This window comes from Rhipicephalus microplus, chromosome X, assembly GCF_043290135.1.
Source record: "Rhipicephalus microplus isolate Deutch F79 chromosome X, USDA_Rmic, whole genome shotgun sequence".
In the NCBI taxonomy this organism is placed as follows: domain Eukaryota; kingdom Metazoa; phylum Arthropoda; class Arachnida; order Ixodida; family Ixodidae; genus Rhipicephalus; species Rhipicephalus microplus.
In genome coordinates, this window is record NC_134710.1 from 173,872,718 (window position 1) to 174,016,896 (window position 144,179).

Here is a 144,179-nt window from a genome sequence, read left to right on the forward strand (position 1 = left end):
CCGGGACGCTTCTGAAAATCTACCCATTTCAGCCAAAAGTCTTTAAACAAGGATAGTGATCCTAATTGTTTCGCGAGTTTTAAGTTTTTTTTTTACTTACTAAAGCACGGGAGGAGATTTTTATTTAAACAATATTTTAAATCAATTTCTGTTGCGGTGAATGAAATTGAACAGTGCTGCTACCTCCTAGCTAAGGGACTGTGAACAGGTGGGAGCTGTAGTCTACCTGTCTGTGCTGAACCGTGAGTCGTTCAGAAGAGCCACTTTGCCCCTCTCAAACTGAAAAAAAGAGTGCTTGAAATAGCCACAAGCAGCTCGATCCTGTATGCTTTGGCCTCATTTATTGAAGCTCGTTCTCAGCATTTCACTGTTCTCACCATTTTCTTATGTTCTATGCCTGTTTAAAACGCTCTTTCAAATTTCGAAAGTCTCCCAAAACGTTGGTAAAGCTCCAAAGAGATAGAATTGTCGCTAGGATGACTACAAAGGCGCTAAATTCAGCAACTTTCTTGCTAAGTTTACACCACTGGTTGCACTAAGTGCTGTAGTTTATAAAGTTTCACCTAACAAATTAGAGTCATGAGATAAAATTTATTGCTAGGTTTTTTTCGAAGAAAAAAAAGGCATTAACAATTTGAAGCGTGCCTTTCTGCAAGCCATTAGATTTTTTCTGTAGCGAAATGGGCTTTTTTTGAGCTGCAAGCTGTTTCTGGCAGTTTCGGCCACATGTTCTTCGGCTTTTTTCACGAAGTGTCAGGAGGTCGGGCAGCACTGCGCTTGCTGGGCGCTTTTCACTTGGTCTTTTGCTGCACTAGCTGCGGCTCGTGCCACTGCTTGTACTGCTAGTACTAGGGTCTACTGCCTATCCTTGGGTGTACGCAGTGGAATTCTCATCCACGCTGGTTTCAGGGTCAGCTGTCGCAGTGCTTTCACTCCCCTCGGTGTCATATACAGCCACAAACTCACTGGCTGCTGGTGCTTAGTCAACTGGTGGCTGTGCACGACAGGAAAAAAAATATGTATTTACAAAAGTACACTTCTTTAAAGCTCGCTTGAAAGAAATGTCTTCGATTGGACTTTGACCTGTCACAACACCTGGTAAAATACTATGGATCAGTTTAAATTAAATAAACAGTGGCCATGCTTATGCATGAGCTTGATTATAACGAATTGCAGCCTCCATTGTTATCTTGGTGCTTGTAATGTGTTAAATGCTTCACATCAAAATAATAAACAATGACATGTTCAATGGCCTACTTGAAAATTTTTACAGTGGTGCTCTGCAACATCACATGCAACATTTTATAGCATACTCAGAACACGCGCCAAGTTGGCTTATAGCAATAACCTAATACTAGTTGTAGTGTAATGAGGAAAATAGCTGATTACCGCCCAACGTACCTCAATCAGGTCACTGTCGTTGATTGGCAGTGATTTGAAAAAATAATGCAGCTGCAAATAAAACAGCCATTCTATTCCTTTAGCACCAGTGGTTGTTGCACAATGCCTCATGTTTCTGCAAAAAAAATTAATGAACATGAAATTTGGCAGCATATAGACATGCATATGCAGTATTTCTGCAGGCCAAATAAAAAGCATTCCAAAAAAGCAAACTGACAGGTGCGCTTGGAAAGAAGCATAGACCTGCCTCTGAAGCCAGAGCCTGAAAGAATTCATATAACAAGGATAATAGTTACAGTGATACCGCAAGTCCACATTTGTTAAGCACATTGTATCGTGTCATTCATGAAGCCAAATATGCTGTGCTGGGTACCGGTGGAAAACAGAACCAGCTTTATTGCATACGTGTACATATATAAGATTTGCAAGAGGCGTGTCTTTAAGCCACTAACAGATAAGCTCTTCGAGTTAAGCGTTAAACAGATACGATAAGCTTTCGTGGCACACGTGGAGCGCTCGGCTCCCAAGATACGATACACATATTACACGCTCTGCCACGATTAATTTATTTCCAATATCTTTACTGCCTTGTGAAAAAATTGTGGGTGGAGGAGTCATTCATGGAATAAAAATACACAGTGCCACCTTATGTTGATCTAGCTAGACGCCTCAGCACGTTTGAGTGATCCATGTGTTTGTTAATTTTCCGCCAACCAGACATGGATGGAAAAAATTCGACAGATCTCACGTACCTGGGAATCAACGTTATGCGAAGCATGTGGAGGGAAGGTGACCGTGTTACAATTTTTTGATTGAGCGACACGACATGAAATGACTCTAAATATATGCACAAATGTTGCACGCACAGGCATATGTTGAAAAGTCACGCATGTTTATATAAGCAGTTATTTTCGCTTGCGTGACGATGCTAACTGGAACATGCGTATTAGCAACACCAGGAGCTGATATGAAGCGCTGATGCTTGCGAGGATGCTGGCCCTGGACACTGCTACAGAAATCAACTTCAGTGCATGTCAACTAACCACAATAGTCGTTAACCCGACGTGACAGCTGTATGAAAGGAGTATATTTGTAATGTTTATAAAATTGGGTAGGCAGCACTGCAACCACAATTGATGATTGACGAAGATTAGCGTCTATTTGAAAAAGTAGTTCTGAGACCTGTCATAGCTAGGTAATAAAATGCTTTATTGCCACGCAGAATGCTTGGGTTCGATTCCAACTGGGACCTTTACATTTATTCTTTGCATTCGTCTGGTCGACGCTACCGATGTCATTGATTTCTGAACGGTTGCGCATTAAAATTGCCCATGCGTGTTCTCGTCGTTTCTGGGTAGATACTAAGTGTCAATCACCTGTTGCGCATACCAGCGGCACATACCCGCCCGTGGGTATGTGCCACTGTCTGGCAGGACGTGTTTGACAACGTACGCGAAGGGATTGTGACATTATTCATGTCTTGATCAGCGCGTCACATCCGTCAAAACATCTTAACCTCCCATGCTAACTTTGGTTCACGCCAAGTTAAGGGAGTGACCACGAGAGCACCCAACCGTAAGTGGCTAGATAGATAGATAGATAGATAGATAGATAGATAGATAGATAGATAGATAGATAGATAGATAGATAGATAGATAGATACGCGATAGATAGATAAAAAGTAACCAAAGTTCGCTGAGAAATGCTTCGCATTTAAAAGCCACCTGAATGCATGCTTGGGCTTTTCGTTTGCGTAGGGTTTGCAATTCTTTATAGCAGCTTTAAAAAGACGAGAACGAGCGTGTATCTCAATAAAAGAATACGTCGTAGCTGTCATGTAGTTAAGTGAAAAAATTGGGGTCCCTTAAGCTTTGCCTTTAGAAGTGGAACCTGATTGTGAAATCCAGCCCTTAGTGCACCCTTCAACCGCTAGGTGCATACTCATTCATATGTTTTGTTAGATACACACACACGCACGCAAACACGCACGCAAACACGCGCACAGTAGATTGGACCAGTGCGCGCTATTATCGCCGAATGGGATTGTTTTCGTCGTGGCACTTGTCAAAGAAAATGCATTAAATGGGCACTGAAACACTTTTTCAAATAACCATGGAATGAATTCACTAGAAGAGCTTATTGCCTCACGAACTGAATGCCGCAAAAATTTTAGAAATCCGCGCAATGCGAGTGGAGTTACAAAGGTTCGTCGCATGCTGCAATCGCACTATCTCTTCTCTCGTCCCCACGAAAGCGCTGGAAGCTAGGCAGGGAAGGGGGGGGGGGGCAGGGCAAAGAATCTACCACGCTTCGTAACCTTGCGCACTTTTTTTCTTCAAATGCACGGCTTTTTCAGTGTGAACGCGCACGCATGCGTGGAGGACAAGTAGCGGCCTCCCACGGCTATCTCGGTAACTTGATTTTTCGGTCACAGTCGCACAGTAGATTTTTCACTCATAACCAACGAGGCCGACGCCGGCGGCGGGTTTTCTGCGACACGAGCTGTTTAACGTTATCGTGTTAAAATCTAGCAGAAACAAAATGCCACTCTTGTAAAAGCATCTCGATAGGCGTGAATTGCACATGATATTTCCGCACCTCGGACAAACTTGCACGCGTGTAACGAGCGCACTTTTATCTTGAGTCAGGGCTGGTTTGAACACTCATGCTGCCATTCGTAACAAATGATTGCGCAAATTTGAGTGCGCTCTCTGCCGGAAACATTAATTCACATCCAACATGTGGCTGCCACGTTGTGAAGGTGCCTAGTTACATAGACCAGTCTTCCATGCCACACTGTAAGGCAAAATTGATTGATACGTGGGGTTTAACGTCCCAAAACCACCATTTGATTATGAGAGACGCCGTAGTGGAGGGCTCCGGAAATTTCGACCACCTGCGGTTCTTTAACGTGCACCCAAATCTGAGCACACGGGCCTACAACATTTCCGCCTCCATCGGAAATGCAGCCGCCGCAGCCGGGATTTGAACCCGCGACCTGTGGGTCAGCAGCCGAGTACCTTAACCACTAGACCACCGCGGCGGGGCGGGTTGAATGGTGGCACAACGATAGAGGCCCATGAGATTAGGTTTATGTGCTCGTTAAAGAAGCCTGGGCGGCTGCATTTTTGATGGAGGCGAAAATGCTGTAGGCCCGTGTGCTCGGAATCGGGCGCATGTTAGAAAACCCCAGGTAGTCGAAATTTGTGGTGCCCTCCACTACGGCGTCTCTCATAATCATATATGGTAGTTTTGAGACGTTAAACTTCACATATTAATCAATCAAAGACACCAGGGCGTTCGAAATTGCCGAAATTCTCCACTACGTTGTTTATCACAGTGGTTTTGAGATGCTAAGCTTCACCAATTTTTATTGTTCTTAAGTTCTTGGTTTAGCTTATGTGAGAATGCATCTGTAAAGGGCACTTTTTCAGACAATAAGTATACTCTGAACGCAATATTAGCCCCATCTTAGTGCTAGACGAGCTGATTGCTTGTGATTAGTGCCCGAAAACGCAGCCGCCAACCTTAAGCCCACGTTTCATGCTGTTAGTCCTTCCTATCTAAGCGGGAATATATGTATGACGACTGGGATTTGACAGTGCATACATTCCGCTGCTGGAACGAGGGCCGTGAGACCAGGTGGTCAAAGCAAGCGCTGATAAAGGCGTGGATCTGTTACCGTGTCTTGATAATTTTGCGCATCACTAGCGCCATCGAGATCCCACTTTGTTGCATGCTTAAAACAAACGGGGTGCCCTTTCACAGCAACTGGATTGCCGTCGCAGAATTTCGTGTTACACTGACGAGGGCGTCGTCACATCGGCAAATCACTCTGAACTACTCCGTGTGCTTTGCGCCGACATTTTACCACATTAAAGGTGTCGCTGTTCGTCATTCACGTGCACCTTTCGGTGACTTCACGAAGCAGACACTCCAGAGCTTCTCGTCGTGCCATTTTCTCGAAACTCATCGGCGTTCTGAAGCAACAGCGGTGGCACACAGGACGTTGAGGAATTGGAGCTTCTCGGGATTGCACCAGTTCACACTTTTTGCCTGCAGTTCCGTGAGTTTCCCTTGAAGTATTTCCCGTCTGTTTTCGTCCAGTGCACATGGAAGCGTTAGCGGACAGTCTGGGGGCGTCTCCGAAATACATACTGTGGGATGCGATTGCAAAAGCTTCAGAGAGCGCACGCCCACCTTATTGGGAAGTATCTGGATTTTTTGAGGAGGAAACGAAAAGCAATCGATGTTGCGTAGAACGCCTTTTAGACTTCCGAGACTATGAATCGCCACCTGCCACATGGCCAGAGCGATGTTCACCGATCCTTGGGGCACCCTCTATGACTTCCGTGCCCAACATCATAGCCGATATGGTGGCCATTGCTCAGTTGAAACAGTGTCCACCACATCTGATGTTTCCTGCAAGCTGCGGCGGAATTTATTGGAACGGAAAGAACGCTGAGAGCATTGTTGGCAGTGAAGATCTCATTTCGGCAAGAGTGAACGCAAGGTAAGCTTTTTTTTTGCCAGCTGGTGGAGCGGCTGTGTCTATCACCACCATATTTGTGCTTAAGCTATGGGTGTACTTGTACTGTTCCCGGGAGTGCTTGCCGTATGAACATTTCTTGCACATATTTCTTTGAAACAAAAGTGTCATTCCTGCTATTGCTGCAGTGTAAAGAAAGGTTGTAGAAATGTTCTCTACGCATAATCTCGAACGTAGTTTTCATCAAATGCTCATATCTCGACGTTCCGCCGTTTCATTAGAAGCCAAATGAAACGCCGAAATTCATGCAAGCATCAATGCTTTAATTAACCCCAATGTAGCATAAATTGTGGCTGAGCAGTGATGAACACGTCCTAGGCGACGTTATGAATATATGCCGTCGATAACAAGGCAAAGCACACCTAAGTTGGCCGCGAGGTGGTAAAATACGAGCTGGGGTGGGATATGTCTTCATCCTTTTACGGCGAAAGCTGTTATCACAAGAAGGGTCATTTTTATTGCGCCGTCGTGAGTGTCCGAGACTGCTATCACGAGACAAAAAAAAACATGAATTAAGAAACATACAAGATGGAGCAGGGTTCATACTTAAACCTTCTCGGTGGCCGCAGAGTATTCTATACCACAGTTCCATGCCTATGCTCAGATCTCCTTCACAAATAAACCATATACGTGTGTTATGTTGAGATTAAATCACTGTAGTATATATATATATATATATATATATGTATATATATATATATATATATATATATATATATATATATATATTATAGCATGTAGAAGGGTAAAATAGCAACCAGTCGCCACAATAAAGAACGAACTACGTAGCCAGTGGGTCGGCGAATGCTTCTAACTCATTACAAAGCGGTTCACTGTAAAAGGAAACAACGGAGCGTGTGGTGGATGCTCGGCGCCACCCCGGCCGGCGGTGGCAAGGAGTTTAGCTCAGGCGAAATACCCTCTGTGAGCCAGTGGTGTATAGCCAAGGGGAGAAGTAAGGAAGGAGTGAAACCTGTTTCAAAAATTTTTAAAATTTTGCTTGCGCATACAAACGCACGCATGAGCGTACCCCACGTACGGTTGAACCCTCCTTCAATTCCACGCGGAAAAATGTTTCGCTACGCCCCTGCTGTGAAGGGAGCTATTCCATCGTCCGATAACACGCACTGCCGTGCGTCGAATAGTCGCGCGTACCGTTCACGAGACGAAAGAACACCGCGCATGGTGCTGTGTGCGCCTGTGTTTAAACTCGTTTCAGCCCCCGGCCCGCCGTGGCGGCCACGTGCTCTGAAGTTTGCCTTAACAGTAGAACCCTGTGTATGCTGGAATGACTTCCTCATTTGTTTCTGTTTTTTGCTTTATTGGAATGTCTTCGTTTGCTGAGCTGTGTTGCTCCTTTTCGTGGTTCGTTTTCTCTTGCTGTCACGAAGGCTGTCATTGAGTGAACAACAAATTACCACACTTAAAGCCAGAAACACCTTGTGAAAGAAATTATGAAACTCATTTGGTGAGATGCAAAACCGCAAAATGCCGCGATGCGTTAATCTCTGACCGAAAGTGTAGTTGAATGGCCTCTCATTAGGTTACAATAAACTGTTTTTTAATCGTGCATGTCCTCCACTTTCAGTTCCCGCTACATTCATGTTCGACTCCAGGGAATGAAGTTGAATCATCGTTACTTCGTCTCCTTCAATATGCAGCTGTGTGGCGATACAAGCGATCCAGACCATGACGTCGGTGAGTTTGAATAGCGCGTAAATAATTCCAAGATTTTTGCGGGATTTTTCTCCGCTCTCTAAAGAAACCCATTGACAAAGGAAGAAATAGTCCGCGTAAACGAGAACTGTTTCCTTAGTTTTCACGATTTGACTTCACACAAAATGTCTACCTATAAGCGAGAAGCACGCATCTGTCATAGAAAAGGTGTTAAGCTGAATTAGAATGGCAAAATGATCAAAACGAGAGCAAAGAAAAACATGCCACAAAAATCAGAAAGTCACAGGAAAAGCTTTTTTTCCTCGTTTTCGTACTCCTTTTAATGATGTATTTGATGTATTAGTATCATAACTTCGCACTACAAGAGAACACTCGCCCATCACCCTAATTTTTTTCATGCTCACTCACGTTCATACTCACGTGAGCTCACCACAACCATGAATATTCGTTCAAATTTCCTAATTTTTTTCATATGATAAGCTACTCAATCACGTTCATGCTCAAATATACTTCAGGATGCGCATTCTCGTTCACACTCACGTGCACTTAATCATACGTTATAACTTCTGCTCATACTCACATAGACGCGCATTCTGATTTACTCATTCAGGTTCATACTAACGTGCGCTAACGCCTACATGTACTCACGTTTATATTCGCATATATTCGCAGCTAAAGTGCAGCTACTCATTCAGGTTCATATTCGAATGTATTCACACTGTAATAGCACCTTCTCACTCATGTCGCTTATTCTTGCAGTGCAAGCTACTCACGCTCATACTTACGGGAACTCGCACACATAAGTACTCACCGATGTTTAAAACCACGTCTGTTCACTCAGCCTCGCCAACCTTAATTAAATAGATGGTGTGACGATGCATCGTCTGGTCAGGAAGATGCATGCAGAAAAAAAAATTGGCAGATTCTACGTACAGTGGGAATCGATGATATGCGAAGCACGAATGAGGAAGGTTGGTATGTCACATTAAAATCGGGACAACGTTATGAGGCGGACACAAATTATACCGTACATAATTTCCATGTCAAGATAACCATGTTTAGACGTGTCATTTATTTTTGTCGTCTATTCACGTCACGTCATACCAAATTTAATATATGTGGAGCTAGCGAAACAGCTGCGAGCGTGCTATGAGCGTAGCTTGTAGTCATGTTTTACATGACACACATGTCAAGTGGATGTATCATGTTCGAACGTGTCATTTACCTTTGTCACCTATTGACGTCACGAAATACCAAATTTGGTATACGTGAAGCGAACTCGATGGCCGCGAGCGCATCATGAGTGTGGCATGTAGTCATGTTTTTACATGACATGCATCTCATGATTATCATGCTTGCACCAGTCGTGTCTTCGTCATTCATTCACGTCCCGTAATACCTTATTTGGTATATGTGAGACTAATGAAACGACCGCGAGTGCACCACGAGCGGGGCGTGTAGCCATGACTTACATGACACGCATAACACAATTTTTACGTTGGGTCTGTCACTTGTATTCGCAATGCAGTCATGTCATACCAAACCTTTTTGCGTTGTCATGTGAACGAAACCACTGCAAGAGCAGCAGGACCATGAAATGTAAATCATGGCATTCATGACATACATGTCATGATTTTTCGTTATGACTACTCACGTGATCTTGCGATACAGTCATGTTATGCCATACCGATTTTGCTATTGATACCATAATTGCAAGAGCCAGGAGAGCTAAAAGTCGTAGGCGGGTAGATAGGTAGGTAGACGAATGAATGGACGGTTGGATGGATGGATGGATAACCTCAAAATCGCGGATGTTCGCCGAGAAATTCTTCGCATTGAAAGACGAAATGAAAGAGTGCGACAAAAATGAAAACGGTTAAAAAATAAAAAATGACATTTCCATTGCCTTATAATATAGCATTGTTCATAGACATCTTTTGAAAAATCACGTGTGTATTGCGAATATGTTTATTTCGGGGAGAGTGGTAACGGAAAGATTGCATGAATGACGTGAGGAAAAAGAACGGCGTGTCTAACGCACTTGCAGAACAAGTGGCTGCATCTTATCTGAACATTTACTGGTCCAAGCCCACCGTATTGGCAATGGAAAGAAACTCGTGTTCACATCAATATTTAGAATCCCGTCTTATTCGAACTACGAAAAAAAAAACACAGAAAAAAAATGATGGCAATCTGCCACCAGCGTTCGCCAGGTGTCTCTACAGCGTTCTAAAACTGATATAAGCCGGCTTCACTGGGCCACTTTACTGTGAACAAGGCTACCGCATACAGTAGCCGAAACGTCATTTTTTTATGTGTTAAGCTAATAAAGCCGCGGGTTTGCCTTTCTACTGGGATCATTTCGTGACCACCTAGTTTATGGATGACTCAGCAAGTGGTGCTAGTTTGAGTGACAGACTGACGGACGGATGGACTCACGGTTTACCGATAAAACCCTCCGAAGCTTCACCCCACTCATCATCATTCGATCACTCCGTGGATATGCTGTCATTTATTTGTTTGTTTTAAACATTCTAGTTTTGGTCGGCGCTCTTTCACTAACGTTAATAGTCGCATGCACTCATACCCATACGTGCTCACTTACGCTCATACTGATATACTCGCACTCCAAGCTGCTCAGTCACGTTCGTACTTATGTCTACATCCACGCATACGTACTTGCTCACTTTCATACTCACGTCTATTGACACTCACAATTATTCATATTCCTACTCGCATCAGCTAACACCATAGGTCGGCGAACTCACTCATCAGTCGACTCTCTCGGGTCGACTCGCTCGCTGGATTCCGTGCCGACCGGTTGTGCCCTCGCGATCTCCGACGACAACGCAGCTCTGGCCGACTGGGTTAGTCCTACGCCACCTCCAGCCGCCGGTCCCCTACGACGACAACAGCGCAGCTCTGGCCGACTGAATTAGCCCTACGCCATTTCCTGTCGCCGACAAGAGCTCTCGCAAGTGGTGCCCCGTCGTCGGACTCCTGTGACCGTGTTTCATTTTTCCTATCTCTCTTATGTCGTCGCTCGCTGTCCTAGCGCATCTCTCTCTCTCTCTCTTTCTCTCTCTCTATACCTTTATTCCTATCCTTTTCATTTCTCCTCACCCCCATCCCTTGTTAGCTACTGTTGAGGTGTCGCTCGCTGATGCAGACAGTTACGGGGCTCACTTTTCTCTTCTTTCCCCTCTTACAACCACAACCTCTTTTCGGACTCTCTCAGACTAAGCTCAAGCCGTAAGTCTTAGCGCGAGTCGGGTGAGCAGTATTTTGGGGAGCTTGAGTCTGAGGGAGTCCCGTTGAAGAAAATTTCGGGAGGTTGAGTCCGAGTGAGGTCGGCCCAGGAAAAATTTGTCGAGTCTCAGTTTGACTGAGTTCAAAATGTAACGTATATTTCTTGAGTGAGTCTGAGTGAGTTGCACTTTATTTTGCCAACATACGGCCCTATCTTCTCATTTTCAGCATTAATTTTACCTGAATTAACGTTTATACTCACGTGTATTCACACGCATTCCAAAGTAGTTTTGTTGATGCACCATTTCAATATTCATTGACCAAAGGCGTACATTACGTAGAGGGGTACTCCGAAGTCCCCCTCGCCCATTTATTTCAGGAAAGTTCTTGATAAATATATCGTACATGTAGTCAATGAAAACCTAGTTTCTATGAAGACCTAGAATCGGCAATGAGTGAGGTAAAAACAGAGTATACTATACCGATGGGACACTTTAATCCAAAAGTAGGGAAGAAGCAGGCTGGAGACCCAGGCAGTAGGAGATTATGGCATCGGTACTAGAAACGCCAGAGGAGAGCTACTAGTAGGATTCGCAGAACGCAATAATTTACGGATTCTGAATGCCTTCTACCGAAAACGAGGAAACCGCAAGTTGACATGGAAGAGCCCTAATGGCAAAAATAAGAACGAAATGGACTTTATAATGAGTGCACACCCAGGCATCGTGCAGGATGTGGAAGTGGTTGGCAAGGTACGATGCAGTGACCATAGAACGGTATGGTCTGGAATTCACCTAGCCTTGAAGAAGGAACGAAAGAAGCTTATACGCAAGAAGCAAATCAATGAGCTAGCACTGAGAGAGAAAGTACAGGAAGAGTTTCGCTTCAGAACAGGTATTCGGCTCTTAGTGAGGAAACCAACCTTAGCGTAGATACAATTAATGATAATCTGACGAGTATCATTACGGAGTGTGCGTGGAAGTTGGAGGCAGGGTAGTTGGACAGAACACTGGCAAGCTTTCCCGGGAAACGAAGAATCTTATTAAGAAGCGTCAAATCACGAGAGTCTCCAGTACAACAGACAAAATAGAACTGGCAGAGCTTCCGAAGTTGATTAATAGGCGTAAGGTATGCGATGTAAGAAGGTATAACATGGAGAGAATCGAACACGCTCTGAAAAACAGAGGAAGCGTCAAAGCAGTGAAGAGGAAACTTGGGATAGGCAAAAATTGGATGTATGCAATGAGGGACAAAGAAGGCGAAATAACTACCAATATGAATAGGATAGTTAAAATAACGGAGGCGTTTGGCAGAGATCTGTAAAGTAGCTGGGACAACCACGACGTTAATATTATACGAACTAGCAGTAACCCAGATGACACCCCACAAGTAATGATAGAAGTCAGAAAAGCTTTGGAGAGCCTGCAAAGAGGCAAAGCTGCTGGTGAGGATCAGGTAACATCAGATCTGCTGAAAGATAGAGGACAGATTGTGTTAGAAAAACTAGCCACCCTGTTTACGAGGTGTCTTCTGACGGGAAGAGTAACAGAGCCTTGAAAGAGTGCTAACATCATCTTAATACATAAGAAAGGAGATGACAAGGACTTGAAGAATTACTGGCCGATCAGCTTGCTCTCTGTAGTATACAAACTATTTACAAAGGTAATTGCTAACAGAGTAAAAAAAACAATAAAATTCAACCAACCAAAGGAACAAGCAGGATTTCGAACAGGCTACTCAACAATCGACGACATCCATACTATCCATCAGGTAATAGAGGAATGTTCACAATATAACCAACCACTATACATAGCCTTCATAGATTACGAGAAGGCGTTTGATTCAGTAGAAATATCAGCCGTCATGCAGACACTGCGTAATCAGGGCGTCGATGAAGTATGTATAAACATCCTGGAAGAAATCTACAGGGGATCAACTGGTACCATAGTGCTTCATAAAGAAAGCAACAGAATACCAATCAAGAAGGGTGTAAGGCAGGGAGACACAATCTCCCCAATGCTATTTACCGCGTGCTTACAGGAGGTTTTCAGAAGCCTAGGATGGGAACAGTTAGTGATAAGAGTTAATGGAGAGTACCTTAATAACCTGCGCTTCGCCTATGACATTGCATTGCTGAGTAACTCAGGGGACGAATTGCAACTCATGATTACGGAGTTAAACAAGGAGAGCAGAAAGGTGGGTTTTAAAATTAATCTGCAGAAAATGAAAGTAATGTGCAACAACCTCGGAAGAGAGCAGTGCTTCGACATAGGTGATAGTGCGCTACAAATTGTAAAAGACTATGTTTACATAGGGCAGGTAATAACCATGGAGCCGAACCGCGAGATGGAAGAATAAGAATAAGGTGGAGCACATTTGGCAAGCACTCTGAAATTATGACAGGTAGATTGCTACTATCCCTCAAGAGGAAGGTATATAACAGCTGTATCTTGCCGGTACTTATCTACGGAGCAGAAACCTGGAGACTTACATAGAGGGTCTTACATAGAGGAGACTTACATAAACTTAAATTGAGGACGACGCAGCGAGCAACGGAAAGAAAAATGGTAGGTGTAACCTTAAGAGACAAGAAGAGAGCAGAGTGGATTAGGCAACAAACGGGGGTTAAGGATATCATAGTTGAAATCAAGAAGAAATGAACATGGGCCGGGCATGTAGCGCGTAGACAGGATAACCGCTGGTCATTAAGGGTAAGTAACCGGATTCCCAGAGAGGGCAAGCGGGTTAGGGGGAGACAGAAGGTTATGTGAGCAGGTGAGATTAAGAAGTTTGCGGGTATAAATTGGCAGCAGCAAGCACATTACCGGGTTAACTGGCAGAACATGGGAGATGCCTTTGTCCTGCAGCGGACGTAGTCAGGCTGACGTTGATGATGACTATGATGATGTAGTCATCTTTTTCAAGCAAAATTACCTAGCTGGTTTGGGAGCATGCGTAACTCGTATTTGAAGGTGCTATAATAAATGGTGCCAAGAAGAGCACCAATTGCGTGAGATATTGGTATTAAAGAGCATTGACACCTCTGTTGAGAAAGCTAGTTCTAGGCTAATGGAGTAATGAGTCGACTCACTCGGATTGAGTTGTGCCCGCCTGAGTGAGTCTGCGTGAGAAATATTTTCGTTAGATTGAGTCCGAGTGGGTTCGGTTGAGAAAAATATCCGTGACTGTGAGTCCGATCGAGGGAGCCTGGCTCACAAAAAGTTTGGCGAGTTTGAGTCCGAATGAGTACGAAGCACCAATTGTATTCATGAGTTTGAGAGAGCTCCACAGGTTTTGCCGACCTATGCCTCACACTCATAGGTACTCACTCACGTTCATACTTGGGTGTACTTACGGTCAAACCTACTTACGTTCACTCCCGCGTGTAATCTCACTGTGTGCAACAATGTTATTGCACACAGTGTACCTTTCGATGTATCTATCTTTTCTTCCTCGTCCCGCGTCACTAGATGCATGACATTGCGGAATTTTAATCTTCCACCCACTAAAAACGTGTATGGTGAACGCTTACTACAGTTCGTAGTAGCTAAAGTGTGGAATAACATACCACTTATGATTAAAAATTCTAGGGTTTTCTCGAGCGCACTCAAAAAATATTTGCTTCATGTAGATCAATAGTAATGACCATGTACTAAGCCTTACACATAGTTTGATGTTTTGTCTATACTTGATTATTTCATTATTTATGAACAAAGTGCAACAATGTGTATCTTCTTGTATTTTTGTTCATTTGTTGAAAAATCAACGTTTTTTGATGTTTTGATTTTTTTCTTATACACAAATTGTATTCTGCTTGTATCATTCTCCCGTTAGACCCCTTACTAGCCTATGGCTATGGGTCTAATCAGTGTTGGGCATTTCTTGAAATGTGGTCATAACAACCTCAATAAAATGTAAATGTAAAATGTATTCAGTCTCAGATTAACACATGCCCACTCGCGCTCATTTTACCATCAGCTCACACAGCTATTCTCGTCCGTATATTAACGTCTGCCTTCGCCCAAAGGCACTGACTCACGCTCATTCACTTTACTGATCACTCATTTTCATTATTTCGGCTATTCATACTTACAGGCATTCGGTCACGTTCTTTCTCGCGCACTTTATTATCACTCAACTGCGTCACCGTTCTCAGCGATGGGTACTTGCGCTCACACACAGGTTCGCAAACACTATTCACTCGCTCTCGCCATGTGTCAGAACTCCTTCTATTCACGCCTACTCACAATCATTGGTTCTCGCTCGCGTTCTCTCACACTTACACCTACTCACTCACTGCAATTCTCTCGGCCATCCATGCTCAGACGCATTCATGCTCCCCCCTCCCTTCATGGTGGTCTCGTGGCTATGTGGTACTTGACTAGCCACTAACCCCAAGGTCACAGGGTCGAATCCCAGTCACTGAGGCGGCATTTTGGGTAGAGGTGAAATGCTTGAGGCCGGCATACTTAGTTTTATGCTCGTAAAACTAACAAAGGTGGTCGAAATTCTTAGTCCTTCCCCAAAGGCATCCTTCATATTCATGTCAAGGTTTTCACTTACTACCTCAGAGCTGTTAAGGTCATGCTTTGCCGCGTGTCGTCGTTAAAAAAAAACTAACGTACTGACACGCGCTCTCTTTATCCTCTACTTCCTCCTCTTCTACTTCACTGCCATAGCACGTGGCGCCTAGGAAGCCATAATCCATGCGTGCTCAGTGAAAGAGCTATATAAGAGGAGAAAAACGTTCAAGGCTGTTTTTGCATTTTTATATAAGCGTTTACTCCAAGTCCACGCGTTTCTCTTTGAATGGACTGCATTTTGGTTGATGAAGGAGCAGCAAACAGCAGGGAGCTTAACCAGAAAAACTTCAGGTTGGCTACTCTACACTTGCAGATTAGGGAAAGAGACAAGAGATGAGAAAGAGGAGGGAGAGGAGAGAGGGAAAATAAATTAACGAAGAGACAGGCAGTAAATTCAGTGCAGCGTGTACAACTACAGTGCGAGCCAGGGGCGTTCGCACAAACACATCGTTTTCAAAATGCGCACGAAGAATTTCACTGCGAGGTCGGCTGTCGAGAGATGTGGACGTTGCTGCGGTAGCGCCTGCACATAAAGTGGCCGACTATCCAGTGACCGCAATGCTATAGAAGCCCGTACCTGTACTAGGCGATGTTGGTGCACGGTAAAGGACATCATACGGCCATATTTTGGAGCCCTTCGCTAGGGCGTCGACCCCCACAAGCATAAGCAATCTAGGACGTAAGACCCCCCTTTATTATCAAGCGTAGTCCAAGTTTTTTTCTTGCAACGTGAATCGCAGTGCGGACGAAAATATGCATTATTGTTGGCCATAATTACCTTGTTTACGGAGAGGGCACAGTGAGTAAGCTTTTTTTAAGGACTTACGCCATCATAACATCTGTATGTTCTTTTTGAAGTATACCTTAAAACAACCTTTTCATAGGCACTCGATCACATTTTTTTAGTGTTCTCTTGCAAGGGTAATACGCTAAGAGGAAAGTGAAATCAGCCTGTTGTACATTTCTCTGTAGGAGCTCTGGGGTGCTGCTGTTTGTTAATGTATTCTTTATTGCACGTGAGTTTTCTGGTTTTTTATTTGAGTCTATAAGACAATTAGATGTTGCAGCTGTTCAATATATTTTGGTAGATAATATATTAAATAAATATCCGAAATTTCCTATTCACAAGTACCAAAAGCAATAGAAGCCGTATATACGCAGGACATTTTACATGAAAGTGAAATGGTAGTGATTTAATTTACGTCCCTGCAGCTCTCTAATCCCAGCGTGCTCTCCCAAATTTGCAGCTTTTTAGGCTTGCAACTTGTGTCTTAATCCTTTCTTTTATATAGTTCACTATTAGCAATTTATATATATATATATATATATATATATATATATATATATATATATATATATATATATATATATATATATATATATATATATATATATATATAGTAATCTGGCTTTCTCTTCTTTTTTGACGCAGCGAGTTATGTTGTACCTCAGCCAAACCTGCTCGACGGTTTGGGTTGGACAAACAGCCCACTGTCCCTTGACTTGACTGTACTCCACGAGAAGAACCCGTTGGTGAGTGCTGCGCTACGCGTTACGACAGGCATAGAACAGAGCATTAAGTTAAACGACGATGCACTAGGTGCTGTAGAACCCTACGCTATTTTAGAGGCAAAGCTCCTTACGGTATAAACTTCTCTTCCGTATTTGTCTGTCGTAGCCACCCCTACTACGCTAACTGTTCGCTAGATAGCGCTCGCATTGCTCGAGATGTTTCGAGAAACAGATGAACCAACGAACGGATGCTTCGCCCCACTCGTCAACATTTACTCCGTGAAAATTCTGCGCTTATTTGTATTCTTTCTTATACAGAATAGATGCACTTGGTTGCTTTACACTGAAGATTAGTACGAATACACCGAAGATTAGTACGAAGAAGTATTACGAAGATTAGTACGAAGAAGTATTAATACACCGAAGATTAGTACGAAGAAAGGCAGTAATGAATTCTCATAGAAAACATTTTCTCAGAGACAACAATAGCAGCCTCAAAAGCGACACTCACCACGCTAAGGCCCTTCTTTCTCACGTCTCTTTTTCATGATATTGTATGGGTGTGAGATGCGTGTTTTCCAGAAATATAAAAAAGAGACCAAAGCTGGATTCTTTTCAGCGATGGTGCTGGCGTAGAATTATTTGAGTCTCATGGCTTGTCAAAGCAACAAATGTCTTATCCATAATGAGTAAGTCCTAAAAGCTTCAAAGCAAAAGTAATGAAATTAAGGCTTTTTTATTGAAATATAAAAATAAACGGAGTTGACACCATTACTTAGGGACGACTACCCTCTTCCACTTGATTGTTACAAATACAGAATTAAAAACAAAAATAAAATAGCATATATACTTGGATACAGTGCTACATAGATGAGTACAAAAGTTTTCATATGGGCAAAACAAACGCGTATCCGCCGCGTTCACTTTCCACCTAGTCCTCTCAGTAGTGGTCACCAATCATTGTTTCTTAAAAAAAAAAGGTTATTTTCGTCATGCCAAGCAAGCTGTCAATATAATCTAGTGAATAGTATTACTAACCAAAGGGGAATTTCAGGCAATGCGAGGCTTTTCTAAACACAGTCATGGTTAATTTGTATTCTGGAGCCCACAAGGAAATACATTAAAGGCTTAAAATGGCTCTCACTAGCTAACATGTAGTCATGGTATCACCGGTGTTGCCATCTAAGAATGCACAAAGCAACATGAACTGGAAGAAAGCATTCAATAAGCAGCAGCACTAGGGGATACCATTCCCAGACATAGGTGGGCCCACGGGGCGGTGTGGTGAGGAACACTGCACCCCTTTTTGAGAGGGAACACTGCGCCCGCCCATGCTCCCAATCGTGACATGCAAAGGCTGGGGTATGTGATGTCCGTATTGAGTCGAGTTAGTTTCCAAATGAATTTAAAACTGACGAGGTTTCCACACTGAAACAAAGTAACGTCTGTATCAAGCTTTAGTTCCTGTGAAAATTGCAATTTTGTTATGTTTACGCTCTGACACCACTGCCATAGGTTCCGGTCTGCACGAATGCTGAAGATTGCGGCGACGCCCGATACAAGGTTACTGTTCGCATTCTCCAACTGTCTGACGACTTCTGGCCAGCCGGTGTGAAGCCCGTCCTGATTACTCTGAAAGAAGGCCCCCTTGTGGATATTCTGTCGGCCAGACAGCAAGTGAGTCAAGTTTCAAGCGCAGTCTATACAACATTCTTTTGGCGGGGATGCACAGGATACGCTTTCTAGAAAGGGCCGTGGGATACTTTTTTCAGCATAGTCAGAAAGCGCTGCCGATCGGTAGTCACAGCTCCCGAGAACACGTGAGCCAAACTAACATTAGATCGCAGCTCATAGCCAAGAATTTCAGTTCTCAAAGTCAGGGATAAATCACTGCTTCTTCTCTCTGCAAATGATTCACTTACGCAGATTACTGTGCTATATACACAAGCCCACGGCTATTGTCAAATTGAAGCATAGCATACTGCGCTGTCGTTGTGGCCACGCCACGCGATGCTGACGTCACTGCGCGCACGCGCTTGCAGTCACACTGAAACCAGCCGCGTGTTCGAAGAAAACAGAAGTGCCCCACCGCGGTGGTCTAGTGGCTAAAGTACTCGGCTGCTGACGCGCAGGTCGCGGGATCGAATCCCGGCTGTGGCGGCTGAATTTCTGATGGAGGCGGGAATGTTGTAGGGCCATGTGCTCAGATTTGGGTGCATGTTAAAAAATCCTAGGTGGTCGAAATTTTCGGAGCCTTCCACTACGGCGCCTGTCATAGTCATATCGAGGTTTTGGGACGTTAAACCCCACATATCAATCAACGCTGCCTTTCTCGTGGCTTTTCTCGTTTTGCTTAACTTTTTCTTTTGTGAGAAACGTTTCACCGTGCAACACCAAATAGAGCACCACCATCTAACGTTTCTGTTACACCAGCCTCAGAAATAGACATGAACTCGTCTTTCAGGCCGATTGCTGTGATAGTCTTTGAGATTTATGGTGTCCTAAGTTAGACAGTCCTATAGACGCCAGTACACACTCATCGATTGAAAAACCACGTATCAGTTCAACACATGTTCATTGGTGCGAGTAATCTACAAGTTGGCTTAGAAAACATTATAGTGGGATGGACATTTAAGCTGTATCGTCACCACACCAGCTACCGAAAGCCTGCTTTGTTAATCAACCAGGCAGTTTGATCATTCGTGTATTTGGCCCCTGATTTTTTTTATTTTTACCTTCTTGGCGAAAATAAAATGTTCAAGATGGAAACGCCACGTTCGCGTTATACTTGTTTTGCAGAGAACGAAGCGACCACAAGTGTTTCCATTTGGAATGCAGGACGTCACATGTCCGAGTGACCACCCAGTGGTGTCAGACATGTCATTCATACCATACAGGTTGGTAAAATTACAGTTGTATACTTTGCACGTCACGATTCTTCAGCTCATTTTTTTTCTATGTCAATGACCATTCCTTTTAAGTTGAAGCAGCGGTTGAATGGCGTGTTGCGACAGGCACGTAGGCTTACGAAGAAGCGGCGTTTTTTTGATCCCCAAACAAGTCGCCGAACGGCTGGCGGCCGATGTCCGCCATGTATTGTTCTTCCCAGCTGGGAAGCGAGGCGCTGTGCCGCGAGTTGCCGTTTCACGAGACAGGTGTTTACGCGGTAGCAACATCTCCCTTGGAAGAGACAGCGGCGGCAGCCGCACGTAACCCGCTAAATGAACGAACAGTTCGGTGGACCCTTTTGAACTACTGCGGCGGCCCTTTTTATGTATGCTGTCGTAAGCTTGGGACACCAGCGGCACACACACAAGGAAGAACCACGTTGGTGTCACAGTGCAGTGCAGCAACCACGCCTAAATATAGGACGTTTACTTGACCATGTAAGGATGCGATCCTCGCAGGGTGTGTGGGACCCGTGATTGGACAGTGCAATATGCACCCATTTCCCGATCTAGGGATCTGGGAAATATGTAACCCTTACAATGAGCCACCACGCTCATTCGAATGGAGCTTTTCATGTAGTAGAGCTCGCCATGTACAAATAAACCTTATAATAAGTTCACCTTCCTCCTGCCTCGACATCCACCTTCATCCCGGATCTCTAGTGGCCCCAAAGCCCGGTCACAACAGCCGGTATATATGAGTGCAACAGTCGCATTCGGAGATGTTCAGTGAAGTCGGCCATTTCAAGAGTTATCGAAGCTGAAGTCAGAAGATCAGTGAACGTGAAGGAGTGATGCCTTGTGACACAGAAATAACGCGAGGACATCAAGAGCAATATCTGACGCAGGTACCTCTGCGTCATGCGAAGAAACAGCAACGCTATCGTCACTATTTCTCTGCAGTCTCAGAGTGCGTGTACTCATCTATTACAGCATCTGTCAGTCTGCTTGTGCACAGTACATACTTATATTGCATTTTTATCGCATTCTGTATACTTGTCTTACTGTGATACTTCCATGAATTTTCTTTCAGAAATTTGAATATATAATTTCTATGCTCAATAATTTGCCCCTCCTTGCACATTCACTCGCTTTCACTCTCCTCTTGTACACCACCACACGAGAGAGATGGTCAACCTATGTGCACTATAGTTTCTGATAAAATCCGCTCGAAAAAATAATGCCATGGGTCCCTACCACGAGGCGTGGAGTGGTGTGCATGATCTGCATGTGTGTATATACAGATTCGGTGCACATAAGTGAACACTGTGGTGAATTGACGTGAAAACGGGCAAAACTGAGGGTGACAAGTCATAAGGGGTGCGTTTCGTGTATCGGGACATCGTCAAACTATGAACCTGCTGTGTTCCCCTTCGATTCATTCTCCCCGGTTCTCTTCAGGCAGCTGCCGCAGTGGGGCTCAGTGTTTACCGCGCTCGGCTGCTGGCTTGGAAAAGGCGAGTTTGATCTCCGCCACGACGGTCGCATTATGCTGAAGTCGAAGAACTATAAAACCCGCGCACTATGCAATGTCTTTCACAAGTACACAATAACAGAAGAAATGAGTAGAAAGCGCTCTGGCAGCTTCCACCTAGAACACATCTTCCTTCTCTTTCTGGAGGAGAAAACAGATGAAAGGGAGATCGCAGAAAAGGAAAACGGAATAGGGGAGTAAGTGAACCAAATGAAGAGGACTTTTATGAAAATGAGCGAAACATGACACAATTTATATGGGTAGCCAGATTCGTTTGATGCATAAATGACATGTTGTCGTATGAGCTAACGAAACAGTAGTTGACTGAACGCGAATTATTGTCATTACAGAAATGATGGCTGAATGGCCGCTTATGAATTACTTCTTCGCACACTACTGATCGATACCAGTAGTAGAAAGAGCAAAACAATAGCTTTCTCGTTCCAGCTTCTCGTCGTTGGATTCCCGCAACCGCTACCAGTGGCCGGAAGAAGCCTGCACGCCAGTCACGCGTGTTGTGGATTCATCGCGTGATTTTGTGCAAGGATCGACCCCACAGTTCCGTACCCACGAATCTTCGCAGTCGGAACTTTTCGAGAACTTCGTCAGGGCCAGCTTCTTGTCTGCAGCCGCGTCCAGCAACGACCACGTCGCTGTAGACAGAGGTCGCACAAACTTCTTCCGAGACCTGGATGGCGAGGCTCTCTTGCGCCAGTTACACCTGCGCCAGCGCCATCCTCCAGCCACGCCACCTGGCGAGAGCCACTGTCAGCAGTGCTGTGGCAGTCTTTGTGACGGTGGGCATCACGCTATGCTAGATGATACGGGCATTTTCGAGGAAAATTATCTCAACGGGAGCTATGCTTGCCCGTCTGCAGACGCTATATTTCTCTAGTACTATTTTAGATAGTTTTAGCATTTGAATCTGTATTTAGCGTGGACATATCTATAACTTACTTTGAAGTTTGGTTAGTTTGAATATTATTTAGTTTTATTCGTTTACTCAAGTTTTCGGCGATAAATATTAGTGCGCTTAGAAGTCGGTGTCAAGTAAAAATCCAGCACTGGAATGCGTGAGTGATTGCGTACGCAATGTATCTGCAGTTCATCTTCAAAAACAACTGCTCATATGTGGTTTAACTACTAGAAGCAGCCTTGCTGTATCAATGATTTGATGGTCAAGTTCACGTGCTTAAAACTCCACTTCATGCTGAAAATCAGCCAGTAAGTTTGTGTGCCGGCTGCTTAATGATCGCATGCTTAGCTTCAAAGCCCAGCTCACTTGGCACCAAAGCGAATTTACTGCTGCAGCAACCAAACTCGGTATGTGCAGTTGTCTTATATGTTCACTTGTACAATATGGAGCGCATCGCCTTTTCTAACACCGTGCAGTAATCGCTTTTCAATCGACCAAGATTGTGACAGTTTTTCTTATTTCAAACCGGACTCGTGCTTTGTTCGCTTCACGGTCTTTTTTGGCTGTAATTTTAACAGCTTTCTAAACAGTTTTCTTTACATAAGTTGACCTAATAAAAATATAACTCAAAGTGGTCTATTTTTTTTCAACACTGGTTTACTCGCGGTTCTCTGGTTCTCGTGAGAACATTTACTATGCGCTGCTCATAATTTCCGGACGGTCATGTTCGCGCTCCTGAGTGCAGCAAAGTGCAAACCTGAATGAAGTGTTCTGCAACAAGATTTCTCCGTAGCCACAAAATTAAAGCCGCGTTGTGTGTATTTACGTAATTGCGACCTCACTCTAATACTGAGAGCCGAATAAGAACCTTTGGTGATCACTGGTTTCAAAACTTCTCTAGGTGTAATCTTTAGCTATTTTAAGGAAACCATGTAGGGAAACTTTTGGGCTTTGCTTTGTTGTAAATATAGGCCGGGGGCGGAAACTTCCTACATATTCCTTAATACGCACTCCTGCATGCTGATACACAGTGGCAGCTCCGCTTTTACCACTGGCAGTTGCCGAGAATCCAACTGGAAATCACGAACAGAACATTCCTCTTATGAAACCACTGGTGAGGTCAGCTAATAGGAGAAAAGAACTCAAAACAGGGAGGAAGGTAGCCGTGAAAGCTCTCCTTTACCACTTCGCTTGGAAGCAGAATGTGTTAATAATAGCGGGGTTTTTACGCCACGAAATCGCCGTATATTTATGAGTGAAGGCCTATGGAAATTTCGACCAGGTTGGGTTCTTTAACGTGCACCCAAATTTAGGCACACAGACCTCAAGCCTTTTCGCTTCCATCGTAAATGCTGCGCCGTGGCGGCCGGGATTTGATCCTGCGGGCCAGCAGCCGATTGCCTTAGCCACCAGACCACCGTGGCGAGATGAGAATGTGTTCGTACTCTCGTTCAGGTCCGCTGACTGCTTGGGTGATGCGGCTCTTTGTAAAAAGTTTGACAGTTTTTGAATTTTGTTTGCGTGTTCTGAAGTGGTGTAAGCTAAGCGGAATAATTTCTGTCACTGAAGTCGATCGACACAAATAAAAATGACTTCGTTATTGAACACTTTCTATAGAAAAATACACGTAGTGTATACAGGGGCTTTTATCAACGAAATGAGCAAATATAAAACCGTCATATTCTGAACCACTGGGAAAATGATCAACAATCACAAGCAGAACACGTCCTATTCGACTAAATCAGGTTTGTTATGACGACGCACATAGTTATTTTACAGAACATCAGTACCAAAGGAGACTGAAAACTAGAGAAACGAAGAGGCTTCAAGCGACCAGAAATTTAAGAGAACGTCGCTGTAAACAATGTTTCGGCAAGTTGGCTTGTTAGTGTCAGGGCAACAGCGTGGCCTTGATTTAGAAAAGTTCACTCATAGAAACCTTGGCTCCAGCGACATTTTCTTTAACAATTTCTCAAAGCAATGAGTTCATCACATGTAATAGTGTGTCAGTAATCTTTGAGTAAAAGCCCGCAAAGTTCCTCACCACGGCTACACAAATTTCAGAAATAGGAAGGAACATATGATTGCTTCACATCATTAAGTAGTACAAGCCAAAAGGGAGAGAAGAAAAAGTTTTGTAATTGAGCCTCACAAATGCAAAAATTTTAATTAACGCATTTGCCGACAGCAGCTTGGCTAGCGACATAGCACTTTTGTCTTTTCATCCAGGCTTGCAGAGATGCAGGCATACTCATGTACTCGTGAAAAAGCAATACCTGCCCCCACAATAGGCCCGAATATTTGCGTTCACCCTTTATCACTTGTAAACCTGAAAAACCTTCATGGAACTGGAGATCCTCGGCTTAGCACACACTAGAGTCGCGAAAACAGGTGTTGCCGAATTTAATCTTCGTTCAATGAATGGTTGTCTTGCTCGGCGTACCTCACTGTGGCTTTCGCTCTCTGCACGACACAACTTTCTGTCTTATCTGTCTCGCGCTTGGCACATAGAGGAATACAATTTCGTAAAGAGTGGCCACTCCAGCATTTTGCGGCTGAGCAAGAAAGGGTCTGAACAACTGCTGGTTAGCGTGCCCATGCTTGCTTTTATTCTTTAGTCAATGCATGAAATAGCCGCCTCAGGAGGACCACGAAGACTCATGTTTTGCATCAAAGTTTGTTCAACAAACATCTTTTATTGACTTGTGCAATTATTTATGTCAGCTCTGCATTGTGTCCAGCTGAGGAAGTTTAACGCGCTACCACAAAAATTAATAACGTGTTACTGAAAGTATTGTCTCTCTACATTTGTTTAGCATCAACGGTACACATTCATGTGGTTCAGATGTACATGTATTCGATTTGCGGAAGAATGGGTGTGCAGCCTTAGCATGAGGATATGGGTTCTAGTATCAGCATCGAAATTTTTTTCCTGTTTTATTTATGCCGAATACATATCGGTCTAACCAGCCTCTCGTGGTGCTGAAAGAAGCGTGTTAGCTCGGCCGCATGCAGGGTCTCACTCAAGGGTCTCACGCAAATTTACGAAAATAGCCCCGCCGCGGTGGTCTAGTGGCTAAGGTACTCGGCTGCTGACCCACAAGCCGCGGGCTCGAATGCTGGCTGCGGCAGCTGCATTTCCGATGGAGGCGGAAATGCCGTAGGCCCGTGTGCTCGGATTTGGGTGCAAGTTAAAGAACCCCAAGTGGTCGAAATTTCCCGAGCCCTTCACATTGGTGTCTCTCATAATCATATAGTGGTTTTGGGACGTTAAACCTCACATATGAATCAATAACTGTTTACGTAAGTATGTTTCCATATATGCTTGACACGCCAACCAAGCGAGACAACTGGGTGTGACCCAACTTTCAATATCGCCGAGCGAATGGTGAGAAGGAATGGAGGCAAGTAATCAACTCAACTACTCCCCACTCTTCGCCTAATATTAGTTTAAAAAGATCATAAACAATAAGGAAAAATACAAATAAATTTGCAGAAATATCTGGTGTATTTAAACTGCTGAAAGAGAATAAATGCTAACATTCACATCAACTTCATTTTATTCAACCAGATATAGGATGCCTGGCCACCTCTACGAGCGTGCATGTTCCTTGGGATCGTAACTGGCGCCGAGTTTCCGGGGCCTCGTATAATGCCTTCTTTGATAATACCCTGTGCACCAGAGATTTTCCCGATTTTTGAATTTGCGATAAGGACAAGGCTTTTGAGGCTAACTGACGCGCAGCCACACACCCTTTTCTCGGGCTGCACAACACGAACTTTATTCCTTGAGAGAATTTTGTAAAATCAGAAATTTGTTTTTCTGAGCGTAGCAGGTTTTGAAATTAGTCTGGCTACCTAAAGGCACATTGTGCTTTTAAACACATTGCACCTGTACATAGACTACTTGCCTTGTGTGAGAGATGCTGTTTGTGCATTTATTTTGAGTTTGCTTGCAACTTTGTTGACTTTGTTGAAATTTAAACAATATTAACGCGTTAAAAATCAAAGAATATGTTTAGAAAGCGCAGTATAAGTAGAAATCAACGCAGTTAGACTACTAACAGAAACGAGACTGGGCGCACACATGCGAGTACTTAAGCAACTAAAGCTTGTCCCCATTCCGCGTCGCCACAAAGACAAGCATTTATCTGAAGTAACAACGGCTACCCTTTTATTGATGTGCAGTTTATACAGAGGGTGATCACTAGTAAGTGTCTGTATGAAATGGGGAGCAGTCATAACACACATGTGCGTTAGAAATCGCCATAACTAGTTCCCTTCGAAACCATTGTACCATAAAAAAAAAGGCCTGCTTCGCCCAAGTGAACGTTCAAAGGCAGTTTGGCATATCATCAAAAGGTAACACTTATTCGTTCGGTGCTATTTACCCGCTGTAGTTGTGTCCCTAAAAATGGCAAAAATAAGCCAGCGAACAAAGAAAAGAAAACGTGGAAGGCATATTCGTGTATGACGATACGACTGGTTGCTATTAAGTTATTGTTCGGTGAAATAAAGTCGTTATTATTCTTTAACTATCAATATCTTGAAATTGATTTTTATTACATTTGCCCCAATATCGAGACACATTGAAAGGATAAAGCTGTTACTTTACGACCATGCATAAACTGAATGCCAGTACAAAGCTGCTGAGTTATAATGGCCTACATACGCGTACTTTTATTGTCTGGCATTTTACTTCAAAAATGATAACTACTTTGCTGAAAATTGTTTCAAAATGTCAGCCCTTAAATAAAAATGTCATTCCTGCTTCATTGCAAGATATGCCGACGAACAACAGGAAGCGAACCCGAATTTATTATAAGTAGAGTTATTGAGACTTTGTGGAACCGAAGGAAATGTCAGAATTAACCAAAGCCAAATTATTAGATGTATCAAGCAACGAAAAGAAATGTCTTCTATATCAAATATCTTTTGAATTTCTAGAATAATACTTAAATAATCTACTTACCTTGCATAAAAGCGACGTAAAAGTCACACTTTTTGTCATCCGGTGTCATCGTTCTAATTCAAACTACTGCGCAAGACCTCTCGTTTAATTAGCCCAAGACATGCTCTCCACCATTACTAACACGTTTGATATGTCGGGTTTAACGTCCCAAAACCACCATATGATTATGAGAGATGCCGTAGTGGAGGGCTCCGGAAATTCCGACCACCTGGGGTTCTTTAACGTGAACCCAAATCTGAGCACACGAGCCTACAACATTTCCGCCTCCATCGGAAATGCAGCCACCGCAGCCGGCATTTGATCCCGCGACCTGCAGGTCAGCAGTCGAGTACCTTAGCCACTAGACCAACGCGGCGGGGTCATTACCGACCCCGCGCACGTCGCAATAGTTTTTAGGGGTATAATAGTGGGCAATTGATAGCTCGTCCATCGCGATGTAACAAGCGAATTTTACACCCGCATGCGGACAGCGGCTGAAATCTTGCCATCTGCAACAGCTTCTACCATGATTCACTGCTGTGACCTTGCTCGCGCGCATTGAATCACGATAAAATGAAAGGGCTGCGGGCCGCATTCTTATGTGAACGAAACATGGTCTTGCATCGTTGAACGAATCCAAGCTCAATAATATATGAAGATGGTGGTGGTAGTAATTAGAAGGTGTGAAAAGGCACCTAATTTCTGCAACCCGGTCGGGAGCACGGCGCAGTGCCTGTATATGAAGATAGCGACAAGGACAGCTGCGCTTCGTTCTGGTTGTCCGCGAACGCCCTTCTCGCTCTTTTGCGTCACATGTCCGACGCGCTCCGAAAATCATCCCATATAACCTGGCTGCCATCAAGTATGACTCAATTAGGGAGAGTTTGATGTATATAAACAATACATATGCTGGTCGGGACACATCCGAAGAATCCTATTTTCTGACTACGGGAGAGTCAAATTAACGGTCTTTTACTGTAGCGGTGGTCGTCAGAATAAATTATAAAGGAGCATTAAAGTACGTGGGAAGTATAGGACCCTGTGCTCTTGAAAATTTTGGCACAGCTTGGAGTCGCATGTCGAAAGAGAGAGAAGTAAGCTTTATTTTCGACCAGGCGTGCGTTCTCTTCGCCCAGAGGTGGGTGACTTCCTCAATCCAGATAGCCATGGCTAGCCGCCGACGCCCGAGCCCTTTCCACTAGGCGGAGCTGGTCCTCAGGTTTGACCAACGTCAGAAACGCCTCCCACTGGTTTTCTGTGTTTTCTTGTGCGCTGTGTTCATTTATGGGTGGGGCAATCGGGTTGTTTCGACAGCCCCATACCATGTGGTACAGGTTGTTTGCAGGGTCCAGACAGTATTGACAGTTCCTGCTGTAGTTGCCGGGATACACTGCGTGAAATAGTGTATCATGTGGATAGGTGCCTGCCTGTAGCCTTCTCCAAATCACCTCTTCTTCTCTGCTGAACCTTTTGTTAGCAGGTGGATAGGGGCGTCGTTGCTTTTGGTATTGCGCAAGTATGTCGGAATATTTTCTCGGTATGGGCTCCTCTGCACTTTCAGAGTCCGAGTATCGCTGCGGAGAAGCCCGGTGTATGTGCCTTCGGGCTGCGGCATGCGCCGCATGATTCCCCGCTGAAGATTTGTGCCCCGGTGTCCAGAGGATACTTGCGTCTTTGAAGTCGCAGGGGGATTTGAAAAAAAAAGAAAAAAATAGCACCTTTCGCCCTTAGGCAATTGACAGTAAGGAAGCTTAGACTTTGAACATTTTATTAAGGGGCGGAGTGCCTTAAGCTCGGCTTGTCCATTGGGCGTTGTCCATTACACTCACTATGAAAATCACGTTGATGAAGATGAATAATAGCTAGCACGTGCAAAGTAACCGTTGACGATGACGACTTTGTAACATTCTGCCATGGATAGAAACAAACGTGAGGTGCGGCAAACAGCAAAGTGTCAAAGACGCCAAACGGACTTGACATTTGAGGGTGCAAGTGGCGGCTCAACGGCAACGCTGAGGCTGCCTTCCACCGGTTTCACCATTTGTTGCTAGGATCAAATATTATTCTCACATTTACGATCAGTGTGGTAGGTTGCACATATAGAATAAGGTTCAATTCTTCTTTTAAAAATAAAATTACGACGCTTTCTGTCACACTCATATCTCGCTTTCGACAACGTGCACTTTCAAATACAGCTACCACAATACAGTCTCACGAATTCTTGAGGCATTACCTACTTACCACGTTTTTCCAGGTAGCGTTTCTTTCTATATATTTTCGGGAAGATTCACCTTGCGAAAGAAAAAATAACTTTATCTTCGCGCAAATATTACAGGAACTAATGTTACTCGCAAAAAAACTTCATGCAAGTAGGATCCTCTTTTTTTTTTCTGGTATGAACTACTGTAGGTTCATAAAAATGATCCGGCTTTCAGTGCTAAGTAAAAATAGTAAAGATTCAGAATACAAACGTTTACAATGGTTTAAAGAAATTGTTACAATCTTCATCAGCCATGCCAAGCCGATAAGCATGCACTGTTTGAACTTTGGAAAATATTTTGGCGTGTTCATTGTTTTGATGATTTGACATATCTTGAGTCTCGTAAAACGAAAATGGTTTTATTTACGAATGCTTGCGCCTGCGGAACCGCACAGGCAATCCTCCTTTGGCTTTGAGAACAATATCAAAAGTCATCTGCACGTCTTCTATCGCGCACGTAGATTCTACAGTAAACTTGGATAAGATCTTTGCCAGTACAATCTTGATTTCCATCATAACGAACTTCTGACCTGAAAGAGATGAAAGGAGCCATTGTGACAGTTGAAGATAAGCAGGCGTGAAATAAAAAGACTCTCTGTACATCAAATTTGGTTCAACATCATCCTCATTACTCATATCATATATTTAACCCTTAAAGAGGCCTGTTGAAGAATATCAAGCAAGGTTGCGCTAAAAGCAGGAACGCTAAGCTCATGTTATTAAAAAACATAGAACTATAAAAACCAAACAGTCAATTGACATTGTTAGGATATACAGTCTCTCGTTTAAAACGGAAGCAAACAAAAGTATTGTGCAAAAATGCAGAGTAGGCGCTGACACTTGCAGATAAATACACCCGATTATGTGTCAATAAAGAAGCAGAAACTTTCTAAATAGGCACAAACACAAAATCTGTGCTTTCATCCTCTTCAACGTTGGTTTAGCATTGACTTGTCAATAAACCCACACAGCGAGCCCTGATACTCGACACAGTATTGCATACAGTTTATTTATGTTTCTCGAAAATCAATGTCCACCTAGGTCGAACAGTGGCTGTGGTGCCCGGCTGCCGACCCAAAGATAGCAGGCTCGATCCCGGCCACGGGGGTCACATTTCGATGGAGGCGATACGGGAAAGGCCAGTGTACTATGCGATGTCAGTGCACGTCGAAGAACACCAGGTGATCGAAATTTCCAGAGTCCTCTACTACGGCGTCTCTCATACTCGTGTAGCTGTTTTAGGACGTAAAACCCCAGATAATATTATTGTATTATAATTTAATAATATTCTTTTTCATAAATATTACTATTATTAAGGCTAAACAATGCCGACGCTGATCAACATCACAGATCTAGTGGTAAACATCTGTTACTCTTATATTTCTTTTATACAAAGATACCATATCGGTTGTTATTAGGACAAATTATTGTATATGGTATTAAAACTTCAATATCTTTACGTTTAAAACATGTTTACTTATGGGGATAAGTCTAGCTAACTTCGCCATACAATACTTTATCACTTATAACTTGCCTGATTAACAATGCCGAATGTCAATTTCTCGGCTAAAATTTTCCCGCTCGCTTTATTGTCGCAAATTCAGCAAGCGAGGAACCAACTTAGAACCCATAATTTATAGACAACGTGAACTTACTCATGCTTACAACTTTCAGCCTTACTTGGCGAGTTATTATCTTTACATGTACTGTACTCACGCATTTGTACGGGAGAAATTGGGGCTAAGTAACGTGCATACGTTGGTTTTTACCGTGTACTCAGTTCGGGACCATCGAAATATTCTTGACTCGAACGTGTAATGTAAAGGCAACATTATCTCTCGAGACCAGCTTCGTCGCAACGTGACTTGTTTATTTCAAGCAATGGCGAATACAAAAAAAAAAAAAATGTCACGTTCGGGTCTGTCAGTACTGTACTCTTATTATTTTGCTCTTTTCTGCATCAGTAAAAGGAAAGCATTAGCATGTTATACAAGTAATGATATCAACTGCGAATTCAGAAGCACAAGTCAAAGATATAAAAGTGAAAACAACAAAAGGCAAAAGAAAACTAATGAAAATGCCATTCATACAGCCCAAATAATGATTCTAAGCATTGTATTCAAAAAGACTCACAAAGCACGACTTATCTTTAACAGTGACAATCTGTAGTAGCAGATGCTATGCGGCAGCGGTTGGAAGTAAATATTCTCGTAAGTAGTCACGAAGAACTAGAAGACTTAAACAGGCGGCGGGGAGGAGCTTTTTACAAGTTATCGAAGGGAGGTCATATGGAAAGCCGGTATTAAACTCTTTACGAACATGATTGTTCATAGTAAACTTAACACAATAAGATGAGAGGGGCTACTTTGCGCCGATCGGTAAGCTGTGATGATTTATTGATTAGTGGGGTTTAACGTCCCAAAACCACCATATGATTATGAGAGACGCCGTAGTGCAGGGCTCCGGAAATTTCGACCACCTGGCGTTCTTTAACGTGCAGCCAAATCTGAGTACACGGGCCTACAACATTTCCGCCTCCGTCGGAAATGGAGCCGCCACAGCCGGGATTTGATCCTGCGGGTCAGCAGCCAAGTACCTTTGCCACTAGACCACCGTGGCGGGGCAATTGGTAAGCTGAAAAAATCAGCACAATGACAACAGGCTTTCACGCCTGTTGTCATTGTCACATCGTTCCAAGATCAAGCAGGAATTGTGGACGCTTAACTCTGTAGGTTTAGCCAGTGAATATGTTGGTGGCACGCATATACAACAAGTAGTTTGCGAAAATGTCATTCATGGTGAAATACCCATTTGCCCAACACTCTGTTCTTCTATAGGCACTTTTAGCTGGCCATCACTTACGCTCAATCACGCGCAAACGTTGCGTCTTGAGACATATGCAGGGAAGTGAAGATTTTCGCGTTTTTGGCGAGTTCGTTTAGCCCTGACGCAGTCAACTTTGCTGCCAAACTATGGCGATATCATGTAAATGCACCTTCACTTCTCGCTAAACAGACTTCGCAAGCGCAGCGAGAGATTCGTTCTACGTTCCGCTGCTTGCACGATTGTTCTGCTCAAGACACGTTTACACAAAAGAGACACGACACCAATTTTGTTCTGCCGACCGTGTTTGGGAGTGTATTTTGTGTTGTCGTAGTCCTATTCACTCTGAAACGACCAAACAGTCCACCGATGGGCTCCGGAGGACTCCGTCTACGCCGTGTCGTGCTCACAGCCTTTCGTCGGCCAATTTTCTAGTAACACTGGAGGCACACAGGCAGACGCCGACTAGACTTGCACACCTGCACCTCATTTTAGGCCGTGCGGCCTGCTCTGCCATTATCCCTCTCCAGCGGCGCGGCGCAGTCCCCGTTATAATACATGGCGTCGACGAATGGGGTTGGGAAGACATAAAAGGGAAGCGAAAAAAAGACTTCCGTAGGGTGCGCAAGATGCCCATTCAAATGCCCTGGAAGCCTCGGATGGGGAATTGTAATGTAAATGAGAAGAAAGAAAAGTGGGTGAAAAGATAACTTGCGTGGGCAGGAACCGAACCTGCGACCTTTGAATAACGTGTTAAATGCTCTACCACTCAGCTACCATGGCGGCTATCTTCCCATACACTTTATTGGGCATATATGTGAATTAAAACGTGGGGGGTGTCAGTCAGTGCCATCAGTTACCATGGCGGCGAGTTTGGCACAATATTTAGGAACCTGTGAGGCGTCACGTAGCACGTGAGCTTATTACGAGCTGGCAGCTGACCAATAGTCCCTCGTATACAACCTAAAGCACCAAGTCTGTTAGTACGAGACCCTCGAGGGAAAGAAGTGTATATATATATATATATATATATATATATATATATATATATATATATATATATATATATATATATATATATATATATATATATATAATCATATGGTGGTTTTGGGACGTTCAACCCCACATATCGGAAAGAAGTGTATACATAAGGGCCCGTTTTTTCCGTGTTTTGACACATTATTATTGAGATCTAACAGACAATAACGCCAAGTAAAGTATAGAGGAAGTTGTTAGACCAAATTCTAATGTAATGTGAAGAAGGAAAAGTGGGTGAAAAGATAACTTGCCGTGGGCAGGAACCGAACCTGCGACCATCGAATAATTGTTTGAAGATCGCAGGTTCGGTTTCTATCCACGGCATGTTATCTTTTCACCCACTTTTCTTTCTTCACATTTACAATTCAGTCTAGTAACTTCCCATATACTATTCTCTTTCCTTGGCATTATTGTCTGTTAAATCTTATATATATACCAAAAAGTGGAGGACGGGCAAAACAAAAACTTTTTTATTTTTCCTACGTTTCAGCCGGGGACCGGCCTTCACCACGTTTTTTCCCTTATGAAGGCCGGTCCTCAGCTGAAACGTAGGAAAAATAAAGTTTTCGTTTTGCCCGTCCTCCACTTTTTTGGTATTTTTCCACTGGATCCAAGGACACCTTCTTTTTCTCTCTCTCTCTCACACACACACACACACACACACACACACACACACACACACACACACACACACACACACACACACACACACACACACACACACACACACACACACATACACATACACATATATACATATATATATATATATATATATATATATATATATATACAGGATGTCTCACGTAACTTTAGCCAGAGTTTAAAAATATGCCGAAACACGTTTTTACGACGCAACCAAATGCATGTTGCTCACCATTGTCCGCAGTTAGACAATTTTTTTCTCAAATAATCTTTAATTAGATATGTTTAATAATTTACCTTTTCAAGAAACGAAGATAGATAAAAAGTTTTGACGAGAAAGTTGTAGATAGGTTTGCAGAACGTCTGATTAGACAACTCTGGCCGTTATATCTGTTAGGTATTAGTGTTTTTTTGCTAATTACAAATGCCCGTAAAATAAAAAAATAGACGTGACGCACCCACTGGCGCACCAGTGGGCACAATAATTCTGGAGCTCCCTAACATTCCGCATACGAGTGACCATAGCATTAGCCCCATTCTGCTGTCTCGACAGGGCCACAACGGTGGTGGTGGCTTTACAATGAACACGTTTTGCTATCGCCACAAAAACAATAACCACTGTGACTGCTTATCGTTGTCATGAGCCGGTGCGAGGGAAGGGTGTCGTTCGTACGCGGAACGTTAGGGAGCACTAGAATCATCGTTCGCACTGACACGCAAGCGGGTTTGTAACGTGGTACTTTTTTGTATTTCGCGGGCATTTGTAATTAGCAAAAAAACACTAATACTTAACAGATATAAAGTTGAAAACTATCTATTTTGACGTTTCGCAAACCAATCTACAACTTTCTGATTGAATTTTTTTAGCCATTGTTGTTCCTTCAAAACTTAGTTAATCAAACAGGTCTAATAAACAGTATTTAAGAACACAAAGATAGTGTAACTCTAGGCAATGGTGAGCAACATGCATTTGGTCACGTCGTAAATACGTGTTCCGGCGTATTTTTAAACTCTGGCTGAATTTACGTGGAGCACCCCGAGGAATATATATATATATATATATATATATATATATATATATATATATATATATATATATATATATGGAATATGGCACAACGGGAGCGTTGTCAACAAGGATAAATATATTTATTTCCCAATAGTTGCGGGAGGGGTCCTCCCTTCATCAGGGATCCCCTGATGAAGGGAGGACCCCTCCCGAATCTGTTGGGAAATAATTATATTTATCCTTGTTGACGACAACGCTCCCGTTGTGCCATATCCCATACCTTCACGAAGACTAGCTGGCCCATTGAAATATTACTCCCACTACATATATATATATATATATATATATATATATATATATATATATATATATATATATATATATATATATATATAAATAGAGTGTCCCACAAAATTTTTCCAGTTTGATTTTGTTTTTTAACATCCCAAACGGCACCTCCGCTTCTAACATGTACATATATAACTCGTGCTGGATAGGAGCTCATGGTCCAAATATTTTTGCACCTACTTTTGTTTTGATTGATTGATTCATTGGGATTTTGTCAATCAGAGACACTACAGACTCAACGAGTAAAAAAAAAGCTCTAGCTAATTTTGAGCACCTGGGCCTTTTATTAAGAACAATTGAGGTTTTGCGTCCTAAAACCACGATATGCTTATGTGAAACTCCGTAGTGCAAGGCTCCAAAAATTTGGACCATCTGGGGTTCGCTAACCTGCTCTGACAGCACGCAGTACACAGGTCTGTGACATTTTGCCCACGTCATTATGCGACTGCGGTGGCTGATGTAGAACGTGCGTCCTTTGGATCAGCAGCCGAGAACCGTTATCACTGCGGCACAATGGCGGTCCACGCAACCGCTACTCATTCGACCAATGTGTGGAGCACCGAAACCATTAATGCAGCGGTGCCCGTGAATTAGCATAACTATTATGATTATCATAATTTTATATGTTTGACATAACTACTGGGATTAAAGAGGTAAGCCGAAAGACAGCTACCCTAATAAATAACCATGTGATTTACTGGATAATGACTCACCTAAGCAGTTCTTCGGCCCCGCTGAGAAGGGAATGTAGCTGAAGGGGTGGCGGCGACTGTTCTCTTCCGACATGAACCTCTCCGGTATGTACTCGTCTGGTCTCTCAAATTCCTTGGGATTTCGGTGCAGGCTATACATGACAACGAAGCAGGCGACACCTTTCGGCAAGGTACACCCATCTGAAGTAAACAAAGTTGTAGTGTGGTCACTAATTAAGTACACCATAAGTTCGCAAGTAACACCTAAAAATTGTACACACCACAACCTGAACTAACGACGCTAATGTTCGTATTATGCACAGCGGAGTGTTCATTCCTTTGAATTAATTTTTGATAGACGCTAATGCAAAAACAATTTGTACCAGAGTGATTATCATTTCCACAGAAGTATGTTTATAAGGTTTACATTGCAGGAAATGGGCCTCTCGTTCTTCATAAAAACTTGATAGTTCTGCCGCTGTAATAAAATATACTTAAAACAGGTTCGCGATATTTCATTTTTATGGGGCAGTATTTATTTGACAATCAAATCAAATCAAATCAAATCAAATATTTATTTTCCTTTTCCATAAAAGAATGGAGCAGCCGCAGAAAGCTACTGTGAGAAGTAGCTTGACGAGGGGGACACCCCTGAATTGACAACTTCGGAAAACACACCAAAGAATCACAGAGTCATCTATGGCACAAAATAAACAGAAATAGCAGTACTGTACGCAGAGATGATCGCGAATGACCCACGAAAATACCGAAAAATCAGCACCACCAAGAAACACTGATCCCTACAACCAAAACGTCCTATCAGATAAGACAGTTCATGGTCAAATTCATTTCAAAAGTTTACATCAGCACAAATAATAACAATATACGGAATCACACACAATTAGAAATAACATAGTCAGGCGGCAGAAAATACGCTTAGTGAACAGTTGTTTGGTGGGCGACATATATAAAATTTCTGAAATCACGCAGTCAGGCGACAAAAATACGGTTTGCAAACAGTTATTTGACAGGCGACATATATCAATAGCGTTATCTGTAAATTTATTCAATAGATGAGGCAGTGTATAAGTTATCGATTGAGAAGCATAGTTATTCCGCGGCGTTGGAACAGACTACGTTTCTGGGAAAGGTATATCGTGCCAGTGAGATTTATTTTGTAGCATCGATAGGTCTTTATACAATGAGTTATTCTTATTTGCCACGCAGTAAGACAGCGTCAAACGGTAGTTGTAAAGATGATTTATGGTCATTACTTGGTACCTATCAAACAATTCCTGGGTGTGAGGATAAAAAGAAGCATTTGCTACGACTCTCATTGCCCTTTTTTGTCAAAGTAACAACATGTTAATATTCTTTTTTGTTGTTCCCCAAATTAGGTGCGCGTAACCAAGCTGAGGGGAGATTAAATAATGGTATAACAAGAGCTTTATGCGCTCAGGCCGTAGGTATCTATTTCTAGTTATGAGGTCAATTGTTTTGCAAAGTTTTTTTTGTGTATTTCATTAACATGGTAATCCCGCGTGAGATTACTCGAAAAGTACAGCCCTAACACCTTCATACATTCAACTATTTCTATTATGCATTGGCCAAGGCAGACCTGAGGCAGAAAAGCTGTGGTATTTTTCGGTCGGAACAGAACTGCTTTAGTCTTTTGAGTATTGATTACCAGAGAATTTTTCTCAGTCCAGGAAAGTAGAAGCGGTAAAACATCTGCGCAAGTTTTTTCTATATCTTCGGTTTTCTTACTAGTCACTAACACGGTTGTGTCATCTGCTTAGCAAATAAAGGATATTCGGGGGTGTGAGACAGCGTACTGCAAGTCATTCACATATATGGATAACACAGAGGCCCTAGTATGCTTCCCTGGGGCCCCGCCGTGGTGGTCTAGTGGCTAAGGTACTCGGCTGTTGACCCGCAGGTCGCTGGTTCAAATCCCGGCTGCGGCGGCTGCATTTCCGATGGAGGCGGAAATGTCGTAGGCCCGTGTGCTCAGATTTGGGTGCACGTTAAAGAACCCCAGGTGGTCGAAATTTCCGGAGCCCTCCACTACGGCGTCTCTCATAATCATAGCGTGGTTTTGGGACGTTAAACCCCACAAATCAATCAATCAGCTTCCCTGGGGGACTCCAGCCTTAATGCACTTAAGTTCAGAGTGGAAGTCACCAAGGGAAACATACTGTTTTCGGTGGCTTAGATAAGACGACATGAGGTTATGAGCAATGCCGTTTATACCGTAGGGATGCAACTTACTGAGCAAAATTCTATGACATGACCCTAAAGCACAATGGTTGGAGGGGCTCATTTTTTTGTAATGCACAGCCTAAAGTCAACAAACAATAAAGCCAAGTAACACCGTGTTTTTTCGCTCACGTATCTTTAACTCAAGTTCTATATGACTGATTTATTTGAAAAGAATCAAGAGTGCTAGAAGTTACTGTGCATCAATTTTCATAACAATGTTTAATAAGTTATACACTCATAGCGAGGGTCTCGTTCTGACAAACTTGATGCCTTGAGGCGGTATGCGAGGGACTATTAGTCAGCTGCCATCTAGTAATAGGATCACGTACTGCGTGACGCCAAACAGCGCCCCCTTTATTTCATTTAATTCCAGTGCAAACATGCGCTCTTCAACGGGAGCCGGCGGTGCGCCTCAGTTCAAAGAGTGGTCGCGATACGACGCCACAGAAGGGGTGGGGCTGCTTGCATCGCACATGCTTCCGAGCGCTTTCCCACGGAAACGAGATAGACGCGTGTTACTCTCCAATATCATACGTTCGTCCGGTTTGTTCCTTCGTGCTCTTTCTTTGTGGCTGGAAGCAATGCAGTCGCCACCTCACAGTGCTACTTATGCAGCTGCGTCATCGTGATGCGTTCCCATTGGTTACGCGTAAAGCACTACGAACGGCAACACGCTATCTCAAAACAGCATATCACTTACAAAGCCAGCGTTACCACCAATATTATCAACTCGAATGCAAGACGCCGCCCCACGAATTTGTACAAAAATGAACAAAAAATTAGTTTATACTATTTTCGTCGGGAGACACTGCATGAAGCGCTCTCTTCTTCATGACCCCAAAGCACAGGCGAAGTCTGAGTGATGGGCGAGAGCAGGAAAGGGCCAGAGGAGTGGGTTGTGAACAGCTCAATTGGGCGCGTCTGGCTGGTGTTGATAAAATAGAGAAGGCTCTGCGCCAAAGCAGGCAAAAAACGTGTTCTGCATTCGCCTAAATAGCAACAAATGGCGCTGACTGAAGCTACCACGTTTATATTGACATAAATGTATACCCTATAAAGGGGACACAGGTATGGCTGCCACTGTAGCTTAGTGGTAGAGCATCGGAGGCGTTGTTAGAAGGTCGAAAGTTCGGCCGCCACTGTAGCTTAGTGGTAGAGCATCAGAGGCGTTGTTAGAAGGTCGCAAGTTCGGATACCGCCGGTGGCAAGTCATGTTTTCGTCCACTTTTACTCCTCCACCTTTAGATTACAATGACTTCTAATAACACCCCCTATACTTTCCCTGGCATTATTGCGTGTTAGTTCTCATTAATACTGCGTATAAAAAAGAAAACGATCCTTTCAAATATACTTTCCTACTCTTAAAAGGTGGGCACGCGAGGTGATAATAAAGCTTATCGGCAATAAGTGTTTTTTTTTCACAAACGTGCTTTAACAGACATTCTAACAAAAAAATGGGAAACGCAGCTCCAGAAAATTACGCTATCTAGCTTCTGTGAAAAGGCGTGATTGTTTCAAGCAAATTATTGATTTGATCAAATTTTGAAGTTTTAGGAGACAAAACAACGACGTGATGAGACATGCTGCAGTGGGAAATTGCAGATTAATTTCGACCTTCCAGACTTCTGAAGCAGGAACTGATGTCAATATATATACGGGTATTCTTGCAATACGCCTCGACCCCGCCGCGTTGGTCTAGTGGCCAAGGTACTTGGCTCTTGACCCGTAGGTCGCGGGATCAAAGCCTGGCTGCGGCGGCTGCATTCCCCATGAAGGTGGAAATGTTGTAGGCCCATGTGCTCAGATTTGGGTGCACGTTAAAGAACCCCAGGTGGTCGAAATTAGCGGCGCCCTCCACTACGGCGTCTCTCATAATCATATGGTGGTTTTGGGACGTTAAACCCCACATATCAATCAAGTGCAATACGCCTCCTCGAAACGCGGCCACCAAGGCCGGAATACAAGACCACATCCACAGAATGCGAGAAACACCTCGAACCACAGGACAGAGATGGATAGCGCTTAATCCACCACTGGCCTGTTGTCACGTGGGTTATTTTATTTTAACGTAATATCGTGAAGGAGCTCGTTTCCTAGAAGTTCCGGCGTCTGCATCGTTGGTTGTGAGCAAGAAATCATCATTTTTTGCGTGACCGAAAAAATCGAGAACGATGCAAATAAAGTAAATAATAAAAACATCTGGGGTGGGAGTAGGGATCGAACCCGGGCACTGCGTGGCAAGCGGATGTTTTACCACACGGCCACACGTTTGTTTGGGAATACGCGTACTATGAAAAGAATTCCCTTTGCTTGAGAACACAGTGAAAGTAACACATGCTTTACAACACACATGTGTCTTGTATACATGCTTCACAATAGAACAGAAAATATTGCAAAAATAATGCGTCGTATAAGCGTCCATTGCCATCGGACATGATAACATGTTATTATCATAATGATTTCGTGCACATGGTTTAGAGCCGCTAACCCACAATAAATGGCACAGACGTTCCTGCGTCTGTTCTCTTAAGGTCATGTAGTGGGTGCATAGCAAGTTCAGAAACGTGTTCTGCCCTAAGTTTTTGAAGCACGCACTTGGAACAGAATATCGCTATCGCGTTCAACTCTTAAAGACAAAGCTTTAGGGTCCCCTAGTTTTTTAAAGACATGTACAAACTGGCCTAAACAAGCCCTCTATATTCTTTCACCCACCAAGCATATGCATGGTGGATCAGCCAACTAAAATCTATTATGAGACATACTATTTGCCAATACATAGATACAATATCCTTTTCACTACCAACATTTACGCTTTATTTTTTCGTGAGAGAAAACAACAGCATATCCTGATGTTGGGCATGCCGTTAATGAATGAAGTAGTAGGCCGGTGCCATTGAGCTCCCATGCCCGAAAATTTTTGCGAATTCGGCCCCTGCGTTTTTGGTGGGGACATCTGATCATGTTAAGACTGCCGCGCAGTGTTAAAGCTGGAAGAGCTATCCAGCTGCACGAAAGTCAATTGATATCAGCACGTCAATAATAAAAGCAAATAGCCACTAATCTCGAGGTTGTAGCTTAAAACTGCTTAAAACCCATAGCCCTGCAGCGCTCGTGGTTTACGGCACACAAGCTAGCAGTGATTTAAATTAGCAAGCGTGCACAAAATTTTCCTTTCGAATAGTAGGTACTTGGTATACGACCTTTTGCACAAAAGTGTCATTCCGAGGTTCACCATGGCTCTGATGACGTATTTACATCACGAATAAGACGTTCTAAAATATACAGAATGTCCCAGCTATCTTTAGCCAGAGTTTAAAAATACTCCGATGCGCCATAAGACGAAGTGACCAAATGCGTTTTTGTTTTTATCGTATAGAGTGAGTCACACAATTTTTTTAGTGTACAGCCTAATTGGTTAATTAGTCAATAATATAATTTACTTGCAAAGTAAAAAAAAAGGATGGGCAAGTACTTTTTATATGAAATAAGTAGACTGGTCTGTAAAACACCCAATTAAAATTTCCATTCACAATTGGTGTTTTCTAGATTACTGCAGATGCCCGCAAAATAAGAAAAACTGTGTGACATACGCGCTTGTGCGCTGTGTGATTGCAGTGCTCTCAAACTTCGTGCGTACGAACTAGCATAAAATTTAACCGAGTGTACCGACTCTTAAAAGGCAGCAGGTCGAAGGCGAAGACGTAGGTTCTGTAATTCACGCAAGCAGCATCGTTTCTCTCGGGCGGTTGCATGATTGCAATAAGCCCTGCGAACGCACCGAATACCGTTTGCGCTGGAGTAAGGAACAGTTGCGTAATTTCGCGGTAGTTGTAAGGACAATGAATTTTGTCAAAAAAAAAAAAACTGTCAAAATGCTGACATTGGTGGAATAATAGACACCTAAATGGCCGTAGACTGTTTTTATTTGAGGTTATGTTCATTTGGCGACATGTGCTTTCACAACAAGCGCTCGAACAGGTCACTTTGTGCTGCAATACAACACTGAAAACTTTTGAGCAAGATAGCGGTCGCTGCCTTGAGTACGATCGGTGAAAAGCCATGGTATACTTCAGTTATTCTCTCCTAGTCGTCGTTTCTGTGTTGTATACGTGATCCTTACTGTAGCCCCCCCCCCCCAAAAAAAAAAAAAATTGAAAAGAGACCAAGTTCGGTTGACCTTTCCGGCCCGTGAACGGGCCCGTTTTCCCAGTCCACTGCCTTGGGATGTTCAGATCAAGGCATGCGCGTGCTTCACTAGAGCTGTGGGCTGGCACCCAATCATTCTGATACCACAATCTGCCAAGCCGAACCAGCGACATGTTGCAGCGAAAGTCTTCAACGGGCCCTTTCGGAATCTCACTTACGTAACTGCGGTTGCCCATGTGTTGTTGAAAAATAGTGGGTTAATGATTTCTCTTTCATGCACACCTCACCAAGCACTAAAAGAGCATTGATATTGGCGGCGTCATTTTCCAAGCCAGTATGAACTTCGGTAACTCCCCTAGTGCGAATTGTGGATATTCACCTTAGAATTAGGAGAAAACGTGGCTTCGACTGTCCACACTTCCTTGCCTAGAAAGTAACTATCCGGTTCCACTTGAATCAAAATTGAATTCGCGAAGTCGAGTTAGATTTGAACATCACTGGGCTCCAGGCATCGATGCAAGTGCATATCATAGAGCTACAGTCGAACTGCTTGCAAAGTCATCCATACAGTTGATTTGAACTCTCCGGTTACCGCGCTCACACGACATGTGTCGTCACCTTATACGCCAACACATTGGAGTATAGCTGGTCACTTACTGGTGAAGCTCTTAGCCATTTGCTTCAATGACTCTTAATTATTAACTAAGGTCATCCGGTTGGGTCTTCTGCCAGGGTGCCAGCTGGAAAATATTTTTTGCATACTGCAGGGTGCTAAAATATTTCGCAGCTGCCGTCCGGTGTCCTGCAGCGCCTAAGGCATCAACCAAATCTGCCTTTTCTTCGTGCAAATAAAGCATCGTAATCGAAATAACTTCGCTTGAGCAGCCGATACACGATTCTGTCACTTGAAATAGACAAGCTGGACAACTAGACTTTTTCGTAAGAAAGAATGCTGTACTACCTACAGGACTTTATGTCGCAGAAGAATGCTGTGAAGGTGCTCCTGCGCTTCTAGCGCTCAACTGGCCTGTCCAAACGACTGTGATCAGAACGCCCTGCATGTGTGTGCATGTGAATTTTTTTCTGATTTATTTTATATCTCCCTATCTCTATTCTCTTTCCGGCCTCTAACTCCACACCCCTGTACAGGGTAGCAAACCAGTTTTTCAAGGTTAACCTCCCTGTCCTTTTTTTTATTTATTTCTCTCTTTCTCTGCAGAACTGCCGCGCATGTCAATTGCTTTTTGTGGCGCGAGAGACAACTAATGATGATATCGATGACAGGGCCAGCCCCTGCTTCACAGTTCTTTTGCTCTTACTTCCGGCTAAATGTGATGTTAGTTGGTCCGCGGAACGTTTGAGAGTACTGCACTCACTGCACGCAAGCGTGTGTGTCGCGTGTTTTTTTTGTATTTTGAGGGTATCTGCAGTAATCTAAAAGAACATCAATTATGAATAGATAGAAAGTCAGAAAGTTTTTAATTGGGTGTTTGACAGACCATTCTACTCTTTTTGTATAGTCATTGCTTGTCTACCTTTGTTACTTCGAAAGTTACTTAACTAATCATGAATAATTATTCGAATAAGTGGAACGTAAAAATAGGTTGACTGACTCCACGAGATGATCACAAAACTGCCTCAGGTCGCACGGTGTTACACGCATCGGAGTATTTTTAAACCCTGGTTTAACATAGCTGGGGAACCCTGAATACGAAGAGACATTAAAAAAAAAAAACGTGGCTGATTCCCCTATTTATGAATCGGCTTAACACGAATGCGAAATGTGTCTCTACAGAGGTACTTGCGAGTTGGTTGTGCATTCTTTCAACGACAGCAACTAATTGCAAAGTCAGGTTAAGAGTGGCAAGTGATTCTAAACTTGTAACGCACACCTCAAACTGAAAGCATGCACAAAATTAGCATACACAGGACGAGCGTGGACTAACAACTGTCGCAGCTCGACACTTAAACTGTGCTCTTCGAACAGAAAAAAAGACACACTAAACGAGTGCACAAAATACACAGGACAAGCGCAAACAACTGTCACAATTCTTCTCGCGTCGTGTGCCAGCAGCACGCTCCTTTCGTAAACGCGGCCGCGGCAGCGAGTGATTTGACCGCCATCCTCTCCCGAATCACGAGTCTAATAAGTGCGCGCAAAGGAGAGACCACGCTCCGTGGAGGCTACGACATTTAGAGCGCGGTCAACGCGAGCCCATCACGCCTTTTCGCTACTGATAAAGAAAACGCGCTAAAGTTTCAGAGCTATTAGGACCGCCAAATGGTGTATGGTGTGTATCAATGACTCACCGTTAACATCCTAACTAACGTACGCTTTGTGGCATAGTTTTTTTCTGGCAGAACTTTTCTTTGCATTATGTTAGTATATATTTCTCAACTTCAAAACTGTGACGGAAATATGTAAGCGGAGCCATGATGGACTTTATTCAGAATTGCTTAGGTGCTGAATAGTTCTAGTCCGGCTCATTCACACGCTAAACCTGAAAACATGCGTTGAAAAAATGCGCTTTAACGTAAAACACGGACGCTAACCAAACATATCTTACCTATGGTCAAGTCTTCGTCAAGGATCTTTCCAATGCAGGGGAATGGAGGACACAGTCGCAAGCTCTCCTGCAAAAAGTATGACGCAAGCTTCATGACTCTCACAAAGGGTTCAGAGTACAAGATTGCGCCGGTTTGATACCGCTCAAACTCCTAAAACTACGATGTTCGTGATGCAGGCCACACATATCGTTTTTTAGCAATAAGGTCGGCGTCCTCAGCAAGATGATGATGTATAATTCAGACCTGACAAGAGGTTAACGACATGCACAGCGAGAAAGCTGCCCTTTCCCAACCTTTTTTGTGGTTGCGATTCCTGATTGCCGCATTTGAATGTGGGTGAAATGCAAAAAACACGCGTATGTCATGATTTAGGTGCTCTTTAAGAAATACCAGGGGGTTGAAATAAGTCCGGTGTCCACCCACTAAGGCATGCCTCATAATCACATCGGGGTTTCGGCAAGTAAAAGTTCATCAATTTTATTATTCTACGCATCTCAGTTACGCACACTCACTTAGTCATGTAAACAAGGGGACTGATTTTGTGATAGTTAAGAAGCAAGGTTACATGTGCCGGATTGCCATGTGTCGCTGCGGAAGAACTTAACCACAGAAAGTACCGACTGCCACAGGAGGGGTATTCGCGACTCATAGCTGTACAAAGCTTTATTCATTTAGACAACAGTTTCATTTCTGCTACACATGCCTGGGTCAGTGTTTTGTAGCGATGCGTTAGGCACTGTTATATGCTATATTCCTAAAATACACCACTCACGGCTGTCTGATCTTGTCGATAACGTGAGCAGAGGGACCGATGGCCAAGTGCGAGGCGCATGAAAAGGCATTACAATTGAAAAAAAAGTTCTCACTAATAATACGGCCCTGATGTGTCTTTGCCATGTCATTCTTCGCGGGAGCCGACATTTGGCTGCAGCTTCCAAAAGGAGAAGCGCGTTGAACTTCACCCGTATCTGCGCTGATACCCTCACTCCAAACATGGTGAGAGAGGCAGTGTACACGTCAGTTGCGAACACTTCAAGACTGGCTGGCGAGGTGAAACTGACCAGATAAAAGTTACAACGCAGTGGGCTTTGGTTCGTTGAACGATAGTCTGAGCGGTCAATCAGCGAGTGACGCAACCTGTATTTTCTCTCTCGTTAGCAGCGTTTCGTGAAGTCAGAAATAATAAGCTACGTGGCGGAAGCAGGTGGCTAGTGGCGGCTCCGCCCGACGACTCATCAGACACGCCCAATTTTGACCTACACCTATGTGTCATTGAACTCTAATTTTTCTGACTTGTCATGTTTGCCAAGCAGAAGAGGTGATCGCGCTGCTTTGCTGAATGGAGGACATGATTGAATTTTCGGCCATGGTAGTCGTGACTATACGGGGGCGAAACGCTGTAACAGCTGAGTGTCTAGGCACACTTTAAATACTCTCATGTTGTCCACATTATAAACCGGAGTCCCACAATATGGCCTGCCTGATGATTATATGGTGGTTTTGGCCCATATTACCCCATAGCTAGTCAATATACTGGGTTGCTACCTCGCGAACCAGCAAGAGAGTCGAGGAATGTGGTTAGCTAGTCGATAGACTGGCTTTCTACCTCGCTCACTGGCAAGGTAGTCAAGGAACGACGGGTAGCTAAACTAGTGAAAACTTTAAATGTTCAAGCAATGACATCTCGGTCAGGACGCATACGGTATGAATCACGCTTGCTAAGAGTGACCACTGGGTCACTTCAACCGCCGTTTTTCGCACAGATATGGAGAAACCGACACCATATTGATACCAATTATAGTCTTACCACATGTGGGATCCCTGTTATATAAGTCAAGCATGAACGGAATCTTGTAGCTATCGCGAGTTATGTCACGTGTGGACAGACCCTGTGTTCAGAGCCACACGGTCGAACACACTCTAGAAACATGACTCAGCCTGTATAAGGTTGTACCATAAATCGAAGGTGCTAGTGGTGCACTATAATTCTATTTTCGCTCTTTGCCTAGTTTTCCGTCCCTGTCGAAAATTCTATAAACCTATGAATGTAAGTGGAACAACAAGCGCTGCTATCACAATGAAATAAAACCACCTCACCCCGAAAAACCTTTTTTCTGCGGCTTTATGCCCCAAAATCTGAACATGACAATGACAAACGCCGTTTAGGAATTCAGAATCACTCTACTTGACCACTTACGGCTCGTTGAGGTGCACTAAAATCAATATTCAAGGGCATTTTTTTTTCATTTAGCGCTCACCATAATGTGGCCACCATGGTTGGCAGTCGATGCAGCGTCCTAGAACTACGACTAACAAGCAACTGGAAGCAACACTTTTACAACTAATGAGTCTTATGTCCTACAGCTGTGAAAGTGTAGTACATAAAATGCGTCAATACCTTCACGCAGCACTCCATGTACTGCAAACGTTTGAGGTCTTCTTGAGTGCAGTCTATTTCATCACGGTCTCCGAAAACAGTGTCCAATTCTTCCTGAACCTTCTTTTGTACGTCCGGATGAAGACCGAGCAAATATATGGACCAGCTGATCGCACACGTACTCGAGTCACTGCCCTGCAATAATTGTTTTAAGCAAGAAATTTTATGTGGCAATCCACAAAAATTGTTGAAAATTGTGGTAATGCTTCACTTTTTTAAGCTCCCCTGCAACACTTCCCTAAATATATATAAATTATTGCACTCTCTGTCTTTTATCTTACGAATCGAGCACCGAAATAATTCGCAAAACTCTTTAATTATCAGATGCATGTTGTGCCACAACCCCATACTAGCATTCCTTTCTCATCATTTTATGCAAGTAAAGAAACATATAAAGAACAAAACAGTTTTTTTGTTGCGAATAACTACAATTTCATAATCTGAAAACACCATTGTAAGTGCAAAAACGAGTTAAATGAAAATACGGGTGGTGATGCCACCTTGAGATTTCTGCACCATGACGTCGTAGAATAGGAAGGCGTCTACTGGGACCTATTTATTTTCTAATCGATAAAAGTACAATGTCATATGTGGTGGCCATAGACCTAGCGTATACGAAGTTTCAGAAAACTTCATTGAGCTAATGTCACGGAAATACTAAAATTACGTTTTCAAAGTATTGACGTCGCACGTGGAGGTCATGAACTTATGACGTCGCACGTGGAGGTCATGAACTTATGACAGTATGACACTGGAGTTGTCATTGTTTCTCTTTAGTGTCCATTGTAACCTGCATATTATTCGTTTTTACTTATGCAACTAAGTTTATTTTTTCTGTATGTAATATATTAGGCCACAGATATACAGCGCGGCGTGGTGACGTGTCGAGGCTTGCTCCAGACTTCATGGGCGCAGCGAAACGCAAAAGCAGCAGCCCACACTCATCCAAGCGTACACACAAGCACCACATCGTAATTCTTAGACCGTCGAATCCAGGTGGCCGTGGTCGAGCACTCCGAGCGTGACGCACCGCGAACCGTCGCCGGCAAAATACGGGGAAAGACTGAGCCAGCAGAGGAGGAGAAGGACATGAGTTCTGTGGAGAAGGAGGGCGAGTCAGTTTGGCAACGCTTTTCGCGCTGCCTGCAATCCCCGGGTGGTTCATCCCTTTGGAGACTAAGTGGTTTCGCGCTGCACGCTTCCCTCTGTGGTTGCTGCTCAACGGTCTATCCGTTCATCGCGCACGCTTATTGGGCTCCGTTACTCCTTTTTCGGGTGATTTTGCCTTAGAGTGTAGAAGATAGCGGGCACCTACTGGATACGATGTTCGGCTTCAGACAGCTCCTCTAGACGCATGACGTGCTCCTACTACTCAATGAAGACCTTTTTAATTACCTCAGTTATTGAAGAATGTACTCAATACTCGGAGTGGTAGTAAAGGGGGTCGTTGATAACGTAACCCATGAGGCGTTCCTTACCAACCTCGAAGACACCAGCTATGGTATTAGGACCTACACGTATGTCAGAAACGTTCTGAGGCAGTGTAAATCAACTGTGAGCATCTATAACATCTGCAGCAAAATCTTCCAACTACCTAAAAGAAGCATGCCGCAGGGTTCGGCAATCTCACCGCTACTGTTCAACGTGGCCATGATAAATCTGCCTAAAGTTCTGGATAAATTACCAGATGTGCGGCACACGATGCACGCTGATGACATCACACTCTGCACCAAGGCTTCGAGCATCGCGAGACAAAAGAGCTGCTTTCAAGGTGCCGGAAACACCACAAAAAGGTATCTACGACACTGCCTCAGCTGTCCCCTCGAGAAAACTGGCCACTTCTTAAAGCAATGACGAGAGGCATGCCTCCGATATACGGAGAGCCTGACCCTTGCGTAACCCTCAACCGGACAATTATTCCAAAAGTTGATACGCTACGGGTGTTCAGACTTCACATACACAAGAATGGATGGGAAGCGGCCACCATACCGACACTCCAAAGAACTCTCTCGCTGCTCACACACCTGTTCAAGAGGGTCACAAACTAGCGCAACGGGCTTAAAGAATATGGCACCCTACGAATAATTCAAGCTCCGCTCACCAGCCACATCACGTAAGGCACGCCATACCTCAGTTTGAAAACCACGGAAATACCGCCTCGTGCAACGAACTCCTTCTTGATGCTTCACCTATGCAGCAAACAATTCTCCTTTCCTCAGAGACGTGTCTCCCTTTCTGCGCTCCCACATTTAGCTATCCTCATCCTTCAAAAAATTGTCTAAAGAAGAACTCCAATATTTCGTCAACGTACAGCTTAAAGTACTTTCGTGAAACAACAGGTCTGGCTAGAAAGCCGATTGGCTGTCTGGAGTTAGTACACACGATGCTGCCGTCTGCCCATGCTTACTGTGACGGAACGCCGCCACATTATCATGTCGGGCGTAGTGTCTCAACCCGGACCACTTGTTTCTGGCCCACTGCTGGCTCTCTGGCTCACTGGCTCATTGTGAGAACACTTCCGCCATGCGGGTGACTAACCAGCGCCAGGTGCGGTGAACAAAAGCTCTCGGGGTTCGGCAAAAAAGGTGCGGGCAGAGGCGAACGGCTTAGTAGCTTGTCTGTGGAGCCACTTTTCATTATCTTCCCTTTTCGTCAGTTGCCGTTTACCGACTGGCCATCCTTCACTTGTCCCAAACATAACTACATGGCTATGCTACATGTGCCCACTCTGCAGCGTGCTGGACACCCTGGAACACTTTTTTCTAGAATGCCAGTTTCATGCAAACCACGACATGTAACCGGAATGGGGCCAAGCGCCAAGAACGAACGACGACCACCTCATTTAAACGTGGGAGGCAAAGCTTGTTCTCGAGGACCTGGAAGACCACGACAAGTCGTCGCCAGGGCCAAGAGGGCAGTTCAAGCCAGAGGGTTCCTGGACTGGGGAACCCTCCCATCTAGGGTGATACCAGGCATCATTCGGAATACTGTATCAAAATAAACGTTTATTTTTCTTTCTCATTGTATTTTAAACGATTTTGTTCGTTGATCTGTGTTTTAACTGGTTACCTCGATTTTTTCATGCTCCTCATACTACTATTAACCAAGTGTTCCGATACAGCCTTTAGTTATGTGTTTCGCGTCTGTATATTCGATATATTCAATCCAGCATACTCCAGGAATGATTAAATAAACTTCAATTGTCAAGTGCACGTTTATTGCACTATTCACTAATACATCAGACGAGGAAAACAAGATTTATTCAAAGTCTCACTGAGTATAGCCGATCTCACCAAATATTCATCTGTGTCTCTATAGACCAAGACATCAAGACATTGTTCCAGCTCTTCGATTAAAACGTGCGTGCGTGCAACTGTTGCATTTGTTCGTTCTTGCTGATTATCATAGCATGAGCAATTTAGCAAGGCTTTTTAACGCATGGTTGCATGTATATATTGCGAGAGGAATTATACCCGTATGAACACTTCCGACAGCTCATTGTCGCCACCATTAACATCTCCATTAATTTCTGTAAGAAGTTCCAAGTGATATCACCCCACGCATCTTAGATTTTACCCGCGAGTAAAAGCTCGCCCGCACTGGTGATGCACGTGGCTGAAGCGCACATGAAACGAACCGGTCATATTCGTCACACGAGAACGCATGCTGCATCACCCCACGTGCGAAGTCTGCCATCCATCGCTCACCAAGGAGAGAGGAAATGCTTCATCCACCTCAGGTAAATAGCGTGGAAGGACGCCAGTGCAGGGGAGAAGGGACTGCGTCAATCGATGGGCGTGGTAACTGGCACGGGCACTTTCCTGACAAGCATCAGCAGATGGCTCAAAAACTTGCTATTTACTTAACGAACGCTTCTTTCGCGTTTAGAGAACTTATATGTATGCCACGCGAAAACCCGGAATAAAACTGATTTAGAGACTGAAGGCCTTCAGTCTCTGGAGCAGCTGTATTCTTTTAAACCAGCGTTTCCTTGAGTTACGCGAGATCGAATCAGAAGGTAGCCTTATTTCGCATAATATTACAATTTGTTGCTAGAGCATTCATTGTTTCACCTGTAAACAAAACTGTGACCAGTTTTTTTTTGCATGCCTCATAAGTAGCGCTTTTCTCGCTTCTCCGGTTATTTTTAAAGATTCTTGCATAGTCGAACGTACTCTCAAGGATACAGTAGGCCACTTTTGATGTATTTTTAACTTTAGATGGTCAACTCTACAGATCACACATGGGAATGCGAAACACAGTGATTCAATGTGATGATGAGAAGTAGATTCACTCACCGCGAACATCATGAAATCAGCATCTTTTCTCACACCGTCCAGCGTGTATGTGGAAGGTGCCCTCATGTGTTCTAGCAAAAGGCTGTCGAGGAACAACGAACCGCTGGTGTCTCCAATTTTCGGAAGCTTGTTGCTGTTGGTGGTCTGATCTGATTGCTTCTTTATTTCATCCTTCCGTATGTTCATTACCTTGAGAACGACAACCATACGTGAAAAAAAAGTTCATTCTCTTCTGAAAACTAATAAATCGCTTCTTCAAAGGCTGTAAGACTAGCCTTATTTACTGCCATTGCGATCTTATACTAAGCGAGCCGCGCGAATGGGGAGGAGACAGCACAAACAAAGATGTCCTTTTTCGACGTGTAACATTTAGGGTGCATTAGTAACTAATACCATAAAATGAACAAGCATAAGGGCTACCTGTGCTTGCATGTTCCCGTCCTCGTTCTTAGTGCCCTGCAAGTGACCATAATACGGTCGTTCTACTAATACTACTACTAATTATCTTAAGTAAGAGGAGTGTGCTCAATATGAATAATTGCGCAGAAAACAGGGCGTTTTTTAGTTTTGTAAGTCCGATCGCTATACTGCGTTCAGTAAGAGTGACAGGCATTTCATTGAGCACTGTGTGACAAAGGAAGAAAATGAGGAGCCACCACTGTGTCCCCTGTTTGCAAACAATGGGGTGCCACGTTGGACGTAATGCTGCACGCACTATGGTGCCTACTGGCACACTGCGTGAGCGTCACCATTTAATTGTGCCCTCAGTTTCTTCACTTGCCAGATTAACTATAAAAAAAATCACAGGTGCGCACATATAAAAAATAAACAAAAAACAAAACGCAGGTTGTCTGTTGTGACATACGCTGTGACGAGTTTTTTTCAATCTGCGTTCTCGTTTTTGCAGAGTACCAAACATGACTACTTTTGAGATGACCTTCTGTCAGTAAAGAGCAGTTCGCGCGAGTGCTCCCATTTTGTCACCAATTGTGGTTGTTACAGTGGGTTGCGGTTCTAAAAAAAAAATAAGAATGCAAGGTGTCTGACCTATCACTTAAATTTTGCCAGCTTGTTGTAGAGTGGATTAACATAATAATAATAATCGTTGAGGCTTAACGTCCCGAAATTATGATATTATTATTAAGTACACCGTAGTTTATTTTGCGCCTAAGCCTAAGTGTACGGGCTTCAGCATTTACACTCCCACCAAAAATGCGCCTGCCATGACCTTTGGATGAGCAGTAGAGCACCATAACTACAAGACCACCATGGCGGATATAAGCGGAAATTATTCGTCTCACATCTCGCGCATATCGTTTCCACTTAAATTTATGATGACATAGACTTGTAGAATTACAAGCGCTGGCTTCAAAATCTACGCGTGACAAACTGTGGTGTCAGCTTATCAATACCGAACATGCATGACAACCTACGCCGTACACGATGGCTTCAATCTTTCGCAGGTTTTTTTGAAACAGGCGGCCATCGGGCGTCAGTCGGTAAATCTGATCCAGCCATAGCCAAGGCTGGAAAATTCTCGTGCTCACCAACATTGTAAGCCTGCAAAGTGATCAAAAAGACGAGAAGAGACCAGACTCAGTCTGTGTACTCTGACCAAATGCTGTTTGCTGTTGAGAAGAGGCGTTTTTAATGCGATATGTAAAACAGGATGTCTACGAGACAACGAACACAGGTTCAAGTGAACTTATTGCTCTTTTCCTAAAAACATAGTTGAGTACTTGAAGACTTGTCAGGCTAGTCTAGTATGCTCCTACGTATAACCGGGTCAAGCAGCGTGATCAGCTTTATGAACCATTTTCATTATAGACTTACGACGTAGAATAAAGAAAGTTGTGCTTTGCGATGGCAAACCGTTTCTTTTAAGTAGTAGCATCGTTTAGTGCTTATTTAGTGAGCTGAACTTTATTACAAATTCATTAATTTATTATGAAACTTCACATTATAGAATTCTAAATAAAAAATGCGCCATTGAAAAGATTACACGCCAAACCAAATTGTGGCTCACAAGTTAAAGTAGCCGCCATAGTTTCCGTGCTTCTCTTCCTGAACTCCCAAGTCCACCCCAAGGGCAACATCTGCGAGAAAAAATACAGAACGAAAATAGCGAGTACGGCAAGTGCACGCTCTCGTCTGAAAGCTTGCGGCGTGATACGTCACACTTTCACCTCAACGATGCACCATTGTATGTGATAGCAAAGAGTTACAATATTACACGAATAAAGGCTATAGGCTAACTCCTACAGCATTCTTCCCGGAGTAACTGAACAAAATGCTGGCGCATATAGCTCGGTCACTGCAGCGAAAAAAAAAATGACCTGCACGCAGTCGGCCGTTTCTACACGCACTCAGCGGTGAAGTCAGAGCATGTGTATGGCAGCCCAAGAAGGTATAAATAATCCGCATATGATGCATGTGTGGAGCCTAAATCACGAAGACTGAACTTATCATAGCGTACTCACGTCCAATAATGTCCAATGCGCACTTTTGCACGTTCTCAAGGCATCGTATGGGCTCGTCAGGCTCCTCCTTCAGCATCTTATCTATGCGCGCCACAAAGCAGTCGGCGCTCTCTCCGATGGAGCCGCGGTAGTTTTCCATAGCATTTGCTTGGAAAGCTTGCATAAAAACCTTGCGTTTGGATCTCCAAGAATCGCCGCCACTGCATTAGAATTCGAAGAAAAAGTATATTTTGCGCCAAGCCGCAAACACCCTTTTCCCTCAGTTTTGATATTTTTCAAAGAGTAATCACACGTAGTTTTAATTAGCCATACCCCATGGAAAGTGATTTCACCAATGGTCCACAAATCAACCCTCAAAATACAGTTTCTGGAGCTAAGATTTGAAGAAAGTGAACCAACCTACAATGATCAACGTAGGGCATATAGACTATCGTGTAAAGTCGAGGTAAAAAATGCCTCGAATGAACCTTACCTAAGCAAAATACTGCGTAGTATGAAATTTTAATTATCCCGCTGAAGAGCCATTGGAATCTAGTGCAAAGAAAACGCCTTTCGTTTAAGCCAAACTTAATGCAGTGCTCGTTTCACTCGTACCAACATATTTCAAGGCATCATTCACCAAGAGTCCCACGTTAAACAGGAAGCATTCAAATTTTCAGCTAAGGGAGCGCTGACGGGCACAGACAAATTGAAGCAATTTTATGTCCAGCAGATCTCAGTTACGGAGAAGATTCACTAGTACTGGCACACAAAGACTGGGTTCAAGGCCACTGTCGTCTTACAGGCACAAATGCAGCGAAAGATAACTGCGTTCCAGACAAAGCGCTAAATAGAAAAAATCCACTAGCAGATGAGCACCGTGACAAATAAATGGGCGGAAATGCCATTTCAACAAACGATGTTTATTCTATAACTTGTACTATACAACAAACTGCGGCGTAATTGCGTGACTTCTCACCTAAAAAGCCCTTTTTTTTCAGGTCCTTTGAAATTTCTACAAGTGAAGTGTCCGAATATACAATCAATAGAAATATGCAACAGGATATTCATTAGAATTTAACAGAAGTGTATAGTTTTTCAAGCGTGTCATGTTTACTCGCATAAGACCAGCGCTGGTAAATGATACTGTTGGCAAACATGTATTTTTCTTGCTGTCATTGATGTTCTACAGTCACGCACTTATGGGAAAGTATACGCTCAGTTAGAGCTGGCAATTTAAGAACATAAATAAAAGGCTCGATGTGCAATTTTTTCATAAATGAATATGCACATGCACGAACAAACAGAATACTGCGTCTGTCTGTAAATGCCTAAACTAACAAATAAATAGCAAACCAAAAGAAATATAAGGAGCGATCATTATACGCATTCACATCGGTACAGAAAGATAAGGAATACACAGTGGAAATAAATAATACCTCTGTCCCAGTGAATTAAACACTGCGCTAATGAAATGACAGTTCCCCTTAGGGAAATTCGCCGGAAGTTTCTGTGTATTTTTCTGAACCCCTTCTCGCGAATTATAAGCGACTTTAAGAAAGTGTCTCCAATTTACAAAACATATATTCAAGGCACTTTATATTACAACCGAAGAAACAAAACAGAGTTTTTATGTGTTTTTGGTATATTTTAGTAAGCATTCCTAATTATCCCATGATTCGGTATATAATTATATATTCTTCAGTCAGTCGATTTCCATTTCTACACAAAACGAACCAAAACGAATACATGCGCCATTTGGTTTTCATTGTAATATTGCTTTAAAGCAGTGGTTGTAAACGAATGGCTTGCTGGGCTGTGTTATGCGGCACCGAGAACAGCAGCAGACTCCTCCCCCTACTCCCCTTGCCACGTGTTTTCTGAAGGCCAACATGACAATCTTGACCTGAAACGGGGCTTGTGCTTCGATCTATGATTGCAAATTACAACCTTAGTTTGCAGTGTGGCCCTCCATTTCAAGAGGAGTTAGCTGACCACTGCTTTAACGCAACGAAAAGTTGTTTTTAACTTTGGTTATTGAACATGGCATGTCGACTCATCCGTCGAACGTCGTAGTGCATTCACCAAAGTACTCGACTGTAGTGATACGTAGAGCATTAAGGTTAAAGGTTAAGAAAGGAGGCAGTGATTATGAAGAAGGTTCAGACCATTCTAATCTATATATCTTGGTTTCTCTTAGCCACTCTTAGCCATGAACTTCACCACTTTTATCTTTCTTCTTGGCAACAGCAACAAAAAAAAAGTTGCGTCCACATGTTTGGACGTTGCACCGCGAGGCGCTGAACCCTATTGGTGATTTGTATGAACATGTGGCATTAGTGCAGGCACTTAGCTTACTTGCGGTCGTGACCTTTGGTATTATCAGTGTAGAGGACTACACGAATGTTCCGCTTGAACTTTCTGTTCAAGAAACAAGAATTACAGACTGACAATCAATGAGTTGATTGTGCATTTATTCGACGTTCTGCGTTTGAGCAATAATAAAGTACAACGTTCCATGAAAGCTGATTTCAACCACTCAATTCATCTTGAGCAAAATTTCGGGCGTCAGACTCATAATATGAAATCGATTACTTTCCCAGGATACAGAAAGTGGCATCAATCAACTGCATGGTGGGTAAAAGCTTGATTGATTTGTGGGGTTTAACGTCCTAAAACCACCTTAAGATTATGAGAGACGCCGTAGTGGAGGGCTCCGGAAATTTAGACCACCTGGGGTTCTTTAACGTGCACCCAAATCTGAGCACACGGGCCTACAACATTTCCGCCTCCATCGGAAATGCAGCCGCCGCAGCCGGGATATGAACCCGCGACCTGCGGGTCAGCAGCCGAGTACCTTAGCCACTAGACCACCGCGGCGGGGCAAAAGCTTAGCTTCATTATATTTTATAATAGTTTACTATACTATCCGACGTTCTTTACTTAGGTAATAACTTTATTATTCCAGCGAGAATTATTGGCCTAGGCTAGGCCTCGATATGAACACAACATGGAACAGTATACGTAGTATCAAGCAGAAGGCACTTTCGTTGTCAATAAGGTGAAAGCAATGTACGCTCCACACTTAAACCAATTATTCGTCTTGGTCTCTGTTGTGGTCAATGCGTCGCTACAGGTGCACGTTTTATGTCTAAAAGTTAGAAAGAAAATGATGCTTAATGGCCCCGCTAATGTCATGGGCTTTGCTGGAGATCCATGAGGACACCTTACAGCAAATATCCGCATCTCAGATGCCTTCTTCAGTCTCTGGTACTTATGTGTTGAAAAAAAAAAAAAAACAAGTGTTGGTTTGTAAACTTGCTTATTGTCTGCTTGTTTGTTTGTTTGTGCGCTTGCTTGCTTGTCTATTTTTTTTGTTGGTATGTTCATTGTTTGCATTTTGTTTCTCTATTTGTATGCTTGGTTTTTGGTTAGCTTGCTTGGTTCCTTGTTTCTTTGTTTACTTGTTTATCTATCTCCTTGCTTGTCTGTTCATTTTTTGTTTTCTTGTTGATTTCTTTTCTTGTTTGTTTGTTTACTCGGTTGTTTGCTTGTCTGCTTGTTTGATTGCTTGTCTGACTGATTGTTTGTTTGTTTCCTTGCTTGCTTCTTAACTTGTTTCAGATCAACTCACACATCTATGTTATTTTCGAGTGATAGGCTGTGCCATGGCCAGAATACGGAGGACACGCACATGGCGCCGCGTCGTGTTTATCTTTTAATACAATCACGGTAGTACAATAGTTCAATACAAGAAAGCGTGCTCTAACCGCGGTATGACCACGATGTATTAAATGGCTTTGCTCATGGTTTGTGAGGATCACATTGGGTACGTTGTGTGTCTGATTATATTTTTCTGTTTCTTTCATTCTCCCTCATTTTTAATCTTTGTGTGTGTCTTGAATATTTCTACCATGATGATGGTAAAGCAGGTTTAACGTAGCTTACCTCCCCATAATTTGCATTTTTAAATGGAAAATAAGACAACGGGACATGGACACACTACTAGAACGTCTACGTCTTTGACCCGTGTTGCGCCGTTTTCTTAAAAAAAAGAAAAACAGGCACGATTCAGTCCTACAGCGACTTTTTACAAATACACCATAGTTTATATTACGATCCACAATACTCACATCATCAAAAGGCTCTTCTCACCAAGCCATGATTTTAGGAATGAGTACAGGAAGGGCTTGTCTGACTTCACTTTTCCCATGAGAACAGCCTGAAATGAATGAGCAAGGACAACCAGATGTGTCTATAGATGTGAACGAAAGAAGTGAAGCAGGTCAAGGGCGCATTTTCTTTCTTATACCAAGCCAAATCAAACTAAAAGCCAATAAACCAAGGAAAGTATGAGAGAGAATACTTCGTACTTTGCCGCAGCAGGAATGACACTGTTGCAAGTGATCAAAAAACACTCCTGATTTAAAGGGGCCCTGCCACACTTTTTGAGCATGGTCAGAAAACGCTGCCGATCGGTAGTAGAGGCTCCCGACAAGATGCGAGCAAAATATTACAGCGCAGCACGTGGCCTGGAATTCACAGTAAATATCAAAGTCAGCTAAAAATAGCTTTCTCTCCTCTTGACAAATCACGGAAAATAAGTCCAGTAAGCCCATCTATCAGTCATTGGCAGATTTGAACATGGCGCGCTTGGATGTTCGAAAAGTCGCCACGAAAGGCCGTCAGTTGTCCACTCATGCGCGCGCGATCGCACTGTGAAAGCCACGTATTCGAACAAAAAAAAAAAAAGAAACCAACGCTCAAGGTCACGAGGCGCGAGTGACATTTTTTGTTTGCCCCTCCTGTCCCTCCCTGCTCAGCTTCCAGCGCTTTCGTCGGGACGAGAGAAGGGAGAATGTGATTGCAGCGTGTTACCAATCTTTGTAACTCCGCTCGTATTGCACGGATACTTAATTTTTGCGGCGTTCAGTTTGTGAGGTAATACGCCTTTCCAGTGAATTACCTTCATGGTTACTCAAAAAAGTGTTTCAGGGACCCTTTAAAGTGGACGGCACATGTTTCCATCAGCAATTTGTTGTCCGTGACAGTTTATGGCATGCCCTTTTTTAAAACTACAAAAGTTGCAAGTAAACTGAATTATTTGTCACTGAATTTTCGGAGTGATATCAAAGTTGATTGCGCTCCCTGAGCACGAAACGTGACCCTGCTGAAATGTGGCCACGTCATATCAAAACTACCCTTGACAAAGAAGTGACCGAACTCGAATAATGGTCCATCGTGGATGTATCTTCGTATAGATACATCGTGTATGTATCTATCTATCGTGCAGTCCTCACGATTGCGCCAGCGGGCCGCCTTACTTTTGCTTGGGTGTGTTTGGTGCTTTTTTCTTTTTCTAGCTGTGCGCTAGCGAACCGCAATATTAACATTCTTCTTTCTCCGTGAAGCATAAAACACAGCGCCTATTACTGCCACACTTCTTGAAGAAAAGTGAAGTGTATTTTAGCACTTGTCTATATTTTTAATAAATTTTGAGATATAGGAAAAGTGAGTCGGGGGCTAGTCAGTACGACATTGAAGCTGAAAAAAGAAATCTTCGCACGTGACTGAATACCAGTAGAAGTACGCAGGACAGGTTATAGTCTTGCTTACTTCGCCTCGTCTCCTGTCTTAACTGCGTGTATATGCTGTTTAGTTTCCTGACGTGTGGTGATTCAAAAATCATAGAAGCTTGTGCACGTATGAAAAAAGTAACATTTATTTGGCGTTTAGACTAAGCACCTGTCTTTTGCAAGAGTGGGGCTGACAGCTACTTTCGTACACTTTGTACTCATTCGCTCCGAGAATGGCTACACATAGAAATATTCACGGTTGTCTATTGGAAGCTTTTATTGAGATCCATAGGACTATTGAGTGATGGGCTAATGAAGGGCTTTATGCGTCAAAAAACACGAATGCGATTGTTAGGTACGTCGCGTAATGGGGGGTTTCCGGATTGATTTAAACCACCTCGTGTTCTTTAACTTGCACCTAACTTATGTGATTAGCTGATTTTTTTTTTGCATTTCGTCCTCATGTAAAAGTTGCCGCCGTCGCTGATAATTGAACCCGTGTCCTCTGTTTTAGTCACGCGTTTCATCAAAATCGAAAGAAAGGTAGAGAAACAGTCACCTGCGCAGCCTCGGGCGTGTGTATTACCACGATAGGAAAGACGCCCAGGTACGCCTTGAACGTCTTGCATTCGTACTCCTTGGTCAGATCTTTGATGGTGTTGAAAACAACTGGAAGCAATCAAGAACAGTTTTGTTGGTGAACGTTATGTTGCATAACAAGTAGATGAAAGCATAATTCCGAAAACCAAGCCCGTGAATGTAATGATTTCTAATGCACTCTACTTCCCTTACGCACACATCTCCTGTCATTGTAAAACACCCAAGAAGCCAGTCGTGTTCGAACCTCGTATATAAAAAATGATCTGATAATTTGTAGCAGAGCTGGTATGCTCGAAGTTTCATCATGTGGTGTAGAAAGAGCTATCATCATGCCCTGCTTTCTTTTGCTACGTCCAAGCAAGTCAAAGTTACAATAATAATTGTTGTGGGATAGTCCGGGTGAACAGTGCAAGTGCCTCAGATAAAATGGCCAACGTTTCGATAGGAAAACCTATCTTCTTCAAAGGCGTTTGTCATTCTTGACGTGTTAGTTTGAAGGGGGTAAGTAGTGACATCATCTCCTGGTGGTGGCGCGTGTCCCTGCTGGAGTCCCGAAAGCACAATGTTATTATGAGAGATGCCGAAGTGGACTGCTCGGGACATTCCAACCACCCGGGCTTCTTTAACGTGTTCCTGTATCTAAGATTAGCACACGTGACACAAGCATTTTTGTCTTCATCAAAATGCAGCTGCCGTGACCGGGATTTGATGCCGCGACTGTGGGCCAGCCGAGTGCTTCAGCCACTAGACCACTGTGGCGGGTACGTCAAGCTTACATGAGCCTAGTTGATTATATCCAAGCTTCATAAAACGTGGTTGAGCACAGTAACAACAAACTATCTAATGATATTGACGTGAATTGAGATTTTCATAAGTCCTAGTTAAGGCATGTTGAAGTATTATTGAGGCCAGAGAGGTAGATTTCAGCAAATCTTACCAAGTTCAGCCTAATTAAAAGGACCGACAAATGGCCAGGACGTGCACTATATACTGGTGGAAATGAAAAGACCGCGAATAATGGTGACAGATTCAAGCATTCTTTTCGCGAGCTGAATAGCACTTATATTTTAAAATAGGTGTATAAGTAACAAAAAATCCGGTATGCCGCGCACCTGTAGCCAAAGAGCCTCAGAGCTTATTATGGAGTCAATTACTTTGCTGTACTTAGGAAAACAATTATTAAAGTTTCAAGGGCCCGTTTTTTTTTCTCGACATAGTATTCATGACAACAGACAATGATTCAAAGGAAAGTATAGGATATGTTGTTAGCAGTCATTGTTATGAAAATCAAGAAAGAAAAGTGGACGAAAAGATAACTTCTCGCAGGCAGGTTAGTCACGTGCTTGGTCACGTAGTCTCATGCGGTCATGCGTGCCATAATTTGTCCTCATAAATCGGAGTATGCTTATTGTCCTGCCCTGTGCTGCTTACGAGGTAAAAGGAGCCGTTCGGTAAGTAGCGTTGCTGTTTTCGAGGCCGTCCCTAGACCGGGTCGAGCCATGGCACACGTGCGCCATGAGCACGCGTGCTAGAACACGAACCCATCGTTTGCTCACTCTTTGCAGTATGCGTTGTCACGTGTGTGAAAGACCTTATATTGACCAAATGTAGACGACTTTCGATAGCAAATATTTTGTGCCGTATTCCTCGTTACCATTCCTTGATTAGACACTCTGACCGGTAAGCATTTTGTTGAGTTAAAGGAAATAGGTACCATAAAACTCTTTTGTTGATCCATTCAGTACTCATCAGAGTTGATTAAAACTGAACATAATTAGTGCTAAATATTCAATTTATTAGCTTAGGATCGGCTCTTATTTGCGTGTTATCGAGATTATTCCTAGATATGCCTAATTAGCCTTATTCGGCTATTCAGTCTGATTAAGCTATTTCAACTACAGGCATTGTGTTGATTTAGTTTGGCTACGGTATGTCTAATAGGTAACGTTCGATAAGCTAGTGAATAAACCTCGGTTGTGAGAAAGCTTGGGTGAACACTTCGTGCAGCCGCAAGTAAATACAAGAACTTATTGACCGATAGCAACATAGCTTAGCAAAACTTGGACAAGCCCAAGCAAGCCAGGACCAGCTCGGTTCTAGCCAACTCAACACTTGCAGTGTGATGCTAAACGAGAATAGGGGGTACTTTTCAAAGAGCTTTATGTTCTTCGAGGCATGCATTCACACATCGGTCAATGTGGCCGATGTACATACATGTGACCACATCCCTCACATACCACTCTTGTGGTGCACGTTCAAACCATTTTACTTGTTTTCGAGAGCATCACCATGCCCTTAGACACGTCTTGTATTCTTCCTTGCACCATTTGCCGATATACTGCCAAATTTAAGGGGTGCAAAGAAAAGCGCACATCAAGTTGGTTTACCACATTTTTTATTTAGTCCATGCTTCATTGTGTGAATTTTATGGATTACTGCCTCATGTTTTTTTTTATTTTCAGCGTACTCTGACAAAATATTCTGAAAAAGTATAGACTAATTATGTGCTGTGGCCATTCAATAAGTTGTCCTGTTTTCGCGCTATTTCCCCCTCAGTATCATCTATCAAGTGGCCCTTCAGGACACGCTTCTGCGAAGTATACATATGCGTTTCTCGTAGTTTTTACCATTCGCAAGAGTCTTTCATATACCAATGCAATTAAATATGAAGGGTATTCAAAAGCTATTAATCGTCCTAACTTCGCTGCAAAACCAGTGTGCAGCATATGAAGGCAGCTTTTTCAAAGGCTGAACTTAAGCATGAGAGTACAATTCCACGTATTACAAGCTTGGAATGACCGAACGAGTAATGCAGGACCAGTTTCGCAAAGGGAGATTACACTGCCACTAAAGAACAGTCAAATGTCTAGAAACTGTTCTTATTTTTTGAAACCTCGGAGAGAAACCGGATTCCCATGTCTTCCGTCTTGAACCACGCCATAATACCGTAAAAGTTCAGCGATGAACAATTTTTCACAAAACTCAAGCAATCATCAACGTATCGGAAGATTTTTGTTTGCATATTTAGCGCTTAAAGGGACCGGAAACTGATCTTTCCGACCAGTTTTTTTCCGGCGAGACAGAAATCTTACCCTTCGCAGCGCTCGCAGTTGCAGTAGTTTTTCCCCAAAGCACGTAGTTTATTTACAAGCAGTATTTTTCGGTTTGAAAGGCTCTGAACACCGACGTTCCTTTTTGTCCAGCAGCGCTGAGAATTGATAGGGCTGCCGGTAGCCCTTCTAGCAACTTGTGCATGCTGTCATTGTTGTGGTTTAGCAGACGTTTCTGTAACTACGCTTAACCACACTTACTTTCAGCTTAACAACTATTTTCGAAAATAACAATCCGTTACAATGAGACGATGTGGCTTTATACATCTTCATTGTATTTGTAGCGCGTTGCATGCGCCTGCGCCCAAGGTTGATGCGCCTGTGTCATGGATGGCTTGTCCCCTTGACGTTACTATTTCGACTCACGAGCCAATCCAAGTCACCGAAAACGTCACTGCGCGTCCTTTTAGAGACAAAGCGGAGGTAAAAAAAGAACGTCACTACGAAGTGATAGCGACCCTGAACTGCGTGCCCCTTTTCATTAGCACGTAGAAAAAATTCTCAAAACGCGCTGACGAGCACGAGATCATTACATCATGTGAAAGCAGCGACACTTTATTGCACACCACTTACGATTGCTTATGAGTTCCTTTTTATGGAGTATTATCTTTTACCATTAGGAAGCAAAGAATATTTCAATACTAACAGAAAAATTGTTAACTGCGTTTACTTGCATTGTTGACACTTGAATTGTTGACTTCAACAATTTAAGTGTCCACCACCAGGTGGCAATCCAGGCTATTTTCGTGATTTTCAATCAAGAAATAAAATTATAACTACACTTCTCACGCGAAAAATAGGTTTGGTTTGAGTCACTATGAGGGACAATCTTTCCATTCATGCAGTAATCTCATTTCATGTTCTGGGCAGTTGTCGGTTCTTCTAAAGGACCCCGGGCACCCAATTTGGAGACTCGCGATGCTTGCGTTGTCTTCCATGCGTGGGCACTTTGATCAAATAGGACTAAAAAATCATTGCATCTAAGATACTTTATTTGGATTTTAAAGTAAGCGTGAGTGGTCATCTGAGTTTGCAGCCCCTCGCAACGTAGCCGCAAGTACGACGTAGATAGAGGCCCTTTGTGACGTTCCAAAAAAAGCGGATATTGTCGACGTCACAGAACATTCACAGGGTGCGCACAAAATCACGACTAGCAGTGTGGCACCGAACGAGGTTCATTGTTCGTCACCTCTCTCGGTCTGCAGGAAGTTTTGGCTGCTTATGCTAGGAATGCTTTTCTTTTTCCTGGTGGGGGGGGGGGGATATGCTCAAAGCACCTACATCGTCTCACTCTTCACTGCGCGCTGTTCTCCTGAATCCAAGACTGTGCATTTAGTATCACCAAACCTTGAGCGCACGTGGTCTGAGACAACCTTTATGAATACTTTTTCAGTTTCCGAACTTCTCCTTTCGCGGCGGCAGTGATGTGCTCCTAGGGAGTTGCGGCGCGCTGCCGTCTAACTTTGAACCAAGTAACCGGGCACTCTCCGCTGGCTTCACAGCCACTGTAGTTTCGTGCGTTCCGTTCCGGTGTTCGGTGGCACTTTTTTTGTACTGTGTGTATGTCTTGTCGCTCTCTGTATATGTGGCATGCTTCCACACGTCTTCTGAAGACAATTAGACGCCTGCAGCCACGAAGACACTCAGACATCTACGATGAAGGGAATTCTCCGATTGTTGACGTGGTGGGCTGGAGTGGCTGCCGAAATCTTGGAGCAAGCACTCGGAGTGTGCCAAACGAGATCTGCGAGTGGAACACGTGAATGCCCCGCGTGAGGTCTCTCCGGAAGTTTTTTACACATACGATACTAAACCAGTACCGGAAACGGTTTTCTTTTCTGCTCTCGATGTTTCAATGACAACTGTGTCACCACTGCAAAGCACAACATTTTGACCACGCAGCCTCGCAGAAAGCAGGGCTACCGCTTTCTAATTTTAGGAATGTAAACAAGAGCACAGGGTTACTAGACTGCCCCAAAAAATGCTGAGGGCAACCCAGCTGCCCGACTGTACCGGATATGACGGCAACGCATTCTTGGAGTTCCGGTGAAATCCGTCTCTGCAAGACGGAGCACGCGGTACGCTCCATCGCGGTGTGGATTGCTTCAAATCTACGTATGGAAAATGCGAACTTGCTCTGAATCTACCAGCGAAACGCGGATTGTCAGCTTTGGAGCAAGAAAACTTGCTCCCGCTCGACGAGTTGAATTCGCCATAAGCCTTGATCATGTGCAGACGCACCAAGCACATGTGTACATCTCCCGAAATTACTTCTACTGTAGCTGCTATCCCGTGCGCCTTAGCACAGGCCTTCCGTTCCGGGAATCATAACGATGTGTTTCGTGCCCGGGTGCACCTTCAAGTGCAGGAAAAGCCCTGGGAAACTCCAATTCTCTCCGCCATCCGACCCGCTGTTACTGCAAAAGTGGGCAAGATTCATGAGGATGTTTGAGAAAGACACATAAGGTTGACAATGTTCACCTTTAAGAAAACTACATCCTGAAGACATGTAAGCATATCAGAAATTAAGATGTCGAAATCAACCATGGTTCATTAGCATTGAGGAGTGACGTAGTTCCTTGTTTACTTTCAAACCTTCTAGAGTTTTTGTCATGAAGCCACAAGAGAAACGGCATGTGTACAGCAACCAACCGCTGATGCCTTGCAATCCACCAGAAAAATCCTGGCAACAGGTACCCGCTCCTTCAGAGGACTTCAGTCTTTGTGAGCCATTGGAAAAACGTGTGCTTTAACTTCCTTGCAACTAGACTTCGACGGTCTCTGAGGAGGCGGAAAAACCTCCGGTAATTATCTTCTATAATGCAGAATTCAAATAATACATTTACTGGCACAGCGAAAGGAGAAAGTGCATCACTAAGAAATATTTACTACAAGGGCTGTGTGGGCTTGACTGGTGCTAAGAGAGGTTTGCGTGTCTTGTGTCATTTCATCGAGAACACTAAAAAAAAAACAGAATGTCAAAAAACTACCAAGGACAACGTGAAGAATGCAACCAGCAAATTAGAAACGCTTGGTCTATGCCACCACCACTCCAGAACAGAGAAACTTTAGATTCGCCGGTTGAGTGAAAAACAAGAAAGAAGAACGAAGGCTGAATCTCCAGCAACTCTCAAAAAACTAGTTGAATAGTGCAGATTTTGTTTATTATTTGTACATTCATCATGCAATAAAACTAAAATCCCCAAATGGGTATAGGTACAAATTAAACTGGCTAATGCTCAATATTTTGCTGCTCACAAGCCCAAACCGTTACAGGAATTCAGCTATGCTGAAATTCGAATGCTCGTGACTAGTTTGTGATTGTTGCAAGTGTTCTTGTGTCCATGCACTGGTGTTTTTCTAATTTCACAAAATTTACATTTTAATGATTCCAAGTGCTATGCACTGACAAATCTGAATGCTTTTGACACTCATAAATATATTACTTCAGAAGAAGAAAGTGCACTGGTTTACATCAGCCACACAGAGAAATAGCGTCGTTATAGTAGGATTTCAAACGGGGCTGATGCCTTACAGCAATGACTCAGTTTCAACTTACTTTAGGGTAGGGCCCACTGAGGTGCTTATCGCTGCACTAAGTTAATGTGCATAACTTTAATGATCCCTTTGCTGAGACTCACAAAAGTAGTTTCTAAACAACTAAGAAAAAACATCATGAGTCAAAGCTTTTACCGAAAATTCGTTGATATGCAGCTAGTACAATTGAGCTCTAATATTTGTTTCTGCTACAAAAAAGAAACAATAAGTTACAGGGTGACAAAATAGCTCTTATCTCGACAAATGCTCGTCTAGCACCACACTTGGCGAGCTATTCATTTTACCAAGGACCCGTAAAGAGGCCGCATATGCATCTAGGCCAGACATTATACTTCCAGTGCCTAAATGAAGAAGTCAAGAAAAAGAATTCAAGAAACGGTGTCTATAAACATTGTTTTCCAGCACTCCCCCGCTGTTGGATGCTAGTTTCTTACAGTGTCTGGCACGGGTGTTGAAGTGACGCTAATATTAGACACGGTTACCTGCGCTAGCTTTAACTATATACGATAGTTGGAACATTTACGATGCAGTTCGGCATTGTCATATACCAGGCTACTTTTAGGTTACAGTAAAAAAAAATGAACAAATTTTCGCTATCATTATGACAATCCCATGTTCTGACGCCTGATGGCAATGTACGCTTGTGCCACGTAATATTCCGTCAATGTTTAATGCAGCATTGCGAGGCACGTATACAGGACACGTGTGTTTGTAATGAACAATTTTCGAGTTATATTCACTGCATTTCCAAGCAGAGGAAGTTGTTTTCTTGTACTCGCAAGCAGAGGCGTGGCCATGTAACAGTACACCCGCTTGCCACACAAACGACCAGCGTTCGCTCCTCAGTCAGATCCAGAATTTTTTATTATTTATTTTATTTGCAACTTTTTAAATTTTTTGTTCACGCAAAGATGCTCGACTTTGTGGTCACGCTAAGATAACGGTTTTGCCTCGCAACCAACGACACCGACGCCGATGCCGCAATTTCTGGGGAACAAGTGCTTTACCGCTATCGCGTTATAGTTTGCCACTGTCTCTAACAATGCATTGCTCGCCGCAGTTCAGCCATTTATCATCCTTCAAGGAGCAATACAGGGCATATACATCAATGCTAAACGCAACTACATCATCATCATCATCATCATCATCATCATCAGCCTGACTACGTCCACTGCAGGACAAAGGCCTCTCCCATGTTCCGCCAGTTAACCCGGTCCTGTGCTTGCTACTTCCAATTTATACCCGCAAACTTCTTAATCTCATCTGCCCACCTAACCTTCTGTCTCCCCCTAACCCGCTTTCCTTCTCTGGGAATCCAGTCAGTTACCCTTAATGACCAGCGGTTATCCTGTCTACGCGCTACATGCCCTGCCCATGTCCATTTCTTCTTCTTGATTTCAGCTATGGATAAGATTCAATGGAGAATACCTTAGTAACCTGCGCTTCGCCGATGACATTGCATTGCTGAGTAACTCGGGGGACGAATTGCAACTCATGATTACGGAGTTAGACAAGGGGAGCAGAAAAGTGGGTCTTAAAATTAATCTGCAGAAAACGAAAGTAATGTACAACAACCTCGGCAAAGAGCAGCGCTTCGAGATAGGTAATAGTGCACTTGAAGTTGTAAAAGACTATGTCTACTTAGGGCAGGTAATAACCGCAGAGCCGAACCACGAGATTGAAGTAACTAGAAGAATAAGAATGGGGTGGAGCACATTCGGCAAGCACTCTCAAATTATGACAGGTAGATTGCCACTATCCCTCAAGAGGAAGGTATATAACAGCTGTATCTTGCCGGTACTTAGCTACGGAGCAGAAACCTGGAGACTTACAAAGAGGGTTCAGCTTAAATTGAGGACGACGCAGCGAGCAATGGAAAGAAAAATGGTAGGTGTAACCTTAAGAGACAAGAAGAGAGCAGAGTGGATTAGGGAACAAACGGGGGTTAAGGATATCATAGCTGAACTACATCATAACATTCATAATTGGTCACGTACACAACCACAAGATCCGATTTTTAAACGTGGAAAGGGTAATTTACCCTCGACGCAGAAGGAGGTTACTGCAGAAATTGACATACAGCCAGGTGCTATGTATATCTTTTCTTAACAATCACGCGTAAGAACATTTCTAGTTCATGCGTTTTAATGAACAAGAAAATCCCCAACTCAACATTTTGAGCCTTTTATACAAGGTGGACACCTGAGTGTGCTGGTATTTTATGTTTGTGAACGGTGAGAGCGCAGAGAAAACGAACACACACACACACACACACACACACACACACACACACACACACACACACACACACACACACACACACACACACACACACACACACACACACACACACACACACACACACACACACACACACACACACACACACACACACACACACACACACACACACACACACACACACACACACACACACACACACACACACACGTAGCGCTCTTCATCATCGTCATCATCAACCTGTCTACGCCCACAGCAGGGCAAAAGCCTCTCCCATGATTCGCCAATCAACCAAGTCTTGTGATTTCCGTTGCCACGTTATCCCCGCAAACTTTTCAATCTCATCGGCCCACCTAACTTTCCAACTCCGCTTCGTGCGTTTGCCTTCTCTGGGAATCCATTCAGTTACCCTGAAGGACCGTCGGTTGTCCTGCCTACATCCTACGTGCCCGGCCCATGTCCATTTCTTCTTCTCAATTTCAACTATGATATCCTTCATCCGGGTTTGTTTCCTGACCCAACACTGCCCTTTTCTTGACTCTTAAGGTTACACCTATCATTGATCGCTCACTGCGTCGTCCTCAATTTAAGCTGAAGCCTCTTCGTAAGCCTCCAGGTTTCTACTACGTAGGTAAGCAATAGCAAGATGCAGCTGTTATAAACATTCCTCTTGAGGGTTTGTGGAAGATTACCATTCATGATTTCAGAGCACTTTCCGAACCTGATCCACCTCATCCTTATTTTTCTTGTTATTTAACTCTCATTGTTCGGCTCCGCGGTTACTACCTGCCCTAAGTAAGCATACTTTTTTCCTAATTCTAGCGTCTCTCCACATACTGCAAAATGTTGTTTTCTGCCGAGACTGTTGCACATTACTTTAGTTTTTTACATAATATTTTCAGACCTACTCTTCTGCTTTACATGTCCAGTTCAGTAATCGTGAGCTGTAATTCGTCCCCTGAGATACTCATCAAGGTAATGTCATCAGAAAATCGCAGGTTGCTAAGATGTCCTGCAATAATTAACTCTTATTCCTAGCTCTTCCCAGCTAGGGTCCTGAAAATATCCTGTAAACGTTTACATGGTGAATAACATTGGACAGATCGTGTCTCGCTGCCTTACACCCTTCTTTATTGGGATTTTGTCGCTTTTTTTTATAGAGAACTATGGTGGCTGTGGATCCGATGTAGATTTCTTCCAGTTTTTTATGTAGGGTTTTTGTATGCCCTGAATTCGCAGTGGCTGCATTACTGCTGATGTTTAGACTGAATCAAACGCCATCTCGTAATCTATAGAGGCTATGTATAGGGGATGGCTGTATTCCGCGGATTTTTCTATTATCTGATTCATAGTATGAATTTGGTCTATTGTGGAGTAGCCTATACGAAATCCTGCTTGGTCCTTTGGTTTATAAACTTTGAGGCTGAATTAGTTCTATTAAGCAATAATTTGTAAATAGTTTGTAGAGAACGGACAGTAAGCTGATTGGCCTGTAACTTTTCAAATCCTTGACGTCTCCATTTTTTTGAATTAAGATTATGTGTGCGTTCTTCCAAGATTTTGGTACCCTTCCCATCAAGAGACACTTCGTATATAAAGTGGCCAGATTTTCTAACACAATTCTTCCAGCATCTTTCAGGAGGTCTGTTGTTATATTATCCTCACCAGCAGTTTCGCCTCATTGTATTCCTTCTTTCCTTACTTCCCCTGTCGTTACTGGTAGGGTGTGGAATTCCTGTGGACTAATATTGCTTTTTGCGATATTATGCAGGTTTTTATGGCTTCTGTACAGCTTTTGTACTCCTCCACAACCTCGACTAGCGTATCCATCTTGGTTATGACATTGTCTTCCTTGTTCCTCAAAACACACACCGAAGTCTGCCTTCGCAGCTTTTAGGCTTCTGTCACTTTTTACAAACTAGTCATTCTTTCCATGTTATACCTCCTGATGTCTGCTGTCTTATGCCTCTTGATTAACTTCGAACGCTTCACTATAGCTCTATTTTGTCGGTCGCACTTGAGACTTTCATAGTTTGTCGTCGCTTAATAAATTTTTTGTCTCCTTAGGCAGCTTGCCAGTGTCCCGTCTTGTGACTGTACCTCCAACTTTTATTGCACACTCGTTGATGATACTAGTAAGATTATCGTTCATTGTGTCAACGCTAACGTCGGTTATCTCATTTAGTGACTGGAATGTATCTTGCAGCTAAACTCTGAATTCATGTATTTTTACTCTTACCGCAAGTTCATTAATTGGCTTCTTGCGTATAAGTTTTTGTTTTTGCTTTTTCAAATCAAAGTGAATATGAACTCTTACTACTCTATGGCCACGGCATGTAATCTTGCCGACTACTTCTACGTCCTGTACAATGTCTGCATGTGCACACATAATGAAGTCAATCTCATTTTTATTTACGCCATTAGGACTTCGCCACGTCCACTTGCAGTTAGCCCGTTTTTTCGAAAAAGGTATTCAAGATCCAGAAAGTATTACGTTATGTGAGCTCTACTGAAAATATAATTGGCTTCTTGCGTATAAGTTTTTGTTTTTGCTTTTTCAAATCTAGGTGAATACGAACTCTTACTACTCTATGGCCACTGAATCTAATCTTGCCGATTATTTCTACATTCTGTACAATGTCTGCATGTGCACACATTATGAAGTCAATCTCATTTTTAGTTTCGCTATTAGGACTTCGCCACGTCCACTTGCGGTTAGCCTGTTTTTTCGAAAAAGGTATTCAAGATTCACAAATTATTACGTTATGTGAACTCTACTAAAAACTCCCCTTTGAAATTCTAGAGCCGATGTCATATTCCCCCGCTGCATGGTCTCCGGCCTCCTTCTTGCCTACTCTGGCATTAAAGTTGCCCATCAGAACAGTATACTGTGTCTTTATTTTACCAATGGCTGACTCTTCGTCTTCATAGAAGCGTTCAACCAAATGATCATCATGACTCGGTGTAGGCGCATAGGCTTGTACCACCTTCATCTTGTTCTTTTTGGTGAACTTTATTATGGTACTTGCCACTCTCTCACTGATGCTATGGTATATATTCCTTTATGATGCTGCGATGTTCTTGTGTATGAGGAACACCACACCAAGTACTTTTCTGTCAACTAATCCACGGTAGCATAAAACGCGTCTAATCTTCAGCACTGTATAAGCCTCACGTGTCCTCCTAAGTTCGCTGAGCCCTATTACATCCCATTTAACACCCACTAATTCCTCGAATAGCACAGATAGACGAGCCTCAAAAGATAGCGTTCAACCGTTGAAGGTAGCCAAGTTTAGATTGCAATGGCGACCTGCCCGGACCCAGAGATTCTTAGTACCTTCCACTGCCTCGCAGGTCTGACCGCGGCCTTGGGCATTTGTTGCAAAGCTGCTGGGGACTGAGGGCCACGGGTAACTGCTGTATTCGTGGGAGGTTATGGCCAGGTGCAGCACCAGGGTGGCCAATCCTTCTCTGGTACGGAGTGCGTTACCGGCAGCTGGTCGCCAGTGAGGCCAACCCCAGACCTCTTTTTTATTTTTATTTTTAACGATTCCTTCATGAGGCGTTTTAAGTGAATACACAATTGGGAATTGTTCAGCATCTGCGTTCGATTCGAATTTTGTCATGGCATGCTAGGCTGCTGCACCATCACTAAGCATAGGAATCTGTGGCACTTTCTTCGCACTGTATAATACCACTTGACTCGTAGCTCACCTGGCCTTCTTTGTTTAACTAATTTAAAGCGCATTTTCCCTTTAAAAAGTAAAGAAAAAAACACCTGGCGCAGTTCCGAGCTTATGACTTTGCGAGCTTAGGCGGGCTTAGTGCCCTGGATGACACTCTTATTCACGTGCTTATTCTCTCTTAACTTCTTTCGGTCTCACTCAAATTTGACGTTCTTAACTTAAAATTGTCTGCAATGTTGGAGTGGTCGCTTTGACGTTTCCTGTCAACGCACAAATTGTGTGCACCTGTTTTGCGACTAATCGGCTGATTACACAAAATTCTTACGTTGAGCGTAGGCGTCGCGAGCGGTTGGGGTGCATAAAAATTAAATGCAAGAGGTTTCTAACTGCTAAAAAATAGCCTTTAAGGGTGTATTCAATTTTGTTGGCGTTTTGAGTTGTATTAAAGCTTTAGAAAATAGATATAGAAGTCAACAGTGGCCCTCAGTCGAGAGTCAGATATACGTACTAGTATGTACAATTACGGGTAGCCTAATAACGTTCAATAGTGGATGAAAAGGTACGGAGGGAACTATTTCTAGTTCTAGAAAGAGGTGAAAGGCAAGAAACCTGGTACGAAAGTAATGACTTGTTTGCATCATTCACCACAAAGCGTTAGCTTGGATTGCTAGTCTCGGACGACCCTGGGCACTACACTTACCCAAAACGATAGGTCCACGCGACACGTTCCGCATGAGCTACTTTCAACAAAATAAAATTGTTGAAAGTAGCGCTATATTTACTGCGGTAACCAAAATTTTGAATACTGCGGGAGCGTGTAGCGAAGATCACCGCCGCAGCGCCTTCTCCCGGCTGCCACGGAAGCTCGAGAGCACGCACTGTGCACGCCATCCATTTTTACCTACGAGCGTGCACTTTCACTCCCTTGAACTGTGTGCACACGGGAACGCCCGAAAAATTGCAAGGTGTCGCTTTCGCATCGCAAAAGTAGCACTGAGTGATGAACGTCACAAAAATACGTAACATGTAGTCGCAGAGATCGCCACTTCGTCTTATTCGTTCCAGACGTTCCACGCTGGTGAAAGCAGGCGTTCTTTCTCAAAAGAAAGTTACTGTTCACAAACTTTTCGTACAGACGAGCCAAATTGTCCTAGATTAAGCCTTTTTAGCAGCGAGACTGCTCCGGTATTCACGTCCCTGCTTTTCACAAAAATTGATCTGAAATCCTTTTCACGATTCTTTGGCCTTCTTGAAAAAATCTTGGTCGGGGATAATGACGAATAAACGCTCTTCGTCAGAGAAAAGGTCAGAGAAAGCGTTACAAATGAACTTCAGCTTCATTTCTGTAAATAGCATGGATGTATAGAGAACTGAAACTCGAGTTTGCGGAGCGACGACAACGCCGCGGCTGACTCTGACGGTGAGCTCCGGAAAACTTGAGGATGAGCGCGGGAAAGGGCGCAGGCGAGTCAGTGCGTTTCGTCGAAACAGGAGCGTGTGCGACACTCGTGGAACGCGTTCTGCAGTCGGTGCGGGGAACTTCAGTGCCGTGCGGTCATCTTGGCGTGCCAAAACAAGACGCTCGCTGTGCGAAGTTGCCTTTCCGTGATGGAAGAAGTGTCGGCGAGTTCCGAAATATTGTTACGTTGTGGGCTGCTCCGACAATGCAGGTCACACCAAGAGACTCTCTCTACGTGTGAAGCTGTATCAGTTCCCCGGCAAGTCATTGCCGGCGTACACAGCTGCGTTCGCGAAAGATAGAGCAGGCATGGCACGAGAGCCGGGAAAAAAACGAGGCGAGCAGCTCAACTTGACTCGCTGTAGTTAAAGCTCAGCTTGATGCTTCACGGCAACGTCAGCGGGTCATGCTCACGCGGCACGGAGGACTTGACTCTAAAACTTCTCGGAGTTTTAATGCCATGACCGTATAACTTTGTTTTTTATTTATTTTTTTAGCATGCCGCAAACGTTTGCACATGACAATACATGGCTGTTACTGCTAGAACCACATCTAAACAACACTTATATGGTTTTCATAAACGTCAACGCAGCACATAGATAGAATACACGGCTTCATGACTGCAGAATGAGACTTACCTCGAGGCATAAGTCGCACAAGGTATTGTCCCGGACCTGAGAAGTGCATTTCGCAGTGACTCGGGCGTCCTCGTATTCCGTTGTCTGCTCCACATAATGAACTTAACTAATGCGCTTTATTCCTTTTGTTAGACTTGTTTCTCGTAAATTCTTGTCCAGCTAAAAGATCTTTATGAAGCCGCACTTCAGACGGTGCATTGTGAGGTGATAAAACGCACCGCGCGCTCTCTGCACGAGCACGTAAGGTAGCGGCAGCGCGTTGGCGGGAAGAGACTATGCGCGATATACATCCCCAACTTCTACTTTTTTTATCAGAAATGGCGCTGCCTGCACAAAGTCGCAGTGCCACCATGCGATGCTTTGGCTTCCTATAAGACCAGATCGATCTAGCTGCTAAAACGACCCAACCTTGGTAAGCTTGGCTGTTCCATAGAAAAGGCGAAATGTGCAGAGTTAGGAATTTTCTTCTCAATTAAAACGAACTAACCGGAATTGCCATTACGCGCGCTTGTTTATGAACGGGGTACATTCAGCATATTCAAACTGGTTGCCGCTTCAGGGGCTAATACGCAATTACTCTACTCCGTCCATAGACCATGCATATAATTTACGGTCGCCCCGCCACGGTGGTCTAGTGGCTAAGGTACTCGGCTGCTGACCCGCAGGTCGCGGGTTCGAATCCCGGCTGTGGCGGCTGCATTTCCGATGGAGGCGGAAATGTTGTAGGCCCGTGTACTCAGATTTGGGTGCACGTTAAAGAACCCCAGGTGGTCAAAATTTCCGGAGCCCTCCACTACGGCGTCTCTCATAATCATATGGTGGTTTTGGGACGTTAAACCCCACAAATCAATCAATCATCAATCATATAATTTACGGTCGTAACCGTGTTAAGGGCTTACATACACACATCCGTCCGTTACGGGGCAGCGGGGGGAGAACAGCAGTGCATTGCCCTCCCTCCCTCCTCCTTATCCCTTTGCCACATACTTGAGCAGCACTAAATAAGGGCAGCATTAAGGTTTTTACACGCAGGATACTTCTATAATCAACTTTGCGTAAGCAAATTTTCTGATGCTGATCATATTTTTTGGATTGATAGAAAGCTTTATTTTAAAAACTAATTTTTCAGTCAAGTCTAGTTTGCTTACTTCATTCACGTACAAACAGACTTCACTCCCTAGTGCGGCAAATCAGCAACCTATGCCCTTAGCTTATACAAGCATGGCCCGAGTTATCACCTGTCAGCGCGGCCAGCGCACCTATAGGGCACCGACCTCACTGGCGCCACAGGTAATGGCGAGCTGACATTGGCGAATACTGAGTACAGGCCAGAAAATATTGCAGAGCACCACTCTACGTAACCCACAGCCCCGGTGCGAATGGTGGCTTCACGCGAATAAAATTCTGGTACATGGGCAATGCAGTTTAACATGAAAAATCAGCCCTTTTTATGTCCCGTACACAACTATCAGGCTTAAGTTATGGGATCCAGGCAAGTCCACGCGCACGAGCACCAAGCTTCCTACAACCGTTAGCGAATGATTCGAAGCTCGTCTTTGACGTTTTCTTTGACAGCTCAACATTTTCTCTACTGCTGAAGAACGCATTATGAAAGCGGTGTATTTATTGATCAAAGCCCGTGAGTACACGGTGCTCACAATTTGTTTTTTCCTCATACCGTATATGCCGGGTTATTATTATAAAAAAGCGTATATATTTTTTAAACTATCTTCCACAATAAGTACAGTGTATGAGTAGTCACTTAGCGATTGCTTCAAGAGGGATGCACTAACTGCGCGAAAAATCAAACACAGAATTGGCAAATGAAAACATTCACTCATAATAAGTTTAATTGTAGCAGCCTAGAAATTTTAGATTTAGCGTTTTTTCTGGTTTTAAGCGCAGTAAAGACGACAGGTAAAAGTCGCATTGTAAGACAGCAGCGCTCTTGTGTGATACTCGTTTTGTTTTTCGTGTATGCATTATAAAAAATGCGATACCAACTACCGGTTACGATGAGACTATCAGTGCCATTATAAATGTTGAGTTCGCAGGTTCTAGTCCGCTCGAAGGTGTTTTTCTAGGGGACTGATTCAGTCTTTAAGTATTCACTACGACGAAATACACACGAGTGTTTTAGATAATGAGCACTTTGGTGTACAAAACAGAGCTTTGTTAAATAAATATCTCTATAACTGGAGCAGTGCAATATTTACCGCTAGTTTGAAGGCGCATGTATACGAAAATATGGTCCCTCAGATTGCATTCCAAGTAGATTCACCTTGCAAACTAAGCGGCCACTATTCCACAAAGTCGGTCTGTATTGCGACGTTCATAATTTTATAGGTGAATGAGTCAGTCTTAGTTACTCACATATCAATTCAATTTTTTAACAAGTTATGTCAACCACGTTGAGTGATCCAGCTGAAGGACTACTGTTATGTTATATGTGTCACGCAAGCTAGGTTTCTTAAAAACTGTGTCAGACACTATAACTACAGTATCTTGCAGCTCAATTACTTGAAAAATTAATATTTTAATTCTCTATTAGTCTTGTGTGGCATTTGTCTAAATCAATCTAATAAAGTTCTTCGTACCGGACCACAACACTTTAACTCATCTGTAAATCATAAATGTTGCGGGTGTGAGAACATTTATGGCATGTGAACATTTTGTTGCGTGAATAACTAATTGTAGGACCGTGATTATGAATGTGAATTTATGCACACAAGTTGTACTATTTTATGGCTATTGACAACTTCACGATGTGAACTATTATGTAAGAGAGGGGTAGTAGCCGGAGCCACACCGTAGAGTTTCCAACAATACTTACAAGAAGGAAACCTGCCACTGCGATCTCTGAACCACAGTGGGAATGATGTGGAGCACGTGATTTTGCGTTATCTGCGTGCTTTAAGCTTTGAACGCGCTCGTGGCATTGTTTACTTTTTTGTTTAGGTTTCTGTGTATTACAAAAAAAAATGGAGCGTTGTAAACTTCGTGACCTCTTTTCAATATACCTTTTTCAAGCACACTAGCACCTCAACGGGCGCGTAAACGCTTATGAGAAACGTTGGTACGTCGCAGAAGCCACCACGACGAGCGCATGGGCCTCACGTTCCAACTTTCTGTTTGATCCGTGCCAGTGCTTCTCCTATTAAGACAACACGGCAAGGTGTGTTATATTACTGCGTGATTCACACACGAACTTCAGTGTTTGGGCGCGATGGCCTGTCTACGATTTGCACTTTTCTCCCTGTTCAACCAGCTAAATGGCTCAGAAGCGTCAGTTTATTTTTATACCTGTTCTGTGTAGGTCCACCATCAGCATAAATAAAAAGCGGTACAACTTGGTTGCCTAAAAGATGCAAGCACTGTCCATAAATTCACGAATGCATAAGGGATCAATGTCTTTTGGCATTGTTTACGAGTAAATTGAATGGTTATCGTATGTTTAAAGAGGGATTTAGAAATAACCGGTATTCTGTAAAATAAAATATTTTCACTAGACCGTGTGCGTGTCGCTTGCACGATATGCACGTGCCAACTTTCCTTGAACTGTAACTACAGGTTGGAATAAAACACACAATGTGAAAAGAAAGAAGTACGACCAGGAAAGAAATATGGACACCGGAAACGCTCCCTCACGACTGAAATGTTATCGCACGTGTTAAAAAACATAGATAAAAAAACGAGGGTGCATCGCGCATGTCACAAAGAGGTACGAAAAGACTAACAATCGAGACGCGTGTTTATAGTTGATCAATAAAGTTAAGTTTCTTATTTTGTCGCGATAGCGAAGGTTAATCGACTTAAACATATCTCCGAGATTTCTCGCGTGGTCTGGTTAGGGCGACTGTGCAAGATTAACAGGCCTTCAATGATGAAATTGCATTTGCATGACTGAAAACGTGAGGTGCGATGAGATGGCTTCATTCAATGAATTTCGAATGAAGCCATCTCATCGATGTATCAGCGCGTGCTGATACATCAACCAGTCTGACCGATGTGGATATGTGAACACAAGAGGAAGTCAGTTTGTAACTTTTGTACAACAATTGAAATAAAAATGGACATGCCTATATTATGGTACTTTTCTCTGCCCACTGCTGACCCCTGCGACCTTTTGCGGTTTATTGAAATAACGTTACTGAGCTTATGGCGCTGAAACCACAACCCCCCCCCCCTTCGTATTGCTTCCCAGTTTACTTTAAGACTGTGCAGAACGTATGCATTGAAGAAGTGCAGTATTCCTAGTTACTTCGCGGTTGAAGGTCGTTCAAATTATTGTCCGTTAGCAGTGCGAATGAGCTGTTCACAAACTGATGCAACATGATATAGGCAGCGCCCCGCCGCGGTGGTCTAGTGGCTAAGGTACTCAGCTGCTGACCCGCAGGTCACGGGTTCGAATCCCGGCTGCGGCGGCTGCATTTCCGATGGAGGCGGAAATGTTGTAGGGCCGTGTGCTAAGAGTTGGGTGCACGTTAAAGAACCCCAGGTGGTTTAAATTTCTGGAGCCCTCCACTGCGGCGTCTCTCATAGTCATATGGTGGTTTTGGGACGTTAAACACCACATATCAATCAATCAACGATAGAGGCAGGACACCGCCCTTTCTTGCCACTGCAAACTATTACTCAGTTAATGTGCCGAAGTTTTTTTTTTCTTCGCCCAGCATGAGAACAATGTTTCATTGCGCCGACGCGAAATCCAATAGTGGTTTCACTCGATGCGGAATATAGTGCCAGCCAACATGCTTCGCCGAGACACTTAAACTTCTTATGAAAAACCACAAATTGTCAGAGGAAGGTATTCCGCACGTGAATTCTAGTTCTGTCCCTTCGTATTTGAAAACGTTTAGAATGTGTTTATTTTTTTTCAGCGTGGAACTTGTCCATATTATTTAAAAAAAATTTAACTGTACAATTCTTCACAGTTTTGTGTTTACGGTGCATTAAAACCGCGATACTATTAGAAGTCACAGTGCTTTATCAGCAGTTAATTGTTGAATAGCTAGGAATACAGTGTTCCAGCTCACATTCCTTACGATAGCATGTTTTGTCTACATGTACCGGTACGCAACAACTCGCATTCCGCTCATCTTCTACGTTCGATGTACACCCGTGCAGTGACACCTACACTGACTGCGTTATTCATTTCCCATCGCGTGCGTAGATATACAAACAGGTGCGTTGAGACCCTATTCAACAAGTGGCGGCATCTTCTTCGCATTTTGTGCTCGCACGGCGCCAATGAGCATCAGGCGGATGAAGAGTCTGTTCTCCCGGCGTACCAATTTTTCTCATAGTACTCCACGCGCCCACGGGGCGTTATGGGATTGCTTGAAAAAGGTCGATTGGTAAGCCTCAAAGGTCAGGGAGATGAAGAGGAACTTCCAAACGTTTGTTTAACTTAACCTTGCAACAAAGCGGTTGCAGGTGATGAGGAACCAAACGGGACCGAAAAAACGAAGCCGAGACAAATCCATATACTACACATCATTCCCATGCTGGCTGAAACGCCCTGCGTTGTAGGTCCCATAGTACCAGTTTTTTCCTCTAATGTAATACTAGGAAACTATGAGCCACACCTAGGCAGCAACTTTTGCTTAAACACACTTTATAAAGTGAAAGATGTCTATTGTTTTACGAAAAAGTGCTTTCTGTATGTAACCCCTTAACACAACTTCTTCGAAACGGTGATATATGACGTTCATTAATATTTGTGATATATAAAATTAGAACAAATAAAAATAAGAACTGGTAGTCTAAATCGTAAATTGCACAAAAGACAACAATCTCATGGGAGCGAGCGTGCATTCCTGCATTCCCCGCTGCATTAAAACAGTGCCCAGTGCAGCTCTACTCCGTTTCAACACCAAACTACAAAGCGACATTTGGCATTGTAGACATTCTTTGCACGCTATATTGAGCTGTGGCACTGTCACGACCACTGTGTCGAATAGCTTTGATGCACACGCGAACCCAGGCACCACGAGTTTGCCGGCTCAGTCGACACTCACCCGCCGTGTAGTTATCCAAGCCCAGACACTTCCGATTCTTCCAGAGCACACAGATCGAAAACCAATGTGGTATCCAATCCCAAGGTCCCGGTAGTGACTTCAGCGCCAGCCATAAACGCAGCCATTGCGACACATGACGAGTCCTGAGAAGGGAAGCCACTACCAGCAGTCCTGCGGCCCACGCAAACGTTTTCGGCGCGCCTAACTCGAACTCCCTGACAGGCTCAGTGAGGTCGGATAGAGCAAGCATCACCACGTGCAGACACCAGGCGACGTTGAAATGAGGTTCGTATAATGCTTGAGGGGACTGCCTCCCGCCTTTTAACGCTGTGCTCCGAGCGCAGAAAGTACAAAAAAAGTCGTTTTTCTGTATTGCACAATGACTCCATACAATGACACACAGGAAAAAGAAACAGTGAATGGGCATCCTACTTGTAAACTAAGCACGACTATGTGAGTACGCCGGCGGACGGCGCCATGTGTCATATAGCGCCTTGTCTCTTATATTATCTGGCCTCCACGTATGTGAGTGGGTGCTAGTCCGCCGAAGAAAAGAAAGGAAAGAAAAGAAAAGTTCGTGCTAAGAGGAGGCTGTTTGTGCAGAGCACGTGTAGGAAACATGGGGTAGCGGTGGCACAAAGAAGGAGGACGAGGCTTATTTGCTCGTTTGGAACACCTAGATTTTGATCTCTGACGCACCTCTTCTTAAACTGCTCCACAAACCTCCCAAAGTGTTTTTATGTTTCATAGATTTTATATAAACACCTCATGAGAGTTATGTGACTGCCAAATTCGCACCCAAAACCTTCATCGACGCGGAAATACATTACCAGCGCTAAAATTGTATCGAAATGAGTAGTTGAGAAAAACACATTCGTTAACTTCTTATTACCACAAAAGTGTCAATATGAAACAGTTGTAGGACGTCCACACTTATAATATATCCATTATTCATCAATCCCAAAGTGCCGCTCAACTTGAGACATTAAAGTTGCTGCAGCGCCTACGGTGCTCGGCTGCTCAGACGAAATCGCGGGTTCAATCCTGGCAGTTGCAGTCGCAATTTTATGGGGGTGAAATGCTGAATGTTTCCGTATTGTGCGATGTCAGTGCACAATAAAGAACATCAGGGTGTCAAAATTTTTGGAGCCCTTCATTGCGGTGTTTCTTATATGTATACCATGGTTTCAATAGTTAGCACTCCGGATATTATCGATTTGAGACATTAATTATGGAAATTTAAGGCCCTGGTCGAGGCAGCTGGACTCAAAGGACGTGCAAAAACATTTCGTGCCATGTTACGTCAGACCCGACGTTCCAGTGAAAACCTTCGAAAAAAGTTGTGTCGCACCAGCATTTGGTCAGGGAAATCGGCAAGTGATCCGAAATCATGGACGAAAGAAAAAAACTGTGAGGAAGCATTGCAAGAAAATTTTGAAAGCCAGCCGTGAAAAAATTAAAGAGGAGCATGCTTGGACCTGAATCCCGCGAGTGAAAAACGAGGGGGGGGGGGGGGGCGCCGTCCGAGCCACTTGGCTTGTGGACTCTGGACGCACGCAATCGTTAATTTTAGTTTTTGTTGATGAGCCGACTATAAAATAAATTGAAAGAACATCATGGGAATTGATCTCGAACGCGAGGAGCAACAGGCTTCAGAAGTGGTTGGCCTGTATGCTAAGCGGGCTCCCACCCCTTTTTTTTTCCTTCCCCCCATGTCTGAAATGCACAAGTCTACCACTTACCCACTGCGTGTGTCGTTTCGTATTTATCTGGTGATTTAGCGTTGCTCCTTGAAACACGCACTTTGTATTTCTTTTAGTTTTTCAGTGTACAGAACAACACAAGGGTGGCAGACACCATGACTGTTCTTTTCGCAGACATTGGAGAAAGCTTTTTCCACTTATTGGGTTTGAGAAGAAATATACAAAGGAGCACTGCGCCCCAAACGCAAATAATAAGGGGTACTCTCGCGTATTCTTGCTGTTTTTCAACCAGAATCGGCTGTGACGTTGCCATTTCTTCAATGTTTGTGACGTGAACTTTTTGTCTCACGCAAAGTAGTCGAGGTATTTCCTGTGCAGCCCTCCTGTTCAATTTCGATACCACTTCGATCCATTTAGCCGATCGACACCTCAAATTACATGCGTTATGGAAGGATATTTTATAACGGTTAGGCCATAACTTGTGATGTCGTTCAACACTATCATGCATGCATGCAAGCATGCATACATACATACATACATACATACATACATACATACATACACACATACATACATGTATGTATGCATACATATATACATGCATGCATGCATGCATACATACATACATACATACATACGTACGTACGTACGTACGTACATACATACATACATACATACATGTATGCATACATATATACATGCATGCATGCATACATACATACATACATACATACATACATACATACATACATACATACATACATACATACATACATACATACATACATACATACATACATACATACATACATACATACGTCCGTCCATCCGTCCGTCCGTCCATCCGTCCGTCCGTCCATCCATCCATCCGTCCGTCCATCCATCCATCCATCCATCCATCCATCCATCCATCCATCCATCCATCCATCCATCCATCCAACAAACGAACCCGCCTCAAATGAGTAATCAAGCTGTTACTCTAATTACGGAATAAAGACATCAACGAGCCCTACATAAACACACTAAAAGAAATCTACAGTGGATCCACAGCCACTACAGTTCTCCATAAAGAAAGTGACAGAATCCCGATAAAAAAGGGTGTAAAGCAGGGAGACAGGATCTCTTCAATGCTATTCAATGCGTGTTAACAGGAGGTTTTCAGGACCCTAGAATGGCAAGAGTTAGCAATAAGAGTTAATAGATCTTAGTAGCATGCAATTCGTTGATGATATTGCCTTGATGAGTAAATCAGGGGACAGATTACAGCTCATGATTACTGAACTGGACATGGAAAGCAGAAAAGTACGTCTGAATAATATTATGCAGAAAACTTAAGTAATATGCAACAGTCTCGACAGAACACAGCACTTTGCGATAGGTAGAAAGGAATATATTGTGAAAGAATATGTCTACTTAGGAAAGGTAGTAACCACGGAGCTGAACCATTATAGTGAACTAACTAGGAGAATGAGGATGGGGTGGATCACAATCGGCAAGCATTCTCAGATCACGAATGGTAATCTGCCACTAACACCTAAGAGGAAGGTATATAACAACTGCGTCTTGCCAGGCTAGAAAGAACGCCCACCAAGGTTTTTGCTAAACGTCCTTGTGGTTGTACCAGCTCACGCGCACATACCTTCCGCTGCTAAAGGATTTTGCAATCCCTAATTCGCGAAGATGTCTTGATGACGCCTTTACACGTGACGGGACTTATTTACGTGTAAAAGTTGTAGGGTGCCACAGTTTATGGAAGCCACACATTAACTCCAGAAATGACGCAGTGAACTTGACGCTTCCGTTATGTAACTACGAGACCTGTATAGTGACGGCATGCGGCACGTAATAAGCTACCACTCTGTTATGTCACCCGGAAGGGCGCCACGACAAAAAAGTGACGAAATTTCAAGGGCGGCCCACGGCGCAGCACTATCTTGCCAGGAAAACTGGCGAGTGGCCCGGCATAAATAATTGTCCACTTATTCAGCGCTCGCGATGCCTTGTTCTTATCCTGTAAGTTTTTCCCTGAAGTATAATTAGGCGCAAAGTACACTTTAAATCAAATTCATTTCCTTGAAATTTTAGGTGCGACAACTACGACATGGTTGGGAAGTACGCCGTAAGTGGAGAGTCTGCATAAACTGCAATCTTTACCTCCATTTGTTTTTCCTGAAACAAATATATGAAGAAGTGATCGCCATTTCTTTTGCAGCAGCAGCCACCCTTTAAATCGAATGTTCGAATAAAAATGAAGGATAAGAACAAAATATACTCAAGCTCTGGGCCGTCCGGCAGGCCGAAGATGCCGCCCGAGCCCACGGAGTTCAGAGCCACCTTCTGAGGCTACCCAAACCGATATTTTCGCCCCATTCTTGTCAACAAAGTTTATTTATTTTCGCGTTCGGCGAGTTTGAAATTGTCGTTGTGACTCGACCCGCTAATTTCTTTCGCCACTTCTTTCGAGCAATACTAATATCTGGCGTTTTACGACCGAAAACCCTGAGGTGATTTTGATAGACACCGTAGTGAAAGGGTGCGGAAGTTTGTAACATCTGGAGTTCTTTCACGTGGGCTCAAATCGCACGCTACCCTGGTCTCTGCTATTTCACCTCCACCGAAGTGGACTGCCGCGGCCGGAATCCAACCCGTGACCATTGATTCAGCAGCCGAGTACCTTAGTCAATATTCAAACGTGGTGGAAAATCTCCCCAGTGCATGAGTGGGAAGATGTGTATAAAGGGTGTCCCACTTAACTTGAGCCAAGAATTTAAAAATGAAAGACACTTCAGTGGCAAATCGAACCAAACGCATACTACTCACACTAGACTGTAGGTACTCAGGCTATTTTTTTATTTCTTCCATACTAATTAACTAATAATTCTTAATTACTTCTTATTTATTTACGGGCTAGAAACCCAACGTATGAACACTGAGATGTAGAGCATTTTCAGAAACCACCGACTAAATTGTTTCCTGTATGATACGTCTAGCGCTATTATTTTTTCCGTGTTGTAAAAAAAAAGCCTATATATATAGCAGCACTATAGCAGTGCGCTCACGGTCCGTCACACGGCTTCCTTTTATGTGTCACGGGCTTTCTTTACAACGTGGAAAAAATAACAACGCGATACGTATCGTACGAGAAGCAATTTACTCGGTGGTATATGAAAGTGCTCTACATCTCAGTGTTCATATTTTGAGTTTCCAGCCCATAGCTAAATATTTAGGTAATAAAGAATTAATCATTATTTAGTACGGGGAGTAATAAGAAATAGCCTGAGTACATACAGGCTAGTGCGAGTAGCATGTGTCTGGTTCCATTTGCCTCCTAAGTGTCTTTCACTTTCAGATTCTTGGATCAAGTTATGTGGGACACCCAGTAATGTGTGCTTATGTGTGTGTGCGTGTGCTCCGTAAAACAGGTAGTTAAACATCGATGCAAACATGCCGGTTTTTCCCCGCCAATATCTCGTACGTCATAGTGTTTACCCTAAAAAAAACAGCCAGTACGTCATGGTTACATTAAAATTCACCTGTCGACCGGCATGCCTTCAGACTATACCAGACAACATAAATGTCTGCACTGCGCCGAAGACTTGCGAAAGCGTCGTTCGTGAACGCGACAGCGATCTGCCGCCAACGGGGCACGATACACAAAAATAATTCCAAGGATGTTCATTTGGCAAGAGGAATAGACTCGGAATGTGGGGTGATGACATTTCTCTTCGATGGGTACGAAAAAGCGCAGTAACGTATGAAGGAATGCCACACGATTCTGCAAGAAGCTTAAATACGTCAAGCAAGCTCGCACAAATACCAGTGACTCTGTGAAGTCCCGAACCAGCTTTTTAAAGCACAGCCCAACGACCTATTCATATCGTGACTCTGTTTTTTTAGAGCATCGTACACCATCTTTATTGTCCAAACATAATCGGGCACGTACAATTTTGGCCATCCTGGACCATTTGACGTGCGCCTATATCTAAGTATATATAAGAACATCATTACTATTTTTCCCCATCCTGCCTTTACAGGAATGCTGTCACCGCCGCCAACAGTCATGTAGCACCTGACATCATATGGTGCGTTGACTAAGGGCATAGCACAATGCAGCCTCATATAAAGGCGCATGTCACAGTTTTTAGAAAAGTTACAGTGGAGATGCATATGAGCATGATTGAAGCTTACGTATAGCTTCGCCGGCTCAATAGAAAATAGACAGACAAAAGGCACCAGACTTGGAGGCCCGTGTGTTCAGATTTGGGTGCATGTTAAAGAACCCTAGGTGGTCAAAATTTTTGGAGCTCCTCACTACGGCGTCTCTCATCATCATATGGTGCTTTTGGGACGTACAGCCCCACATATCAATCAAAAGGCACCAGACTGGCTATATCGAAATCCTGTATTAAATCCTACCGTATACTTGTATCGTATGACATATCGCAAAGCCGGAATTCAGTTCAAGGGGAATGAGCGTACCAGGCAATGAAACTCAGATATGTATTACACGGATCCCAACAAGCTTTTAATGGGTGGAGAGGTTGGTCAGTTTTGTAGAAACACCTGTGGTGTGCTTTAATAAGCATTGCGGCAGACACGATAGCACCACCGTAGGCTATAATACGCAGAGATGGCACACGACGCTTTCTCAGAAAAGTGCCTGTGCCATGTACTTTTTTGCACTGGGTCCTAATGCCTGCTGCGATGTATTTTAGTACGAATGTCAACCAGCTCGCTGAGCTTTATATAAAGTGCGGCACTTGACTTTCTTTTGGTGTGTGTGTGTGTTCCTGCAAAGAAATTTTCAGGTATGCGCTCAATACTTTTTTCAAGACGCGTTTCTTTTTTCCCCTCTTCTTTTCGTCACTGTTCATTTTGTTGTTTTTTTTCATGCCATGTCAGGATATATTTAGGTTTTTCATGAAGCCTTCTTTTTCTTATATTACTTGCGATGGTGAACAGTCTGATAACAATACAGAAAACGTTAAGATGTGAGAGTGGGCTTTTTGGTCGTGATACGTGGTGGAACTTGTAACACACAAACACACAAAAAACAACACACGGACGAAGCAAGCGAGGACGCGCTTTTTGGTTACCTCAGTCGCGCCCCACCGTTCCCGCTTCTTTATTTTCATCGCTTGCGCAGCCATAAATGTAGAAAGAAAAGGTACGCCATTTCATTGTCGCTTTTATATGACCCTGACCACTTCGCACCAAGTGCGCATGCCAATGAGTCCCGGTCACTTAAGATTCGCATCGACAATGAGGCGTCCATTTCACTCCTACGTGCAACCTAGTGTGTCTGTATATGCTGCTACAGGAAGCTTGATTGTGCACTATTTTTCTTCGCATGATCGCACCGCTATTCGGCGAGCGCCGTCGCGTAGTTCAAAATGGCGTCAAATCTTCTATTTTGTCATGGCGAAGCCAGCTTGACGGACACGAAAGGGCGGCTTCCGCGCTGACTTGTTTATTTCAGATTCACCTTTAATGTTTGTTTGTTTTTTTCGAACAGAGAAGCAGCGGTGATTGATGGTTAATGATAAATGTTACCTTGTGAGCCGTCCTCAGCGTGACCGTACGGCAATGACCTTTTTGTGACGGTCTCAGATCAGCTGGCGTAAGCGGCTTAGTTAAACTCACATAATTAGTGACCACACTTGCATGAAGTTTCTTTTAGAAGCCCTAAAGACAAATGATTCTTGCCTCTTCGCAAGGTGAGAAAATGCTGCGGGTATGCTCAAAATAATTGCGGCGTTTTTCGTTGCGTAGTACAACGCGGTAAAGTAAGCGAACGTTTGAGCTCTTCGATCGTAGCATGTATCAGAAAGCTTTGGGGAGAAGCGAGGGAGCCAGCCTCTAATGTAATGTTCTCCGGGCACGTGACTTAATAAACGCATGCACTTTTGGTCAGAACTAAGCCATGTACGACTTCACTACAATCATTATACTTTCTGCTCACCTAGCACACTTCTGAATAAGTTTAACATTTCAATCACTTAATTCACGTTGAATTAACTCGTTCACTTTTTTTACATTTATTGCGTTTTCAATTCACTTTAAGTATATCTTGGGTCACTTGTTGATATTTTGTTGGTAGTATGAGTAGTATGATATTTTGTAACTAGTATGCCCTGCACTGCTACTGGGAGTGGCACAACGCTCTAAAATTGTTGTTCTACACCTCGTTTTGCCCGCAGACGCGACGCTCGACAAGCTATAACAACATACAGATTCTCTGTAAAAGTGCAGTCTTTTTCAGCGCGTGTGAATATGTCTGCGGCATGTCGCCTACACCGAAACTTCACGCTGTATTTGTCTCCTGACATGAGGAGTGTATTCACTGCGCAGCCATCGAACATAATAGCAGGCCTATGCGCAACTCTAAGCTCATAGGTAACATAAGTAGTAACTGTAGTGCAGCCTGTTCACCGATGCCTCCAGGGTGGCAATGAAGGGAACGAAGTGTAAGGACAGCTACGCCTTTTCCTCGAAACACCGTGACATAGTTTAGCTAAGCCAGCGCCAAGATCCTTACCTGTTGTGAAGCTCTCTTTTTCGAGCTGTCTTCTATTTCTCCATAATATGCTGGTGAGAAGCCAGAAGGGTATCCAGTCCGAAGGGCCCGGCAGTGACTTCATCCTTAGCCAGGTGCGAATCCATTGCAGGCCCCACTTCTTGGAAACCCATGCCAAGAGAAATAACGCTGCTGCCCAGGTGAGCGCACGTGGCACGACCATTGCGGTCGGAGTCAGAACGGCAGAAGTGGGATCCACGAACATGGACATGGCCGTGCAGTTTGTACGAAGACGTTCAAACAAGAATTCTCCGGCGAATATGGCCTTATAACATTGGCATGTGGAGGGCGCTTAGTGTGTATCACGAAAGCCTGTTCCTTCGCTCCTGCATATGCGCGCTTCAGTGAGAAGAAAGAAAAAACAAGTAAATCAAGGTGTTGCGCCATTGAGGCTGCCTGTAAGGCTATATATGGTGGCTAAAAAAGCACAAATTCTGATTGCGAAAAGGCTCTTGACTCCAATGTTTTTCCTTTGCTGGCTCTATTAGACTGTTACAACTATTAGTTAAAAAAACAGAAAGATGCGTTCGAGACGTCAGTAGAGCGAAGGGGCTCTGTTAAGCTGTTGTAACTTATTCTATCTCGTGTAGGTTGAACCATCCTCTTTGCATTCCCGGTTTTTCTTGCCCAATTTACTTTTGCGTGCACTTCTCTTTCCTTACGTTAAGCTACCCAGACTAAAACATGACGCAGGTTAGCTTTTACGTCTTTTTCTCTTTGTAGAGTTTGTTTCACGGTGGCGGCACTCCAGCAAATGTGCCCTCTAACCAAGTCCACAAACTTCTTGGCGAAACGCTCCTCCTGCGCTCTTCTACGGCTTTCTTTCTTTCCTCTACAATGTCGTAATGTATAAGTAGACAATAATACTTTAGGCAACCTTTACAGCAAATATTTTAAACTCCAGTTCCGGATTCTTGTGTGGTGTCGGGCTTCTCGTGGAAAAATGTGTGTCGATTTGAAGAAATGCGCAAAAGCGGGAACCTCTACAGTTTCGCCTGGTAAAGTCATCGCGTGACCACGATGCCGTCAATCGGCAAGTACCTGTAATATGCACTTGGCGATGTGTAATCACGCAAAACTTGGCATTGTGGTGTTCTCGCGCAACACATGACAGAATGACATGTTCCCGTTATGTTATCGAATGTAACATTTCCAATGCGCGACATTGCTTTTTGTACCATCAGACGTTAACGCCATTTTTGTTTCATTTCAAGTATCTTTATTGCTTTTATATTTATAATGAATAACATTCGCAGCAGTTGTAGAGTAGTTTACCGCAGCTCAGCTGGGCATCCACTTTCACAAGGATTGGACGACGAGTCGAAATGAAAGGCGAAGCTAAGCTACGTTGAGCGCGCGCGCGCGCAAACACACACACACACACACACACACACACACACACACACACACACACACACACACACACACATATATATATATATATATATATATATATATATAAAATAAGGGAAAGAAGTGTATACCTAAGGGCTCGTTTTTCCGTGTTTTTAACACAATAATAATGAGATATAACAGACAGTAATGCCAAGGAATGTACAGGGGAAGTTATTAACATTAATGGAATGTGAATAAGAAGAAAGAAAAGTGGATGAAAAAATTACGAACTGTAAGCAGGAATCGAACCTACGACCTTCGAATTACGCGTTCGATGCTCTAACCACTGAGCTATTACAGCGGCACTCCCTCCATCCACTTTTTTGGGTTTATCTGTGAATTTAGAAGTAGGAGCGACAGTCAGCGCCATCTATAAGCCAAACAACGAGTGTGAAAACACTCTTATGCGCATGTTTGGCGTCACGTAGCACGTGAACTTATTATGAGCGGGCAGCTGATTAATTGTCCCTCTTATACAACCTAAACACACCAAGTCTGCCAGTACGAGACCCTCGTTCAATGAAATAAGGGAAAGAAGTGTATACCTAAGGGCTCGTTTTTCCGTGTTTTTAACACAATAATAATGAGATATAACAGACAGTAATGCCAAGGAATGTACAGGGGAAGTTATTAACATTAATGGAATGTAAATAAGAAGAAAGAAAAGTGGATGAAAAAATTACCAACTGTAAGCAGGAATCGAACCTACGACCTTCGAATTACGCGTTCGATGCTCTAACCACTGAGCTATTACAGCGGCACTCCCTCCATCCACTTTTTTGGGTTTATCTGTGAATTTAGAAGTAGGAGCGACAGTCAGCGCCATCTATAAGCCAAACAACGAGTGTGAAAACACTCTTATGCGCATGTTTGGCGTCACGTAGCACGTGAACTTATTATGAGCGGGCAGCTGATTAATTGTCCCTCTTATACAACCTAAACACACTTTGTATTCAAATTTTTTCATCCACTTTTCTTTCTTCTTATTTACATTCCATTAATGTTAATAACTTCCCCTGTACATTCCTTGGCATTACTGTCTGTTATATCTCATTATATATATATATATATATATATATATATATATACATATATATATAAGTGAATGTTCCCGTAAGAACGGCAACAACGCAACAACAGAAGCGTTATTTTGGCAGTTTCGGCCAGAGTCTTGCCAGGCTCAGGAATGAGAGTATATTCTGTTTGCGCTCACATTTATATTTTGAGCAAAAGAGTAAGCTTCTGCCCAACTAGAAAACTTTTTGATAAGTTTCAGTTACTCCGAGACCTCGGCAACTTCACTAAAACTTTGAGGTGGTGCAAATATTTCTTAGACAAGCCTTCTAACACCCCAAAGACTCCCCGCCACCGAACAAACAATTGGAAACCAAACAGTCACCGAGACAAGTGTCTGGACGTAGATATTAACGTGGTCCAGAAAGATATATCACAAAAATTCCGCTAACAAATAGGAAATTGGGAAAACTTGGAAAAAGTTGGAAAAAGAGTATATGCAAAACCCACCATCCTGTACTGGTATACAATAAAACCCGCTGACAAAGGAGGGGGAATCGTAGTCTTGAATACACCCGACTATTTACAAGAAGCATACCGTCAACTAAATGACTTAAAATTTTGCGAACACCTCCAGGGCATCCGACTGACAAATACGCGGGTATCGTAGAAACATAAAAGCTGTTGGACAAAGGAAGAATAACACGCAGTGAGTACAAGGTAATGTGACCAGTATCCCCTCGTCCAGGTCGCTTCTACCTACTCTTAAAAATCCATATGCATGGTAACCCAGGCCGACGAATCATATCAGGTATAGGCACAGTAACCGAGCCCATATCAGGGTACGTAGACAAACTATAGGTCACATTTCTTGCACTCTCGCGTCGTATGTAAAAGACACCACACATTTTCTTCGAGATATTGCAAACCCTCCGTTCCGAAACATCCGTACTTAGTTACTCGTAATGTGTCCTAATTTTATACAAATGTTCCCCACAATGATGGCATAGCGCCATTAAAAAACACATACACACACCATTGACAACCTCACAACCCAGATTTTTCTGCCATCGCAATGCTCACAAGGCTCGTTTTGGAATCGCACTCATTTGAGTTCAACCGAGAGCACGTTAGACAAATCAGTGGAACCACCATGGGTATCAAGCTCGCACCAAACTATTTCAGCATTATCATGGGAAAACTAGAAACCGAATTTTCGTCCCAAACTCTCTTGAAACCACTCCCCTACAGGAGGTGCAATGACGACATTCTTCTTATTTGGACTCACAGTGAGGACGAACTGCGAAGTTTTATGTATACTTAGAATGCTGTGCATACAAACATACAATTTACACACACCTACTCACAAGTATTCGTAAATTTTCTTGACGTTACGATAACAATGGAAGATGACAAACTTTCCACAACCCTCTACCGCAAACTAACGAATCAACAACAGTACCTCCATTACAAAAGTGATCACCCGTGCCATTGTAAAAACAGCATTGCACACGGCCAGACCCACTGTCTTAAGCGAATTTTCTTAAAAGACACTGACTTGAACATGAGCTCACAAAGGCTAAAACTCATGCTTGATAAACAGAAATATCCTCCACATGTAATTGATGACACTTTTGAAGAGAGCTAGAAAACTAAAACAAGTTGACCTTCTTATGAAGCAGCCACCACAACACGACCTACAACGGACACACCTGTGTTTAACTTACAGCACGAACTTCCCCAACGTCAACAAAATCCTTCGATGGCATTGCAACATACTTGAACAAAGTGAACGTCTGAAATGTGCATTCCCATCGGCTGCTGGTGTCGTTCACTGACGAACGCGCAACCTCAAAGACACCATTGTAAACTCCCAAATCAATACTTCAACTTACAACAGTTCATACCGACCTCGTCTAAAACCACAATGTCTTGTATGCTGAGCGATGCGAGATAAGAAAGGCAACCGGCACACAATCCAAGTTTTCAACTTACATACGAGGAAATCTAACATGCGATTAATCTAATGTGGTATAGCTACTTGAATGCAACGCGTGTGTCATGCAATACATCAGCCAAACAGAAACACCCTTTTAGGATTTGTTTCAATAATCACAGAGGCCACGCAAGATCTGCCCCGAATCTACCTCAGTGGAAACACCGTATTCTTGCCGGCCATTCATTCAAAAAATGGCCAGTCGCACTTTTAAAAACAGAATTTAAATCAAACCGGGAACGTAAACAACATTATGCTTACCTCAAAAACCAATTTAATATCCTCAAAAAGGCATAAAATGAAAGTCCGGGTACACTTTCAGCTATATATATATATATATATATATATATATATATATATATATATATATATATATATATATATATATATATATATATATATATATATATATATATATATATATATATATATATATATATAAAGGTTTTGACATTTTAAGATTTTGCTGCGCTGTAACTGTGACGAGGAATGGACAATCGAAAATATTTTTCCGTGTTTCAGTGTAACTATCTTTTTTAATGGCCTACAGTCGTCTATTTATTTGTACATCTTTTGCAAACAAATCAGAGGTAGTAAGCACGACAGGTTGAACTGCCACCGCATGCACAACTAAGAGCCCCCAAAGGCGGATTCTCAGAACAAAATTGTATTCACTGTAGACGCCCATTCCAGTCTTTCGGCGACACTGCCTGGTACCTTTTCAAAGCGAGACAGCTCGTTGAGAAACTTTTTCTTCTGCGCCGCCTCACTGGAGCCTCAAGACGCCGTTTCACGCGGTGGAAACACGACGACCGACAGTCACACCAAGGCCACCCAGACCATTGACGCCTGATTAGTGACGGTTGGCAAACAAAGAAAGAGACGCTGCGATACGCGAGCCCTTACCTTAGCCGGCCACCGTCTACACTAAAAGAACCGCCAACTACACTGAACGCAATACTTCTAAGAAAATACGCACTCACGATGCCACTCGCATAGCGCAGTGAACATTGGAAGTTTTTATATATTTTTTTCTATTTCAGTTTTTGTCATTTTTCTTTTTTTTCTGTCCTAGCCGTTTTTTTCTTCTCATTTCTTTCCTCAAGATATTGTAAATGTGAGCGCGAACAGAATGTACTTTCATTCCTGACGAAGGCCAGACTCTGGCCGAAAATGTCGAAATAAACACTTCTACTTGACTATATATATATATATATATATATATATATATATATATATATATATATATATATATATATATATATATATATATATATATATATATATATATATATATATATATATATATATAGTACTTTGGAAGAGAAGAAACACAACTTAGCGGTTGTCTTAATTTTATTACCAACAGTTTCGACCGGTGCACCGGTCTTCGTCAGAACAAGTGCGAACAAGTTCATATTTTCATATATATATATATATATATGTGTGTGTGTGTGTGTGTGTGTGTGTGTGTGTGACCTTGATGTCATAAAATGGCGAAATTCGGTAATATACTCTTGGTAGCGATGTCTACGATGACAACCCAACAACCGCAAACTGAGTTTGCGGTTGTTGGGTTGCCATGGTGTCTCGTAAAGGACGAATACACCGACTTGGAATTGAACCGGAAAAAAATTTATCCAAGATTACTTTGTTCTCATTATGGTAGGCGATATAGTTATTAACAGCAGGTATCCGTGCGTTTCTTTTTCCATTTTCTGTCGCTGTTCGATTACAGTTGTATAAGATGTCATTCCATACATAAGGAAAGATGGTGAGCAGCCGGTAACTTCGTGAAGCGTTCTGTTGTATCGGTCTATTACTCCCGACATCAGTTTAGTCCAGCACTTCTGCAGCTCGTCGTTGATCTTGCGCTCAAGTCTGATTATGAGAGTCAAGTTTGTCCGCTTGTTTACACAATTCAATTGCGAGTGATGAGATGAGGTGAAGATTTGGTGTATTCAGTCATGTTGTAGAGACTGTGTATATTTTCCTACAGTGAATCCTGTTCTTCGATCTGAAAGGAACTTTCATGATTTTCCGGCAGCCAAAATGGTTTTTCAGCATGAGATGTAGGCGTTGCTGTTCTCATTTTTATGGGCGAACGCCCATACTTGCCGAGTAGCATGGTCAATAACCAAGTGGTTAAGCCTTTTTGAAGAGCCATATCCAGAAGATCTTCCAATAGTGACCATCACAAAAAAAAAAGCTCTAAATGCTCTTCAGCAGGAGGCAGAGATTCAAGTGTCTTATACTTCTTTATTTTCGTCTTCTTGCATCTCTGGCATGTATCACAATGCCGAATGTAGTTGGCAACATCGGTTACCATATCCAGACAATAATAATGCGGTGACAAGAGGGATAGCGTGTTCACTCCGACATGCCCAAAATGTTGATGTGCGTTCTTAAATTTGATTGGGCGTAGTTCACGGAGCACAGCTATAAATCTTCCTTCGTCTATTTCTTTTGACAATGACTACGTTGTTTTCCAGTGAATATATACATTCCTTTTGGGTGCTAATTTCTGCATCATTGAACTTCGTCGTGGGACGGAAATTGATCTGACGGGGTTTGGGAAAGTGCATCTGCTTCGACGTTGCTCATGCCCTTTTGATGTTTGATGCTTACTTCACACATGATAGTTTCAATGACCACCGGAAAAGACGACCTTGAGGATTCTTTATATTCTTCAGCCACTTTTGTGCAAGAGGGTTCTGTTACAAGAGTGAATGGTTTTTCATGAAGATATCATTTTCATTTATCAATAGCATCTATATTTGCAAGGCATTCTCTTTCTGTAACAGCATATTTGACCTCGTGTTTAAGTAGTTTGCGGGAGTAATAGGCAACGGGATGTTCCTTGCTTTTGTCGCCAGGTTGCTTCAGCACTGCACCAATGCTTTCGCCAGATCCATCGCAGTATACAGTGCATGGTCTCGAAGTGTCGTATATGCGAAGCACCGGTTCTTTAGTTATGCGTTCGTTCAGTTGCTGCAAAGCTTGGGAGAGCAATGTCGCTAAAATGAGGGTTGTACTGACGGTAAATGTTTACTGTGCCTAAGACAGGCTGTAGGTCTTTCTCTCGTTTTGGTGTAGAAAATTTTATTAATGCAGCAAAGTTGCTTTGCCTCGGTGTCACTATTTCTTGCGAAATTTTGGTTGGCCAAGTATTCAATGCTACATCTTGCAGATTAGCACTTTTTCCTTCTCTGTTTTGCATTCTCGTCTTTAAGAGCCTTTAACAGTGCCTCGAGGTGTCATATTTGCTTGCCATATGTCACTGAGTGTTCGACCACATCGTCAATGTGATTCTTAGCTATAGTGAGGTGATGTTTGGTTATTTCATGGCTTTTTCAATTGTAGCCAGAGTTTTATTTAACCCAAACGGCATTACCATTCAATAATATTGTCCATGAGTCGTGACAAAAGCCGTTGTTTAACGTCGTTGGACTGCATTTCGTCATGCCAGCATCCCGGCGTTACATCTAACCTATATAGTGAAAAAGTTCGGTTTCTTCAAGTGGTCATGAATATTATCTATACGTGGAATTGGTTGATATTCAGGTACCATTGTGTTGTTGAGCTTGCGATAGTCAATACAAATATGTGTACGTCCTTCGCCTTTCGTTTCTGCTAAGATTACTTGTGCGGCAAAGGGCGCTAACAAAGGGCTCACAACACCTTGCTCATTGAGGGCGAAATTTGTCCGTTAATTTTCTCTCAGCCAGCTTGTGAACATCTTCATGGTGCTCGATGAATAAGGACAGCATTGATGAGTGCAATGTCATTTGTTTAATAGTAATGCTTCTAATATCTGTCAGGCATTTCAAGAAGATATTGGCATACTTATTCAAAAGAGAGTAGAGCATTGCTGACTCATGTTCTGGCCTGGAAGCTTTCTGAATTCAGGTTTCTCATCGGTGATGCTTTAGTAAGTCCTTGTGTTACTGAGTGGTTTTCAAAATTTACAGAAAGATTAAAGTACGAATGGCTGTCAAGGCCAGGAAATTATTTGTGTTCACATGCCTCGCAGAACGTGTACATAAACTTTCTTTGTGACATTCCCAACTTGCAATTGAATGTTTACGCGACTACAAGTTTTAATGCTTGAAGTAACTTGCTGCACCGACATGCTGGAGTCACATCCACTGAAGCTTGAGCTGTTTATACACATCTTCACTGATACAATTGCCATCTCCTGTATCAAGAACTCCAGTTACTGGCCTTCAGTTTAGGAGAGCATAGAACTGTATTATTGAAACTCTGGATCGGTCACTTCATTTCCCGGTCGAGTCTCAATAGCTGACACGCTGCTGCTGCGTGGACATTCATTGTACAAATGAAACTGTTGACGGAAACCAGCCGCTGTGCAATATCTACATTCATTTTGTCGGACACGCGGTGGAGAAGTCAGTGTTGCTTGCTGCGGTCTCCTGAAGAGACGTGGAGCTCTTAATGTAGCACTAGGAGTACGAGTAACAGGAATTGCTTTCATCCGTCTTGAAGAATACGGCGAGCGCTGGTTCCACGTGAGGAGGAACACCATAGGTCCAAAAATGGTGTGGCACTCTTTATAGTCCGCCAAGGAGCCCAGCTGTTTTTCTCGTCTTTGTAATACTTAGTGGTCTACCCTCCTTTTCGCCGGTAGTGAATGAAGAGATGAAAGACCCCTCCGTCAATCGTAGCAAAGCGATATTGAAAATCGCACTTTATATCGTTTTATGACTCGGCGTAGCCAAAAATCACTATGAGGTACCACTTGAGCGCTTCGCCTTCGATGTATTCGCTGAAGTAACTAACCCGAACGCGGTCTTTCCATGATGACTCGGTCGCCTTCGTGTCCAAAAGAAGTATCCACTTGTCGACGGGTCGAAGGACGTCTTCTGGTGTTTCCTTGTACTTCGGTATGTTCAGCGGAGGCTGCGGTCTAGCCATGGCATGTTGATGAGGTCGATCCTGTCGACTTCTGTGACGTTACAGAACAGATATACGTCGTGGTTCAGGTTCCATCTGTTTATTATAATGCACGCGCACCACTTCTTCATTGGCTTATCCTACCATGACCTTGTTCATACATACATACATACATACATACATACATACATACATACATACATACATACATACATACATACATACATACATACATACATACATACATACATACATACATACATACATACATACATACATACATACATACATACAAACATACATACATACATACATACATACATACATACATACATACATACTACCACTTTCTTTCTTCAAGTTTTGTTATCACCCTGCTACACTTGTAGTAATATTCAGCGCTATAGCCTTGCCTGCAGTGTTGGAGAAGCTTCAGGACTGTAGTAGATCATTTTGTTACGATTGCGCTCACTTCACGAACATTAGAGATTATACGGAACCTACGTAGCAGTGAGTGATGACGCTAGAAAATTCGAAGGCACGTGTATAAAGGCCGACGCGCTTCACCGCTTGTCAGTTGATAGAATGCCGACACCCTATTCGCGGCTATCAGTGCCAATGTGTATCGCTGTAATCTGACCTTCAGTTTACTGGCCACAAGTTCGGCCAAATAAAGAGTTTCATCTTCTACCTGCGGTCTGATCCTTTCGTCCACGTCACGAAACCGTGACCATCTAGTGGAGGTGCTTCCCGGTCCAAGTACCCTACGTCACCCTCCAGTCGTGAGCTAAGCCCCAACCATGACGGAAGCATCCACGCCAACGCCGACCTGCGAGCATGCCGCCGGAAACAAGGGCTACCTCCAGAGCACCGGCCTTTACCCAAAAGAATCGACAAACAAAAAACCTGACCTCAACCACGGCAACAATGACAGCCCCCGTGCCAACTGCACTGATTGTGCTCCGGCCACCTAAGGGACCACCAACACTTCGAGGCTCAACAATCGCAGACCCGGAAACCTGGATGGAGACATAAGACTGTGTCGCTGCTTTTAAAAACTGGAGCGCCGAGGACAAGCTGCGTCATGTATTCTACCTCCAATGCTCCGAAAAAAAAAACCTGGCTTAAAAAGCGAGATTCTTCACGTCAATCGAGGGATGATTTCGGCAGCATTTTCCTGCACACTTTCATGAGCATCGTCCGCAAAGAAAGAGCCCCTGCTTGGGTGGAGCCTAAGGTGCAGCTACGAAATGAAAACGTGACCTTCTTCACGGAAGAGACGACTCGAATATTCCGCCTTGCCGACGCTGCGATTTCCTAAGACAAATAATTTCACCTGCTTATGTGGAGTGTTGAACAAAAGGTACTCGAAAGCACTTGTACGCAACTCTCCTACGACGGTCATTGAATTCCTCAACAAGGCTACGACTATCAAAACAACACTCGACGTGAGGATGAAACAGCACAACCATTCTTTAATCCCTGCAGCTTATTCCGAAGTGCATTCTCTGACCACAGACGACTTGTGCGAAACCATCAGAGAGATTGTGTGCGAGCGGCTACGGACGCTGTTGTCTTCACCACACCCCCATTTGAATTCGTCTGCCAAAATTGTCCGCGAGGATTTTTGGCAATCACTTGAAATCCACAAATCATTGCATCCCTAGCCGGGAGCTATGAGCTACGTCACTGCAGCCCGCCATCCTGTTGCCCCTTCGCGTCGTAAAGACGCCGCACAACCGCAGTACCATCGCCATACGACGCCTCCGCCCCCACCATACCCATACCACTCGCCTGCTGAACGGCGCAGCGAGCCTAGCAAAATCAAGGTTTGGCGTGCCCCTGACAACCACCTGCTCTGCTACCACTGCGGGGAAGCAAGCCACACCTACTGCCGCTGCCAGTACCACCAGATGGGCCCTACGTGAATTCGCCGTCAACGCACCGCCCCCAGAACTTGGTGAGCTACCGCATGACATCGTTGACTACCTCACAAGAGCACAGGGTACGCCTCGACGATATTTCCGATTGCCTTCACCAGGCTCTAAAATTTCATTATTTAGAGCCGTGAGGCTCTAAAAAGGCAAGTTTACGAAATTTGACGTGGTGGCATCATCCAACCATCTCACAGTCCGTGGGCGTCACCGATGATCTTAATGAAAAAAATTAACGGGACCCTATGTTTCTGTGTGGAATGTCACCGCCTCAACAAAATCACAAAAAAGAACGTGTACACGACAAGAAGTACTTTTCGTCGATAGACTTCAAGACTGCATGGCTACTGGCAAATTGAAGTCGACGAGAGAGACCAGGAGAAGACGGCGTTTATAACACGAGGCGGCATTTTCAAGTTTAAGGTCATGGCCTTCAGAGTTTTCTCGGTACTTACGACTTTTCAACGTGTTATGGATAGAGTGCTGCTGGATTGAAGTGGCAGACTTATCTCGTGTACTTGAGCGACGTCGTGGTGTTTTCCTCAACAAGCTGCTCCAGCGCCATCCTGCTGTACTTAAGCAATCCAGATCTCCGGACTCACACTGTAGCCATAAAAAAGCCCCTTCGCGTACGAGGAAAACTACATTCTTGAGCCACGTGTCAAGTCCGAAGTAAGTCTTGATCCACAGAAGACAGCCGCCATCTCTACATTCCCGCCACCTGCTGACAAGAAGGTTGTGCGTCAATTTGTCGGCCTGTGCACCTCTTGCAGGTGGTCCGTCAAACACTTTGCCCACATCGCCGAGCCACTCACTAACCTTACGTGGACCGACGTCAAGTTCAAGTGGGAAACTTTGCAGGAGGAAGCATTTCAAAAACTAAAACGGTGCCTGCAAACGCCTCTCTTACCCCCGAACGCAGAGATGTTACTTGGTTCACGCCTTCGACTTGACTTGAGTAAGTCGGGGCGAAGCAAGCAGCAGACATGAAAACGCCTAAGTCGGCCTTCGCGTTTCATAGATGCTCAGGCTGTCTTGCTTGGTCAAGTCAAGAACGAGCTTCAATGCAGAAACACGTTGCTCGCCTGGTAACGAGGTTGACAATGAAGTTGTTCGCGAAGGCACGTGTTGCAGCAAAAAAGAATCGTACATATTAAAATAACTCTTAGAGCGAAGTGCCACAAGCATATATTGCCATTTTACGACTGACGAGCGGCACATGGTGCCCGTCGCCGCAGCGATGCGCAGCGTTGCTTCTGTAAAGAGTCCGTTTCCCGCTGGTTTTAGGGGCTACCAAAGTGCTTTTTCGTTTTCGAAGAAGCACTTTGCAGCCCTGCCAGATGGCGCTCGTGTCTAACGTGCCTCGATGCTCTCGTTCGCCTTCGCTGCACGGATCGATACTCTCTAACGCAGCGCTTCCAGAATGCAATTCACCAACTTTCTCGCACAGAACATAATTAAAAACGTTTTTTTCACTCTCTCCACACTCAATACTATTATATTTCGACGACATTTGCAGTCAAAGATGGAGTTACGGGGCCATTTCTTTTTTCAATCGAACGCAACTGCGTGTATTTGTGCTGACCTGGCTCGCGAAGTAACGCAATTTTCAAGGTATTCGCCTTTCTATACGCCTGTACATATGCTTGTAGCGGTTTAGGTCACAGTTCCATGAAAAAAAAAACAAGTTTTTGGAACAAAAGTGAGTCCTATCTTTTTGTTGAGCTTGGTAAACAAGACAAAAGGCGGGGGGGGGGGTCATTGCCCTCTGCGGAATTTGGTCTCGTCTGGTGCAGTAATGTCTCGCTGCATGATGGGGAAGGGGGGGGGGGGCATGGTCAGGAAACCTATGATAAGGGCACCTCTTTTTTTAATTTTTCGTAGCGTTGCGCTGCAAACGATGCCTGTCTGAGCGAGATACAGCGCCCTAGATGGCGCAAAAGGATAAACAAGGCACGGATACACAGCGCTGAGTCAATGTTTTATCAAAAGAAACGGAATCGACGAAAAATGTCGTCATGCTTTAGAAAAAGAGAAATAGCCTTGGGGGTTGCAGAACACTTCGGCGTTGTCACCACCAGGGCTTTTAATACGCACGTGTGTGCAGTCGAATCCTCATGTAATGCCAGGGAACTCAGCCACTTATTAAAAGTCCCGCATAACTACAGGAAGTTCCGCCGGCTGCGGATAGCACATGAGCATCGCGTACAGGTGCTTTGCGATGAGTATAGGGTAAGTTTTCCGGCTGCACGGCACACTGTCTACTACAGAATGCGGACGAGATTCCCGGTGACTGTTTGGAATGCGCCAGTGCCATAAAACCTGAGCGCCATCTGTAGCTGTAACATGGGGGCACAGGCTGTCCTCGGTTGTTCCCACTTTCACACAGTGGCAACAGAGCCAGCGGCTGCCACATGGCGTTCTTCGTGAAATTTGTATCAAGCATGGAATCGTTCCTAGTCGTACAACTCCATCGGATTTCCTCGGTCACGTAAAGCGGGTCAAGGAATCTTCGGCAGGCAGTGCGCCTCAGAAAATGACCCGCTTGTGGCGTGGCAAGCAAACTCAAAAGCGGCCAAACTCCACGCGACGTCCATTTACAGGTGGCCATGATGAAATAACGCGTGAAGTTGCTTTCAAGCTATCATGGCAGCTGACTTGAACCTTGTCCTGACATCGACCAAGCCAAGTCGCCTTCAAGTCATCCGCAAGTTCGAGAACGATTTATGGTGAGCGGCAAGACTGTCTTGAGTCAAGAACGAGTCAAGTACGAGTCAATTAACATCTCTGCATACAGGGGTTATACTCACGCATTTTGACGAAGACGCCGAAAAAGAACTGCACGCCGCACAAGCAGCGTAGGAATCGGCACCGTCCATGCGCAGAAGACTATTGGAGTGGAAAGGGTATTAGTTACGCTAGCCGGTCATTATCCAAAGTAGAAGCAAACTCTATTCCACAACAAAAAGATGTACCTTGCCATAACTTGGCTACGTGAAAGTTTCATCCCTACCTTTTCAGCAGGCCAACTTGAAGGGCCCTTCAGGTCGCTTTGCGCGATGGAGCCTTAGGCTTTAATAATATGACATTACCGCCATCTACAAAGTCCGACCGAAAACACTTTGACACCGGCTGTCTGTATCGTGCCCCCGTCGACCCACTGCCGCATGGCGACCACAAGGATAACTTTTTGGGAACAATAAAGGCCGACGAATTGGCTAAATGACAGCAAACCGATTCATTACCCGAATGCCTAATAAAATACCTCGAGGATGGACCGCTGTTGCTCCAAAGACATTCAAGCGGGCACTTGCGTCATTTTCTTGCAAAACAGCCTTCTGCAGAAAAATAACCTCTTGCCACTTCAAGCCAAGTACATTCTTGTTATGCCTTGAGCACTGCAACCAGAAGTCCTCAAGGCCCTACACGACGATACGACGGCAGGACACCATGGTGTTTCCCGCACGCTCACGAGAATGCAAGAAAAGTACTATACAGGCCACGTTTCCGACCTCAGCTGTTGAAAAAATGTGAATCATCCTAGCTAATGACTACCTCACCGGCTACGTCGAAACAAAGGCCCTGCCAAAAGGACGCAATGTTGAGGTATCAAAATTTTTTGTTAAGAACATCGTCCTGTGTCATGGCGTACCAGGGATCTTGATTACGACCTAGACACAGTGTTAACAGTGGAGCTGGCTCAGGCAATTCAAAGTTACAGCCAGGCAAGCCACCTCCGGACGACTGCCTACCATCCACAGACCAATGGTCTGAACGTCCAAAGAAGAGAGTCACCGACATGCTGGCTATCTACGTCGACGCCGAACACAAGACGTGGGACGCCATTTTTCCTTACGTGACCTTCGCATACAACGCGGCTGTGCAGGGGACGACGCAGATGTCGCCATATGAATTGGTCTACAGAAGAAACCCGGCCATGACGCTCGGCGCCATGCTGTCAAACATCGCTGACGAAGAAAACCTTGACGTCACCATCTATCTCCAGCCCACTGAAGAAGCTCAACTCGCCCGCGTGCGCATAAAAAATCGGCAGACGACGGACAGCGGCCGTTAAAGTCTTCGACGACGAAGCTTAGTGGAATACCAGCCTGGTGACCGCTTTTGGGTATGGACGCTAATACGCCAACGTGACCTCAGTGAAAAAATTCTGCGGGTACTTTGAACCGTACCGGGCAGTTGGACGTCTCGGCAAACTCGACTACTAGGTTGTCCCTTACGGCATTACGAACTCTCAACGACGCCGATCGCGACCTTAAGCCGTCCATGTCACGCGCCTCAAGCCATTTCATGCGTGTTTGCGAACCTGAGGATTAATTCTTGTTGTTGTTGCTGTACTTAATTGCTTCTACTTTTGTTTATTCTTCTTCTTTATGTCTTCATTGTTGAAGCATCGGGATGATGCCTTTTTCAGACTGGGGATATCGCCGCATTCTTTCCACAAGTTTTGTTTTCGCCCTGTTTCACTGTCACTAATTTTCAGCGCGAACTGCACCTGCAGTGTTTGAAAAGCTTCAGGATTGTCATAAATGATTTTGGTAAGATTACGCCCACTTCGTGAACATCAGAGATTATTTTAGAACCTACGTGGTCGCTAGCGATAAGGGTAGAATATTTTATGAGATTTGTAAAGGTGCCAACACGCTTCACCGCTTGTCAGTTGATCGATGTCTGATGCTCTGTTCGCCGCTATCAGTGCCAGTGTGCATCGCTGTAATGTCACCTTCAGCTTACGGGCCACAAGTTCGGCCAAATAAGCAGTTTCATCTGCTATCTACAGTCCGCTTCTTTCGTTAATGTCACGACCCCGTGATACATACATACATACATACATACATACATACATACATACATACATACATACATACATACATACATACATACATACATACATACATACATACATACATACATGCATACACACACACATACATACACATACATGCGTATATACATACATACATACATACATACATACATACATACATACATACATACATACATACATACATACATACATACATACATACATACATGAATACATACATACATACATACATAAATACATACATACATACATACATACATACATACATGAATACATACATACATACATACATACATACATACACGTACATACATACATACATACATACATACATACATGCATGCATGCATGCATGCGTACATACATACATACATACATACATACATACATACATACATACATACATACATACATACATACATACATACATACATACATACATACATACATACATACATACATACATACCGTTCACAAGGACCAATCTAGTCTCAAATATACTCGTACGATGGGTAGCCGAAGCATAACAAGTGAGAGAAAGTTTTCTAGTTTTGTTTTGGATTGCTGCACTTTTACTCTCTTCTTCAGAGTACCGGAGTGGCGTGACAAATGCTTTTTCACAAAAGTGTTTATTGGTACTGTATTACTATGCATAACAATACCTGCAGTGACAGGGTATGAAAACACCAGGTAAAAAAAGAAGTAATGGTACATTAAAAATGTTTGTTCAGTTATTGAATGCGAATTGGTAGCAGGCATATGTGGCTAATAGTGTGAGAGGATCCACCAATAGAAAAAAGTGTTTTGTAGTAGAAGGTACTTTTGTTTTTATAGAATATACATACAATAAATGCAGATTAACCGTCCGTTAATATGTACAGTAATACTGGTCTTCAAATATTATTACGAAATAAAATTGAAGGCAAGACGAATGCTGCTGAATGAAGACTCAGAGCAGCTAGTTGAACTTGCTCCTCCCGAAGGTTCCAGTTTTCACAAGACGATGCGCATCCCCATCAAGATTTTGCTGTAACAATCCAGAAATGATGAATTCCGTGGCAACCACTGAAACGCCGTTGTTTTGTTCGACTGCACTGGCTTTCTGGTCCTGCTTGCATGAAATGGCTACTGTAGTACCGGTCGATGTGCGGGCTGCGAATTCGTCCAAGCAGTGGAGAAGAAAGAAAAATTGTTAGTGACCAAGAACAATCAATCCGGCAGAAAACAGTGCTTTGCGATAGGGGGCGAGACGGTGGAAGTTTTAAATGAATATGACTACTTAGTTTAGGATGTAACTGCGGAGTGAAACCATGATAGCAGAATAATTAAGTGAATACGGATTCGGTGGAGCACATTCGGCAACCATTCTCAAATCATGAGTGTTCAACTACCACTAATCCTCAAGAGGAAGGTATATAACTGCTGCGTCTTACCGGTAATTATCCTGTAGAGCAGAAACCTGGATGCTAACAAAAAGGATTCAGTGATGAAACCGTCTTTGTTAGCGGTCAGGGAAGAAACTGGAGTTAAAGAGGTCATAGTTGAAATCCATCAGAAGACATTGACATGGGCCTGGCACGTAGCGCGTGGGCAGGATAATCACTAGTCATCAAGGGTAATTGACTAGATTGCAAGAGAGAGCAAACGTGCGAGAGACAGAAAATTAGGTAGGCAGATGAGACTAAGAAGTTTGCATATATATTGTAGCAGCAGAAAGCACAAGACCAGGTACATTGGACGAACATGGGAACAGTCTTTACCCCAGCATAGGGTGTAGTAATGCTGCTGATGATAATAATTGTGATGATGATCACAATTGTTATCGGTCTTTTGGTTTCGGTTTCACCACAGGATTTTGGAGAACTTTATTAATTCGAGGTTACTACTAGATGTTGCTTTTCAGAAATATCAAAGCGGCAATGGGTTCTTTGCCTAAATGACTTCACTTCTCCCATTTGACCTAGCAGCCTAACTTCCTCAGTCAAAAGAATATTGGTTAGACTTTTCTAATTACTGTGATCGATGATGTCTTCAACCTTTTTAAGATGCCTGCCGCTACACCAAAAGCAGGGAACGTGAAGGCAGCGAGGAAATTGTAGCACGTTTTATGTATATATATATATATATATATATATATATATATATGCGTATATATTATTATCACTTTGAAGTATACATACTGTAAGGACCTCCAATTCGTGTCATGGTGTTACGACGATGATCGACAAGATGCGTTGTATTATGGTTTAAAGTATAATGCTGACTTAAATATTATGCCGGTGCAGCGACAGATCTTAGCTGAGTGCTGCTTTGTTCCACTACGCTGCATGTTCATGAGTCGTTGAGCGACTTCCAATTAGCGCGTGCCGTGAACAGAGATGGTGGTATCCATTCAAATACTTTCGTCTCTGTCGTTGTATACACGAATTTGAGAATAAACATTGCATCTTCACAGAATTCTATCTCATCGGGGTAAATTCATCCACATGATAAAGGAGCCGCACGCAAGATGAACCTGCTAGGTTTGTGGAGATTCTCGAATTACGTTCGTCCCCTGCAATTTTGGGTTTGACCACGCATTAATATTGGGAAAAAGGTTGTATCAGCTGTCATGGTGGACATCACTGATTGTTTGAGCCATGCCCGAACCGTACCACATCATGTGTACAGAGAGCCATAAGTAAATAGATAAGGAATCATCTGACGTCCCGACAAACCAAGGACGCGTCAACATCGTTCCCGCATTTGTGGCTCAGAGAAGGACGGGTCGTGCTTGTAGATGTTTGCGCAGAAAGCTATCCGTCAGAGTAGCGTGCAAAAGACCGGTGCCAACAAAGTTACTAAAATTAATTTAGTAACGTTGGGTGCCAGCGCCGTGGGAGAGAAGTGAGGAGAAAGTTGGGAAGAGGGGAGGGAGAACGCTCGCCTGGCTGTTTGGCTGTGGCGTCTACTCATGAACTGCGCTTGTACTTAGAGTCCGACATTGATTACCATTTACTCATCATATTTAAGCGTGAAGTCAAAACGCGTCGATTCTTTATTATGTTATATGGCCACTTCGGACAACTCCTTCGTATTTCAGCTAACTAGCATTGTCCATACGCACAGCGTATATTATAAATGTTTCTTGCCTAAGCACGTTCTACCTAACTATGAACATGTCAACCCACAACGCATACGAACCAGACTCAGTCCCTGTTGAAAGCCAGATTTAGAAAGAGGCACCATAATGTAGGGATGCTAATGGTGCAAACAACGATTCTCCTACAAAGTGCAGCGTGGAACTCTGAAGAGCGCTCGACAGCGAACCCAGCAAGACATACTGGACGCGATCAAAATGCGGCGATGCACGCTTTTTCGACAACGCTGACATCAGAAAAGGTTACATGCCCGTGGAGACAATACATGCACGTGGACGACTTCATAAGACAATTTGGAGGTCATGGTGTATCTGAACGGCAAAACGCCCGCGGCTGGTGTGTGTATGTGTTTGTGATAGAGAGAGAAACACAGAGAGTGCGACACCCTTTTCCGCCTTTTTTTGTGCCACCCGCAGTTCGCGGGATCCAATCCTGGCTGCGGCGGCTGCATTTTCGATGAAGGCGAAAATGTTGTTAGCCCATGGGCTCAGATTGAGGTGCACGTTAAAAAATCCTAGCTTGTTGAAATTTCTGGAGTCCTCCACTACGGCGTCTCTCATATTGATATGGTGGTGTTGGGGCGTTAAACCCCACTTATCAAACAAATCAGTGCCTTTTTCGCCAGTAGAATTGCAGCGAGAATTTCGATCTCGCCGTTATGGCTACTGGTAGCGCTGACTGACACTCCCACGTTTGAAATGCACATATACCCTATAAATTAGACGGGGGGGATATATGCGATGATAGCTCAATTGATAGAGCATCGGACGCGTTATTCGAAGGTCGCTCGCTCAGTTCCGGCAAGCGGCAAGTTATTCTTTTCCTGCACTTTTCTTTATTCGTATATATCCAGCTTTTCTGGACACATAACAACCAGCACCCCTAGCGGTCCCGGCTCGAAGCTAGTGCGTTTTCAATGGAATCAGTGAGTTTTTCTCAAATATATAATTGTAGAGGGTGAATGTTGAAAAACGCAGACAACAGAGCGCGTCTAGGAACCTAAACAAACGAGCAGGCTGCAATGATCATGTTGCGGTAAGCTTCACTTTTGTTCCCAGAGCAGTTAAAGATCGTACATTAGGAGTCTATGGAAACAGCAAAAAAGTGGCCTGTTTTTTGAGGCAAAAACGTTCACTGCAGTAAAACTAGGCAGGTTCTAATAATCCTCAGTGCACCGTATGTATTACTGATACTTAGCTTTCGATTGAAGCCATTCTCAACGTGCCGCAATCGACATAACATTGTTCCCTAATGCGTTTTTCGTGACGCAGTCTTTCAAATGCTTGTGGCATATTGTTAAACTCTTGCTTATTGCCAGTGTCTCGGTGCCATAGGCAGCCGAGTGCGTTAATCACATAGCTGCGAGGCGCAACGTCAGTGCGTGGTCATACCTTCGATGCCGTGCGTCACAGCGCTTTTTTTTTTTTTGAGGCCCTGAATCAGTTTTACAGAATCCCACAAGATGTCGTCACCAAAGCAAACCAAACAAGTTTTTTGTTTCAGTTTCGATTTGTCACTGTGATCTCGAGAAGTCTTCTTTTTTCATTTTCATTATTTTAGTGCATTTTTAAATAGTTCTCGCATATCACAGTCTTAAGTTGTATTGTAATTCTGACTTTATTCTTTTACACATCCTAAGGAAAATAATGCTAGGTCAAGGTGGGTGAACAAAGCCCCTTCTTTTTTTTCGTATGCATATTTTAATGTAAAATTTAGGTGAACAAAGCTACTTCGTTTTTCTTACGCGTATTACAGTGTAAATTTCTTTTACGTTTTCATCATTTCATTAGGCTCTGCTCAGGTCCCTGCAATTCACCGATGTGAAAAACACGAATTAAGAGTAGAGAAGCAAGGCATAGTATATGTGAAATTTTACGTTTTGCCGTTGCTTTTTGAATGTGAAGCGCTTCCTTGCGTAGTATCTATCTATCTATCTATCTATCTATCTATCTATCTATCTATCTATCTATCTATCTATCTATCTATCTATCTATCTATCTATCTATCTATCTATCTATCTATCTATCTATCTATCTATCTATCTATCTATCTATCTATCTATCTATCTATCTATCTATCTATCTATCTATCTATCTATCTATCTATCTATCTATCTATCTATCTATCTATCTATCTATCTATCTATCTATCTATCTATCTATCTATCTATCTATCTAGCCACCCATGTTTGTATATATCGCCGTGTACCCCATACTAATATTTGTCTGCTAGGGTAAGAGTTGATATGCGTCGTATATACAGGGTGTCTCATATAACTTGAGCCAAGAATCAGGAAGTGAAAGACACTTCAGTGGCGAATTGAACGAAATGCGTACTACTCGCACTAGACTGTAGGTACTCAAGCTATTTTTTTATTTTCTCCAATACGAATTAATTAATAATTGGTAATTAAATATTTTAAAATTATGGTCTGGAAACCCAAAATATAAACACTGAGATGTAGAGCACTTTCGGAAACCACGGACTATATTGTTGCCTGTACGATACGTCTCGCGCTGTTATTTTTTCCACGTTGTAAAGAAAGTGTGGCTGTTTGGGCTAGTGTGTATGACATGACGATAGTTATAGCGCGAGGCTTCTTGTCTGTTTGTCGTCGTTCTGTTCTTGCGCTATAACTATCATCTTGTAAAGAAAGCCGCGAAATTGAAAAAAAAAAAGGCGCGTGACGGACCGCGAGTGCACTGATAACAGGATGACATGGGCGCGCTTGATCGCAGGTTTGATCATGACATAGTCTGAGGTGCTGGTTGTCAGTGTCACAGCACTGCCGCTCCAAGTCATTATTCCCCTGACATGTTGCATAGCTACTTTCAATCGCTGAGTGCCTGACCTCTGAGACAAACTCGATGCGTACCAGCCTTGATCGCGAGCGAAATTGTCCGTGCGACACAAATGTCATGATGCGTTGTGAAAGCAAGCCTGACTGCGTAAGTAAGTTCGAGCCAAAGCCGCTTAGACGGCGCCAAGCTGGAAGTGGCAGCGTCATTTTGACAAGAACTACATGAAAAAAAAAACACATCTCTTACACTTCGTTTTCATATTATCATTTTTAGCATTCTCAAAGTTATCTAGTTTTACTTTACCGTAACGCAAGGAGCAAGCAAGCATAACTTAAGTAGCGCGCACAAAAAATTGGTTATTCTACAACGGCAATGTGCAGTTCGTACGCAAGCATAATGCTTGACGCTCAGTGAACATGAAACCCTGAAAGCAGCATGCTTTTGTAATATTCTTACCAATACGGCAGCGCAGAAACTAAAAACAAAGAAACTTAAACAAAAACAAATACGCTCCTTTTGATACACCAAGGGTGCGTCTATGACGGCCAGACATTTCATGTGGAATGTGGCGAGCTGTCTGGCGCAGTATCTAGAAAAACTGTCAATTCATTGCCAGTCATTGCCATCGAGATAAAACCGACACACCGCACTCTTATCTGCGCACTGAGGTGAAGGGACAGTCACAGAGTGTGTGCACCATTCTCTTTATTACATTTTATTTCTTGCTAGGTTACTGCATACGTCATGGCGGGACTTTTGAATTCTTTATGGTCAATACGCCACGTGGTGTCGTGCACGCGAACTAAGCCATTGATGTCCAGAAAAGCTGGATATGTTAACATGCTCTATGTGCATTCTTTGGCATCATTGTCTGTTAGCTCTCATTAATATTGCCCCAACAATAAAAAGAACGAGCCCTTTTTTCACCTCTTTCCTTTGGACATTGTAGCGCAGCAAGACAGAGCTCGCCCTGAAAGGGATACGCACAGACACACGCACACACACGAGCACGCAGTGAGAGAGAACGCGAGTGAGAGAGATCATTTAACAACCGCAATTCACCACATGATGAGTTGCAAATGGAGTATCTAGACTTTAGGATTTCCTGAAAGTCACCTTAGGTGGCGAAAACAACAATAACAACAACAACAACAGCAACAACAAAACAACAACAACAACAACAACAACAACAACTACTACTACTACTACTACTACAAAAACAACAACAACTACAGCAACAACAACAATAAAACGAATACACAGGAACACAGTACACTGTACGAGCGCTGTTTTTCCCCAACTAAGCATGTACTACCAACTCACCCAAATCAAAGTCTTGCTCGACACCTTGGTTGTGTGAGTGGCCAGATCGAGTAAAACTCGCTCCCTTTTTACATGCACTAGCAACTAATTTCGACAAGTAAACTTGCATTACATTTTGCCGTTAACAAAAGCCATCGCACAACACATCCACACATTGGGTGTCACAACGAGAAACCCCACATGGTAGGAGTACTAAAGATTCGTCCTCTAGTACGCGCCCTTAAACATTTAGGATTGGAGGACCCATGCATGGTGGCAAAACGCGCGGCGCGCTTCGTGCTCGTGAGCGTTGAAACCAACTCAAGCGACATGAACGAGCACCTCGGCGCTTTATAATGGCTCATGGCACGTCGGTAGTAACAATAAAAGAGGCATCTTAATGTGCGGCACTTTGTGCGAACACATTGCAAAGCTGACGCTGTGTGGTACGTGAAGTATGTAGTGTGGGGTCGACGGGTGCCTTACGCGACTCGCCGAGCGGCGCGGGGGGAATCGCAAGTCTTTGTATTATCGGCAGTGCTAGATGAACGGTGATGGCCTAAGATATTAAAGGGGGAAGAAAGTATAACACGCCAGCGTGAGCAGTGTTAAAAGTGTAGTTTCCTCCCTCCCCTCTGCCCCCCCCCCTGCTCTTCATTGTCTTCATGTGCCAGAAAAAGTTAGGAGTTCCGCGGCCCTCTTGAAGAGCCATTGGGTCTCTCCAAGGCCAGAAAGTTTGAGAATTTCTGATCTAGACGAATCACCGTTTTTAAAAAAACTTTATTTTTTGATCTCTAAGAATGACATTATTAATATTACCGGGCAGCAAAAGTGACCTTCTGTGCTGGCTGTTATGGTAAATAATAGTTTTGGTAAGTAATGTTGCGCCACCTTATTCATTAATTTTTTAGATGCGAAAAGCTCTTCCCCTAGCCTGTGTAACGCTGTCTGTCCGTGTCTCCGTGCCAACGCGCAGCACCGCGTTCGCCCCGCCGCAGTTGTTGGAACAATGCCAAGTAGGTCAAGTCTCAGCTGCGCCTTGACGTCACTCTCTTTCTCACTCGCACCAGCTGCTGGCTCGTCCCAACACACCTATAGGTGGTGTTCTCCACCACCCAGTCGCAACGCACTTCTCTCTCGCTTCACCCTCTCCACTGCCCACAACGCTCGACCGCACATCGAGTGAAAACAATATTTTGGCTCATTGATCTGTGACGAAACTTACACGAAACCCAGCCCACCTCCCGTGTTTTTGCGTTTCGAAGAAACGTTTACTCAAGTGAAGGCTACACCTAGTTTCACTTCAAACCGTTCTTTCTGCACCCGCGTTGACGCCCGTTTCAGCCAGCTCAACGGCGTGCGCACCGCTACTGCTCCGCATTTCGTCATGGTTCCCATAAAATACGTAAAATGAATTTTATTAATAGTGTCCCAATAATTGGTGAGATGACGTGCACTATATTGGACAATACAAGAGCTATATTAATAGGGTTCATTGTATGCCCTGCGTTCCTTACTTTTCGGCCAGTACAAAAAAGATTTAAAAAAACTAATAGTATCCAGAACATTGCACCTAACCTGTGTGTCCTTTCGGCAGCACCATTTTCAGTGCCATAAAATGTATTCCTGTGTACGCGACCAGAAAATGTTTGCCAGGAATTTCAGACATCCCACCATCTAGAAAATAATTAGTATGAGGGGTTTAACGTCCCAGAATCACCATATTATTATGGGAGATGCCGTAGTGGAGGGCTCCGGAAATTCCGACCACCTGGGGTTCTTTGGCGTGCACCAAAATGGGAGCGCACGGGCCTACACCATTTTCGCCTCTACCGAAAGTGCAGCAGCCGCCACGAGCATTCGATCCCGCGACCTGCGGGTCAGCAGCCGAGTACCTTAGCCACTTGACCACAGCGGTGGGGCGCACCATCTAGACACTTTTAGTGCAATGAACCATCGTAACTCAATGAACAGAACAAAAAGTTGCCAAGAAAGTTTCACAACATTGGTCAAATTTTGGGCGAAGTTCAAGAGCTATCCGTAGGCTGAACGTCAAACTTTCATATATGCGTCTGTCAAGGAGACCGTGGATCACTGTCGAAGCAAGTTTAACTCGGATATAACGCAGACGTCGTAAGTGCTCCTTGCTTTCGCATTCCTGCCAGACTATGTGTGATCGATGCAAGTGCGGTCTTGCGTCTTTAGACACGCTCGTTGATGCCCCGGTGCGTTGTGGTTGTCCTTGTTGGCTTAACCAGGAAAGAGAAGGTGATTGTGCACCGGCTTCGCTTTGATGTTGCGTAAACGTCTCATATCAAAGACTTGTGGAGGCACCAAAGTGGTCCTGATGAGTGATACGTACCAACCAATCAGCTATAGTTCCTTTTGCCATCTCAGTGATGAGCTAGTAAACACGCTAAGCTTGCTATATGGGCTCGCTTGGAGACAGCAGTCACTCGGAGAGGTCACGCCAGCCAAGCCGGAGTCAGTAGTATCGACCAATCGAATGGTCTACACCTCCCCTACACAGGGGACTCAATTTTGAGTCGGGGATGCGATATGTGACGAGCATTATATCATTTGTTCATGGAACTCCAGCTCCCCCCTGTAAATGTAGACGTTTCCACCAACCAATTATAGTGTGCTGCTTGGACTTTATATAACACAGTGACATGATCTCTTGTTTTCCATTCAAGGTCACGCCACCGAAATATAAAAGAAAGAAACTACCAGGTTCATTCGTCTTGCGATAGCAAGCTGTATTCGCAATAATGTTTTATTAGACATTTATTGTTTCATATGTATACAGTGTATCTGCAATAATCTATTATTTTACATGAATTTGTTTTAATCTACAGAATGGCTACAGTGACCTATGTTTACACGTATAAGGTGGGCTCAGACGACAGGTTGAATTGTTGATTCTGCCTGAGCCCATAGTAGTGCTAGCCAGCCTCGCGCGTTCCCACGTATCGACCCGGTGCCGGTGAGATATCTGTCAGGTTCCGTCCATAGCCAAATCAACGTCTTGGTGTGACGTGTGAGTTCACCGTTATTGACAATGGCATAGTATATAGGAACCTCGTCACCTAGTTCTGGGTGAGTTACACCTCGTGAAAGGTTTTCTTTAACACATTTAAAAAACACGTTCAAGTGTCTCTCTTTCTTTTGCTGTCTTTTGTTGTTCCTCTCCAGCACATTTTCCGCAGAGCTTTTCGTAGCCATCTCTCAGGTTGACAATGCATCAGGTTTATTTTCCCTTTTCCCCAATAAGACTTTTTGCATAATTATATTGATGTGGCACTTCTAGTCTTCACACACGTGCAGCATGGCATTGCCTTAAGAAATTCCTGCTATTCACGCAAACAATGGCAAGCTAAAATCACCGGAAATTTTATATCAGTGTTTGTAGAGGTAATGCTTGTATATATATTTTTTGTAGCCTGCATAGATACAATGAAATGAAGTTCTCTTGAAGCTACTACTGCCTTAAGTATCACACTAAAGAGAAGCAGTTAAACTTCGCTGTTTCAAGCGGGAGTAACGTGGTGAAGTTAACAAGATTTTCTTCTCGCCATTCTCATTTTTATCTATGCGTAGAAAAAGCACGTTATTTGTTCAGTATTTTTTTGAATTTTGTAGAGATGGCTTTCATTCCATGGGACCTCGTCTGCATACCATTGCATGGTTTTTGTCCTAGCGGTCGCGCAGTAAATTATACTTAACATAAAACATCCTGACTAGAAGTTACTAATGACTTTTGGTGCGAGTGCTCCTGGGGCTGCATTGCGTTTTAAGATTATTAATGGCGCGAGCATCCCGTTCACTGCTTTTCTGCTGCGATATTCGTTCTTTGCCCCTGCATTGAACAAAAGTCTCCACAGTCTTCCTGTCCAGAGTAATTTTATGTTCTAGCCACGTGAGCGTATAGTTGGGATGCTTTATACTCGCATAGTGTTATGCAAAAAACATATAATTTTGATGGTGGTTGGCAATTTAGAACTCTAAGTAATATTTTCGCAATAACCGCCGGGAATTAGTGTTGGCTAAGAGTCTCGGATGATATATCTCAATGAATATGCGTCTACTTGAGTTAAATACACGCGATGGTTTCAATCACTTATTCAGTACATATACGTGAGCACAACGGGGCTGAATTCCTAAACAATCATGCAGTTGATTGTTTATGGAGCCCATGTGTGTCGATTGAGTGGTTCGGTGGCACCGAAACATGCCTTGTTTGCCAGCAGACTGAACTAGTCACTTCTTTAACGACCCCAATACCACGTGACACTCTTGTTTCTCTTCCAACCACCACCACCACACTATAAAAAAGAGCGAGTAAAAAGGGTGTCTTTTTGTCCCACAATAATAATCATCATCTATATTGCGTTCCATCCTTGCGCTATCGCCCCACGCCCGGTACATTCCGGTCCCAATCGACATGCCCATTATCAGGATTACATTGCATTCTCGATAGGAAAGTGGCCAGCACCGAGTTTTATAGAAAGGAAGCGCACGCAAGCCTGATGACGATTATTGTTGTGGGACAAAACGACACCCTTTTTACTCGATATTTTTTTTAGAGTGTAGAGCGCTTTCCTTCGTTTCACTGAATATTCAAAAATCTTTTTAAACAATGAAAATCGATGGTTCTGTTTGAAGTTAAGAGTGCTATTGAATACATATGGTATTGAAGCCGAAATAGAGGATATTCAAAATGTACGACGCCATCTATTGACAATTCCTTGATCTCGATCTGCCTATTTTTGGCTGAACACGAAAACGAAACCAGTCGCATATCGGAGCCTCTAGGATACTGGTTGCTCATTATTTGTCTTCGTTCTACGATGACTTCCGAATGCTTCGTGCTTTTTTCAGGTTACGAGGGAGCACGGGCAATGCCGGGAACAAGGTAGGCCTAACTTTAATCAAATTGATCGATTACATAAACAAAAAATATACCGATGAGCAATTATCTCGTACACGACATCGGCACTGTGTTTAAGTTCAGAAATGACCAGTGCGCGCAGAAGCGCTCAACAACCAGAGTTTGAATGTCTCTCTGCGATTCAATTGCTCGCCTGCAACACAGATGGACACACAGAACTTTATATTACATTATATGCAATTTTAAACCGACGGCTGAAGTTGCACACACATGAGAAAGCATGATTATTGAACATTACCTCGTCGGTGTTGCAGATAGACGAAAGCAAGGACTTGCATTTACTCGTGTACAAGCCACTGACGCTACGGCGTGGGTCCACAATAAATCATGGCCGCCACACGAGACCCGATTGCAAATACTAAGACATTGCCCTCTCTCCCCCCCCCCCTTCTTTCGAGAATTTTTATTCGCCGTGGCATACAAAGTGAAAAATGACCACTTTAAAGGAACACTAAAGTCAACAAACTGTTTACGTCAGAGAGAAATCGCAATGTATGACAGCATCTAAAACGACAATATTATCAACAATAGTGCCCTACTTACCGAGAAATTAAGGTAAATGCACAAGAACACAAGCGCTACAGTAGCACAATTCCAAATGATCCTGATGATATCAGACGCACCGCCTTCAACTAGTTATCGGTCTAACTGCACCTAATAAAAACCTTCTGTGGATCAAGAGACGCAATAAATGCTGATTGTTCGTTTCTGTTTGATTAATAAAGAAACAGAACCGCCAGACGTTACTATGGGGAATGGCGCAAGTGGTTCAAAAATTACATTTTCTCTTGATTACACACGACAGGTGGTGCCATCTGGCTAGGCGCAGTTGAAAAAGTAAGTGTTTGCAATCTCGAAGCCAATGGCGGGATATTGATCAATGACAGTTATTGCTGCTGTGGCTCCCGCTGCTTTCGGTCAGCTGCTGCTAACGCAGTAGAGCCGAGCAACGTCGTGCATGGCAACAGTGTCGTGAGCCGGTCCGGTTGGTCCGCTTCTTCAGGCGGGTAATTTGAAGTGCGCTAACCCGATGCGAACCAATGAAACGTGATTTTATTTAAAAATAGGCCCTTCATTGGCCCAAAAGTAATACTACGAGGTTTATGGACCGCCACTTCGACAATCAACGTCAACTTAATGGGTGTTTTTAGCGTCCCTTTAAGGGGGTGTCATTCCCAAAATCAAGGCAGCGTCACCTCCCCCCCCCCTCGGAAAAAAATTTCTGGTTTCGCCCCCCCCCTGCTCCCCAGATTTTCGTTATTGGAGCTGAAATGCCCGTCTCTTCATGCTTCGCCCCTCCCCAGTTTTGTTGCTCGCATGGCGGGCAGACTCGGCGCAGCGGCTGCGCGGACTGTCTCCGTCGGTGCGCGCGGCCAGACGCTGAGAGTTTCGTAATGACGATCATTTTTCTTGGGATACTTCAACGCAAAATTTTGGTCCGTCTGTCATTTGACTTGTCTCTCTGTCAAACGCAATATTCAGCTACTAAGCAAAAGTTCAACCACTTCCTCAATGTCCACCAATCTCGATCTGGTTTTTGCGTTCATTTTTGTGCGCATTGTCGATTAAAAATCAAATACTGCGCATATCAAAGGCACAATATCAACACATCAATATTATGTGGTGTGTTTTTTATGCTGTAAAAGACATACGTGCGTGATTTTAAGGACCATAGCGTGTATTACGCTGCGCTGATAATGCGTCGCTACGCACGAAAATGTGGGTGCTTCGTACGCTTTGTTAAGGCAATATAGTGCTGCTACCTACCCCTGGCCTTGCGTTCTACAAACTATGGCCTCCGAGATGGCAGGCATACACAGCACGCTTGCTATAGTGAAGGTCATCCTTTTGTTTTTCAAGCTTACTGCCAGATGACACTAATGTCTGACGCAGCGCCTCCGTAATCTCCACTCACCGATTTTCTCGTGCATAACATCAAATAAACACTTTATTCAATCACTCTATACGGAAGACAAACATGTTTAGACGACATTTGCAGTGAAACATGCAGATATGGGGCCAATTTTTTCTTCTTGTACTTCCCTTACTCCCCCTCGGAAAAAAAACTTTCTGGTTTCACCCCCCCCCCTTGTTCCCCAGGTTTCATGTTCAGCGTGCGCTACGAACAATAAGCACCCAGCCATACTATAAATAGAGCTTTTCATTCAAAAGATCTAGAGTCCCTTCATGTTTTGATCGATCATCATACCAATCTTTCCGCTGACTACGGAAAGATGGAAAAGAATGACCTTAATTTTCGGTACGGCGATCCCATGCCGCCATTTTCCCACGGGGCGGGTGCGCTCCCAAGCGACTGTGACTTCGTTCTGCCGAGCACCATGCCGGAAGTGCGCTTGTGCCTATTTTACCAGTATAGATACCTCGCAGCAGCAATTCTCTGCCCCCCACAGCAGTGACGGATGCTAAAGTATTTCACCAAGTCTGTGGTGAGTTAGGGTATGCCTAGGCGTCTTCACAGAACCTTATGGGGCAACCTTTCGAGATGAGCACCCAGAAACGACTGAGCTCTAGGTCGGTGTACTCTGTTGAATTTGGCGGATGAGCTGTTGCGTTTGGCGGGTCACCCTTTTGCCGCAGCCGCCAGAACGGAAGAAAGGCAGCCGTCTCATATTGTGGAGATATGGAGCAGTGCCAAGACGCCCGGCTGTTTCTTTGTGCTGGGCGCTGCGTGGCTGAAATTACTCTACGGAGCACCTCTGTCCTTCGGGCCGCGCAGAGATGCGACACGTGGCGTTTTCGTGCCCCGGTGAAAGCCACAATGCCGAGCTTCCACCGATTACGGACATCGGACCAACACGCTGTGCGTCTCTGACTGATCAGCCGCGGACGCTCAAATCAGCACCAGATGTCCAGGCATGGCCCCTCGGAGGCATCTAGACCGCGACTGCTGGTCTACAAAGCATGGGTAGTCGGCCCGAGTGGCGAGACGACAGACTCGTTTCACCGCGCTCAAGCAAGATTCGCCGAAGGAGGCAGCGTAACCGGGATTATACACGTGTTTTGTGTATGTGTGTTTGTTGGGGGCGGTGCCGGCTTAATGACACTCGTGCGTTCTGCAGGACATGTTATTGCATAGTGCCGTATGAACCTGTTAATTCCCCAATCTAGGGATCTGGGGAAATAAGACTGTAATTAATCAGCCTTCGCGGGCTGCTTAGAGTGGTTCACGGAGCTTGTTCAATAGACAGCCTTTTTCAATGTAGATCTTTCAATGTAGAGCTTCGGGCCAGAGAGCCCTTGCCTTGAAAATAATGTAAATTAATCCTCTCTATGAAGTTCAACCTCCTCCTTTATCGACATCTTGATCCCGGATCTCCGGTGCCACAAACCACGGTCGCAACAACTCCTCTACCCATTGGGAAAAGCCGATGGGCTACCGGTTGGCACTGAGAATCGAACCCGGCACCTCTCTCATTGGAAGCGGATGCTCTAATCATGTAGCCATCGCTGCGGAGCCGCGGGAACTTGTATGTCGTTCGCAATAGCGCTGAGCGCCATAATACACGCGTCCATGACATGCAAAAACACAGAGCTGGATATTTTAAAAATATGAGTCAATGAACGCACAAGTAACGCGTTCAAAAAAACAAGAACAGCTGCACTAAATCTGCGTGATAGACTACGACACCAATGCATTATATACAACCAATGTGCATTGAAAGAGCATTACTTTGGCTGCTCTATCCAGCTGAAATGCGTGATCAGTACTTTTGTTTGGTTTGCGGCACACCACTGATGCACTTGGTCATGTCTTAATTTGAAAAAGGCTACTGCATAATGCTATTGCGAGGGGTGTAGAGATACCTTTGGCTGAATAAATGAGTCGAAGAATGTAGCAGTGTTGCGCTAAAGTCACGCTGAAAGAATGTGGCTTCGATATCTGACGCGTGTTATTGTAATCGAAATGGGAGTTGTATTGTGTAGCAAGGTTATCCAAATGGGTTGAGTCACACCTCCTTGTCAATAAACACTTTTCCTGAACGCCTACCTTACAGAGGTCAAAACCACACACCACTAGAGAAATGCAGCTCAGCTTCGCACAGCGATGTGCCTTGTGCGGCTGCCATCCGGAAGAGTTTTGAAGCACCCAAATTTCCGATATTGCGTCCTCCTTCATTTGTGCCAGCACAATGATGTTTACTGACCGTTCGGCGCTGGATGATTAGAGAAAAACCGTATTTCTTGGTTCGAAAGCTCCGCCAACGACAGTGGCTTAGCCTCTCGGCGGTCTTTTATTATGGAGACACTACCGAATGATTCCTAGATGGTACCCAAGAAACGATTATGGATACCCCTATTGACCAAATATAAGGGTCGATGAATTTAATAATGCAGTTTGATTATCCGAGTTCAATCGAAGGTAGTGATCAGCTGCAATATGGGCGGCACCTGGTGGAGCATATCTCAACCAATCACCTATTTGGAAGTAGCCTCTGAGACTTGCTTTAACAGCGTGCTCAACACGAAGTTAGTCCGAGGAATGCACCAAGGCTTACCTACGCTGACGTGCGAGTGGCACTACCAAAATTTAAAGAATTTAGTGATACCTCCAGAATATTTTGCCCCGGCTGATTGATTCTGTCGACAAAGGCAAATTATTTGGTAGAAGAAGCAACATAATCACACTATATATAGTGCAATGAACTGTTATACTTAGTCAACTATACGGCGCTTCACGCATAGTCTGCAACGCTAAGGAGACTTGCGAGACTTGCAGTAGCTGCGTTCGCAGCGGAAATAGATGTTTTCACCAAAAAATACATAAAATCTTTCTGAATTTAGGTTGCGTGAAGAGCACAACACGTTCGCTACCTTAAATGGAAATAAACATCCGTGTTACACAATTCTTCATACCAGGCATATAGCCAGACTATGTTTTTCGGTATAGGGCAACAAGGCCTAACTGTTCGAAAGGAAGTCTTTTCATGGCAAGTAGGAAGAAGGTTGCCTAAGAATATAGAAGGTGCTTACTTATTAGAAAAAAAATCTGAACAAAGTGGATGCAGCACAAGAAGCGAGTTAATCAGCGATGGAAAGCAAATTTTGACCCTGCAATAATGCTAGAGCATGTGCGGCAGAAAGTATGCTTTCCTACCAAATAATCTCGACCAAGAAGGCCAATACAACGTCACTAACAAGAAAACAAGTGACAAAAAAAGGGTGGGGGGGGGGGCACAAGGGATGAGACCGATCATCCACTTAAGCATGTGCGGCAAAAAAAAATATTGAAAGCTTTCTCTGCAGAACTTCTCACAGTCTATCAACAACAGGCCTGCGAGAAGAATGGCAGCCATTTTCTCGCAGAAATTTTAAAACAAGGAACACATACATTCTGGAAAATAGTTTTATTGGACAACAAAGAAATAAAACATGGATGCCTCTCTGACACAAGGCAGAATGCTAGCAATCATTTTAGAAAGCAATTCTAAAGAATGGCATCGCGAATGATTATACCATCTACTAAAGCTCAATGAACAAAAAAAAAAAACGATCATGAAGCCTTGTCGAAGAGAACGGTACACGCTGCAATTTCCTTGCGTCACCGTTTCTACATAAATACAGCGATAACTTGGTCGTCACTGACATTTATTCGGTGAATAGACATTAGCGTCAGACCATTAAGCTGCTCCTCAGTCGTCTGGTTCCTCAAGTACGTTTTCACTATTTTGATTGTGTCGTGAAGCTGCGCTCTGCAGCAGCTGTACTCACTAGGAGCCTTGCCAATATCTTGAGGAGTGTGTGAATGTTCGGGAAGAGGGTTTGTCTCATTCAGCTGAAGCATCTGTCGCAAAGCGGGAAAATTCGTTCTGTTGCATGGCTTGTCATTTAGTGTTCCAGATTTCTTATTCACATTTTGAGTGTAAGGATATCAGACGTTGTCATATCTGTCAGGTAAAACTTGAAAGCTAGCTGCACGCCCGGCCGCGGTGGTCTAGTGACTAAGGTACTCGGCTGCTGACCCGCAGGTCGCGGGATTGAATCCCGGCTGTGGCGGCTGCATTTCCGATGAAGGCGGAAATGTTGTAGGCCCGTGTGCTCAGATTTGGGTGCACGTCAAAGAACCCCAGGTGGTCAAAATTTCCGGAGCCCTCCGCTACGGCGTCTCTTGTAATCATATGGTGGTTTCGGGACGTTAAACCCCACACATCAATCAAAGCCAGCTGCACAGAATGAAATTTGCTTTTGAAGGCGTGCTTTAGCAACACAAACTTTGCAGTGTTTGGCGATGGTTTGCAAAACACCAATTTAGGAATGCTCTCAGGTCTATGTACGGAATGAACAAGGCTAGCCTGCAGTATTCTTCCGCAGAACTACAAACGTAGTTTACCCGGTATCTCTGTGTTCCTACCACCTGTTGGAATCTCGCACTTCACTCAGAACTCCACCGCTGTGTATTGACATTTCCTCCAGCTTAGTTAGCACCATGTCAACCTGCCCCCGGGCAACGCTCATGTCAATATATGGACTATGCAGATAAACAGACAAGTGGTGTGTGAGGCCTAGGAGTGTCCCACTAACAGCGAGGTATATCAGAAAGTTGAGCGAATAGATTCGCTGACGGAGGCAAATAGTGGTGGACGCTGTTGCTTTGTAATGAAAGATGTCCATGAAATCTTCAAGTGAGCGAACTATCTCGGAAAGCGCTTCTCCGAATAATGCAATTGAATAGTGATTTTTAACCCATCTTGTTTCACAACGTACGCGCAGCCGGCTGAATGCCTTTGTAAATGTTTTTTCAGGCTGCCCTGTCAGGTGACACCCGAAAGAAAGTGCACACTTAACTAATGGTGCAAATGGCCCGTCGAATGTATTGGACAGCTGAGGCGTCACTCCAACAGAGCCTCGGGGAGTGCGACGAGCAATGCGTGTAGAGAACCGTTGGGAAGTCGTTGCGGATAAGCGCCAGCACCCGTGGAGGTCAACGACACTCTTCCCTCCGCTTTCACCCTGTCGGACTGTCATCCTCACCGCCGGGTCATCCAGTTTGACGGAAGCTGTGGACAGACACCTGGTGCCTAAAGGTTGTCCGGCGGCTGGCTATATAAAATGAAGACTGTCCTGTACATTACTTTCTTCCTTTTCTCTTCTTCTTCCTCTTTTTCTTCGCTATCCTCATGAGATTTAAATAAACCTCCGTCTGTAAGATTACAAAGGATGGGTCTGGTGACGAGGGTCAGCTACGCAGTCGAAAAAGGCGGGACCCGGTCCCAACAAACTGAAGGCAGCGGTGGAATCCTCCTACCCCCGAGCCCCAACACCGCGCAAGATAGGGAGAACTCAAGAAATCAAAGTGGCACCGTCTGATTCTACAGACGAATCTGTGAGAAGGATGTGGCCCCTTCTCCACAGCCTTCGATGTGCTACCCCTACACGAATCATGCAGATGCTTCCCTGGCTTTCTAGCCCGGGCCCAAGTGCGCGGCGACGAAGGCACGGAGGGTCTGTCAGTGAGGCGTCAGTTCTGTTGCTCAAGGGATTGTTGGGTTCGCTCAACCAGAGAAGGCTTGTTCGGTGATGTAGTGCGGTCAGTCAGACTGTTAGGAAGTATCTATAGATGATGCTGTGGGAGCCGTGACAAGTTGTGAAGAGGGTCACCGCGGAGACATGTCACCTCCTACTGAGAAGAAGAACGAACCGTCAGCGCTGCTGTCTAGGTAGAGTGAATTGTCAAGCTGTTGGATATGATGGGAGCTTCGCGCAGACCCGCCTAACAAGGTCCAGATATGAGGTGCTCCTCATGGTGAACATCCGATTCGGTTTGATCAGAAATACGACATCTTATTCACTTCTTCTTTCTGAAGTCATCTATTGCCACATCGCTGTTTCTGTAAATAATGAATACTGAACGTTCGAGTGAAGTGCCCTTGCAGGGTGGTCGAACCGAACCAACGCGTGCTTAAGCTACGATAACTTTTGTCGCTTACCAGTGTCAACATGATTGAGTGCAACGAGCGCCGAATCGCAGAACTGAAGCTTGAAGGCAAGAAGGGACGCATTAACTTGTACAATGACGGAGTGGCTCGTCTGTCCTAACGCATGGCGGTGATCCATTGTTTCCGTCGCTCTTTCTCATAAGGCCTTGTGGTGAATGAGTAAAACCGTGTCTCGGGCGAGTTTTTGTAGGTGTTGCGCATGCCACCTCAGAGCAAATATAAGACATTCCTAGAAGTTTCAGCCACCATACATACAATGAAGGTTGATATTACCTAAAAGAAACGGAAACGTGAACATCGCGGTGTTACACGTACGATGACGTAAATGACAATGGTGGTCGTCTGGTTACTTTCCCGAAAGTGATTAGCAAGTTCGCCAACAATGGCGCTTTCGTTGGCGCGAAATAGACGAATAACGGAGAGCCACATAAACACTCAGCCAACAGGGGGTTGTCCCAATCGTATAAATTTTTGACACTGTCTACTCTTTCCGCTACGCGGGTGCCTGCGCAAAGACAGATGCAGTGGACAAAGGTTCGTGGGGTTCGCATAAGTGCAAATGGGGTCGAATGGATTAATGGGCCATCGAAGACGTCGCATCCAATACTAAAGTTTCTTTTTTTATGCTATCCGTGTACTAGCCCCGAGAACGAACACTGGCGTCACTGCAGTCGCGGTGAAGTGACGTAACGGCAAGGACTCGCCTGCTGCGTCGCCGACGGTCGCTTCTTCCTGAGCCCGCCGTGTACACGCTCTTCAGCGATACGGTGGTGATTTCTTCTCAATTTCGAGTAGTAAGTCTTTAGAGGTACAAAGTAAATGTATTTATATCTGCTAAAGCTAACTAAGCTGTAACAAATATGAATTTACTTAGGAAATAAAGATGCAGGACAGCAAGAGATTAGTTGTTTTAACCATGCACGTACTCGACGAAATAAATGCTAACAAAATATTCGTGCTAAATTGTTCCTGCTTCATTACAACTTCGCATAGAGAATGCGATTAAATTTTTGTGTCGAAGTATTACAAATGAAATTAGGACTTCTTCAGTTGCTGATGGCATCGCGATTTACCGTGCAAGTTGTCTCTTCTTCTGCAAATAATGTAAGTCATTTGAAATAATTCTGCTTTGGGATGCGGGAGTCTTTAGATGCATTTGTCTGTCACTTATATTATATAGTGAGAAAAAAAAAGTAACGCTGCGACCCAGACAATGGTTTTCGGATTTCTGAGACATCGGTATATTTGTATCTCATGCACAAATTTCTTCTCATCAGTCGTCAGGATTATGTGGTCGCATACCCTGATTTTCGCGAACAGCTGACTTGATCTCCTGCTACGTCATAAACGGTAATGTTCCCTTTATGTAGGAGCACTGCTGTTAGTAATCGTTTGCAAAACAAACGCCAGAAAGTCGAAATGAACTGTTTCGATGGCGCACTCCACTTCGCACACGTGGCCCACGTGACGAAACGTCATTTGCCTCAGTGAAGCAACGATTCATCTCACACGTCATGTTCATATATAGAATAATGCTGCTTTGGGGTAATTAACCATGGGAAAATTGATTTCTCAGGTGGCTAACTAAACTGGTACTTACAAGTGCGCGACAGCACAGTTTCTAGGATGTTGCATGTAGACACTATCTGAAATCAGTAGCAGTTTATGGAATTAACCTCGACTTGTTTTTGTAGTGAAACGAAGCACCAAAATAATTGACAAAAACATGAAGCTAGATAACGTGATCAAATATAAGCCACTGCACACAAGAAAATCTAACGCAACAGCAGCTGCGGCGGTATTCTCGGGCGAGCGAATTAGATATACTTTGTGACATTTGATACTAACCAAAACACGTGCCCACAGGAAAAAAAACGCTGCCAGCAGTTAATCCGATGTGTCCAATACAAATACCAATTGTGGAAGTGAAACAATCACATCTTTTTAAAGGAATCGCATATGAACAACGCAACCTGAAATGCAAGTATACGCTGTCGTATACGTTTCGGAAGCGCGACATGATTGCGAGGGATGCTGCAGAGTAATATTGTGGCCACCTCGCACTTTTTAACCTGCCGCACATGCGTTGTCTTGCTGTTCACCACTGTTGGAGCGCGCCTTACGTAGCCGAGAATCGCACCCATCTTCGAGGTAAGCAGCGCGACAGCATAAGAAACCTCCTCAAAGCGTGCACATTTTTTTCAATAGAATTTCCAAGGGAGCCCAGGCTCCGTTGGCGATTCTATTGAAAAAAAAAAGTATAGTTTATCTTTGTTTGACCAGCAACATCATCATGCAATGCTGCTTTAGGCATTTATTTTAAGCATGAAACAAGCAAGACGCGAACGCTTTCAGTACAACGGCATACGAAGCGAGTGCGTGTTATGTATATGCACGTCATAGCAAAATTAGAAGAGTCCGTGCCGTGACGTCATACAAGGCTCCCACCAGGCGGCGCCGCTCTAATTTCTCGGGGCTAATAGAGAGCTTTCGGCTGTCTCTCTGGGTTGACGGTCTTTGGCACTACGTAGAGAGCATGTGGTCTTAGGCTTGTGAGTCACACGTATGTCTTCTTTTCTGTACGGGCTATGGTTTGGCTGACGCCTTAGGTATATGAGTGAGTGGTGTGTTTGTTGCGGCGTTCATTTACGGGCCGGACGCCGAATTTGTCTCCAAGCGTTGCCATGCTTTCAGAATAAAGTTTCTTTGGTAGCTGTTCTTGGTTAATTCCCTAAATAGCGTTTGCTTTTCATTTGTTTGAATTCGCACACCATTACTTGTACTGGTGCCTCTATACTCTGGCGTTAGTTGCCGACTGGACAAATTGCGGGAGAAGGGAAGGCCTGCCCCCCCCCCCCCCCCCCTCTTGCCTACGCGCCTGCTTGATACGTGCCTGCTTGGTACGATTGTACGCGCAAGCCCACACGAGCATTCGGAACCGCGAAAGCCGACCACGATAATTTCGCTCGCCAAACTTCATGCGTAACTTCCACAGCGTTGCAGGCTATGTGTGAAATGAAAGGTGAGTTGCAACTAATTTACATTTCTTTCGCACAACTGAGTGGAACGTGTTATGCGGCACAAATGTATTAGCTAGCTCAGAGACCTCAATGAGAACATTTACTGTAAATTTGTAAACTGTATTGAAAAGTTCCCCGAGCCACGTTCACGACAAAATTTTCTTCTTAATTGATTTTTGCCGTTGTCTGGCTGCTACAACAAATGAAACGTTCAGCACACAAACTGGTTTACCTTTTAGATGTGAAGCAGCTTTTTGACTAGCCTGCGTAACGCTGTTCGTGAGTGTCTCCCTGCCAACGCGCCGCACCGCGTTACCCCCGCCGCAGTTGTTGGAACGATGTCAAGTAGGTCAAGTCACTATCTCCCTCACTTGCAGCAGCTGCCAGCTCCTGCAAACACACCTAAGTAGTATTTTTCCTCCACCCGCTCGCAACACACTTCTCTCTCGCTTCACCCTCTCTTACACCAACAATTATCGACCACACGTCGAGGGGAAACACTCCTTGGGCTCGTTTATCTGCATTGAAACTTGCGAAAAACCCAACCCGCCTCCCGTGCCTTTGCGTTTCAAAGGAACATTTACTCGAGTGAAGGCTATATACTCCGAGTTTCGCTTCAAACTGTTCTACCAGCACCCGCGTCGACGCCTGTTTTGACCGGGTCAATGGTGTGCGCAGAAGAGATATCCCATAATTTTTGTAAGAGCAATTCCAGTGCAACGCGCTTTTACATATAAGGCGCCTTATTCATAGTACTGTGATTGAGATGGTATTTCAATATTGGGCAGAATTCGCTATCATGGTGCGTTTGATATCACTATTGAACAGCGTCTGTTTTTGTGTACTAACCACTCTATCAAACAGAATGCTTTATGAAAAGTTCCTTGTTCGATGAACTACTTCTTCAGAGCTCCCGTTACTGATTTAATGATTGAATGCTTGATTGATTGGCATGACGGGGTTATCTATTGTTATATATCAACTCTCAATCTATCAGGAACGTAGTTAAAGCCTCGAGCAAATATTGGTGGCATTCGTTATTTCTTTATGTGCATCTGAATACCAAATTGCTAGTTTTTTTTCTTTTTTCACAATACAGCCATAGCAATGTGGTCATGTGCAGCCATCAACCGCAGCTTCGGCCTCGCGCTAAGCAATCAAACGTAATCAAGTGAACTGTTGAATTAGTTAACTTAGTATAACTATGCTGAGAAGGATCTGTGGTATTTGACTCACATGCACAATGACCATACATGTGATGTGCTGCTGGGCTAATAGGCTCCTTGACTTTTGTAACGTTTTTTTTTTCGTGAACTAAGTATTATACTCTAGCAGGTTCGATACCAGCAGACACTGCATTTAATTAGGTTCAATGTGTTTGAGTCCGATATCTCTGCAATCTTTTTTGACGGCCGCTATAATATGTCTCATTTTGCCGCCCTTTTAAAGGTTTTCTTGAAACTTATTTTCTAGTTTTAAAGCTTCTTCCTTATAAACATATAAGCAAAAAAAAAACATCACACACTGAGAATAGGACAACAGAGAGAAAGAAAGAAAGAAAGAGAGAGAGAGAGAGAGAGAGAGAGAGAGAGAGATGCAAGGAAAGGCAGGGAGGTTAACTAGACGTCCGTCCGGTTTACAACCCTGCTCTGGGGGAGAGGGATGAAGGTGGAAAAAGAGATAGCTGTGAGAGAAGAATGATCTAGACGAAAACACGAGCACATTGAGGGAACATATGCACTCTACAGGCGGTCACTCAGATTGGTTGTGTTCGAGAGATGTAGTAGCGCTTTAGTCGCTTTCTGTGCTATTGAAACACATGCCCAAGGACCCAGAATCTACTGCACAGAAAATGCATCTAGAGTCCAATTGGTTCAAAACCAACCGGAGAATAAGCTGTCAACTTGTGTATAGCAGACGGCTCGCATCTTTTTTTGTGACCAGATCCGGCTGCGACGCACCTTTTTGCAAAGTTTCCCACGTGGAGTTCCGGTCTGACTTAACACAGTGGCCACACTTCCAGAGCGTCGTGCGTGCTAAGCTTTCATACCAACTGGATCAGGGTCTTCGATTTTTATTGTTAAGTTTAAATGATGTGCGTTGTTTTGGGGTTTCTGAAAAATGAGTATTCCATAAATTGACACGTCTTACAATATTTCTATGTAAAGCAATGCCATGAAGTTAATAATTCAAATGTTATTTAGCCCCGCCGCGGTGGTATAGTGGCTAGGTACTCGGCTGCGGACTCGCAGGTCGTGGGATCGAATTCCGGCTGCGGCGTCTGCATTTTCGATGGAGGCGAAAACGATGTAAGCCCGTGTGCTCAGATTTGGGCGCACTTTTAAAGAACCCCAGGTGGTCGGAAAATTTTCCGAAGCTCTCCAATACGGCGTCTCTCATGATCATATGGTAGTTTGGAGACGTTAAACCCCACAGATCAATTATAAATCAAACGTAAATTACCGGTTTTTTGTTAGTTAAGCATTTCAGTGTAACTATATGTTGCGAAAAATGACAATCTGTGTGCTGGTGTCATAAAACAAGTATAAAGATCTGTATTGTCTGAAAAAGAAAAAAATACCCTGTATATGTTTGCTAACTGGCCCAATAACGGAATGTGGAGGAAGAAGAAGTGAATAGAAGAAGCCCATAGCTTCTTTAACTCTCTTAATTAAGTTATTATAATGAATTCGGGGTCTTTTTACGGTGTGTGCGGTGGGGGGCAGAGGGGCAGCTAAACATCGGTGAATAGGTGGTTCACTACGCATCGAGTTCAAGATTGCCCCTTAGCAGGCCCATGCCACATACCTGGCACAAGCCTGGGTATGGGGGACAGCAAGATGACGCCAGCGCCAAGCGGAGCACCACTTGTCCATCCCACTCGACTTCAAGTTGTTGCAGACTCAGCAACGATAGCGACGTCCCATGCAGAGAACAGCGAGGCCTCGCAGTGTAAGAGGCGTACACAGGAGGGAGAAGAGGTTGACGGCGATGACGGCGCATCGACATACTCTCTTAATGACGTGACACAGATGGATACAGAAGCACCAAAGGAAGAAGAGGGAGATTACATGGTGGTCACCCACCACAAAAACCGAACTACGGGGACACTGGTGGTGTTCATACCAATCACCGCCGAGGACCCCTTCTGGAAGGTGAATCCAAATCGCGTGGCATCTGAGATAATCCTGCTAATAATGGGAAAGTGACATCATCAAGAATCAACAGAGACGAAAGTTTTTGCGTCGGAGTATGGTCTTTGTACTCAGCAAACAAGTTGCTGCTGATTAAGAGTCTGGCTGGCTTGCCTGTACATGTGATGTTACCCCAGTCTTACATGAAGACTGGGGTAACTGGGTCTTGGCGCTAGCGGCATCTTAGCAAAGATAAGAGATGTTCCACTTGAATACAGTGATTATCACCAACTGAAGTATTTTAAAGATGTCGGAGTTATCTCAGTCACACGACAAAAGAGATAGGCAAGAAATGAAGATGAAAGTACCACAATGCAGCCACTACGTAATGTGATACTCCAGTTTAGGCATGACATGTATTTGCCAAAAAAAGTTGCTGTCGGCTTCACGGTTTACACTGTCAAGGAATACATTGAGCCGGCTGTAAGGTGCTACAACTGCCAGAGATATGGGCATATGGCTAAAACTTGCAGGGGAAACAAAAAATGCAAGGTATGTGCAGCCGCACATGATTACAAAGAATGCACCGCAAAGCGTCAACCTAAGTGTGCAAACTGTGCTGGACCACGTCTGGCGTCGTCTTCAGGCTGCTCTCGAAACCGTTTGCCATCGGCTGCACAAAGTGAGAGAATTGTAAAAGGGTACCATAAAATACAAAGAGGTCCAGAGCCCAATGCGGATATAGTCTGTAGAGGGCATGCGGTGGATTGACTGACCGTGAAACAAGACGTCCGTGCGGTATAGTTATTATTCTTCGTCTGCCGAGCTGCGGCGGCACGTGAGTGCGGGCCGCCGCCGCGAGAGGGGGCAAGAAGGAGAGGAGCAGGAAAGCGTACAAGGGAGGATATTTTACGCATGTACAGAAACACTGTGTAGAGATAACACACATAGTTCAGGGAACGTAGTTTATGTTACGTAGGGGTGCGGCGGCACGTGTTCCGACGCTAACAACAGGGCTCCCCCTCGAGAGAGAAAGCCGATGTGTCGAACGATCAGTTAGCTCCAGTGAACGCGGCGAGCCGGAGGCACTTCGTGTTTGTCGTAAAGATCTGCAGGAGCTGTAAGGGGATACGTAGCAGATGCTGAAATGCAAGAAACCGCCCACGTATGCTGGCTTCAGCCGCTCGAGCGCGACTGCATCGCGCTTTCCATTGAGGTCCACTACGAAATTTGAGGACCGGCGTTCGAGTACACGGAAGGGCCCAAGATAATGTGGTAGCAGAGGACTGCGTACGGCGTCGTAGCGAACGAAGACATACGTCGCTTTGTGGAGGTCTGGAGTCGTGTAATCAGCCCGTGAGCGGCTTGCTCGTGTTGGCTGTGGTCGAAGGTCCCGGAAGATATCACGCAGTTTGTCAACGTACTCGCTTGGTGTGGGCGAATAGTCTGGTTTAGTAGCGTCGAAGAAATCTGCCGGTAAACGAAGAGGGGCTTCATAAACAAGCTCGGCATTGGAGCCCGAAAGGTCTTCCTTGAACGCAGATAGAATTCTCAGCAGCGTGAGCGGGAGAGCATTGAGCCACTTGGCCGTGGGACCATGGGCTGTAAGTGCTGCTTTCAGGTGACAATGGAAACGTTCTACGAGACCGTTTGTTTATGGATGGTAAGAGGAAGTTGGCAGTCACGCCACTCCAAGCAGCTTGAGGATTTCCTTGAAAAGTGATGACTCGAAATGACGGCTGCGGTCAGTGACGATTGTTGTGGGGCAGCCGAATCACGCCACCCAAGTAGAGACGAAAGCATCGGCCACTGTAGCTACTGTGATATTGAGGATAGGCGTAGCCTCAGGCCATCTGATGAAGCGGTCAACAAAAGTCAATAAATACCGGTAATCTTAACAAGGGGGAAGGGGCACAACGATGTCGATGTGGACCACTGCGAAACGTTGATCAGTCTGCAGAAAACGCTGAAGGGGAAGCGCTGGGTAACGATGTACTTTTGCACGCCGCACGTACCCAGTCGCGAATGTCAGCATTCATGCGGCACCAGACGAAGCGTGATTTGACCATCCTTTGAGTTGCATGATTTCCGGAGTGTGAAAGGTTGTGCAAGGAATCGAAGGTTTTTCTTGCGGAAAGGGATAGGAAAATACGGTCTTGGTGCGCGTGTAGAAGTATCGCAAATGATCGGCACGTCTTCAATGGAGACTGTATCCAGCTTCAGTGATGTTTGCGTATCCCGTAGGTGAGATAGGTCTGAGTCATCTGTCTGTGCTCTTGCCAGCTCACGTAAATCGATTGGATAGGACGACGAAATTGACGTTTTTGAACGACTGCGCGTGACAGCGTTCATGCGACTAAGTGTGTCAGCAGGAGTGTTGTCCACGCCGTTGATGTGCCGGATATCCGTCGTGAATTTTGGGATGAATGCTAGTTGTCGCACTTCCCGTGGTGTATACAAAAATACAGTGCGGCCTATTGAGTTGGTGAGCGGTTTGTCATCTGTGAAAACTGTGAACGTTCTGCCTTCGAGTAGGGGGCAGAAATGACGTACTGTCAGGTAGATGGCGAGAAGTTCCCGACCGAAAACACTGTATCGTGTCTGAGTAGGAGTCATGTGTTTTGAGAAAAAAAGCAAGTGGTTGCCATGCACCTTTGACCTTCTACTGTAAAACAGCTCCTAGCGCTGTGTTGGAAGCGTCAGCCATGAGTGCCAGTGGACAATTTGGTTGTGAGTGGGCGAGTAGAGTTGTATCAGCCAAGGCGCACTTGACGGCATTGAAGGCGTCATCTGCAGCTGTGTCTCATTGTAGTGCTTTTGCTGAGTGCTTGCCACCCGACTGTGCACAAGGTTGCTGTTGGGCATGTCATGTGCATAGTCGGGAGGCCCTTAGTGCACGTGTAATCCAGAAACTAGCAAGAATTGCCATTGCAGCCGCTTGCCAGCCTCTGCGGCAATACGCGGCGCCCCCCTTTCTACAACAAGATGTCGACGGGCCGCTGAGTAGTTAAAGGCTTAAACTTCTCAAAAAATCTCTTTCTTTCCCAAACCGAACCGCCAGAGCCAGGAGGTGCCGTCTGGTCAGGAACAATGCGTTAGTGAAAAGAAGGATACACAGACCGCAGACATCCTAAAGGTTAAAAGGAGAAAAGGGAGAGAGATGGAAGCAGAATAGTGAAAGGGGGTGCCCGGGAGGAGTCCACCTTATATTCTCCTTTTTTTTCTTCTTTTTTTGTTTTTCAACTTTCTCTCGCTCCGCCTCTGATTCAAGATTGCATAAAGCAGAGCACTAACAAACTGTACCCTCTATCCTGATGAAGGCCAGACTCTAGGCCGAAACGTCCTAATAAACCACGGAAGATCTACTTGACCATATATATATATATCCGCAGTGGCGACGGCAAACACACCAGCTGAGGCTGTTCAAATTATCGCTATCCTAATAAAAGCTGCTACTTTTACAGCGAGCTACATCGGCAAGCACGGTCGCAAAATATGCCTTGAAAAATGCGCATTTGTGGCATTTACACGTAAACCAATGACGCACTATGCCATTTTTATTGAAGGTCGGAACATATTTTATGCCTGCACCCACTAATTTCTGGGTGTAATCATAGACAGAGACCTTCGCAAGAGCACGCATGTGTGCCACATGAAACAGCGCCTGGCAGCAACCTGCCAGGTGATCAAGTTCCTGTGTGGAAAAACCTGGGACATGCTGGTTAACACACTGCTGGAACTCTACAGATCACTGTTTCTCGTTTTTTTAAAGACGGTAATTTTTCTGGGGATACTTCAACGCAAAAGTTTTAGTGTTTCTGTTTGTCTGTTCGTCAAGCAAAATGGCTTAAGCATGACCACATTCACAGCACCCGCCAACACTGCCCAGGGTTCTGCGTTCAAACGTGTGCGATTGTCATTAAAAAAGAAAACAAATTGCACACATCTGAGGCACAATGTCAACACGCCAATATTCTGTGGTGTATTTCTTTATACTAGAAAAGGCATATGTAAGTATTTCAAGAACTGAAGCGTTTCTTACGCTGCACGGACAATGTCACCCTATGCCGAAAAAGAAGGGTTTCCTACGCTTTGCCAAAACGATACGGTGCTGCCACCTACCTTGAAATCTACAAAACATGAATTCCAATTTTTGTTTTCTGAGATTACCAACAAATGCTACTCAAGTCTCACGCAGCGCATCCACAATCTCATTTACCGAGTTTCTCGTTCAAAACAAAAAATAAATGCTTTATTCTATTCACTCTCTCCAAACGGAAGACTGTCATCTTTCGACAGCATTTGCAGTCGAACATGCAGATACGGGCCCAATTTTTTTAGATACAGTTTGTCTGTACTGTCTAATACTTGCAAGACTAATATTCGTACTTTGCAGGCTGTACAAACTGAAGCACTTCAGAGTCTGCTTTGGCTTGCAGAAATGCGTGCCGACTGAAGCGACTATTTCCATTGCATGGAACCATATTGTACAAACACACATTGTGGCGGGAGCCTTGAGAGCTTATCTAAGGCATTTTTCCCTGGTCCATCGCCATCACCTTGCAACACTGCCTTCAGAGAGACTATGGGCGTCGTATTGTGCAACTATTTCTAACTATGCCACCCGCCTTCCAACAGACTTCAGCCCCGCATATAAGCCAGCGATACCACCGTGATGTTGCATTCGACCTGAAGGGCACACATCATCGTACTCGGCATAGGAAAACAATCTGATTTCGCACGCAGTGCTGAAACAGCTATCCCAAATGTGTTTGAACGAGAAGTAAGCCAATTATGTACATGTTTATACTGACGGATCAACCAATATCCAGTGTTTGTCTGGAGCAGTGGTTGTCCCAGGTAAAGATATTAGCTTTGGTTCCAAGACAGACCCCACAACGTCACCGACAGCGGCAGAGCTCCATGCTCTTCACGCTGCACTTCACATACTCAAGTGCGAGGTTCCTCAACGTTTGTCAGTCTTCAAGGATTCGAAGGCAGATCTACAGCCTTTACAATAATCCCTGCGGCACGGACCATACGAACAGCCGGTCTTTGAGGTTCGGTATCTCCTCTATATAGCATTTGAGAAAGGTCACCACGTCATATTTCAGTGGCTGCCAAGTCACTGCGGCACGATAGGCAATGAACGCGCTGACAATGCGGCTCGATCAGCGCTTCTAGGCAACAGGCTGGACACAATATCGTTATCAAGGACCGACGCTGCCAGTCAACTTAGAGTGGCGGCACCAGAAATCACTCTCTCCTCTTGGAATCAAAACAGACTGCGCAATCAACTCCACTACAGACAGATCAACACTTTACCGCTACAGATGCCTATTGGACTACGCCGAAATGATGCCACTCTACTAAATGATGCCACTCTATTGTCACAGAAGGGCCGACAACCTCTTCTGAGAAAACTGTGGTAGTGAGGAGACATTACAACATATCTTCTGTGACTGTTCTAACAATTCGCAGAGAAAATCACTTGCAGCTGCACTAGCTCACATAGGCAGACCGATGACGGTAGACACCATTCTACAATGTCTTCCAGAGGGGTCATCGCGAGTGAAGGCGACAAAAGCGATCCACAGCTTCTTGAAGGCCACGTACTTGGACCAGCAGTTATGAGCTGATAGTGTTAGGATTACTGTGACGTGCGACTTTGAACGCGCGTGCTCTCCTTTCTCTCCTCCTCTCCATCTTTCAAACTCCCTCCGCCCCGTCCCCAGTGCAGGGTAGCACACCAGTCATTCTAGACTGGTTAACATCCCTGTCTTTCCTTTCTTTCCTGTTCCATTGTATTGAATTGTTCCCGATGGCACATAATTTACGAAAACAGTGACGGAAACATTGACTCACACGAGTTACACCTTGAAAATGGCGCAAAAAATATTGTATTAAGGGGTCGTTTGTTAAGGTCCACGCTAACAGCTCGTATGCAAGTCGGATTGGTGCTTATACATTTTCCAACTAAAAGATAAAAATGGGGAATGGGAGTGAAAAACTTCTGAAAAAGCTAATGCACATGGCGTAGTACAAGTTGACCACAATATTACTCAAGAGGAACCGGGTAAAAATATCAGGCAGCAAGATAGCGAAAATCAAATGTATTCAGCCAGTGAGTGCTTGAATTGCATGTCACAGAGAAAGAAGGCTCCGCTGTAAAGACAGCAACAACTTTCTTGCCAAATCAGCACTTTTCTTCCAAATGTGCCACAATAGTGAGAATTTTTATGTAAATTTTAGCTCTTACTTATATTTGTATGTCTTACTTTAGTTTGATTCATATTGTCTTCCGACATTGCCCTGCTTCATAATCGCTTCATGGCTTCCTGTTCTGCCCTCCTTAGCGGGCGAGAGTACTTAGTTGAGAAAGAGTCAGGGAAACACACATAATATACTGGTTACATATGCACGACATATATATAACGTTAGCAAGCCCTCCACGGTGGTCACCTTGCGTTCGCATCAGGCCTTTTTTTCTTTTTTATCACATTAGAAATAAACAATAGTCAAAGAAAACGACAGTCTTATATTCGATCCTTGTATATATCCATGTCTTGAGGCTGCAGCAATAACAACAACAAAAGTCTATTCTAATGTAAACGAAAAAACTTCGAATTGCCTCTAATACATGGTTCTGATGCCGAAAAGCACTAACTTCTATTGGCAACCAGTAGTTAGCGCGGCGTTTGCAGCCAATTACAAGTTATCTGCAAGACAGCTAGTGGCGGGGATCTTGCTCAGATTTTTCAGTGATAAAAGAGCAACTAGATTCAATGAATTTCGGCAGGTTTCGCACTCTTCTTGCTCATGAAGGCGAAAGCCTGGCTGCACTGATGAAACCAAACGAGCTGCGACGAGCAAGTACAGTCGGCCAACACTTTTTCTATTGCGCGCTGCGGCCACTTTTTTGTCTCTCAGCGCCATGTTATGGAACGAAGTTACAAAGAAGGGCTTCGTGGACATGGGCTTTGTGGTCATACACTAGTCCTCACCTTTTTTGAAACTTAATTCAGTCGTATGGCAAAGATACACAGAAAAAACAGTCACTCATGCACGACAGCTGAAGATTTGGCTGTCTGTGCGTACGTCTTGCAATAAATCAACTTTAACGCCTCATGGAAAAACTTTTGTCTTTGTATGTCGTTTTCACAGGTGTGCACACATTAAAGAAGTACCCGCTACGCCTAATACGCGCACCTATGTGGCTGCACACTTCGTTAATGCTGCAGATGAGAAGGATGATGACGATGACGACAAATTATTGCTGAACCCTTCATAATGGGTGTGAAGCTTTACGTGCACCATTCACTTGTTACACAATTCACATTGTGATTGCCTTGTGCGATGCCATGCATCTGCCACGCAATATTACGTCTGCAAACGCCACTCTTCGTCAGATATGACACCTTTATACGGTAATTTTCTAAAGTATTTCCAAGCATTTGCGTGGCTCTGTGGCAGAACGCTTTACGGCCGTGCATAATGCTTTGGTCCGATTACGATTCAACCCTCACTTTCATTAGTTTTTGTTAAGGTCTCGTGACCTTTTGTACTGTACGTCGCTCTTTCAAGGTCACCTTGTAATAAGGCACTTAAGATTTTCTCTTGAACAATCACAATACCCAGGTTTGCGTATTGTGGCAAAAAAAGGCAAAAAGTAATAAAAGAAACGTAAGATGGTTAAAGCAACATAAATGGACGCTGCTGGGACTAAAGAATAAGCGTTCCATACGGTAGAGAGGAAAGTAAAAATGAAAAATAAAAATAAATGCAATGAAAGAAACTTCGCGAAGACGGAAGCCGAGGTTGCGGAGCCTGGAGCGCGTTTTTTATCGCAGCGGAACTAACTGTCGTAGCGAGTTCATTTCTCAGCTGTCTCTTTTAAACCTGCTGCGTACACACGGAGACCGTATTCGTCGAAAAAGCAGACATGGCCGGGTGGGAGAGAGAAAAAAAACACACGTGTATGGGCCCGGAGAGAAGAGAAAGCAGGAAAAAAACGTAGCTAGCTACCAAACGGTAAGTGCGATACGCGTCGCAGAAACAAGCGCTGGGAAGAACTTTGACTAAGTCACCGACTGCGGAGGGGGCGTGTCTCTTTATACCAGCTCGGTCGTTGGCGTGGTCGTCGTCGTCATGGCGGGGCGGTCTTGCCGTTCCGGCGCATGTCTGGCGAGCCGTCGTGGTGCGGTGAGCAGCCGGAATAAGGGATGGCTTTCCTCATTTGCTTCCGATGCCGCCCTTTGATTAATTATAAAAGCACTACGCCCCGCCATATCTCCTTCTTGTTAGTGTGTCAGTACTGCAGTCGGCCTACTGCTGTCTTACGTCCCCCCTCTTTCTACCAAACACTGTCGCGGACACACCGCGCCCTTTTCATAGCCTTGCGTGAGCCGTTACGTCTTTCTTTTTTCCTCTTACCTTCCACCGCACATCTCCTCTTGAAGTGACTCTTAGGAAGTAAACAAAGAGAAAAAAAGAAAAGATAGAGAACTACAATACAGATGTGGAGATCGGTATAGAGAAGTAGAGAAAACATTGTGCTTTTGTGGTATACAGCAAAGAAGACGCTATGCAATGCTTCAGTTTTGGCGTTTTTATTAATTTTCTTTGTCGCGCGTTTCATTTTGTGTGCTCTTAATAAGCACGTTTTGCTATCTTCTGAAAAACAGGACAGCCCTCACTTTCTAGGACATACCAGAAACTTTCTGTAGTAAGTTTTGGTCTAGGCACAGGGACACAGCGACTACGTGTAGTCTGCCTAATCTTATTAGTTACTAGACGATCGAGGACATAAATTAAGTTATCTCGCTGAAAACATATAAATAATTTAGCATCACAGATTCTAGGAAAAACTACCCCTACTATCTTGTTTTCACTTCGCATATCTTGTTTGTCTTGCTACCTCATAACATTGCACAGTTGGTGATATTAATTAGTCATGAATGATCATGGTAAGTTAGGAAGGTTAGAATGTAGTCCCGCGACACTGGGACAAGTTTAAAGGAATTGTAAAACGTGTTCCAAAAATTTTCAACTACGTGTGTATTCAGAATCCTGGTCGTCCATTCAATATTATACCTCGACTCGTTTCATCATCAGGACTCACTGAAAAGATCAAAAAAGCGCAATGTCGGTTTCCCATCTCACGTTAGCGTCACATGTGCAGCTGACATCAGTTTAAAACAGCCAAATAAAAGTCTCTGTCGTCGACAAAACATGGCGACGCAGCGATGTTTTGAGCCTTAGTTGACCGTGGTTCGTAGCATCTTACTCTTTCGATTAGGCGCCGTCATCCCCATAACAACATTACAACGTCATGTACACACAGCAGAGGATGGCCGACCTTCCGTAATTACAGCGTAGTCCGCTCTTGGGCTTTGAGCCGTACGCCAACGCACCCCTTCGAGTGCGAGATCGGCCATCATCAGAGCAAGACAGCGGCGGTGGCGACTACGGCGAATGAGCCTGCGCCCTGAGAGCACTCGTATCGAGACCGCGTGGCAGAACCTCCGCTTGCCAAAGCCCCTACCACGAGCCTCCACTCTGTGTGCCTATACTATAAGGGCCATCGCGGTTGATAGCCCGTAATCACCCTGGTCTACGCTGTAGTTCGCTGGGCAGCTTGTGAAAACGAACGTTGTTTGAGCATTCATAAGTTGTGCGGTACTGTCTGACGACGCACACAGTTGATATAGCGAGGACTAGGCCACCCAAAACACGCAGTAGAACACAACCTGACGCAACAGGAACGATAAAACTGGGGCGCTGCACTGCTGCACCGATCGAGCAAGGCAACCAGCGGGAAGGCAAGGATACACACTTGACTGAGGCCGAAAGTACTTCAAAACGGAACCGAGCAGATAACTCGCCCTAATTGCAAAGCCTACAACTCCGAGTGCAAAAACGGCTGTTATTTTTTTCTTTTTTTCAGGTTCTTATAAAGCTATTACTTGAGAACAAAATCAAGCTAACACTCTGTAAATTCTTTACTCTGACATTTTACTGACGTCACAAGTTAGTGCCTATTGCATCAAAGAAAAAAAAAACTGCGATTGCAAGCGTGTGTCAATATTACAGATTCCATAGTGTGCCGAAGTATTTCAAAATCAGCACGTCTAATCTTTATTGAAGCAGAGAAAATTGCCACCGGGAAGTTTAATTTTCGTTTCACGAATTCTTTGAAGGCGAGCACCCACTCCCATGGCTTGCAGAAAAGCTACAACTGATTCTGTACCAACATTTGCGCCCACTTCCCCAGTTTGTAGTTGCAGGCCAGAGCAAAGTGTAGAAGTGTGCGAAGAGCGAATTTCAGGACCAAATCAAGTACGAATAGAATGGCGATGACACCGAATCAAATGTGAATAGTAATGGAATACTGTTCGAATAGTTTGCGAATAGTAAGTAGACCATTTTCAAAACAGTCTTAGAACACCACATGATTGTATTTAAAACAATAGTTTACAAACGTTCCCCAAAGAATATTACAGTTTTAAATGACTAAATATACCACAATTACGTAAACTAAGGTAAGCTTGTACACAGCAGAAGATGAAGTACTCGTGATATTTTGTAACTTTAGGATAAAAATGCAGCCTTGATTCTCAGTATCAATGTAAGATTTGGTCACCTGGTATTAAATGAAGTTGGGAAACAAAAATTAACCTATTTTCAACCAAATACCACAAACACGGCTAGAAATGGGATCAGCTAGATCAGACCAAGCTGTCATCACAACATTGCCTGTGCACCGAAAGCATAAAAATTGGTGTTTAAATCTATATCTGCAAGAACAATCTACGCAAATGCAACACTCGCATCTGTTGTCAGTCATGAAGCGGCAAGCAGTCGTGGTTATTACAATAGTAAAACAGAAACTGAGTAATGTGATTCAGGTGCAGCATAGTAAAAGTGACCAAGAGTATAGTTTTCAGAAGACACACATTAATCTTGTAAATCAATATGGTGTCGGTAGTCTCGTAAAAGATCGGGCTGCGTGCGCGTAACTTTAGGGATTTAAGGAAAATTAATGAGCTTCAGGTGTTCCAAAGTTTCTTAGTTTGGGGGTTCTCCCATTGGTGCTGATCACTTGAAAACAATTAAAAACATCCAATATTTCGAGTATATTCAAATATGTGCGTTATAGTCGAGTGCCCAATCGAAAGCAGCACTCTTCGATTTGTTAATCAAAATTTTCGAATATTCACGCATCGCTATAGAATAGCCAAGTATACAGCAGTACAGAAAAAGGGTGGAAAAGTGAAGTCAAGAGACAAAGGATTACCGGAAAGTTTAAGGCTTGACATAGCCTTGTGTACGACAATATAAATGAGGTGGGGAACGGAAGTGAGGTTGAGGAGGGGAAAAAGAAGGAGGCGAACGCCACTAGCTCATTTGTTTCCACATTTGTTTACACCACCAGTGCGTAGCTGCCCATATGTCTTTTAACAAAATACTGACGTTTCTTGAAAATAGTATGACAATCAGGCTCCTCTGTTGTTAAAACACAAAGTCTGCGTCAAGGCGAAAGTTCTCTGCCTTACGTAAACTAACCACAGTTGACTAATTGACTAGCATCGTTAATTATTCCTTATTTGCTCTCTTGATGACCGCAGTTTATTTAGGAAAGCAGTGTGCTATCACAAAGTGCGCTATGTCTATTTTTTTAAGAGACAAAAGTTGAGGTTTTTCATTTTTATGTCAGTTTAGCTGCGGCAAAGTATTTCCTGCTCGTCCCGAGTTTGTGTGGTAAAAGAACAGAAACGTGTTGTTATGGAAGTTTTATTAAAATATATATGGTAAAAGAATGAAACTAGAAAGCTACACTATATAACAAATGACGACTTATAGAAGTGGGAGCTCGTCTAAACAAAAACTAGACAATTGGTTTTTGTGAAGCTGGCCACCATGACTAAACTTTTAAGTTTCAAGCCTACAATGAATGGAGGAACAAAATAGAGCACCACATGAGAAGATCATAATGAACGACATGTCGGAACAGAATTTCTGTAACAGAAGTACAAGCGAAGTCGTGGGGTTTGTTTGTCGCAAGTGCATTAGAGTTCTCTAAAAAAATCGCCAACCATTACAACACTCCACAAATACGTGAAATTATAGCGAGGCAGAATCAAAGCTTAACATCTCCCCGAGTAATATACTAAAAACATACCCGCGCTCCGCACTCGTATTCTTTCATCGCTTTCATTCTAATCGTTTGCTCACTTCAAACATCTGACGCAAAAATCATCAACAGGTGCACGAGAGCTCCACACTAAATACTTCTAGTGGGAAGCATGACGCCAGTGTTAACGACAGCTGTAACGAGGGTGGTTCAGCTGGCATGAAAGTG

At 43.9% G+C, this 144,179-nt stretch overlaps 2 protein-coding genes and 2 non-coding genes across 5 annotated transcripts; 1 reads left to right on the top strand and 3 right to left on the bottom strand.

The window, feature by feature from the left end:
• The first annotated feature begins 5,133 nt into the window (after positions 1–5,133).
• Positions 5,134–22,940, top strand: LOC119177154 (uncharacterized). Its single transcript, XM_037428553.2, has 6 exons — positions 5,134–5,914; positions 7,539–7,648; positions 16,892–16,992; positions 18,487–18,648; positions 19,771–19,868; positions 21,841–22,940. Exons 1-6 carry the CDS (start codon positions 5,514–5,516, stop codon positions 22,286–22,288), a joined length of 1,320 nt encoding a protein of 439 aa, XP_037284450.2. The 5' UTR covers positions 5,134–5,513; the 3' UTR covers positions 22,289–22,940.
• Positions 22,941–29,858: 6,918 nt separating this feature from the next.
• Positions 29,859–89,735, bottom strand: LOC119177153 (cytochrome P450 4V2). 2 transcript variants are annotated; one of them, XM_037428551.2, is made up of 11 exons: positions 89,378–89,735; positions 60,384–60,493; positions 58,382–58,470; positions 54,270–54,469; positions 53,816–53,885; positions 53,223–53,349; positions 51,790–51,978; positions 47,453–47,626; positions 45,054–45,120; positions 36,100–36,279; positions 29,859–30,050 (listed from the first exon to the last, which is right to left on the bottom strand). In XM_037428551.2, the coding sequence occupies exons 1-11, from the start codon at positions 89,625–89,627 to the stop codon at positions 29,884–29,886; spliced, it is 1,623 nt and encodes a 540-aa protein (XP_037284448.2). In that variant the 5' UTR covers positions 89,628–89,735; the 3' UTR covers positions 29,859–29,883. The 2 variants fall into 2 exon arrangements, with proteins under 2 accessions (XP_037284448.2, XP_075734349.1); XM_075878234.1 differs by lacking the exon at positions 89,378–89,735 and adding an exon at positions 81,137–81,401.
• A 1,304-nt stretch (positions 89,736–91,039) lies between these two features.
• On the bottom strand, positions 91,040–91,112 carry TRNAT-CGU (transfer RNA threonine (anticodon CGU)). Its single transcript has one exon. It is a non-coding gene; the product is annotated as a tRNA-Thr (tRNA).
• A 383-nt stretch (positions 91,113–91,495) lies between these two features.
• On the bottom strand, positions 91,496–91,568 carry TRNAT-CGU (transfer RNA threonine (anticodon CGU)). The gene has a single exon. It is a non-coding gene; the product is annotated as a tRNA-Thr (tRNA).
• Positions 91,569–144,179: the final 52,611 nt, after the last annotated feature.

Excerpts from the sequence above, each read along its gene's own strand:
- LOC119177154 (XM_037428553.2), top strand. The coding sequence starts at position 5,514 with ATGGAAGCGTTAGCGGACAGTCTGGGGGCGTCTCCGAAATACATACTG. Across the intron at positions 16,993-18,486 it reads TCCACGAGAAGAACCCGTTG|GTTCCGGTCTGCACGAATGC; the intron begins GTGAGTGCTGCG and ends CCACTGCCATAG. Across the intron at positions 19,869-21,840 it reads ATGTCATTCATACCATACAG|CTTCTCGTCGTTGGATTCCC; the intron begins GTTGGTAAAATT and ends TTCTCGTTCCAG.
- LOC119177153 (XM_037428551.2), bottom strand. The coding sequence starts at position 89,627 with ATGTCCATGTTCGTGGATCCCACTTCTGCCGTTCTGACTCCGACCGCA. Across the intron at positions 58,471-60,383 it reads ACACGCCCGAGGCTGCGCAG|GCTGTTCTCATGGGAAAAGT; the intron begins GTGACTGTTTCT and ends CATTCATTTCAG. Across the intron at positions 53,886-54,269 it reads CGCATTGGACATTATTGGAC|ATGTTGCCCTTGGGGTGGAC; the intron begins GTGAGTACGCTA and ends TTTTTCTCGCAG.